A 144,179-nucleotide genomic window follows, 5' to 3' on the forward strand; every position below is an offset into this window, starting at 1 on the left:
GTACGTGTACTTCATTCTCAGCCGTCGAATGTTGAGGTTCCAATTCGATGTGAAAGTCTCTCTCGATCAAGCGGTGATACGATGTGATTTGGCCGGTTTCCACGAAAACCCGCAATCTGCAATCACCAAAAGGTGAGATTCTTCAAATCAATAACATAAATCAGGTTGTAAAATTTTTCCGCATGTTTGATGTTGACTTTATGCCACCTACAAGGTGAAGATTTCTGAATATTGATAAACTCCATATGGAAAGAAAAGGTAACTGTTCCCGTGAGCGTCAAATTTTGCGCAATTATCTTGAAAAGCGCCACACTGTTCACGTACAGAGTAAATTGGTTACAGCGCCAGTGTATGCCCCTCTATGCGATTTAGAAATGAGAATAACGTTTCGGGCGATACAAAAACGTCTTTGGATTAACGAAAGAGTGGGGCCCATGGACCCCAATTTGGACTTGCAGTCGAAAGAAAGGTTTATTCCAAAATGCAAAATGCTTTGTCCAAATTAGACTCGTGCCATCGTCTACTCGCATCTTCGCAACAGATCACGAAAAACATTTGCGCCACTGTTCAGATACTTGCAAATATTTTGCTTTTCATATTCTGAGAGCCAATTAAATTTCAGTAACCAATGCTCCATCTACGTAGTCCGTATTTATTAACAGTGACTCGTTTGAGTCACTCAGCTACACGCTGCTTTCGTCATTATGAAAAGTGACGAAACTAATCGACACCCTTCCACTCGCCTGTGATTGGTGCATTTTTCGTGATGGCGCGATGTTCTAGGCCTAGTAGCGAGAAATTTGTATCTTCGCGAGGTGAGGACCCAAAGTAGCGAAAACCCAATGTGGACTGTAGCGCGATCATGCAAACAAGCAAAGCGAAGATGCAAACACGCAAAAGGTTTCAGTCAGGAGAGCCGTAATTATAGCAAGCTTCCTGCGTTATTAGTCAATTATTGAACAAGACAATAAAAAATACGTTTCATGTTAAAGATCATCGCCAATGTGCAAATGAGAAACACGTAAACGCAGACTGTTCTTGCATTAAGAAAGTTAACGAACCTTCGGTTGATGTACTTCAGAGCTTTCGGATTCATTGTTTTATTATTGGTTGGGAACACTAACGCTTTATGCAAGTACTTGGCCGAACCAAGATGAAGATGCAATAGTTTCAGCTTTGGCTCATCCGAGATTAATAGCGAGTACGACTGCAAAGCAGCTATATCTCCAAACCATATTTGCTTTCCTGAAATGAAGTCTCCCGCTTCTTTAAGACGGTCGATTTTTGTATCCTGATGCCGGAGAGTATTATATTCATCGTCAGTCTGGGGGATTGAAATTTTACTATTGGACTTTAGTAATGACATTAAAGTATTTAAAAATATCCACCAATTCTCTGATATTTTCGCATATACCACGATTAATGAAAACTTTGACGTCGGGTACTTTCAATAAATCCGGAATTCTGTTAATATTTTCCTTTTTCAGAGACGAGAAATTGGCTTTCAAGACTCCGTTGAACAAATTGACGAAAACCACTACTATCAAGAGATAAACTCCAACGCTGAAGCGAATCGCCAGTGACGAAGGAATGTCGAAGCCTGCACCAACACAAACCAATAGAAAAATTTATAGATTGTTTGACTGAAACCATTCACTTTGTTGGACGTGTGGGTGTGTCTGTGAGCATTCTTACAACCAAGGGGACCGCGTTCGCAGTTTGCATATCGAAGCAAACGTGTTTGCAATTTCTGACCGCATTCATATTTCACGGAAATTTGCAAATATTTTTTTTCACTATTTAGCTATTCGGCGTTTAATACTGGCTAGTGAAGATGACGTCACGGAGAGTTATAAAATATTTGATGAAAATTTGACCCAAGGGCTGGGCCATAATAGTAGCCACATCGTTATCTATTTAATCAGCACATAAATAAAAAGAAAAAAAATCGAAGATCCTAAAAAAAACAGAAATTTCCCACGACACAAAAAAAATTCAATAGTAACCGACTCCACAGAAGGAGAGGAACTCTCCCACCTCCAACACTTTAGAGGTAAACAAAAGGATAAATATTCGAACTTTCTATCGTGTCTCCAAGGAACAGTGGTAGAGTGTCATACTTCTGGGCGAGCGATCCGGGTGCGGTGTGAAAAAATTATAATCAATATATATTCTCTAACCGAGCTCAGTTACCCCTATGGGTGGGTTGAGGTACTATCGAGTTCCTTTTAAGCTAAAATCTAACGAAAACAAAAGCGACAACCCCGGCCCCTACTACTACTACTACAACTACTATTACGGCTCGGGTCAAACTAAGAGCCTATCGTAAACTACGATGTGGCTAATAATATTATAGCATGATTTTTATTAACAATAAAATACCAAGAAGTGATATCTAGTTTACTATGGAGAAGGTATAAGATGCCTAAGTATTCGCCTGCCATAGTCCCAGTCCCCCTTTCAAAATACAGAAGGGACTTGAAAAGAGGCCGGACTATTTCACCTCTCCTAAGTCGGAAAATATGTAATTTTCGCCTCTCGCGTCGCACTGACGTAAGTTTTCAAAAAACCAATGAGATGCTGGTTAAAATTTAGAGGTGGTGATTAACTCCGGACCTGCGTTGGGAATGGAGATAAAGAACTAGAAATTTTTACGAATTTATTCCTTCTCCCTAGTAAACTAGATATCGCTTCTTGACAATACTCTTTTCCCTTCCGTGCTGGGGGAAAATGCTGATACACAGAAATGTTATTAGGGAGCTGCAATATGAACCACTTATGTCTTTAGTATGCACAAACGTTAGAAATTTAAAAATATTGTTTAGAAATATAGAGAGGGTAGTGTTTACACGGTAACCGAGTTATGAATAAAACTTTTTATATCGCTTGAATAATTCAGCATTTTAATTATAACGCCTGTAGTTGCTTGTCGATAAATAGGAGATAATAATTCGATAATGATAGTCCACTCGGCTCAGAGAGCTAACATTTTGGTGTCCAATCTTATAATTTCAAGTCCTTTTCGGATTTGACCATTTTTTTTCTTTAAAATGGATTATAGGTTGTGTTTAAAATAGCAATTAGACTGTCGGGCGCCCATGAATTAGCACTTTTGAATTTCGAATTCGATGCTTTTGCTTCTCTGAGAAACATTAAAGAGAGTGCCTTATTCTATCTATATCTTTATGAATCAAAGTCCTGACTGACTGACAGACTGACTGATAATCAACGCCCAGCCCAAACCGCTTGCTCTAGAAGGCTGAAAATTTGCAAGAAAGCTACTCATAAGTATTAGGTGTGTACAAAGAAAGATTTTTCCAGTCTGCCGTTATCTTAATAAATGGTGCCCTGAAATGTAAAAAATCTTCTCTATGCTACTAAGTCCGCGCGTTTCAACCAATTTCTCAAATATTTAGTACACTGGTTTCCTTTAACTTATAGACGGGCTGAATGGTCTTTCGGGTTCGATTTGTTGCCGTCTTTTAAAATGGCGGCCAGAAATTTAAAAACCCTTCTTTATGGAATAATGTCCGCTTGAAAAGTAATAAAAAATGTTCCGACGGGCTGACGGCCAACGCCGAGTGCCTTCGCTCCTAGGGTGCTAAAAAAATATTAGTCATCAGTAAAATCTGTCCATTCTTTATATCATTTTGATTGAAGTTCTTATTACACGCGAGCGACGCCGCGGGCAACAGCTAGTCAGCAATAAGAAAAGAAAAATCATGCCCAATCTAGCTTCCGCGAAATGCCATTAGCTCTACCTTTTCCCAAAATGGCTCCGAAATAAAGAAAGAGTTTTTGAGCAGCGAAGGACATCATTGATCCTGGAATTCCCTTGACTCGCTTGTGAATGATATCAATAATCGTTAAGACTCCCATGACGCAAAGCAACCCGGTCCATACCTGAAAAAGTGTTTTCAGAGAAGCAACGACTATGAATTACTTTGCAAATACATCGACGTAATTACTAGATGGCTCTCAAGCAATGGGCTTACATCACCGGCACAAACAAGAGTTCTTGGATGTGCTGCACATCCTTACTGATTGACATGAAGATACATTCTACGGATTTACACGAAGACTTATTTCTACCCTTTTTATGTACACTCCATTCTACATCATTATTTTGAATGTTAGATTTTACTTGAACAAGAGGATAATTTGGAACTGAGGAAAATGTTTTCCCCGAATTGTAAGTCCTTGTTCGACGAGTAAATTTGATTCGGACATGAAGTGAGTTTATATACGGGATTTCATGGTTTTGGAATTTTTAGACCGATTTTGAAATTTTGACCAGCATTGCAGGGTTTTAGAATTTGTAGGGATTTTGGGAGAGAATTACAATTTTTGACCAGGATTTTAGAATTTTGAACCGTATTTTGGGAATCTGACCCTGATTTATGGATTTCAACTTATTACTATCGTGTTCTGAGCTGCTTATTTGTTTCTTGGTAGGACTGAAACTGCCTTACAGCTTCAAAATATTTTTAAAATTAGAAATACATTATATTAAGAGTCGATAATGAATTTTAGGGTGACATTATAAGTTAATTATAATGTTATTAAAGATAAGACCGAAGAATTCTTTTGGAACTTAGCCTAGTTTAGAGGATCCCAATGAAGTCGAGTATACCACATCAGCGTGAAGGGAATTGCAGATGGGGATCACCCGTCGGAAGAAAGGTTGCTTCGAGAGGGGTGGAAAAAGTTTGCGCGAATTACCCCTGGTGACTAGGTGAAGACGGGGGGGGGGGTTGAGGTGAATCAATTCTGGTTTTCATTGAGTAACAAAACTTGGTAAGCGATCAAAGGTAATTAAACTAGGTTAGCGATCAAAGGTAATTAAACTAGGTTAGCGATCAAAGGTAATTAAACTAGGTTAGCGATCAAGCGTAATTAAACTAGGTTAGCGATCAAAGGTTATTAAACTAGGTTAGCGATCAAAGGTTATTAAACTAGGTTAGCGATCAAAGGTTATTAAACTAGGTTAGCGATCAAAGGTCATAGCTCGGTCCATAAAATTCTGTCATAGACGTAACATGGAGGCTGTATCCTATTCAATTTTGTAAAAGAAACTGACGTTATTCATGTAGTCCTTGCTTTTTAAGGGAATTATAGCAAAAGCGGATTATGCTTCACACATAAAGTACGTAAGTCCCACTTTTCTATAGCTTTGGCCATGGATTTCATGACATTCCCGAAGTAAAAACTAAGCAGACGAACAAAAATCTTTTAACCGATCATGAGCCCCTAAACATAGATAACCTCTTTAATGCCAGACCAATCGGCGACGGCTATTACTATTTTCTTCCATGGGACCTCGACTCGACTTCGCCGTCAACCGAACCGGGAAGCTCGGAAGGCAAAGTTGCGGTAGCGTTCGGTAGTCTTTATAGTATATTCAACGTTTCAAAGCTGAAATTCCGAACATTTCCGAGTCACTTAATAAGTCTTCAACTAAATATTATAAGAATTGTTTTAATTGCAAGAGAAAAATAGCTCTGCGAATAACCGTAGACTCGAAAACTACGCTAAGCCTTGTCTAGGTATGTTCGGTTTCCCGATTCCCGAGCCACCGACGGCTGGGCTTACCGTGGCCGCGAGAACAGAAAACATTCCTCATAAAAAACATATACACGGCGACTTAAATAGTTCAAGCAAAAGCTACCCAGATTGATAAGATCCTCGTTTCTAACTCCCAAATAATCTTTGGTATTGTGAATAGTTTTATCTAAAGAATATTTTAGACACCCTGCTCAGTCTTTATAGCAGTTCCTGAATTAATGGTAAATCGGTTCTTGAGGCGGAAGGATCGCATGGATCCGAAGGAACCGCGTTACAGAACTATTTCCCTCCGCGTAAGGGGATGTTCTTTCCTAGGAGCTTAGAGAATATCGTGTAGCTCCCCTAGGCATAAGTTACGTACTTCATGTGTAAAGCTGCCAGTCAACGTAAGATTCATTTATGTCGTCTGCTCGTGGATCAAGGGGCGGGTGACTCGGGGATTGCTTTGTTTTCGTCGTTTCGAACTTAGAAGAGCTTATTTTTGAAAATGATTAATAAATCTAATAACAGAAAGACGGGTATTACATGTTGACGTTGGTAGTTAATTATTAGTATTAAATTGTTACAGAGATTTTCAGTCTGAGACTGTCAATTTGAGTTACAAAGCTTCGGAAACATTTTTCTAGGAAAATACGCTAAATCTATGGCAGCCGTATGGCTCAGTTTTGTCATATATTCCCACTTTGCCTGGACCGGGGGGGGATATCACTTCTGCCGCATTTTATGGATCGAGCTATTAAACTAGGTTAGCGATCTAAGGTATTTTGGATGTAAGGCTATCTGGTAAGTTAGTGAGGTCAGGAGTTAGATAATAAAAGTTTTGTACAATAGATTTATTTAGGCAATTTGACATATCAGAGTCCGTCTTTTCCCCTGTAGAGAAGCGAATATTGAGACGCGGAGGTTGGCTACCAATCTGATGGTTAATTTTATGCCAGTGTGTATTCAATCCCAAGTTTATTGTTTTCATTCTATTTACTATACTACCACTTTAATGTAGTAATAAAAACCGAAGTTTAGAGCGGATCACCTATTTAGCGCATTTTGACATTAAATGCACGTCGGGGGAAGTGGCGCTATGTAGGTTACATATAAGCTGACCGTCACATCACACGCGTTTTAGAACCCTTATATTTGAGTTGGTTTTTAATTTTGCGCGTCCATCATAGATGGCACTTAAAATTGATAGATTTATACGGGATCTTTCGTGTTTACTGTTTACGCGTGCGGCGGTGCGAGACAGGCAAGGGGGCTCGCGCTCGCTTCGGGATTTTATCTCTCTCCTTCAACTCGCATGTGTGACGTCACACTGGACCTGCCCAACTCTGCTTGGCGAACGCTGGCATAGGAATCAGGGCGCACGATTTAAAATTTTGTAACTATAACCTTAATTATTCTTTAAACTGCGATAAATGAAAGAATTGAAATATGGGTTTGTTTAGTTACTTGAGGAAAATGAAAATTTTTAAACTAAAAATGACGAAAAATTGACAAAACATTATTAGACTTTGTGGAATTAACATTCAAGGTTCGCCGGAAAAAGAGTTGCCAGCCGTGTTGCCACGCAAGACCATTAATAACCCCGGGAGTTACGGTTGTTTTCGCGACAAGGGTGCCAACAATCGGCAACGGGTAGAAACTAATCGGGTGTACAGAACTTCCGGTTCCGGATATCGCTTAAAAAAATAAAATGGTCTTCTTCTAAATTCGGAGGCCGAGGCCGCAACGGTTTAATGTACAATTATGATAAAATAGCAAAATAATATATCGCTAAAATGCTCCTGGCCCATTCGACCGAAACCCCATTCGACAGAATCCCATTCGACCGAAATATAGCCGAATTTGGCGGTAAATTATTGCAATAATTTGGTCTAAAAAGCCTCTATAGTTATCTTCTTATAAAAATGTTTTAGCCAATTAATGTTTTTTTACATAATTCGTTTAGTATATAATTAGCGTTTTAGTAATGAAAAGGTTCACAAGTTTACTAGGCTGTCTGTTATCTACTTAAATTATGGAGCGAATTGTTAATAAAGGCGGATATGTGTATAACTTTAACAGCTTTTTGTTTAACCTTAATAAAAATGTCGGCACAACTTACTACTATGTTTGTAGAAATAAGGCATGCAACATAAAAGTAACTTCTTTCAATGGAATTATTCAAGGTTCTATTCCCGTTCACCCTACGCACGAATCGGATATGAAAATCATTACTCAGTTAAAAGCCAAAGCTAGTATGCTAACAGAAATTGACCAATCATCCAGTAGCAGAAAACGAATTCGCGACGTCTTCACTGATGTTTGCACCGAGGCAAAGAGGAAAGCTATGTCAAATGGTATTGCAGAATTGGAAATTCAAGCCATAATACCTGAATTTAAGTCTGTTCGCACTGCTCTTTATCGTCACAAAAGCAAAAATATGCCTCAGAATCCATAAAGTAGGGAAAATGTAATAATCAATGAACGATGGCAGAACGTCGGCAAAACGAACGAGCCTTTTCTTCTTTTTAACGACGGAACCAAAAAAAAATTTTGGCCCTCGCCACCAATGAGTTTTTCCTATTACTGTCAGTCTGAGTCGGTTTTCATGGATGGCACTCATTACTCCTGCCAGAATCTATTCAAGCAACTGTACATCCTACATATACCTTACAGTGGTAGCATGTTGCCTATCGTATATGTCTTGCTACCCGGTCACTCCAAAGGTGTATACTCTCGAATGTTTTATTTAATTTCCGCCGCAACAACCACCAAAGGATTAGTTTTTTCGCCTAAAACAATTCAAGTAGATTTTGAAAGCGCAATGCTTTCAACGATAAATGGACTTTTTCGTCAAGCTAAAACAAAAGGATGCTTCTTTCACTTCAAACAATCCGTGTGGAGAGCTGTCAATAGCAATCATCTCTCGGGACAGTATAAAAATAACAAAAACGTTAGACTAATGGTTCGCCAGCTCATTGGATTATCATTAGTTCCACCGAGCGAACTCGACGAACTATGGTTAGTGCTGCAAGATACATTTCCAACAAATGACCCAAGTGTAACGAAATTTCTAGATTATACAAAAACGAGTTTTGCTTCGCAGTCCTTAAAAAACTGCATTTATACACAATCCGCGACACTTTTTCAAACCCACAAAGGGCCAGAAACTAAAAATTATTATATGTATTGCAATTTGAAATGAAGTTTAATGGTTATGAGAAATTTGTTATGATTAGAAATTTTACAACAAAAACGGGTATAAATGCGGCGTTTCGAGATAAAGAGAGCTTAGATTTTCACGTATGAAAATATATAGAATCTGTTCCCGTAAAAACTTATCCCTGTCAAATAATTAAGGCGAAAAAATACAAAATGAGCTTTTAGCATTTTAATTTTTCAGGGTGGAACAGGTAAGAAGAACGCTTATTTCGAGTAAAATGTCGCTTTACTACTCCTTAAATGAGGTTCCTCATTCTGATTTGTGGCTTTAAAAGCAGTGTCGTATTTCTGACATTTATCATATATTCAGAAAAGGTGTTCATATATGTGTGTTGTTACATCTTGTATAAGTTTTAAACTTCAATTCGAACTCGAGAAATAATCGTCCTTGATTTGTTCCGAAACGCCGCATTTATACCCGTTTTTGTTGTAAAATTTCTAATCATAACAAATTTCTCATAACCATTAAACTTCATTTCAAATTGCAATACATATAATAATTTCTAGTTTCTGGCCCTTTGTGGGTTTGAAAAAGTGTCGCGGATTGTGTATAAATGCAGTTTTTTAAGGACTGCGAAGCAAAACTCGTTTTTGTATAATATCTGTCCCTTTTTGGGGAGAAACGTTATTTGGGAATAAATTAGTTCTGGAATAGTCAAACTCAATCGTCCAATTTTTTAAGACTACTTCTATAGTATTTCACTAAATCGTAACTTACATTTGGAAATTGGAATGGTCGGATAATACAATGCACTGTATAAAAACACACTATGCTAAATATTCGTTGAAACCATGTGAAAATCATAGAAATTCTCCAACTATTTCTTTGTGATCATTTAACCTTAGGCTCAGAAAGACAAAAAATAGGCCCAAAAAGTTTTAAAAAAATCACGTGAACTTACTTGGAGAATCAAAATGGTGAATTTAACCGCCAGATTTGAATTGAAACTTTTTTTGAAATTCAGCGCGTGGTGGCGCGTGAGCTAGCGCGTGTTTTAAAAATATTTTTTTTTGAAAAACGCCAAGTTAACCTTACACTACGAGAAATGAGATACTATACCTTTTCAGCCTTTGCTAGTGCTGTAAAGTTAGGCTGTGAAAAAAAAGTACCCCCTTAGTCGCGAAACCTTGGGTCTAACTCGCAAAAATTTTTCCACCTCATAATGTTAAGCTCCATAGAGTTTAACATTACGATTTCGGATTGAGTATAAATAGAAAATCCCTGACGGGATTTTCTTAATTATTTTGTAAACACTTGGATGGAAAACACCCTGCATCCACCGGAAACGTGGAATCACTTCTCATGCTACGAATTACGCACCAACAACCATTTAGAAGGACTGCACTTCAAATTAAATAGCAAGTTTCCTACCAAGCCAGCATTGTTTCCGTTTCTTGCGGAAATACAAAAATTATAAGTCCATTTTCGTGGGAACAAACTTGATATTGATGTCGGAAAACCTCCAAATCCACCCAAAAAAAATTCCTCAAATTCAATGAAAGATACAAAAATGCTGTTTCACTTTATAATACCGAAATTAAGAACCCCAATTTAAACGGAACTCAAGCCGCATTAAAACTTCTAAATGCCATAGCAGTGAACGTAGATTTTCATATCTAATTGAATTATATTTTGTACCTAAATAAATGAAAAATTAATGGTCATATTGGACTTATAACTTTTTGGGTATTAATTAATCGTAATTAAAACGGAACAAGTCTTATTATACTTCGTTCCCTCTTGCCTTGAAACCTAACCTAGCCTAACCTAACCTAACCTAACAGTAATGCTTTGGAAAAGGCATATTATTTGAGAAGTCAAGGAAGCTAAACATCAATATTTTGGAAATGGCGTAACATTGATAAATGATTTATAAAACTAATATACTAGCTGGGAACTTTCGGTTGAAGGGAATTCGTTCCAATGGGATTCGATTGAATGGGAAAATATTCCCTTTTTATAGAAAACCGCCATTGGGCTAGATTTTAAAATACTGGCTAGAAATTTTCGGACGAATGGGATTCGTTCCAATGGTATTCGGTTGAATGGGCAGACTCCGCTAAATCAGCTTGATATCCGCAATATGGTAGTTAAAAAAATAAGTACACGATAACATTTTCATTCTCATCTTTCTCGTCGTGATCCGCCATTTTTATATAGCAAAGAGGAACCTGTAAACCGGAAATTTAGTACCCCCTAAAAGTTTCCTCAATATACCGCAAGGATCGCTAGGATTGCGCGTAATAGAAAACAATGAATAGTAGAAATCTTGCGTTGCGAATCCTGGGGGTTGTGAATGGTCTTAGCACCCACACACGCAACACTAAGCATGTCGTAAGAAGAGTAGAAATAGAGAGGGAAGCCCGGAAAAAAAGCTTACATCTATGGAAATAGTTTTTAAATCGTCGAAGGCTCCGACTGGAGCAGTGTCGAACGTCAGATGTTTTGCAGACAGTAATCTTTGTTGGTCGTACATGAACGGCACTGTCGATGTTGAGAAAAAAGACAAAAAATATAAAAGTCCGTAATTCACTGGCTCTGGTAACAGGTCAAATTTCTGGAAATGCGTATGTGAAGAATAGTTAGTAGGTAGGCGGTAATGGGAGCGTGAAGGGTTGAAACAAGTTGTACTCAGTCGCTTTAAAATTATACTATGAAATCAAAAACGTTAATGAAATACAATGCGTTTATTATTTTTAACAATTTTTATGTTGCTTGTTTTCAGAGTTGCTCTCTTCAACCTTTCACGCTCTTTTTGAAAATTGTTAATTGATTAGCGAAGTGAGAATAAAATTAGTAGGCCTGTGCGAGTACTCGAATGAAGGCGAGTACTCGATCGAGTCTCGAGTCGAGTACTCGACTCGAGACTCGAAAATCAAAATTTTAGGACTTGAAAATTATTTCGAGTCCTTAAAATCTGCACTATTGGACTCGAGGAGGACTCGAACCGAGACTTGACGCCTTATCAAGTCCAAAAATATTTACTTTGTGACCCGGAATTTTAAGTAAAGCGCCGGATTTAGTGGGGTTTAATCGATTTAAAGTTTAGAAAAGACAGGTGATAGGACAAAATGTTTACTTCAGCTAAAGGAGTTAAGCAAACCAGAACCAAAAGTTAAAATTTTTGTTACTCCGCGTCATTTTCGTCGTGAGATTTATACTTTGTGAGTAAAATTTATCCTTATTAGAAATTTATTATAATTCTTGTATTATTAATTATTTAGAATTAAACTAAGTAAATTAAATAAAAGTTAGTATTAATAGAATTAATTTAATAGGACTCGAGTGGGACTTGATATAATTTATCAGGACTCGAGTGGGACTTGATATAATTTATCAGGACTCGACACTGGACTTGAAACCCAGTTCTTAAGCTGACTTTAGGACTCGAGGACTCGATACCAATTGAAAGACTCGACTCGAGATTCTATAAGAGCTTTTTTAAGGACTCGAGACTCGACTCGAACCCTAAAAAACTGGACTCGCACAGGCCTAAAAATTAGTAAATATTTTAGCACTAAGTTTATTTGTCAAGGCGTTAGCACATGGGGGAAAATGTTGCTGGTTGCAATCTCTATATGGAAAACGTGTTATGAGGACACATTGGGGGGGGGCAATTCTCTATTTTTTTAAGCGAGTTATCGCGAGTGATAACTATCGTCTAAAGGGTTGATGCCAATCTCGTTCCGTGGTCTATGGCAGTGCAATATGTAAATAGGTGATTAGTCTTAGGTTTTATCAAACCTTGAACAAAAAGCGGCGGATGTTTCGCGTATTCCCCTCGTGCGAATAAAAAACAAGGTGGTCAAGTTGAAATTTACTGTCTTTTGTTAAAAAGCAAGCGATAACTTATCGACCTGCTTAACCCTTTTGGGCAATGAGAGGGCTGACATGTATGCCAAAAGATAGGCTGAGGCGAAGTTCTTCGGACCTGAGCCTGCGGTTCCCAACCCCCATGGCATCATTCGCCATAGGATTCACTGCCGGATGTCTGCACTACAACTGCAGCTCTGGCTTGACATGAATGGGCAGAGACAAGCCAAGGAGTTTGTCCCGGGTCCTTCCATTACTAGGGCAAAGGAAATGCTTGCCCTTAGCAAAAGCAAAATTAGGCTGGTTACCAGTTTCTTCACTGGACACTGCCGGCTGAATAGACACCTGCACTTATTGGGCATCGTCGATGACCCACTTTGTAGGTTCTGCGGGGGGCAGAGAAAACCTCCTCTTATATCCTCTGCAGCTGCAACTACCTCGCGGCCATGGGGTTTGAGCATTTTGACATGCATACTATGGAACCTCACCAGTTCTCTACTGTCTCGGCCAATCGGATTCTCCGATTCATCGAGGCGACAGGACTCTTCGCATTGTAACCATCTCGGGGTGCACAATATACCTCTGGTATCGGTGCTCGACGTGGCGACGCGTCACCCCCTTCAACATTAACATTAACCCTTTTGTTAAGTTATCACTCTCGTGATAATGATAAACGGTAAATTTTAATTTGACCACCTTGTTTTTGTTTTTTATTAGCATGAGGGGAATTTGCGAGACATCCACCGATTTTCAATCAAGGTTTGATGACACCCATGACTAATCACCTATTTTCATATCGCGCTCTCATAGACTGCACGAGGTTGATACAAACCCTTTAGACGATAGCTATCACTTGTGATAACTCATTTAAAAAGTTAGAGTATTGCCCCCTTTATCCTTGGCCAGAATTTAAAGACAGATTTGCTTGGCAACAAGAAACTGAGGGTGGAACACTTTTGTCAGACTTAGAACTAAAATATTTTATGTATAGTTTCATACCCAATCGTTAGTGTCGATTCCTCCATCATATTGAACGTTTATGTATCTTATAATATTATAAAAAACGTCTTGATTTGGACCAAGGCCGAAAAAACAAACGATATGTCTGAGGTTTATCAGTTGACTGAAGTTTCAGATATTGCAATTTCTTTTTAAATTACTTTTATTCCTTTAATCCTTAATCAATATTTAATTCAATCAACTTATTTTTACTGTTAATCGATCTATTCCCTCTAAATTAATTTCAAAAATTACATATCTACGCTTTTTCAAGAATAATTCCATTTTCCGAAAACATTTTATCATGAAATTAATTATTTTGAAGGGAGTACGTGTTGGGTGACGAATATTGAATATTTGAAATATTATACGAAGTGTCTAAAAAGAGCAAGCGATCTTTGATATAACTCGAAAGGAAAATGTAAATATTTGATAGTGGATGCATATATTGGGGACGCGAATTTATACATTTAACTTCGAATATCGAAATGTTACATTTTTTTGTCGCGACTATGAAGGAAAGGTTGCACTGCAGTTTCCCTCTCCGAACTTCAAAGCTTCTTGGCCATAACTCAATCTAGATTTGGAACGTCATCACCCCTTACTACATTGTTGGCGTTACTTGTATTGTACACCGGTTACGTATTACGCGGAATGATTTTATCAGGCGTAGAGACCATTTCCGAAAACACACAGGGGCGAGGAGACCATTGGGGTATTCTTCCTTGCACCAAGGGCCATCGTCAGACGGTGCCAAAGTTCACTACAGGCGGGAGGAAAGTCAACTCGCACTGCCTCTAGCGGTGCTTCTAGGCGAGAGGGAGAAGACCCCAATGGCGGCATCGCCCCAGTGTTTTAGTTTCTCCTTATGTAATTTGTGTACGATCGGTCCATGGCAGTTCTGGTAAGGTATGATGTGTTCAACCATTTTATTTCCTCAGGAAATAACAAGTCATCGGAACTGAGAAGTATTTCTTTTTATGTAAACTTTACCCTTTCCTTTGGTTATATTTACACCGATATCATATTTTTCCAGTGCATAAAAGGAGAGCTACCTACTAAAAGAAACAAGACAGGACCGAGGTTGTTGCTTTGTCTTAAGTAGACAACATAAGTTTATAAATTAGTTTGAGCAAAATAAATTCTTTATCATAATTTCTTGACATCAGTCTTCCCAGCAACTTACAACAGATTTAAACTTTTTTGGTGCAAACTTGAAAATTTGTCAAGGCAACAAGAATTAAAACTGTGCTTCCAACTTAGTAATCATCGACACGAAATCCCTTCAAAATAATTAATTTCATGATAAAATGTTTTCGGAAAATGGAATTATTCTTGAAAAAGCGTAGATATGTAATTTTTGAAATTAATTTAGAGGGAATAGATCGATTAACAGTAAAAATAAGTTGATTGAATTAAATATTGATTAAGGATTAAAGGAATAAAAGTAATTTAAAAAGAAATTGCAATATCTGAAACTTCAGTCAACTGATAAACCTCAGACATATCGTTTGTTTTTTCGGCCTTGGTCCAAATCAAGACGTTTTTTTATAATATCTGTCCCTTCAGTCTTAATGTAATTAAAATTTGAATAATTTCATGTTTTTTGTACCGACATACATTTGGGGTTGATCTATTTCTAATAGCTTAAAGAAGTACTTAAGTATAGTTAATTATATGAACTCATATCCAATAACATAGTTTTCGAAAAGCATATAATGTTGTACTTTATATATGAAGTTAGTTCAAAAATGACAGTATTTGAAATGTAGAATAAATTTTTTTATTTGTTGTGTACACTCTAAACATATATCAATGAGAATTTTTGAGGAAATGCATCATGAGTAGAAGAGCTTGAAGACGATGTCTATATAAGCATATTGTGTTGTACTTTATTTATGAAAAGTTTAAAAACGACGGTATTTGAAATATGGAAGAAAAATATTTGTTTCGTACACTGTATACATATACAGTGTTGTCGAGATCAGACCAACAGCTTCCTTTATGTACAACCCCCAATACTGCCAACGGGTGATGTCGTGCTAAATTATACAGGGTGTAAATAAATGTTTAGAATTCATGTTTTATTGTATTTAAGTGACAACGAGTGGCAAGATACACAAAGAATACAGGAGAATATGCGTGAATGCAACAAAATATTTTAAAGCACAGTCCTACGATTAGTCTTAGAACCTGGGCCTCAAATTGCAACCTCTAAACTGTTTAGTAAACAACTCAACGTAAATATTCGAAGTGTCTACCATTGTGGTTGAGGCACTCTTCCAGATGACTGTCCGTGTCTTGCATTACATTTGCAACCACTAAACTCATGACGCATGGCAAGACTAATGGTATTGCCGTCTTAGGTACTTCTCGTCCGTTAAGGCTTGATGTAGGGGGATATGATTATGCCTGTAGTAATGCCCTTGTAAACTGGCACGAACAGTAGAATGGCTTAGTGCAACTTCTTGTTCCACCGCTCTACTACAAGCATGAGATTGGCTTCAAAACTTTCTACGATGTCAAAGTCTGTATCCTCATTACAGACTATACAGTCTCTTCTACGTTCACGATCTTGCACTATCGAAATGACGAAAGTCCTCGCACCCAAATGTCGGTGTGGAGACCGTTCGGCATAAAGCACTACCTTTAGTTGAACCAGAGAGAATTTTACACATGTGTAAAATTCTCTATGGTTGAATGTTACCGCGACCTTCACCCAAAATAAACTTGCTGCCCAATTTTTCCTGGTTAGAATAAGTTGGCATTTTGCTAGGAAACGAGACCAACTACTGTAATTCTACTACTTAGCGACACTGAAAGCCCCTTTATATCTAAAAAGACCGGAAGTTCCTCAAAGTTGAGTTTTCAAAGATTGTCAGCTTGAGCAGCAGGTCATAGTATGTATAGTGGTGAAGGTCGCTTTAACATTCGACACGTGACACCACGGTATGTTTGGTCCTCCAATGTCCTGACCCTATAGGTCCAAACAATTACCATCCAGTTTTTCGGCTCAGCGTTGCGGTATTGCCGGTCCCATTTGAAATACAATTTCTGTAGTGTTACAATTTTAACAATACGCCTGTTAAAAAGGCACAAATACCGAAAAAAGAAACCATTGTAATAAAGGTCGGCCCCCTAACCTTAAACTATGAACAAAATAAAGAAAACATAAAGGTTTCTTTGGGAATGACTTTGAAGCAGAAGGTCCGAGTTGTCTGAGGAACCGAGAAAAAAGGCCGTAGTGAAAACTAATCGTCGTTACGTAGCAGTTAGGACCGAATTTAATTAGTTAGTCTCGTCTTTTAGCAAAATGCCAGTGTATTCAAACCAGGGAAAATTGAACATGATGTTTACGAGGATTACCTAAAACGGCAAAACCTTTGCGTGAACTAATTGAAGCCGATCCATTATTTTTAGAAAGGTACTGTTCTCTGACGAGGCTATTTAAGGATGGTACCTTAAACCTTCATAACGTGCATTTTTGGGAGGGCATTCTTGGAAACCAAATTATCGGACCCTTTTTCTTGATAAGAAAATCTCTGAAGGCATTTACTTGGACTTCCTGCGTCATGAGTTCGTTGCTTGTAAAGTAATTGAAAGACATGGACAGATGAAGAGTGCCTGCACCACAATGGTAATCACATTGAACATTTACGTTGACGTTGATGTGTACCAAACGGATTCGATTAGAGGTTGTAATTTGAGGCCCAAATTCCAAGACTTATCGTAAGACTGTGCTTTAAAATTTTCTGTTGCTCCCCCCACTTGACTGGTATGCTAGGTGGTATTTCAGTAGAAGAAAATTTATTGAATTAGGGATAGCGAGAGATGGCTAGTGATATGGCTTAGTTATGGGCTAGACGCCCTTGTTTTATTGGCAACATTATTACATTGAATGTTGCCAGATTAAATTGTTGCTGGTGATTTGGCGAACTATGCTAATGATATATTAAAATTTAAATGGAAAAGTTTCATTTTGACACATTCCTTACCCTAAAATTTTGTGTTTGGAGCCTATTAATGCATTATAGTGATAATGTAATTAATTTTAGTGTTAAATAGGAAAACATTTAGGCTGAAAGAACAACTGGCGTAGTTTAATCTTATTTTGTTATTTCAGTTAAGGGTTATCTATAGTTACCCAAAAAAAACCTGTTGTTTTCGATTAATTTTAATTAAATATGATCATTAAGTTGAAATTAACGGCTTATCTTCTTTTACTAGTGTTATTTCAGTTTATTATACGAGTTTGAACAAGAAATTCTGCAAACTTTAGAGGAGTGACTGTTTGACTCTTGCAGAACAATCACTACTTTGCCCCAAAACTTTTAAATATCACGCCTTTTCAATGGCTCTCTTTTCAAAATGGGGAAAAAAGCTTTTAAATGACAATTTAATTAATCGTAAGAATTAAACAGGAAAATGGAGGCTGGGTGAAAGATTTGTTAGTTTAATTATAAGGTATCCATGAATTTACCCAAAACACGAATCTTTCACATTCTGGCACTGCCGTGCTCCCAGCCAAGTCGAGCACTGACATCCTTTTCTCGAAGCAACTCGTGGCACTTTTAAGCCCACTGTAACTTCGTGATGGGTATAGGTGAAAGTCTGAAATTTTGCTTGCCGCGAGGACTGTCAATCCTAGCTATTGTTTCCAAATTTCAAGTTCCTACCCTATATGCTTTTCGAAATATCGCAGGTGAAATTTACCTTATTTTGTCACTCACTCACTCACTCACCGATCATCAAAATTCTAAGGTACTTCTAGAGGAGATAGAAACTTAAAATTCAGGATTTAGTTTTCATTTATTTTATAAAGCACAGAAAAATTAAAACATCCCGAATTTTTTATAAAATTGTTCTTTAGTTCTTTATTTTAAAACTAGATGGCGCTGCCGTCTTTTCAACAGAAATAGTGTGTGTTCTTGATGAAAGGACGTAATGGTCCAAAGTTAACCGAAAGTTAAATATATATTAAAGCTAATAGGAGTAGTAGTTTAATAGAAATGTGTCGTAACTGATGCTACATTCTTTTATTAGGATATCGCGTACAATCTTTATTGCATATTCTCTGCGGGTCGAAAGGGGTAATTCAGCGTAAATATGGACAAACGTTAGCGATTATATTGGCAAACGAAGTACCACGAGAGGGTCTTGTTTTAATATAACTACCGAAGTATAACGAGAGGGTCTACAAAAAGAAGTGAGATCCTAAGAAAAACATTAACATGTACAAAAATGGGCCAAGCCTCGCTTCGTGCCCTCTCCGCCGTAAAAGTTCTGAAATCCCATGTAGAGCCAAGTCTGCCTTTTGGTCTCATTCAATCGCCAATTGAACAATTATGTTATAAATTAAGTACTTTTCCTAATTAATAACCAATATTCTTTGACTCTATCATTATTATACATCTTTGTTCGTATCAAAAATATCGTGACTTGGCAAGCGCAGGTGTACATAAGGTTATGCATAACTCGCCTTATAAACTTGTAAATAGGGTTATGCATAACTCACCATATAATTTGTACATAGGGTTGTGCATGACTCATCTTATAAACTTGTACATATCCCCTCGACCATAAACGATTTAGTGAATATCCCTTCGACTTCCTTTTAATTGCGATTGCCAAGTCACGATATTTTTGATACGAACAAAGATGTATAATAATGATAGAGTCAAAGAAGATTGGTTATTAATTAGGAAAAGGACTTAATTTATAACATAATTGTTCAATTGGCGATTGAATGAGAACAAAAGGCAGACTTGGCTCTACATGGGATCTCAGAACTTTTTAGGGCGGAGAGGGCACGAAGCGAGGCTTGGCCCATTTTTGTACATGTTAATGTTTTTCTTAGGTTAATTATACTTGATTGAGTTTAATTTAACGGCTTATCTTGTTTATCTTGTGTGGATTTATTTTATAATAAAAGTTTCAATAAAATATTAACTTAAATTGCAATTACCCTAAAATTTTAATGTATGCGCATACATTTTAATGATCATTTAGATTAATTTGAAAGTGAAATAGGAAACTACTGTGGCTGTACGAAAAACTTGTGATGTTTTAATCTTAATTTGAGCGTGGTTCGTGAGAGTGGATTAAGCTTAAAATTTATTTGAATTTTTTACCCTATTTGCAATGTTTAGTGCAGTTTAATATTTTTGCCATATATTCATCATTATGGTACCCTAAACTTTTGGGTAGTTTAAACAGTTTATTTAAAAGTTATTTGAGCTTTTATCCAAAAATGTATATTTTGGTTTAATTTCACGTTAATTATATTTAATTGAGTTAAAATTAACGTAGGATTGTGTTTTGGCAGTGTACATTTAGGCTATAAAATGAGTTTAAATGTATACTTCACCTTAATTGCAATTTTTAGTGGAGTTTTCGATTCTTATTTTACCCTAAACTTTTGAATTTCGCGCCTATTAAGGTGCTTTCGAGATAATTTAAATTAGCTTAAGTGTGAAAGAGAAAACATGGGGCTTTACCAACGGCTTGGTTAGATACAATCTTAATCAAGGACATCTGAGTTTTCATCCAAAAAAAATGTACATTCGGGGTTTAATTTCACGTTAATTACACTTAATTACGTTGAAATTAACTTGTCGTCAGTGCTCATTAAGCTTATAAAATGACTTTTAATAAATAATTCACCTTAACTCTAATGTTTAGAGGAGTTTTTTATTATTTCCAACACATTGCGTTAAATTTTTATCATATCCTGTGCTAGGTTTGTGGTAAAGATTATCTATACAATATGTTAATGAATGATGTTATTCTATAGTTTAGCTTGAATACCAGTAATTAAATCAAATACCTATACAATTCATAGCAATTTAAACCAATAAACAAACGGCAACGTGGACTGTGGAAATAGCAAACAACGTAACCCTCCGTTTCTAACGTGGTTACGTTGAGAGAATCTGTGATGTAAACATGAAAATTATTTGACTAATTAAATTATATAACGACACTGTCCTCCTGGATTAACCAGCACCACTGTTACTTATGAATTAAACAATCCACTGTTGGTAACAAATAGTTTATAAAATGATAACGTAACATCACAGTATAACTGATTCAATAGGACCAAAATTGTTTTAACGAATAATCTGGTCCTCTACATTGGTTTAGTTTTAAGGAATTATATCACACACCTTCACAATTAGTAGCATTTTAGTGAGATTAACAAATAATGAAACCGCGTATACCTGTCCTCAAATGAGAATGTTGAGTGAACTGCGCTAACCAGTAACCTATACACCACTCTTTTAACTGCCGTAGGAAAACACATTGAACATTTTGTGATCTTTCCTGTAATATTTTGAAGTTGAATTCTTCACAGGGTGAAAACACTACCGTTGATTTCTAAACCATTAACAAATAATGAAACCCAGTATACCTCATACGTAACTCTCCGTTTCCAACGTGGTTACGTTGAGAGAATCTGTGCTGATGTAAACATGGAAATTCCTCTACATTGGTTTAGTTTAAGGAAATATATCACACACCTTCACAATTAGTAGCATTTTGGTGAGATTAACAAATAATGAAACCCTGTATACCTCAGTCCTCATATATTTGTTTGTAGCAGGAAACGAAGCAGACTGCGTATTTTTGGAATACAGAGCTGGAAATGAGCTTTTTTTATCTTGAAAGGGGAAAGACTATATAAATACTATATTTCATAGACAAACTAAAATACAACTTAAGCCTTGGCCGTAAAGAACGTTCAAAAACTTACTTTAAATGATATAAAAACCTCTGTTAACTGTAATTATTTACCTGAATTACTTTTCTAGACGAAAATTCGACCTGATAACGACCTATTTCTTATTAAGGGTGCTACAGTTAATTAGAAAATACATATAAAGGTGCTCAAGCTCGGATGAAATAGTAAAGTAATCTGTCAGCGTCTACTGCTAGATAGTCTGACTCAAAAGTAATTTTGACGTACTTTCAGAATTAACTAAAATTAACATACTTAGAGTTAATTGATTTAAATTAAACTAGCCGATAGCACACCTTGAATACATAATTGTTAAATTAAGAGTATTCCGAAAAGTATCTTCGCTCTAGTTTTTCAGTTAGAGGTGGCTAAATATCACGAAAAACCCCATGTTAATCTCCATAGGAAAAATGGTAAAAGCATGTGAATTTTGCTTTAACGTTACAAAAGAGTATCAAGTCATATCTACAAGGGCCTACCGGCCCTGTAGAATAAGTTTAATTAGGAAAGCGTATTTAATAACATCAAGAGCAAATCAAGCAGGAGTACCCCAATATGAACTTTGAAAATTTTTAAATATAATACAAATTTGTTTGATAGCTTAGAAAGTGCACTCGAAGTTGATATGATTCATTGATTCGTTGAAATCTTCTAGAGAAAAATATCGATTCTCAACATGATCTGGCTACTAACCCCATCTTTTTGAAATCATAAAAATGATAGGCATTATTCCTTAAGAAATATATTGACTTTTTCAGTGATTTTATTTGGCGACATCTGTTTTCTGATTTCATTTTAAAAAAATTATGAGCTAATCTTTGATAGGCAATTTTGATAGTTATGAAAATTTCTGGAAAGATAAGTCGTTTTTTGAATTATATCGAAGTTTTTAATATATTTGAACGTTAGCAAGTGTAGGTTTATTCTATAAGAAGATTCTGTACTTGGTGGTCGTTATAACCCTCTCAAACAAATAAATAAAAGTAAAATAAACGATGGTTCAACAGTTCAAACTGTGAAGACGGAGCTTCTTGTATATAGAAGTTCCGTGCTGTCACTGATGTGAACGACTACTCGAGGAGGAAGAACGATTCCACGAAATCATCCAAACGTAGAAGTAGATAAATTAAAGTGTAGATTTTCTGATTTTTATTACCCAGAGTTTTTAATTGCAATTTTTGCCTTTAATTATTATTAGTTAACCGTTTATAGTAGATGGTTTAGAATAAATCAAGGGCGAATAATTTGAAAAAGTTTGGATAGCAGCTTTTGAACTATAGACGGTTAAAAGTCAAACTTGAGAAATGAGATTATGCAAATTATATGAATATATGAAAATATTAGAAATTCTACAAAATCAGGAAATATCAGGAATCGATTAAACAGAATAAAATTAGGTAGAGACCAAATGAATTTGATGGAAAACAATCAAATTTAAAGTCCGGAAATTAAATAATCGATTAATTTAGTCGTTTCTAAAGATTTCAATTTGATTTGATAGGCAAAAAATCTCTCTAACAATGAGAGCCAATCTAACATATTGAAGGAAGATTTGATAGTTTGACCATCTATGACTTGTTGAGAAGGAAAAAATCTATCTAATAACTTAATGCCAGCATATAGCTAGAAGAATTGATAGTTTCGCCAAATATGGTAGTTTGATCAGAGATAAGGGAGGTGAGATGGTGTTAAATATTTTAATATCAAAAGTGTATAAGTATTGGTGGAATTATTTTCTGTTAAAAATGTAAAAACCCAGGCTTAAAGTTTTTCATTTGGTGCATTTCTAAAACCCCTTTAGTGCCTTTCCGTCCTCCAAAAATACCAATGACGTAAGGGGAAAGTAAAAGTGTATGGAAGTGAATGGAAAGGTACTATTGGTAAAAACCACCCAAGATGAAAATACAAGCTTCCAAATGAAAAACTAGAGTCGCTTGGGAAAAATATTAGTAGGATGGGGCTTACCCCCAAAAACTTTCCGACCTACCCAAAAAAGGGGAAATCACCTTGGCGACTTAAAAGCAAGGTTTACTCAGTAAACTTAAAGCAGAAATATATTACCTTATACGAAGTTCACTTCAATAATGGTTAGTACCGTGGGCATCATCTATGAAGAGAAATCGGAAAAAAATCTATGCAAGAGTGAAGAGGTGTGAATTTTTCCCCCTCCCGACGCGCGCTAGTCGCGAAGAGAAACATTTTTCCTCTCGAGAGAGAACTGTGATAAATGGCCACTGCCAAGATAATCTGACGTTTCCTATAAACGGCGGGATTCAACTGTATTTCGCGCAAGTGAGAAACCGCTGCATAAGATACAACCATGATACGATTGTAAGAAAAGCACATTTTTCTCACTATGCGACGCTAGTGTTTTTATTTTCACCTCTCTGCCTCGCTGTTCGGGAGGAACGGTACCGTTTCTAGCCTGTAAAAATACTTCATAGATGATGGCCGGCGCGAGGTAGGGAGAAGTGAACTTCGTATAAAGTAATATATTTCTGATAATCGCCAGCACCCTCTCTTCGCCTGCCACCGGATAGCCATCATCCTCTTCTGTCTGCCACCGGATAGCCAGAACCCTCTTCGTCTGCCACCGGATAGCCAGCACCCTCTTCTGTCTGCCACCGGATAGCCAGCACCCTCTTCGTCTGCCACCGGATAGCCAGCAAACTCTTCGTCTGCCACCGGATAGCCACCACCCTCTTCGTCTGCCACCGGATAGCCAGCACCCTATGCGCCTGCCACCGGATCGCCAACACCCACTCCGCCTGCCACCGGATCGCCAACACCCTCTACGCCTGCCACCGGATCGCCAACACCCACTACGCCTGCCACCGGATCGCCAACACCCACTACGCCTGACACCGGATCGCTAACACCCACTACGCCTGCCACCGGATAGCCAGCACCCTATGCGCCTGCCACCGGATCGCCAACACCCACTCCGCCTGCCACCGGAGCGTCAACACCCACTCCGCCTGCCACCGGATCGCCAACACCCACTCCGCCTGCCACCGGATAGCCAGCACCCTCTCCTCCTGCCACCGGATCGCCAACACCCACTACGCCTGCCACCGGATAGCCAGCACCCTCTCTGCCTGCCACCGGATAGCCAGCACCCTATGCGCCTGCCACCGTATAGCCAGCACCCTCTCCTCCTGCCACCGGATCGCCAACACCAACTACGCCTGCCACCGGATAGCCAGCACCCTCTCTGCCTGCCACCGGATAGCCAGCACCCTCTCTGCCTGCCACCGGATAGCCACCACCCACTTCGCCTGCCACCGGATCGCCATCATCCTCTTCGCCTGCCACCGGATCGCCATCATCCTCTTCTGTCTGCCACCGGATAGCCAGAACCCTCTTCGTCTGCCACCGGATAGCCAGCACCCTCTTCTGTCTGCCACCGGATAGCCAGCACCCTCTTCGTCTGCCACCGGATAGCCAGCAAACTCTTCGTCTGCCACCGGATAGCCACCACCCTCTTCGTCTGCCACCGGATAGCCAGCACCCTATGCGCCTGCCACCGGATCGCCAACACCCACTCCGCCTGCCACCGGATCGCCAACTCCCTCTACGCCTGCCACCGGATCGCCAACACCCACTACGCCTGCCACCGGATCGCCAACACCCACTACGCCTGCCACCGGATAGCCAGCACCCTATGCGCCTGCCACCGGATCGCCAACACCCACTCCGCCTGCCACCGGATCGCCAACACCCACTCCGCCTGCCACCGGATCGCCAACACCCACTCCGCCTGCCACCGGATCGCCAACACCCACTACGCCTGCCACCGGATAGCCAGCACCCTCTCCTCCTGCCACCGGATCGCCAACACCCACTACGCCTGCCACCGGATAGCCAGCACCCTCTCTGCCTGCCACCGGATAGCCAGCACCCTATGCGCCTGCCACCGTATAGCCAGCACCCTCTCTGCCTGCCACCGGATAGCCACCACCCACTTCGCCTGCCACCGGATAGCCACCACCCACTTCGCCTGCCACCGGATCGCCATCATCCTCTTCTGTCTGCCACCGGATAGCCAGAACCCTCTTCGTCTGCCACCGGATAGCCAGCACCCTCTTCTGTCTGCCACCGGATAGCCAGCACCCTCTTCTGTCTGCCACCGGATAGCCAGCAAACTCTTCGTCTGCCACCGGATAGCCACCACCCTCTTCGTCTGCCACCGGATAGCCAGCACCCTATGCGCCTGCCACCGGATAGCCAGCACCCTCTTCGTCTGCCACCGGATAGCCAGCAAACTCTTCGTCTGCCACCGGATAGCCACCACCCTCTTCGTCTGCCACCGGATAGCCAGCACCCTCTACGCCTGCCACCGGATAGCCAGCACCCTCTACGCCTGCCACCGGATCGCCAACACCCACTACGCCTGCCACCGGATCGCTAACACCCACTACGCCTGCCACCGGATAGCCAGCACCCTATGCGCCTGCCACCGGATCGCCAACACCCACTCCGCCTGCCACCGGAGCGTCAACACCCACTCCGCCTGCCACCGGATCGCCAACACCCACTACGCCTGCCACCGGATAGCCAGCACCCTCTCCTCCTGCCACCGGATCGCCAACACCCACTACGCCTGCCACCGGATAGCCAGCACCCTCTCTGCCTGCCACCGGATAGCCAGCACCCTATGCGCCTGCCACCGTATAGCCAGCACCCTCTCCTCCTGCCACCGGATCGCCAACACCAACTACGCCTTCCACCGGATAGCCAGCACCCTCTCTGCCTGCCACCGGATAGCCAGCACCCTCTCTGCCTGCCACCGGATAGCCACCACCCACTTCGCCTGCCACCGGATCGCCATCATCCTCTTCTGTCTGCCACCGGATAGTCAGAACCCTCTTCGTCTGCCACCGGATAGCCAGCACCCTCTTCTGTCTGCCACCGGATAGCCAGCACCCTCTTCTGTCTGCCACCGGATAGCCAGCAAACTCTTCGTCTGCCACCGGATAGCCACCACCCTCTTCGTCTGCCACCGGATAGCCAGCACCCTATGCGCCTGCCACCGGATCGCCAACACCCACTACGCCTGCCACCGGATCGCCAACACCCACTACGCCTGCCACCGGATAGCCAGCACCCTATGCGCCTGCCACCGGATCGCCAACACCCACTCCGCCTGCCACCGGATCGCCAACACCCACTCCGCCTGCCACCGGATCGCCAACACCCACTACGCCTGCCACCGGATAGCCAGCACCCTCTCCTCCTGCCACCGGATCGCCAACACCCACTACGCCTGCCACCGGATAGCCAGCACCCTCTCTGCCTGCCACCGGATAGCCAGCACCCTATGCGCCTGCCACCGTATAGCCAGCACCCTCTCCTCCTGCCACCGGATCGCCAACACCAACTACGCCTGCCACCGGATAGCCAGCACCCTCTCTGCCTGCCACCGGATAGCCAGCACCCTCTCTGCCTGCCACCGGATAGCCACCACCCACTTCGCCTGCCACCGGATCGCCATCATCCTCTTCGCCTGCCACCGGATCGCCATCATCCTCTTCTGTCTGCCACCGGATAGCCAGAACCCTCTTCGTCTGCCACCGGATAGCCAGCACCCTCTTCTGTCTGCCACCGGATAGCCAGCACCCTCTTCGTCTGCCACCGGATAGCCAGCAAACTCTTCGTCTGCCACCGGATAGCCACCACCCTCTTCGTCTGCCACCGGATAGCCAGCACCCTATGCGCCTGCCACCGGATCGCCAACACCCACTCCGCCTGCCACCGGATCGCCAACTCCCTCTACGCCTGCCACCGGATCGCCAACACCCACTACGCCTGCCACCGGATCGCCAACACCCACTACGCCTGCCACCGGATAGCCAGCACCCTATGCGCCTGCCACCGGATCGCCAACACCCACTCCGCCTGCCACCGGATCGCCAACACCCACTCCGCCTGCCACCGGATCGCCAACACCCACTACGCCTGCCACCGGATAGCCAGCACCCTCTCTGCCTGCCACCGGATAGCCAACACCCACTACGCCTGCCACCGGATAGCCAGCACCCTCTCTGCCTGCCACCGGATAGCCAGCACCCTATGCGCCTGCCACCGTATAGCCAGCACCCTCTCTGCCTGCCACCGGATAGCCACCACCCACTTCGCCTGCCACCGGATCGCCATCATCCTCTTCTGTCTGCCACCGGATAGCCAGAACCCTCTTCGTCTGCCACCGGATAGCCAGCACCCTCTTCTGTCTGCCACCGGATAGCCAGCACCCTCTTCTGTCTGCCACCGGATAGCCAGCAAACTCTTCGTCTGCCACCGGATAGCCACCACCCTCTTCGTCTGCCACCGGATAGCCAGCACCCTATGCGCCTGCCACCGGATAGCCAGCACCCTCTTCGTCTGCCACCGGATAGCCAGCAAACTCTTCGTCTGCCACCGGATAGCCACCACCCTCTTCGTCTGCCACCGGATAGCCAGCACCCTATGCGCCTGCCACCGGATCGCCAACACCCACTACGCCTGCCACCGGATCGCCAACACCCACTACGCCTGCCACCGGATAGCCAGCACCCTATGCGCCTGCCACCGGATCGCCAACACCCACTCCGCCTGCCACCGGATCGCCAACACCCACTCCGCCTGCCACCGGATCGCCAACACCCACTACGCCTGCCACCGGATAGCCAGCACCCTCTCTGCCTGCCACCGGATAGCCAGCACCCTATGCGCCTGCCACCGTATAGCCAGCACCCTCTCCTCCTGCCACCGGATCGCCAACACCAACTACGCCTGCCACCGGATAGCCAGCACCCTCTCTGCCTGCCACCGGATAGCCAGCACCCTCTCTGCCTGCCACCGGATAGCCACCACCCACTTCGCCTGCCACCGGATCGCCATCATCCTCTTCTGTCTGCCACCGGATAGCCACCACCCTCTTCGTCTGCCACCGGATAGCCAGCACCCTATGCGCCTGCCACCGGATCGCCAACACCCACTCCGCCTGCCACCGGATCGCCAACTCCCTCTACGCCTGCCACCGGATCGCCAACACCCACTACGCCTGCCACCGGATCGCCAACACCCACTACGCCTGCCACCGGATAGCCAGCACCCTATGCGCCTGCCACCGGATCGCCAACACCCACTCCGCCTGCCACCGGATCGCCAACACCCACTCCGCCTGCCACCGGATCGCCAACACCCACTACGCCTGCCACCGGATAGCCAGCACCCTCTCCTCCTGCCACCGGATCGCCAACACCCACTACGCCTGCCACCGGATAGCCAGCACCCTCTCTGCCTGCCACCGGATAGCCAGCACCCTATGCGCCTGCCACCGTATAGCCAGCACCCTCTCTGCCTGCCACCGGATAGCCACCACCCACTTCGCCTGCCACCGGATCGCCATCATCCTCTTCTGTCTGCCACCGGATAGCCAGAACCCTCTTCGTCTGCCACCGGATAGCCAGCACCCTCTTCTGTCTGCCACCGGATAGCCAGCACCCTCTTCTGTCTGCCACCGGATAGCCAGCAAACTCTTCGTCTGCCACCGGATAGCCACCACCCTCTTCGTCTGCCACCGGATAGCCAGCACCCTATGCGCCTGCCACCGGATAGCCAGCACCCTCTTCGTCTGCCACCGGATAGCCAGCAAACTCTTCGTCTGCCACCGGATAGCCACCACCCTCTTCGTCTGCCACCGGATAGCCAGCACCCTCTACGCCTGCCACCGGATAGCCAGCACCCTCTACGCCTGCCACCGGATCGCCAACACCCACTACGCCTGCCACCGGATCGCTAACACCCACTACGCCTGCCACCGGATAGCCAGCACCCTATGCGCCTGCCACCGGATCGCCAACACCCACTCCGCCTGCCACCGGAGCGTCAACACCCACTCCGCCTGCCACCGGATCGCCAACACCCACTACGCCTGCCACCGGATAGCCAGCACCCTCTCCTCCTGCCACCGGATCGCCAACACCCACTACGCCTGCCACCGGATAGCCAGCACCCTCTCTGCCTGCCACCGGATAGCCAGCACCCTATGCGCCTGCCACCGTATAGCCAGCACCCTCTCCTCCTGCCACCGGATCGCCAACACCAACTACGCCTTCCACCGGATAGCCAGCACCCTCTCTGCCTGCCACCGGATAGCCAGCACCCTCTCTGCCTGCCACCGGATAGCCACCACCCACTTCGCCTGCCACCGGATCGCCATCATCCTCTTCTGTCTGCCACCGGATAGCCAGAACCCTCTTCGTCTGCCACCGGATAGCCAGCACCCTCTTCTGTCTGCCACCGGATAGCCAGCACCCTCTTCTGTCTGCCACCGGATAGCCAGCAAACTCTTCGTCTGCCACCGGATAGCCACCACCCTCTTCGTCTGCCACCGGATAGCCAGCACCCTATGCGCCTGCCACCGGATCGCCAACACCCACTCCGCCTGCCACCGGATCGCCAACACCCACTACGCCTGCCACCGGATCGCCAACACCCACTACGCCTGCCACCGGATCGCCAACACCCACTACGCCTGCTACCGGATCGCCAACACCCACTACGCCTGCCACCGGATCGCTAACACCCACTACGCCTGCCACCGGATAGCCAGCACCCTATGCGCCTGCCACCGGATCGCCAACACCCACTCCGCCTGCCACCGGATCGTCAACAGCCACTCCGCCTGCCACCGGATAGCCACCACCCTCTTCGTCTGCCACCGGATAGCCAGCACCCTATGCGCCTGCCACCGGATAGCCAGCACCCTCTTCGTCTGCCACCGGATAGCCAGCAAACTCTTCGTCTGCCACCGGATAGCCACCACCCTCTTCGTCTGCCACCGGATAGCCAGCACCCTCTACGCCTGCCACCGGATCGCCAACACCCACTACGCCTGCCACCGGATCGCCAACACCCACTACGCCTGCCACCGGATCGCTAACACCCACTACGCCTGCCACCGGATAGCCAGCACCCTATGCGCCTGCCACCGGATCGCCAACACCCACTCCGCCTGCCACCGGAGCGTCAACACCCACTCCGCCTGCCACCGGATCGCCAACACCCACTACGCCTGCCACCGGATAGCCAGCACCCTCTCCTCCTGCCACCGGATCGCCAACACCCACTACGCCTGCCACCGGATAGCCAGCACCCTCTCTGCCTGCCACCGGATAGCCAGCACCCTATGCGCCTGCCACCGTATAGCCAGCACCCTCTCCTCCTGCCACCGGATCGCCAACACCAACTACGCCTGCCACCGGATAGCCAGCACCCTCTCTGCCTGCCACCGGATAGCCAGCACCCTCTCTGCCTGCCACCGGATAGCCACCACCCACTTCGCCTGCCACCGGATCGCCATCATCCTCTTCTGTCTGCCACCGGATAGCCAGAACCCTCTTCGTCTGCCACCGGATAGCCAGCACCCTCTTCTGTCTGCCACCGGATAGCCAGCACCCTCTTCTGTCTGCCACCGGATAGCCAGCAAACTCTTCGTCTGCCACCGGATAGCCACCACCCTCTTCGTCTGCCACCGGATAGCCAGCACCCTATGCGCCTGCCACCGGATCGCCAACACCCACTCCGCCTGCCACCGGATCGCCAACACCCACTACGCCTGCCACCGGATCGCCAACACCCACTACGCCTGCCACCGGATCGCCAACACCCACTACGCCTGCTACCGGATCGCCAACACCCACTACGCCTGCCACCGGATCGCTAACACCCACTACGCCTGCCACCGGATAGCCAGCACCCTATGCGCCTGCCACCGGATCGCCAACACCCACTCCGCCTGCCACCGGATCGTCAACAGCCACTCCGCCTGCCACCGGATCGCCAACACCCACTACGCCTGCCACCGGATAGCCAACACCCTCTCCTCCTGCCACCGGATCGCCAACACCCACTACGCCTGCCACCGGATAGCCAGCACCCTCTCTGCCTGCCACCGGATAGCCAGCACCCTATGCGCCTGCCACCGGATAGCCAGCACCCTCTCCTCCTGCCACCGGATCGCCAACACCCACTACGCCTGCCACCGGATAGCCAGCACCCTCTCTGCCTGCCACCGGATAGCCACCACCCACTTCGCCTGCCACCGGATCGCCAACATCCACCCCGCCTGCCACTGGATAGCGAGCACCCTCTCTAGAATTTTGATAGAGGAGGTCAGGCATATGGGTCTGAATGCCTTCGCCTCGAGATAGCAACATTTCCCAGGGTTATGAATAAAGATGACCTTAGAGCTTTTCCATTCAAAAGGCATACAAAGTCTATAGATCTTGCATAACGGAGAGATGATGTAGTCTAAGCCCGCCTGCAAAAGCAGGCAAGGACATTGGAGACTTGCTCACAGAAGGTCCGCCAGGAGTCCTTCTTAGCAGCTCTAAAAGCCCTGTTGTAGGTATTAAAGGACTGCCTATATCCAGTCCAGTCACCCGTGCCCTTGGCTTTGTTAAAGAGCCTGCGCGTGTTTTTCCGAAGCCGGCTGAGATCCGCGTTCCACCAAGGGACAAGCCTCGAGCAGTTAACGGTCTTAAGTGGGCATTTACGGTGAAACGACTCAATGATGGAGCACGGTAAGTCACCAGCAGCCCTATCAAGACCCTTAGGTGAAGTAAGTTTAGGGGTGTGACCATCTCCGTAGCGTAGGATTAGGTCTTTCCTATACCCGGCCCAATTGGTCCGTTTTGGATTGCGTATCTCCGTCCCCAACGGGACAGAAGTAGTCGCGACATTGAAGCAGATGTGCCTATGATCCGAAAGAGACGGCTCATTAGACACATGCCAGTTAGACACGGAAGACGCGAGGTTTTCTGTGACTAGCGTGAGGTCAATTACCTCCCATCTATTAGAAGTAACAAAAGATGGTTCATTGTTTTGATTGAGAATATAGAGTTTACAACCAACTAAATATTCAAGTAGATCATCACCTCTCCTGTTGCAGTCAGAACTGCCCCACGTGATGTGATGAGCATTGGCGTCCCAGCCAATGATTAGTTTGTCCCCTCTCTTCTCGCATTGATTGACCAAATTGATCACCTCAATTGTCGGGAGTGAGTCCGCATCATGGCCAAAGTATGCAGAGTAACCAGGACACCGCAGTCTTGAAGGGCCCAACGTCAACGCCTGGACTGATCGAAGTAAATGGCTACTATAAAACCCGGCACGAAACTCTACCCGGAGATGACAAAGATATGCAATATTTCTTCTCTCCCGTGAATAATTTGATGGACTTAATGACGTTGGAAAAAGATGTAGGATAATTTCTTTAAAATCTAATATACAGGGTGGAAACCTTTGTCAGTCTAGATACTATTCCCAAAGAATTGGTGTCATCAGAAGGGGATAATAGAAGAAAAATGACACTTTGTATACTTTAGTCATGAAACATGATTCTTCCCGGGATCATGACACCATTTCTGTTTGCTCTCCCGCTCATCAAACTTCAGATGGGAATCGCACCGTGGTAGGGTCAATTCTATAACTGTTAAGTATAAGCAGTCAACCCAGAAACCTTGATTGTCTTGACGTGGGACAAAATCCACCAGCGCATACGCCTTGTCAAATAGTTAAGCAGCGCTAATAGAATTATGATGAGCTAGGAACTTTTTATCACGTATGTGTTTCGGTTTAGTAGCTTTGTGCACTCCAAATGTTTTAGCTAACTCCATTTTCACTCAACGCATCTAGGCGGACTTTGTGGGAGGAGCTATCTAGACTAATCATTATGTACGACGAATTTTACCTCTTGAATAATATATCTCGGTGCGTGTTATACCTTGCCCCCTGACCTTGATACCAACCAATGAAATCACAGTTAGAAAGATGCAATCAGAATTAGGAGGCGTCACATGACGTGTACTAAGTTCTCAAGCCCGGTATACCCACAAAATTAACATACGATGCATGGGGACATGATGTATTCCTGTTTTAACCAATAGGATTTCACTTTATCCATATTTCCACCCCATAGGCCAGCGACTATTTCGAACAATTTCGTGACGTTCCTTGCTTTTCAATTATACCGGCCAATTTGCACGTTAAATCAAGAGGCACCATTACGCTGCAATCAAATAATCCTCGGCACCCTCCAGTAATTCAATCCAATTATTTAAAAGAACCCATTGACTTGAAGGTTCTCGCAGCAGGTAAGATACGTGGAAACGCGAGTCAAAAAAGTTTAAATATTCGTCGTGTCGTGGCGCTAGAGGTTCTGCCATAAAAAACCACGCGTCGTATCTCCAATCCAGTCCAACTCTGTTTAATGGTCCTGTACCCCCAGTAGCACTGCCGACGTAGGGCCTACATGGTCGGCGTTGTGTGTTACCGACGAGTTGGTAAAAAGTCACTAATAAGTCGGGAGAGTAATGGTTTGAAAGTCGAAATGTCCGCCTGGAGGGACGATGGCCCGCCGGTTTTCCTACTGTTTTGAGGCTACTATAAAACGACTGTTGGCCGACTATATGTCGGCGTCATTATGCCTACCTAAAGCCGCGCTCAATCCGACGATTTCGCGGCTTTTTAGTATAGGAACGGTAAATCGTCGGTAAAGGGCTGGTAGAGTAAGGGTTTGAGAGTCGAAATGTCCGCCCGGCGGGACGACGGCCCGCCAGTTTTCAGACTGTTATGAGGCGACTATAAAACGACTGTTGGCCGACTATAGGTCGGCGTCATTATGCCTACCTAAACCCGCGCTCAATCCGACGATTTCGCGGCTTTTTAGTATTGGAACGGTAAATCGTCGGTAAAGGGCTGGTAGAGTAAGGGTTTGAGATTCGAAATGTCCGCCCGGTGGGACGACGGCCCACTAGTTTACCGACTGTTACGAAACGAATGAAATACGACCCTCATCCAACACGTTTGAGAGTCGACTTAACCGCCTGTCAGCAAGAGGTCCGACGCTTTTGCGACGATCAAACCTTAACTCGAGGCCCGACGGTTTTGCGACGATCAAGCCTTAACTCCAGGCAGGGTTGGCACGTTTTTGCCAGGGGTGGAAAAAACCGCGGTTTTTTCCAGGTAAAAACCGCGCGGCAAAAACCTTTTTGCCGCGGTTTTTTCCACTTTATGTGGAAATAACGAACTAAATTTTAAAAATAAAAAAATTCGGATTTGAAATGAAAATAAAACGTCCAAAATTCTACCATAATTATATAGGCTTATGAAGTGGGTTACATTCTCATTATAAAATGGAGAAAAAAACCGCGTGGCAAAGAACGTTTTGGCTTTGTTATACAAATAAATGAAAAATCAGTCCTTATTTTTCGCTCAACACTATTTTTTTCAACTCGCTAATTTTGAGTTTTCGAAACAGATTAAAGCAAGAAACTGCTTAAAAATTGTTTAGTTATCAAATGCGAAGCAACCAGAATCATTGGAATGTGAGCAAAATTTCGTAAGTTGTAAGTTAAAAGTGGATTTAGCTCGAACGATTAAAACACAGTAAATGTTATAAAACTGATTAAGATTGAGACATATTAGCTGTTGGAAGACCTATAATAACACCAATGACAAATACAAAGCCAAAGTTAGCATTTCTAATTATCATTTCAATAGGGAAAAGGTTTTTTCCAATTTTGCCGGTTTTTTCCGTTTTTGCCGGTTTTTTCCACTTTTTGCCACGTGTCCCGGCAAAAACTAGTTTTTGCCGGATTTTTGCCAACCCTGACTCCAGGCTTCATTCGCTTATAGTAAAGTTTACTGATACCAAGTATTGAAATTTCTTTAATACATTTTCAATGAAAATCACTTTAGAATTTGTACTTTGGTTATTTCAAGTAACATACAGGTTGAGCATCAATTATAACAATTTCAAATATTAAACAATGTATTCGATATTACACGACTAGTCGAATGGAAATATTAGCTGCCTAGCTAATTGGTTTTAACCAAAAGTAAAAGTTTTCAGGGCGAGTATAATATTTAAATCAATTAAAGCATTTATTAATATTCATTGTTAATATCTTCGATGTGGCCAGTTACTATCTCTTAAATTACAAAAATCTTAATGAAAAATATACACTTACAGATTTTTTAAGGAAAAAGAAAAACATACAATTCTAAAGGGTATTACTTGACACATTTTTCTCTTAAAATGTTTGAAACCGCATAAAAATTCTCAAATTAAAACAAATTGAGATCTATTTTGGAATTCAGTATTATTTTCACAACCAAAAATCTTTAAAATACTTAATATATAAGGTTTTTGAACTCCAAGCGCCCCAAAACACTTGCTTCTTTTATAATCAAACAAAGAAACTGAAGGTATACATAAACGTTTAAGTTTTGGTTTCATTTTCTATGGGTGTGGTTCCCAGCAGATGAGAAGCTAGGTAAAAAAGCAAAGGTTTATGCATAAAACTGGCTCTAAGTTAAATTGATAATTCAATAACAAAATTCAAACCTTACGTGACAAACGAAGACGTTTCTAGTTTATTTAGTGTGACAAAGAACCTTAGCGATGAAATTAAAAGTTAGCAAGCCTATAACTAATCATTTTCGACCACAAAAATCTCGTTTAAACATTGTAACGACCCAGCCGCGTCAGAGATACTGGAAAGGCTAACTTGCTTTCGCACTAGCAGCGCCCTCTTCGATGATGACGTGCATGGTTTCATTTTACTCTTTTAAAACGTGACCGTACCGACTAGCGGGAAGGAGTTGGTAATCAATTGGCAAAAATGGGTTACATGTTTTGGACGGTAGGCAAGTCTACTTCAAACCATCACAGTTCCAACTGTCGGATAAATGTCGGTTACTAAACGGCCTAAGAATAACTTTGCTTTTAATTTTACTCTTCTTAAACGTCACAATAACGACTAGCGCGAGGGAGTTGGTAATCAATTGGCAAAAAATGTGTTGGAATTTTCTAGACGGTAGACAAGCCTACTTCAAACCACCACAGTTCCAACTGTCGGATAAATGTCGGTTACTAAACGGCCTAAGAATAACTTTGCTTTTAATTTTACTCTTCTTAAACGTCACAATACCGACTAGCGCGAGAGAGTCGGTAATCAATTGGCAAAAAATAAGTTGGAATTTTCTAGATGGTAGGCAAGCCTACTTTAAACCATCTCTGTTCCAACTGTCAGATAGATGTCGGCATTGCCAACTAAAAGAAGTAGTCGGCTTCATGAGTCGGAAAAGTGTCGGAATAAGCATGGTACAGCTGACTGGACCGTAAACCGACTATTCGACCTTTAACCGACTTTTATGCGGAAGGCTTGTGCTACTGGGGACTTCTTTAGGGATGATAAAGGGTCACGAATTTACGCAAATGCCAGCGTTGGAGAAAAACAAGCCAGAACTAATCGGTCCAGTGCCCGGTTGTGAAGAATTTGAGCTTGCCCCTGAGGAGTATTTTGGGTGCATCTCCAGACTGCCAAACTTCCCAACCCTTTTGGGGTTTAAAACTGAATGTTCATATGACAAAATAAATAAGACAACTGTTGTAGCAAAATCTTCAATTTAATATCGTGGCGTTTTATATAAAAATATCACGAACAATCAAATTTTATTTTTTTGAAAAAATTGAAATTAAAAACAAACTAAAGGCAATTTAAAGAAACAATAACAAGTTGACCAAATGTTGTAGAGCTACAATAGGGCTAGAAAACCCTGGTGGGTGAATTTAACTCATTACGGATCTTCTTCGTCTCATTTTGGTTTTCTTTTCTGCGCATGAGCAGCCTGTGTGGTCGTCCATTATCCCTTTACAGGCTTTCAATTTGAATAAGGATTTGCGGGAAACGGTTTCTAACAGTTTCCGAATGGTTTTCTCAGTATCCGAATGAGCTTTCAGTTCCTGATCAGGATCATTTACATTTAAATTTAATTATTATAAGATAGGCAAGTTTGAAGGAGCATTATAATTCAATTGTCCGTTTTTGTAAACTGCTATTTGTTACTATTATGGCCAATTTCGATGGCGATTTACCATTATCGCCAAATTTTGGTCGCAATTACAATCATCGCAAAAAAATCGATCGCCAATTACGATTATCGCAAAAAAATCGATCGCCAATTACGATTATCGCAAAAAAATCGATCGCCAATTACGATTATCGCAAAATTTCAATCAAGATTACGATTCGAAACTTACCTCGAGCTTTTGATGATTATCATTACAAAGCAGGAAGACAATGGTCTCAATTTTATTTTGGATAAAAGCAGGCCCGTAGCCACGGGGGGGCACCAGGGGGCAATGCCCCCTCAAATAAGATTTCGGTTTGCCCCTAAATGCCCCTTAAAAAATTTTCAATGCCAACCTTATCAAATTAAGTTTTCATTTTGGTACACAAATATTAAAACTATTTAGAATGTATATCAACATATTTTAGACTTTATTGTCTTTATCTGTGTATATTCCTGATATACATGAATTTTTTACTTGATATATCCATGATTCATTTGTATGTTTTACATTCACTTTTGATTTGCATCCCTGATGCACTGGAATTTTTAGCTTTTCGTCGTTATCCTTGATATATATCGCTGGTTTTGTCATCCAGGACCAAAATATTATGTCAGGGTACAGCGAGGGGTCGGGCGTTTTGGAAAAAGTGCTCGGGATTTCGAAATCCAATTTGATTTCTTCGGATGACGTTTGATATCTTCGGATACCGTTTGATATCTTCGGATACCGTTTGATATCTTCGGATACCGTTTGATATCTTCGTATACCGTTTGATATCTTCGTATACCGTTTGATATCTTCGTATACCGTTTGATATCTTCGGATACCGTTTGATATCTTCGGATACCGTTTGATTTCTTCGGATACCGTTTGATTTCTTCGGATACCGTTTGATATCTTCGGATACCGTTTGATATCTTCGGATACCGTTTGATATCTTCGGATACCGTTTGATATCTTCGGATACCGATTTATTTCTTCGGATACCGATTTATTTCTTCGGATACCGTTTGATATCTTCGGATACCGTTTGATATCTTCGGATACCGTTTTATTTCTTCGGATACCGTTTGATATCTTCGTATACCGTTTGATATCTTCGGATACCGTTTGATATCTTCGGATACCGTTTGATATCTTCGGATACCGTTTGATATCTTCGGATACCGTTTGATATCTTCGGATACCGTTTGATATCTTCGGTTACCGTTTGATATCTTCGGATACCGTTTGATATCTTCGGATACCGTTTGATATCTTCGGATACCGTTTGATATCTTCGGATACCGTTTGATATCTTCGGATACCGTTTGATATCTTCGGATACCGTTTGATATCTTCGGATACCGTTTGATATCTTCGGATACCGTTTGATATCTTCGGATACCGTTTGATATCTTCGGATACCGTTTGATATCTTCGGATACCGTTTGATATCTTCGGATACCGTTTGATATCTTCGGATACCGTTTGATATCTTCGGATACCGTTTGATATCTTCGGATACCGTTTGATATCTTCGGATACCGTTTGATATCTTCGGATACCGTTTGATATCTTCGGATACCGTTTGATATCTTCGGATACCGTTTGATATCTTCGGATACCGTTTGATATCTTCGGATACCGTTTGATATCTTCGGATACCGTTTGATATCTTCGTATACCGTTTGATATCTTCGGATACCGTTTGATATCTTCGGATACCGTTAGATTTCTTCGAATTCCGTTAGATTTCTTCGAATTCCGTTAATATCTTCGGATACCGTTTGATATCTTCGGATACGGTTTTATATCTTCGGATACCGTTTGATATCTTCGGATACCGTTTGATATCTTCGGATACCGTTTGATATCTTCGGATACCGTTTGATATCTTCGGATACCGTTTGATATCTTCGGATACCGTTTGATATCTTCGGATACCGTTTGATATCTTCGGATACCGTTTGATATCTTCGGATACCGTTTGATATCTTCGGATACCGTTTGATATCTTCGGATACCGTTAGATTTCTTCGAATTCCGTTAGATTTCTTCGAATTCCGTTAGATTTCTTCGAATTCCGTTAGATTTCTTCGAATTCCGTTAGATTTGATAGCATTCCCCACTATAAACTACTTGAGGCCTTATTCAAAGCGGGAATTACTGGCACTGCTCTATTATGGTTGACTAATTACTTATCCAATCGCAAACAAAGGGTAATATTCCAGGGCCACCATTCTACTTGGGCTTCTATCGAGCAAGGTGTCCCTCAGGGTTCGGTCTTAGGTCCCCTTCTCTTTAATGTCCTTATTAACTCACTTCCATCTGTTGTGAAATTCGGGCTCGTTCTGCTTGTCGCAAACGACACTAAACTCTCCTATCGCATTAAATCTGGTCTAGACTTTGCCAACCTCCAAGCGGATTTGGACTCTGTTGAAGCCTGGGCCACTAATCATGGCCTTCGCTTCAATGTGGACAAATGTGCTGTCCTCCACCTGGGTTCTTCTAACCCGCATCATACCTACCTTCTCTACGGTAAGCCCATAAGAGGCACCCTATCCGAATCTGATTTGGGTGTCACCATAGAACCCAACCTAAAATTTACCTCTCAAACTAACAAAATCTGTAAACGTATTCACTCCCTTTCAGGCCTAATTCGTCGTAATTTCAACAATCGGTCTCAAAAATTCATTAAAACTATTTACAACGCCCTAGCATTACCAATTCTTGACTACGCCTCCCCCATATGGACACCGTCGTCCTCTTCCAGCATGTCGTCCTCTTCCAGCATTTCCTCCTTGCAAAAAGCCCAAAACAAATTCACTAAATTAACCAACAAATTTGAGAAGCTCCCTGCCCATATAAGGTTATCTAAACTCCAAATAGACCCGGTACCCACGCGACATTTAATTAATAATCTCTGCCTATTACATGATTTTTTTAACAATAAGCTCGCGTTGGATATCGATACATTCTTCCAACCGGCACCTTTATCTTCTACCAGGGGTCACTCCCTCAAAATCCTAAAACCTAGAGTGTTGACCTCAGTCCGTCAACATCACTTCACTAGCTCTCTCATCTCTGATTGGAACGCACTCCCGGAGTCTATAATCTCTATCACCTTAAGGTCTAAGTTCCGCGCTGCCCTCTCCCAACATTTCCACTTGTAATATAATCCACCTGTCACTCCTCTCCTCTAGTCCTGGAAATTCCTTCATTCATCAATTACCTACAAGCACTTTTAGTTTAAATCTTAACTTTGTTTACTACTCTCATGTCCAAATCAAAAATTCCTACATTATTTAATTACCTATAAGCAATAGGTTCACTTAATTCCTCATATTCGTTTATTATTCCATGTTAAACTTAATAATTAATTACCTATAAATACTTTGTTAATTAACTTCTAAATTTTCATTTTAATATTCTCACGTTAAAATCATAAATTAATTCCCCATAAGCACTGTTCTTTTAAATCTTAATACTTGTTTACTTTTTTTTTCTCATGTTCAAATCATTAGTTAATTTCCTGTAAGCACTTTGTTCACTTATTTCTTAATGTTAATGTTTTTTATAATTCTCATGTTAAAATCTCCCATCAATTTACTTATAAGCACTTTGTTCATTTAATTCCGCTATCTGTTTACTAATGTTACAACCATTCCGTCCGTACCCCAAAAGCCTACGGCTTGCCTGTACGTATCTAGTCCAAATAAATAAATAAATTTCTTCGAATTCCGTTTGATTTCGTCGGATTTCGTTTGATTTCAGAGTTCGATAAAATCCAATGAATTTCATCGAATTTTTAGATTTTTCCCATGATTCCGTCGGATATTACTATTTTTCTCGTTATTTCGACGGATTTTGCGATATTTCCACTGATTTCGTTGGATTTTGAGATTTTTTACGTGATTTCCTCGGATTTTGAGATTTTCCCCTTGATTTCGTCGGATTTTGTGATTTCTTTGGATTTTGTGGATTTTGTAATGGATTTCACGATTTCTATACCGATTTTGTTTCTAATTTCGTGATTTTTATGTTGATTTCGTGATTTCTTAGTTGATTTTGTGTTTTTTTCCTGATTTTATAATTTCTTTAATGATTTTGTGATTTCGGATTTTTTATTTGATTTCAAAATCAGCATTGATTTCGGATTTCTTAAGTTGGATTTCACGGGTAGCGTACGGGAGTTAATGAATGACCGACCCCTCATGGTACAGACTTACATTTGACGCCTCAACAGCGTCTTGCGAAGTTGCGAGGCAAGCTTTTCTTGCCCTACACGCGTATTTTCACTCTAACGACGAGCTATGTCACTTGAAAGAAAGTGAAACGTAAATTCCTTAGCCTACGAAAAAGATCTGACTAGAAATTTAGATTTAGAATTGTTTATTAACAATTGAATTTTTTTAATTTTTTAAAAAAACTTGATTTTCAAATGTTAAATGAGTGTCAATAATGAAATACCTGCGGAAATATTTATTGTCTGACATTTTGATATTTATGTTATTCTACAAAAAAAATTGCATTTGCCATGCCCCCTCACAGAAAGATACTGCCCCCTCTGCGTAACGTTTCTGGCTACGGGCCTGGATAAAAGTATCCCTATCTTGAAACTTCTTCATCAAGTCATTAGTTATGTCATCATAATGTTAAAAAAACAGAGTAAAGTACACTTGAATTAACACATCGGCTTTGTAACATTTTTTAAGGAAGTCAAAGATGACTAGAAATCAATCTTTTGTAGCCAAAGAATTTTAATTTCAAGAGAGCTGGATTACGAATAGTTTAATATTCATGTAATTCCTAAGATCAAATTTATTATATTCTTTAACCTTGCATAAACTTTAGTTCAATCATGACTAATGTTTGAGGCGAGTAATATTTAGTTTTTGCCACAGTATTGAAAGGATTTACGAAAAAGAAATGTTCGTGTTTAGTTGACATCATTGTGAAAACTTCATGCGTTTAATTCTTAACGGTTTTGGATTGGTGGGCTGATCTAAGCTCCATGATATACTCATGGCGCCAGTGCTTCCATATTTTCTCAATCGTTATTTCACGATATTTGAATCTTTTGTCAGTTTTTGTCGCGAGGTTGGTACACTTTCATTTATTTTAAAAGTTAACGGTGACAGTGAATTTAATCTAAGCCCAACAAGGAATTCAGCGGGCGTGAGGGGAATTGGTTCATTTTGGTCATTGTAATTATAGGTGATAGGTCGACTATTTATTACTGCTTCGGATTCTATAAGTACGGTCTCTTTTCTCTCGGTCATGGACTGCTTGAACTACTCTGAAATACACGCTGAAATATTTCCCAATTCATTTCTAGGCGTAGACATCTGTGTGCATTTACTTTCACACATTGCGATGTTATTTAAGGGCAGAGGAGACCTCGTAGATTGTATAGATTGTATATTCAATAAAAAAATCATTGTCAAACCGAGTTTTTATCATTCCTATTTTGTAAGGGTACATTTCTCAGTTAGAATAAAAGAAACGAGACACCCTCGGTTTTACTCATTCCGTATGATGGATTTGAAGTTAAAGCACGTTTTCACGTCGATCGTGGTAGGTGTCACTCAAGTTGGTAAATCCTACTTCGTAGCCAATGTTATTAAACATAATGAGGAATGTATATCCCCACCTCCTGAACGAATTATTTGGTGTTACACCGAATATCAAGAAAAATTGTTTTCTTCGGTGTTGGAAGCTGTGCGTTTCGTGGAATTCCACGAGGGTTTGTTATTTGATAGCATCCTCGACTCTCGAGTCCGAAATCTTCTTATTTTGGACGACCTTTTAACAGAGATATTAAATAATAAAAAAATAACCAACTTGTTCATTCGAGGTTCCCACCATAGAAATACGTCAGTTATAGTTTTGGTGCAGAATCTTTATTATCCTGGAAAGGAGATGAGAACTATAAACTTAAACTCGTGTTATTTATTTTTGTTTGACAATCCACGTGACCGAACTTCAATCCTGAACCTCGCGAAACAGATATCTCCTTCAAACACTAAATACGTTGTTGACGCTTAGCGGCAGGCCATCTCCCAGAAATTTGGCTATTTATTTAGACTTAAAACCCAATACATCAGACGATCGAAGACTGCGAACGGGTATTATAACTGGAGAGGAAGCAGTCGTATATTTACCCAAATAAAAACCCGTATCTAATATGCATAACACCAAAAAAATAAACAGGAATATAAATTTCTTGAAATTTCTCAGTAGTTGTAACGTTAAACAGAGGAAGGCCATTTTGAAATTGGCAACGAAAGACGAGATTTTAAGCCTTATAGAAGTTTGTATAAATTTGCTGGGAGGAAACATTGAACTGACACTGTCCGAACGGAAGCGCTTGAAGAAGCATTCTAAAACTATTCGAGGCGTCCCAGGAAAAATCCCACTCTCACAAAAAAGAAGCTCTTAGTTCAACGTGGGGGCTTTTTACCGCTTCTTCTTGCTCCGCTACTCTCAGTGTTAGCTTCTGTTACTGGAGCAGCAATTAGTCGAGCCATTTAAAAAATGGCTCGAAAAATGGTACTAGTTTCAGAAGACGTGCTTAAAAGGTTAAAAATGCACACCCCTGATATTAAGCCTATAGAGGATTTCATACCTACACTCGATAAAGAAATGAAAAATATTTTGGATGATCCCAATTTATCACAGTCGGATAAATTAACACTATACAACCAAATCTTACAACGACACATCAATTCCACTAGTAAAGGGAAAGGGAGAGTTTACCATAATGGGGAGGTGGTATAGGGTATATGCTATAGGGAGTGCATGTTAATTTTCCTTCGACGGTGATTTCTCTGAATATCTCCTCGGCTATCGAAGAGTGGTTAACCGCAGACCGATATCAGTGACATCCTGTGAGGGGGTGTGATAAGACGCCGGAGTTTAGGAGTGTTTCAACGGTGGATTAGAAATCAAGAATATCGCCCATTCCAAATGCCCTGCAGAGCTTATCGGTGTTCAAGTTCGGTGTTTATCTTTTGAAATAGAGGTAATGGGGGGAAAAGGCTGATATTTTATTATCTGTAACCATGATAGGAAGGCAGTTCTAAGTCTTGGGTGTTTTGGACATCCATGCTAATTTTAATTCAATGGACATCCCCGAATATATCCCCTGGTAATTGAAGAGTGGTTTATGTATTTCATATGATAAGACGCCGGGGCTTTGGTAATTTTAGTATATAGGCTTAAGTATTCAGGCGATCATATTCTCCGCGTGAGTAACCACTTTTCAGAGAGAAGTAACCATAGAGACCGTGAAAAGCACCTAATTACGATGTTATAAACAGGCAAAGTATGGAGATTTTGACGACAACGGATATATATTTAGGTCCATATACATATATGTATGTATAAGGGTGGGATTGAGTGGTATGTTTTTAAGAGGTGGTTCAAACAAACCACGGTATATAAGGTTTTGACGATGAGTGAATAAAGTATTCAGACGATCATATTCTCCGCGTGAGTAACCACTATTCAGAGAGAAGTAACCATAGAGACCGTGAAAAGCACCTAATTACAATGTTATTAATAGGCAAAGTATGGAGATTTCGACGGCAAAGACATGCGCTCTCGAAGCTAGCTTCCTGCGAGCTAATGGCAGGGACATAATAAAGGAATTGGCGTACTACATCGTGGAAACGGGTGAGAATGGGGTCTTCACTTTCAAACCACCATTTCAGTACAGCGAGCTCAACTTCAAAGACAGGCGATTGAATGGATGGATCGCTCGTAATATAGGAGGGTTGTTTTGGTGTGATGGCGAATATAATTACAAGGACTTCGAAAATATTATAAGCGGTCTTGTACAAAAGGCAAATGCGTTTTGGACGAAGGGACTCGAGAAGTCAATCTTTCTATCGAGATATTCAGGTTGTGAAGTGGGAAATGCTGGATCTCTAGGCTGCCCGAAATTAACGCGAGAACCACTCGAGCTACTCGAACCAGAGTTTGAACTATGTAAATTCCATAAACATAACACTCCGTGTTGCTCCATTAAAGCTTATAAATTAAATTTGAGGCTTAAAAATCAAAGCGTTTGTATATAAATAATAAAATTTCAATCCAAACTGATAACCGATTTTTCAATTTTAGGATAAAAAGCTACTATAAATATTTAATAGTCTTTGTCGATTACATGACTAAGTTTGTGGAAATGATTCCGCTTAAACCTATTACTGCTAAGACCTGTGTACAGGCTTTCAAGTCTATTATCACTAGGTGGGGAGCTCCAAAAGCTATTCTTAGTGATAGAGGGGTACAGTTTACTTTGAAACTTTGGCTGCAGACGTGCAGAGCTTTTAAAATAAACACAAAGTTTACTACCCCCTACACACCTAAGGAATATCTCACCGAAAGAGTAAACAGAGTAATAGGCGAGTTAATTTCGTTTTACGTAGGGAATCACCATGATAGATGGGATGAATCCCTTGACCTTCTTCAATTCGCTATAAATTCCGCACCCCATGAAACCACGGGCAGATCCCCTTTCTTTCTAAATTTAGGGCGGGAGCCACGTCTCCCTTGGGATTTAGACATTGAAGAACCCATTCAGGACAATGATGACCCCAGTCGTGATAAGGCTTTGAAGGTTCTTAAGGAACAACTAGCATTCAGTAATGAATTGTCTAAGTTAGCTAAAGCACACCAGAAAAAATACTATGACCTCCGCCATGACCCTCTAGAGTTTGAGGTAGGAACATTAGTATGGATGGAAACTCATCCTTTATCAAGTACGACAGGTCAGCTCATGAAAAAGCTTAGTCCTAAATGGGCAGGTCCCTTTAAAATAGTAGCAAAACACTCTCCCGTTGTCTACGAGTTAGAAGATACTAACTCAGGGCAGAATATAGGGAAAATTAGCTTAGAACATCTTAAACTCTACTGGACTAATGTAGCTGTCTTCGACAATGCCGAAAAAGCCCCCACTTCTCAATCGAACGTTGCAGATGATCCCGAGCCTAGTTCCGCAACTAATGGTGGTACAATGGACCACCCTTCTACGGAGACTTCCTCAACCACGTCATCTGAATCATCATCTTCTACTTCGCCGTCATCGCCTCAGGACGGTCAGGAAATCAATCAACCGATTATTCCTGTTATTCCAGATGTCCCTCAAACCTCGACATCCAGTACTGTAGATGATCAAGCAGCAGATCACCCGATCCCACCTGCAATCCCAGATGATTCACATCAACCTACAGACTCTGATAGTGAACCGGGCATGGCCCTTTTTGAAGACCCTCCTCTCCTTCTCCGTACTAACCACGATATGGGGGCTTTTCAGCTCAATCATCCTACTAACGATAGTCCGCCTTCTGCGGCAGGGGAGGCTTCCCCGTCTGATCATGAATCAGTCGCGGAAACTAAGCTACACACACCAACATCCAGTTTTTCGGAAGAAATCCTCACGCCGGAACATAAATCGACGGCTTCTGAACACTCAGTCCCGGAACCGGCATTAAACCATTCTACTTCTTCTGGTTTTTCGGACGAAATCGTACCCCCTGAACAGATATCTCCTCTTACGGAAGCAATATCAACCCCTGAACAAATTCCTCAACCGCAATCCCAATCACAGCGTGCGTCTGACAGTTCGTCGACCACGTTGTCAGAATCAATGAGAACTCCTCGTCTAAATAGGGCTACATTACCCGACATTTATTTAGAACCTTTTAAATTGGGATGGAGACGAGAGGTATGTAAGAGGGCGACGGTTCAGCCCGGAGGTAATGAAGTAGATATCTACTACCGACCTCCCGATGATAAAAGATTAAGGTCACCTTATGAGGTTCAAGTTTACCTTAATAATAATAACGTCACGAACCTAAAAAGGGAATATTTCTGTTTTTCCCGAGAGCCAATCTCTGTTTTCCCTTGGGAATTTATCTCCCAAGCAACAAAAAGAAATTTCTAATATATCTGATGTTAAATGACCGAAGGAGGACGTCCACTACCCATATACCTTGATCCTCCGTAAGGAGAGCCTAATATCACGGTAAAAGGGAAGCCCTTCGGGTATGAGGATTGAACAGAAGCTCATGCAGCACCAGTGAAGAAGAAATCAATTTTTCGTGAAAAACATTTTGTGAACGAACTTTAAAAATAACTATACCCCTGCTAATGATTTTTAGGGTTCCTTGGGGTAACCCTAAACTGGAAAAAAAAATTCTATTCTATTTGTATTATAAACAAAAGTTTCTAAAGAGGGGGAATGTAACATGGCTGCCAGATTCCTTGGAGTTTCTACTCCTTAGATCTGGCAGGGTATATATGCCTCCATGTTACATGCTCCTCCTCCCTACCTTACTTTAGTGATATTTTTATTATGACAGTTGGCGGTTGAAGAGACTAGTTCTCTCCTTTTTGTTTTGAATTAAAGTCTTCTAAGACGGAGCTACTTTGTATAAACCAAGTTGGGTTACGGGATCATTATCCCTTTGTCTTTTGTGAATAAAATAGAGAAGATCAATCTTCTAAATTTTGGATATTTAAAGTAAGTTGTCTTTATTCTTTTTATGTCCCTTGGGAGCTTTCTCCCTTAGTTAAATTATTCTACAGAGGGTTACAACGTAATGACTTTCAATTTTCGTTGAGGATAATTTAAACTGATTTTGACTTAAATTTAGAAATTACTATTTTTATAAAATTTACTGAAGAAATCGCATAGTGTTTACCTCCCTAGATTGAATAATAGCCCTTATAAGGGCCTTTTTTCAGTCCATTCGAACTTATCGGAAATGCCTCACAATCCGGTTACGCACTTGGAGCCCAGCGTTGAACCAGTTGGCAGTAGCTCCAGGGTTTGGATGGGGTGGTTGTTGTGGCTCGGCATCGGCACGCTCCCTTTGTCTACTGTTCACAAGGTCGGCTTCAGACAGGTCCACATTTCCCTCTTCATACGGTTCAGCGATGTTATTTGCCAAGCACATGTTATGAAGAATGCAGCATGCGTATACAATTCTGCCTGATCTTTTTGGCGAGTAGTGCAGTGTTCGGTCCTTTAGAAGGGAACGAAACCTTGCCTTCAAAACACCATTGCACCTTTATATGCATTACCTCGCTTCTTTTTGATGCCTATTAAATTCTTCTTCAGCATGGTTGGCAGGCTGAGAGATCGGGACCATCAGCCACGGCTGTAAAGGGTACCCTGCATCACCTTAAAAAGTTAATAAATAATGCTCATTTGATTCATTTCCCTGAATTGAGGAGAATTATCTTTCTAAGGAAACCTAAACTATATTAATTATTACCTAAAAGCCAAGATTTTTTGAAACCTTCATCTCTGTGCTTGGATTCGAGAAATTTTAAAGCTAAGGAAGATTTCCAAATGAATGAATCATGTGCAGAGCCATGAAAATTCGCGTTCGTGTACATGATTTTAAGGTCCAAATCACAAATCTGGAATTAAATTTTATACAACAAAAATAAATAGGAATTGAAGTACAAGTTGTACGTTGATGGAATAGTATCCTTTGCGATTAAAAAATGGACCGCATCCAAAGGTTCATCCTTTTTGGTTGGGGTGACAATTGCCACATGCGTTCCATCAAGGGTTCCAATAACTCCCGGGAAGTTTTTTCGTTGCATAAACCTATTTTAATGATCTTAATAATGCCACTTCTAAGGATTTGAGATTTTATACATACGGGGCTTTCACTTTCGCTTGTTCATCCAATGTACAAGGAAACTTCACCCACTCATCCAGCAACTCTTAAACTAAGGCCTTGCTCACATCCCTTACAACTCTACTAACAGTTGGCTGGCTAACAGTCAAGAAAATTTCTTGGCCTCGCCAGTTTGATAGGAGCCACTTGCATAAAAACGCAAAGCAATCAACACCTAAATATTTCAAGCTGTTTAGTCTCAATTTCATGGATCGCTTTAAAGATTCAATGCCTAAAGCTACCACGTCAAAAGCCAGAGAGAATGAATGTCTATAATGAATATGGCGAAACGTTGCAAACTTGCTATACACCTCTACGATCGTTGTCACACAAATAGACGATTGTAAAATATACATTTTCTTAAACCAAAACGACCTTAGGATCACTTGTTAAATGAAATGAGAATTTGGACGTGGTATAGGCAATCGTAGATGTTAAATAACAAAATAAACTTTGCAAAAAAGAGAAAAAAACGTTTCTGGCCCTTGCCTTGGAATCAACAGTCAAGGCCGTAGTACGTTGACCACTAAGCCTTGCGTCCAAACGTTCGCAAAGATTTATCACTAGTGGTTTAGACAACCGGAACAACTTAGTGAATTGAAGTGCTGTTAATTCGAATGCCATACCGGGATCGCGTAAAACTCTTTTCCTACGTAATGCTCACCTATTTTCCATATCTTGTCGTTGCAAAACTTCAAGACATATCAAACTGTTGGCTGCCATTTTGACAAAAAGTAACATATGGTCCCTAACCCTAAGTAAATACTTCCACCTAGCGAATGAAACTGAAATTACTAAACCGGCAAATTCAAATTATAGTGCCGTCTTTGTTTTTCTTCTTTGAAATCGCAAATATTCCTTAACAAAACATAAAAAATTGATACAAAAAAACGGCTCTTTACCAAACGATAGTCTTATCAACAGCAAAAACCCTGCCGATAAGTTATCACTCGCTTATCACATTCCTCATACGATAATTTTGAGTTTTGGAGTTAGAGAATACCAATTTTTGATAACTTATCGAATTTACGATAAAACGACTCGATAAATCAGTTAGAGAATTGGCCCCAATGTGTCATATGAATGTGGTGCTCAATTTAAACGCAATTTAATGTTAATTGCGAGCAAGTATTCTCAAATATAAGGTGCTTACAACTTTTGAATTTTACATTACCTGATTGCCTACAAATTTTGAGTTTTACATAACCTGGGTGCCTACAACTTTTGAATTTTACATAACCTGGGTGCATACGAGACCCAATTTTACCAAAACGCTTTCATTTCACTTAATTTGGATGGAATTCAATCCAAGTTGGTACATTTACATTTATGACTGCGCTGATTAATTTAAACGCGATTTAAAGTTAATTCTGAGCAATTATTCTCAAATATGAGGTGCCTACAACTTTTGAATTTTACATAACCTGGGTGTCTACAACTTTTGAATTTTACATAACCTGGGTTTCTATAACTTTTGACTTTTACATAACCTGGGTGTCTACAACTTTTGAATTTTACATAACCTGGGTGCCTACAACTTCTGAATTTTACATAACCAGGGTGCATACGAGACACTATTTTACCAAAACGCTTTCATTTAACTTAATTTTGGATGGAATTCAATCTAAGTTGGTACATATACATTTGAGATTGCGACGATTAATCTAAACGCAAATAAAAGTGAATTGCGAGTTATTCTCAAATATATGGTGCCTACAACATTTGAATTTTACATAACCTGGGTGCCTACAACTTTTGCATTTTACATTACCTGGGTGCCTACAACCAGCTTTTGAATTAACATAACCTGGATGCCTACAACTTTTGGATTTTACATAACCTGGGTGCCTACAATACACTGTTTTAGAAAAACGCTTTCATTTAAGCCTAATTTAATTTTGGATGGAATTCAATCTAAGTTGGTACATATACATTTGAGATTGCGATGGTTAAACGTAAAGAAAAGTTAATTGCGAGTTATTCTCAAATATATGGGGCCTACAACATTTGAATTTTACTTAATCTTTATTGCCCTTGAATATACAGCAATTTCGTTTGGTGTGAAATATTATTGGTACCTATAAGTTAAATTCGAAGGAATCTTTTTATATTTAGATTTATTATAAATGTGTAAGGTAAATTTAATAGATTATGCGTGTAAATATAATAATCTTTTATAGGCCATTATGAAAATGTAGGATCTGATAATAACCAAGACACTTCAACTTTTTTATATTTTATTCATTGAAAAAAACATGTTTTTATCTCAGTATGAGGCAAACCCGAAATGGCTCCTTCGGCCCCTTCCTCGGGCCCTCCCCCCACGTCCTCTTGGAGCTTGTGGCCCTTTTTTATTGAATTCATATATTTTCGATCGTCCAATAGCCGGAGAGTAGACATCCACAGAGGCCCAAAAAGTAAACTGGATTTCTGCCAGGTAACGTTTCGTAGGGCCTCAGTGGCAGCATCCTCCAAGTTTATGTTGTTAATGATGTTTTCTCTCCTCATTGCTTCAACGGATTCGATTATTTGGAGGATGCCATCTATTTCTCCGGCTAGAAAGGTTTTGAGTGTTTTTTCGCCCTCTTGCTTATTTGGCAAGGCCTGGTTAAAATAAAATAAAATAAAATAAAATTTATTAATATTAATAATTCAATTCAATGTTTATTTATTACTATTAATGATATTAATAACGTTAATAACGGTAATGATATTAATAACGTTAATAACGGTAATGATATTAATAACGTTAATAACGGTAATGATATTAATAACGTTAATAATTGTATATATTTATTGTATATAAAAATAACTACAACACACAGTTAAATAAAAAAATTAAAGAAAATAAAAAATAAAAAAATTAAAGAAAATAAAAAAGAAAATAACCCTTACGTCTAAACTTTGTTTTCCTTCTGCCCAGTTTTTCAATCTGCGGCACAATTTGTGCTGTAACTGAAAAAGCTGTGATTCGCGTGTTTTAACTTGGCCTTTAATATCCAGTATGATCACCGGGTCAATCTCGGGGACAACATATCCCGCAACTGTCGTTTCCTGGTTCTCTTCTGACTATAATTGCATAAAACAACATTCATGGATGATAGAATTAATGAATGTTTATCTAATCACACTTTACCCCAGACTGCTCTAAAACATTATGACACTGTCTTTTCAACCTTTGTTCCTATCTTATAACTATTTTGTATTTATTCCAAGTTAATATTATGTATTATGTTCCTCTTCAGTCAATCTAAACTTAGTGTACTATGGTATACTATTAAGTCATATTTAACTTCTAGTCTTAATAAGACGATAGCTTTATGCTCAAACCTTTCTCATTTACTACGCGGTCACCACAAGTCTCACGACCAATGCTAACAAGAAATAAATAAATAAATATCACGAAACTAGTCTATTTCCCTCCTTGCAACTAAGACTGTTATTGTACAGAGTAAAAAAGAAATTAGTCAGTCACATTTAGTCAAAAACGAAAAATTACTATTTTTAAAGCTGACCGGTCTAAACTCTGTTCGATTGAAAACAAAAATATTTCGCTGTTGATATGATATTGAAAGAAGACATTTAACTTTGAATTTTCCATTGCCAGGTTTTCCATATCCTTGCATAAGTTTCCTTCGTCTCGCTTTTCGTCGATGGACATGGTTTGAAACTAGTTGTGGTTGACCCGAAACATTCTACCTAGGTCTATTTATAGACTGGGCAATTTTACCTTGAAATGTCAGTACGTACAAAGCTAGGATACCTCTAATCCTTGGTTTTACTCAAAGGGCTGATATCGTGCCGATACTTAAAAAATCCATTATATTAAAAATTTTGGTCAAAAATATAAAAACGTCACGAAAGTCATACGGTACGATGTAGCTAAAAATGTCAAAACACCTTTAGAAACGGGAAGGACCGATCCCCTGGCACCTTTGTTAAGAACATGAAATATGGTTCCAAGTAATAAATTATTCTTTGGCTTGTTTAAATTTTCATAGGGTAGTAGATTTTCCTTGAATGATTCAGGAGAAAAATACTTAATACCTGCAGAGTACCTACTTGGCTCAGTGGAAACTAGCAGATACTTAAGGCTAAAATGAAGGAAAACAGAGATCGCCTCGGAAATAACGCTTTTCTTTGAAGATCACGTGATTTAAATTGTTGAAATCAAAACATGTTAGCTACGCACGGCAACTTTGGATACATTGTAAATTATACAGGTTGTTTCAAAAAGGGTAGTTGGTTCGAGAAACTATGGGAACTATGGGCGATTTTGAGTCGAAAATGTTCTAAGACATTTTGCCGTCCGTGCCACCGTTTTCGAGATATGAAATTAGTGTTTTACGGATGACGCCTAAAATTCAAGCAAAAACCACTTTCTTAAATGGAAAATAAAGTAGATATTCGTATTCACCACCCTCAAACTAGTCAGAAAACAAAAATCTTTTGTCGGAAAAACTTCGATTGTAAAATTAAGGACGATTAATAATGTAATCGCAATAAGGCTTTTTTAACGTCTAGAAGTTTGACAGATGTGCTAAACTAAAACGTTTTTCACTATGTGGATGGCAATGTCCCTTTGTGCCTACCACGTGGTTGAAAATTCTATTTCTCGCACGTTGAAATATAAAATGTTTCCTTATCACCCTCCCTTTAAATTGAAATTACCAAAACATTGGCGCGCGGTTCTTTGAACAATTCTTCTAAGTGCGCGCCGGTATTTTTCTTTATAGTAGATTTTATTTTAATGTCGCGCCACCAAAAATTATTATAATCAGTTAATTAGCAGTCTTTCATTTTTTTGCTTAAATTTTAAGGGTCATCCGTAAAACACTCATTTCATGACACGAAAACAGTCAAAATGTCATAGAGTATTTTCAACTCAAAAATCGATCATATAGTTCACACAGTTTCTCGACCCAACTACCCTTTTTGAAACACTGTATAAATTAACGTAATAAATTAATGTAATAATTTTTGTTAATGGTTTTGATGTTATTTTATCAATTTAAAACAACAGTACTATTCCGCTTTGAACCTTTAAATTATTAAATAACAAAAGAGTTGTTGTTATTTGACGCAAGAACGACTCTGGGTTTAACTGGTTATTAAGAAAATCCCGTCAGGGATTTTCTATTTATTCTCAATCCGAAATCGTAATGTTAAACTCTATGGAGCTTAACATTATGAGGTGGAAACATTTTCGCGACCAAGGAGGTACACTTTTTTCACAGCCTAACTTTACAGCACTAGCAAAGGCTGAAAAGGTATAGTATCTCATTTCTCGTAGTGTAAGGTTAACTTGGCCTTTTTGTATAGGTTTTAAAAATAAATATTTTAAACCACGCGCTAGCTCACGCGCCAGCACGCGCTGCATTTCAATTAAAGTTTCAATTCAAATCTCGCGCTTAATTTCACCATTTTGATTCTCTAATTAAGTTCACGTGATTTTTTTAAAACTTTTTGGGCCTAATTTTTGTCTTTGCAAGCCTAACGTTAAATGATCACAAAGAAATAGTAGGAGAATTTTTATAATTTTCACATGGTTTCAACGAATATTTAGCATAGTGTGTTTTTATACAGTGCATTGTATTATCCGACCATTCCAATTTCCGAATGCAAGTTACGATTTAGTGAAATACTATATAATTAGTCTTAAAAAATTGGACGAATGAGTTTCACTATTCCAGAACTAATTTATTCCCAAATAACGTTTCTCCCCAAAAAGGGACAGATATTATACAAAAACGAGTTTTGCTTCGCAGTCCTTAAAAAACTGCATTTATACACAATCCGCGGCACTTTTTCAAACCCACAAAGGGCCAGAAATTAGAAATTATTTTATGTATTGCAATTTGAAATTAAGTTTAATCGATATGAGAAATCTGGTTTTAATTGCGAAGTTCAAACATTTGTTATGATTAGAAATTTTACAACAAAAAGGGGTATAAATGCGGCGTTTCGGAACAAAGAGCTAAATCAAGGACGATTATGAGTCGAATTGAAGTTTAAAACGTATACAAGATGTATGATAAATGTCAAAAATACGACACTGCTTTTCAAAGCCACAAATCAGAATGAGGGACCTCATTTTAGGAGTAGTAAAGCGACATTTTACTCGAAATAAGTGTTCTTATCTCTTCCACCCTGAAAAACTAAAATGTTAAAAGCTCATTTTCTATTTTTTCGCTTTAATTATTTGAGAGGGATAAGTTTTTAGGGGAACAGATTCTATATAATTTCATACGTAAAAATCTAAGCTCCCTTTATCTCGAAACGCCGCATTTATACCCGATTTTGTTGTAAAATTTCTAATCATAACAAATGTTTGAACTACGCAATTAAAACCAAATTTCTCATATCGATTAAACTTAATTTCAAATTGCAATACATAAAATAATTTCTAATTTCTGGCCCTTTGTGGGTTTGAAAAAGTGCCGCGGATTGTGTATAAATGCAGTTTTTTAAGGACTGCGAAGCAAAACTCGTTTTTGTATAATAAACTCTTTATTAATTTAATTTAGAACATTAGTATTAATATCCGGGAACAATACACTGAACTGATATCTGAGAACAGATAACTGGGAACTGACAAACGTTATCGGAATGTTATCCGGTTATATAGTTAAGGCATCGCGATAAAAAATAAAGATTACAAGAATGACCGCGATGCATAAAAAACACAAGTATAGAAAATAGAATCTGGATATAGATAAAAAACACAACCGGTATTATCTCTAATTTACAACAGTCCCTCTTAATATCGGTGGTTTCAATCTTCTATCCAGGGGGTGGTCATTCAATTATTTCCAGTCCAAGGGCTTTGACGCAGAAGAGGTGCTTCGGACGGAACAGGCTCTTTGTACAGATGTCAGCTGGCATTTCCTCTGTTGGTAGATACCGCAAGGCTATATGTCCCTGGTCGTAGGTGTCTCGTATTTTCTCCCAAGTTCAATCTTTACTTCAGTCATCCAATCCGGGTTGTTGCTTGCAAGGATCAGATCGTCGACATAGACTCCAATGATCATAATATCTTCCGCGACTCTTAAAACGTATAAGCAGGGGTCGCTCTTCAATGGTGTCATTCCAATTTCCGAAAGTCTTTGATGTAACTTCTTGTACCATTGGCGGCCCGATTGTTTTAAGCCGTAGAGGGATTTCTTGATACGACAGACTTTATGTCCCTCTTCTTCCAGGTCCCTGGTCCATTTCTTTGCTCTGGCAATGATTGACTTGTCGAACCGGGTTGACTTGACGATTTCTTCGAGGGATTCTGTTAATCCTTCCGGGACGATCATATATATTTCCTCCTCGAGTTCGCCATTAAGATAGGCCGTGACGACATCCATCTGGTGGACTTCCAAATCGATTTCCACAGCAAGGGCCATAAGCAGTCTTATTGAGCTGGATCTAATGACGGGTGCGAACGTCTCTTGGTAGTCGATCCCTGGTCTCTGGGCAAAACCTTTCGCTATGAGCCTGGCTTTCCTTTTCTCTACTTCTCCGCTGGGTAAGTATTTCGTTCGGAAGACGAGACGATTTCCAAGGACCTTTTGGTTTTCCGGACAATCAACGATGTCCCAGGTTTCGCACTTGATAAGCGAAACGAACTCTTCCGTTACTGCTTTCCTCCAGTCGTTTGCGTACGGAGAAGCCAGGGCTTGCTTCATGGACAAAGGTTCTGACAAGATGGCTAGGTTTGCTGACTCATCAGACAGGGTTTCATGCTCGTCAGTAGACTCTTCTGAGACGCTCGGAATCATGTTGAACGATTTTTTCGGTCGTCCGGGTACTCCAGTTCTTATTTTCTTCGGTCTTCCGGGACCTTTCTTCAGAACGAGGGTTTCTGACGGTTCTTCAAAGACGTCGTCGTTTACCTGGGAATTAGATTCTTCCGGGATTTCATCTTTGAACTCCTTTTTGACTTCTTTGAGTTCTTCTCCGCCTGGCGGTTTTGCAGCGTGTGTAGTGGCCGGGACTTCGATTTCGCCTTTAGCTTTGCTTCCGTATTTTAGGTTGACTTCTGGAGTGACGAAATCATCATATCCGCCTTGTTTATTAAATTCTCCCAGGAACTTGACATTTCGACTTCGGTAAATTTGCTTCTCGGACGGAACCCATAGTCGATAGGCCTTCGAGATTTCAGAATAGCCGATGAAAACGCATTCTTTGCTCCTGGCTGCAAATTTCCCCTTCCTTTTATTTTCGTCCAACAGCAAAGCTTTGTCGCCGAAAATCTTCAAATGTTGCAGGGATGGCTTCTTTCCGGTCCATCTGGTAAATGGTACTTCTCCATTTATGCTCCGGGAAGGACAACGGTTTCGAATGTAGTTAGCCGTGGCCATCGCTTCTGCCCAGAATGATGGTGGAAGTTGCGCTTGTATCATCATACATCGGGCCATATCTAGGAGTGTTCTGTTCTTTCTTTCGGCAATGCCATTCTGTTCCGGGGTGTATGGTACGGTGAGCCTTCTTTTTATCCCAGAGTCTTTCAGGAATCTGTCGAATTCATTGTTGCAGTATTCGGTTCCGTTGTCGGACTGCAAGGTCTTGATTTTTCTCCCGGTTTCCACTTCAGCTCGTTGCTTGAATTCTTTGAAGGCTTTCAACACTTCGCTCTTGTGTTTTAAAAAGCTGACTTCACTCCACCGGGAATAATCATCAGTGAAAACGACGATGTACTTGGCTCCACTCATCGACGTTACTCTCATCGGGCCGCATACGTCAGAGTGTACTATTTCCAGGACATGCGAGGTGCGGCTATCTTCAGGTTTCGGGAACGGCTCCTTCGATTGCTTTCCTTTGATACAGATTTTGCAGATTCCCAGACTCCCATCTTTTTCAATGTTGAGTCCCGTAGCCAAATTCTTCCGGGCCATTTCCTTTAAACTTCTCTCGTTCAAGTGACCGAGTAGGAAATGCCAGTTCTCCAGGTTGCTTCTAGGCTTTATTTCCGCTTGCACTGAATGGACCGTTTCTTCAGTCTTTCTCAGGAAATAAAGGTCTACAACTCTGTCAGCAACTGCAATCACTTCCCCGGTTGCCGTCTTAATCCAGGCCTGCGACTTCTTGAATGTGACCTCACGTCCTTTGTCTGTCATCTTGGCAATGGATAGGAGATTTGTTCTTAAATCCGGGACATGAAGGGATCGTTCCAGGCGAAGAATTCGATTGTCGCTGCCATTCGTTGCGTGTACTTTTACTTCGCCAACACCTTGTATCTTCGTTGACTCTGCAGTGGCCAGGTTTAAAGATTTCGTGGTCTCTTCGTAATCATTGAAGCAGTCTCTGCTGGAAGTCATATGCGAAGTGGCTCCGCTGTCCAGGCACCAGGAATCGTGATAAGTCTTCAGGTGCAATGCGAATTCTTCCTCTGCCAAATTTTCTGCCAGTACATGATGGGCGTTTTCTTTCTTTCTGGTTCTTATGCCTGAACCATGGTTTCTGTCGGGTCAATCGGCTACCTTGTGGCCGGGTTTCCTGCATCCATGACACTTGTACTTGAAGGTCGTGCTTCCTCGTCCACGTGAACCTCTTCCTCTACCCCTACTGCCCATCATCGCATTCTGCACGGGTTCGTCTTCTTTAGATTGCTTGGCGTCCGATTCCTCCAGGATCTTTATTTTCAAGGCTTCTGGATCAGGTAACGTATCCCTGGACTCTATTGCGCACCGGAAGTTCTCGTACGATTCTGGTAGACTGTATAACAACATAATGGCCAGTAGGTCGTCGTTTACAGCTACTCCCATGTCAGCCAACTTGTCTACTGCGTCGAAGAATTCTCGGACGTGGTCCCGAACATCTTCTCCCTCCTTCATTTTCTTGAGGGTCAGTTTCTTCAGCAGCGTGGCTTTCCGGGCAGGCCCACTGGACTGGTAGATGGATTCGAGCTTCTTCCATAGTTCGCGTGAGGTGGTGCAATTCTTTACTTGCTTCAACTCCGACGGACTGATCGACAAGATTAGGTCCGCTCTTGCTTTTCGATCATTTCTGTCCCAGGTAGCGACCGCCTGGGCGTTGCCTTCCGTTCCCCGTACCAGAGTTGGCCTTGTTGAAGTTCCATCTACGTACTCCCAGAGATCGTTCTTTTGAAGCAGGGCTTCCACTTGCATTTTCCAGGTATCATAATTATCTTTAGTTAACGTCTCGATTCGTCCCAGGTGATTTCCGGCCATTCTTCGTCTGACTCCGCACCTTAAAGGATAATCTTCCCGGCGTTGAACTTCTTATGACTTCTAAACCTCTGCGCAGTGGAAGCGTGCTGGGCCCATAACCTGTTGTTATTTGACGCAAGAACGACTCTGGGTTTAACTGGTTATAAACTCTTTATTAATTTAATTTAGAACATTAGTATTAATATCCGGGAACAATACACTGAACTGATATCTGAGAACAGATAACTGGGAACTGACAAACGTTATCGGAATGTTATCCGGCTATATAGTTAAGGCATCGCGATAAAAAATAAAGATTACAAGAATGACCGCAATGCATAAAAAACACAAGTATAGAAAATAGAATCTGGATATAGATAAAAAACACAACCGGTATTATCTCTAATTTACAACAAGAGTTAACACAACAGTTATCCTGGAAAAAATTGGTCACGGGGACACGTGATGGTTTAATGGGTTATATTGGAGAAATTTGCCCACATTAAAATTTATTAAATATGACTCAAAACAATAAGACTAGGGCGCTTAATTGACCCAAAAGCTATCATCGGTATGGACTAATTATTCTTGGGTTACATGATATGGGGTATACAAGATACTAGTACCCCTAGCGCGTGACGTGATTTATTAATGGCCCCTCGACAACTCTGCGTTTTACAAAGCGCGATAGACAATACACCCTTTCGGGGAGTCTAAGACGCGGGGTAAAACTCTGCCTTCCATCTCGCTTTTTAGCCCCACCGCTGTAGGCGTTTTGGATCTCAGAGTGCACAAACACGGCACTGGAGCAACACCTAAACGTTTTAACATCTCAACTGATTATATTCGGGATCCTTAATTAAGAACTCCGGAGTCTTATTAATTCCGTATTGTGCGTCACTAATTAGAAAATGAGACGTGGCTCACAGTGCAGTAGAGCGTCACAGTTGCTTCTTCCTTTTACCCTAGCTTGCTTGAAGGGAATGATTTTGAGAACATTCAAAGAACTCGTTTGCGTCAACACTTATCAACAGCCATCACAATGGTTGGTTTTAGACGGTGTGCCGAACTAGCGAGACCACTTTTTATGCATCACTAACAATCTCGACTAAGTTTGTTAATGATCATGAACAATTTCATGATGTACTGCACCGGAAACCACACTTTGGCCTTTCCCAAATATTATATATATAGAACAACAAGCTTTGACAAGACAACGTACTAGAACTCTCTCCACACAAATACTGGCAAATCTACAACAATTGCATCAAACTAAAGCAACCTATTGTCTAGGTAGTGATGACAGTTGCACGCCAATGAACCGCATCAACGGGATCTATTGTACAGTGAAGGTCTGTCTACTCGCATTTTACACTTCACACTAAGAGCCGTCAGTGTGTTCTATGTTGCATAACTACATGAACCCAACACTACTTACCTCAGAGACGACTTATCTTCTAGCAATGTCCATATCACGTTCAATGACAGCCTCTACAGCGTCGAAGCCATCGCCATACCAACTCTCACGGTACAGGTTTACCAAGAGAAATTGTCTGTTGCCCTACAGTGATTATGGCGAATCACAGCAGACGTTACCGTTAATTGTGGAAATATACTCTATTACTACCCTTCGTGAGTACATAGTTGAAGAATGTGTCAACACAATGCCTTTGTCTTCAATAACGTAAGCACACTATCAGTAGGTCTATTTCAAATATAAACTAAAGATATAATGATGGTCATATTTTTATATGTAGAATATCACATTACAATGGATGATTCATCTCACACAAATGGTAAACTTATCACTCGCAGCTCAGTTTCCATTCCGGCTTGAGCCGAGCAAACCATACACCTTACCCATTTGAAGTTTGAGACTATATGTTGAGGCGAATGTAACCCAAAGGCGTCTAATGCGTCTTTTTACCTAATGAGACGTCATCATCCTAATGAAACACTATGCGACTAGCCACGTCAAATTCCCAGGCATTGGTCCAGCCTATCACTCTACAGACTAGGGTTCAGTTCAAGCCCTTGATGGCGCCAAAAATGTGTGCTTCCCATATCTATCAGGCTTTCGCTGTAGAACCTGGTAACTCTGAAAAGGAAATGGGTTAAATAATTGACATAAATATATTAACGTTTACGACCAAATAATATAGATATCTGTTATATGAGTACTGCTCTTTGCTGATGATGTAAAGCGTATCTTCCGTGAACCTATGATGGTCGAAGTGATGTAAGCTGAACCTATGAAGTAAGAGAGTAGTTAAATTTCTCTCCGTATATTTAGGACCAGGCTGATCTTGCAATGGAGAAAAGATGTTTATTAACAATTACACATCTCAAGGAAGTGACAAACATGAACCTCCTACAGACTATAAAGGTGCGATGCACAGCATGAAATCAAGAACATGCAATAGGGAATAACGAGAATAATCTTTTTTAAATATAGCATTAGCATGCTTAATTTTAATCGTTAAATTAAACAGATTGATGAAAGCGCATGCCAGGCTAAGCATGTAAAACATTAAATTGATGAAAGCGCATGCCAGGCTAAGCATGTAAAACATTAAATTAAATTACAATAAAAACGCATTCCAGACTAAGCATGTAAAACATTAAATTACAATAAAAGCGCATTACAGACTAGGCATGTAAAACATTAAATTAAATTACAATAAAAGCGCATGCCAGACAAAGCATGTAAAACAATAAATTAAGACAAAAAAGCATGCCAAATTTTGGGTGTTATAAATAATAAATAAAATAAAATGAAAGAAATGATTGAGAAATGCGCATGCCAAATTAAGCGCAAATTAAATAATACGTGAAACTAAGCAATACAGTAATGAAATTAAGCAATACAGTAATGAAATTAAGCCAGACAGTAATGAAAATATACAATGAAAATAAGAATGAGATTAAATAGAAAAAGGCGCGTCATAAATTAAGCGCGAATTAAATTATAGAAAACAATTTGCATATCAAAAGTTTTGCGTGCAATAAATAAATAAAAAAAGAACCAAAGAAAGAGGACTTCACGGAAACATGCGTGCAACTAAGGTTTCTAACGCTTCAGCCTGGACCATTGCAGCCTCAGCCTGAAGCTTAGCAGCCTCGGCTTGAATTTTAGCTGCTTCAGCCTTCAACCTTTCTGTTTCATTTTTGTGCTTCTTATTTTCAGCTTTTCGTTCCATCTTAAGTTTCTTATATTCAAGCCTGGCCCCTTCTTGTTCCAACCTCACCCGTTCATTTTCTGCCAAAACTCCCATTACGGAGTGAAGGTGTTCTTCACGCGCATTAGCTTCATTTGCAGATGCAAGAAGCTCTTCTTTGAAGGTCAAAGGTCTCTTGCGTCTGTTCCTGTTAGGCAATTCAGCTGTAAAAGAACTGTGTTCAGTTATGATACCAAATACTAAGCAGCGGACGATCACAGTGTAAGTGTAAGATGTACGTCATTTATCCGCTGTTGTGTTAATGAAACAATTTCATTCGCAGAGCAATGTCTTTTGCAAATAAATTCTCGCAAGATGCAACGAATGTTGCGACAAAAGGTGATGTCCTCTTGTGGGGTTCAAATGTTTAAGAACCAAACAAGGTAATTATTTACCCATTCCATAGATGACGCCAAATAACTGTGTCGAAGATTATGTTCGATACCACAGCAGGCGGTACCAAACATGAGGAAATAACTAATCACAGGTAACGTTATGATAAACGCCTAGCCACGGGAGTAAATTACCCAATTCATAGAACACTGATAGACATCCATATTGTATAGTATACGACTTACAATTGGTTTCAGACAGTGGCGGTGGGCCATCACTGGTGGTTGCGCCAACAGTTGTTGAGCAACTTGCCTCGGGATCTTGGATAATAAGGAATTAATTAATATTATTCACCATCTGTGTAATATGTCATCTTACCAAAGCTGTAAAAAAAGGTTGACACATCTTGCGAAAGAGAGTCAGATTGATCTTGAAAGGTAATAACAATATTAATTTGAGCGCTTGTTAAAAGAAATTAATTTCGCATGGCTAAAGAATGAGCGAGAGGAAATTTGTTTTCACGCTAAACAGCAGTTTAATCCATACATACTCTGTTCCAGCTTAGGTTGTCACCACGCCTATACCTAGGTCTCTATGTGACGTAGCTTTGTGCGTGCTGACAAGAGACAAAGAAATACTGATTTTCAGCATCTGAAATCTCGAGATTTTAGATCCTGAAAATCAGTATTTCTTTCGTCTCTTGAAACAAATTTCCATGATATTAATATAGACGGAAAGCTTTAAGACATACTGGAATCATTAACGCTTCCAAATCCCTAGGCGCAACTAACATCCAAAACGTCGTGGCGACTATTTAACGGAAAAACAAAGACCTTGGTCATATTTTAATGCATTAATCGTGTTAGTAACGTAAAATGGTAGGAGTTCAATGTTGACATGGTAATTGAAATATGAGAGGGAGCCAAATCGCAGCCAAATATTGAAATGTGTTACAGGGCATGTAGAAAAGAATTCTATATACAAACACTATACAATAAGAAGCTGCTTTGAGCGTTTTTAATGTGTCTAATCCATTGTTCGGATTAAAAATTTTGGGTTAAAAATTTCTACTCATCATGAATTATCTCAACACTTGTCATAACAATGTTGCGTTTCGACCTTTTCTAAATTATTAAAACCGGTTTCAATGTGTCTAGTTCTAAATGTTGTATTGTATAATAATAATCTTAAGCTTTTGTTTATGAAGGGATATCCACACGAGGCCAATGGCCCTATTGTTCGTTCAACTGGACATTTGGCAACTACAGGTAAACTACCCGGTCGTACACTTGCATTTCTACTGCAAAAGCCTTTGAAAGCGTATGATTATTATGTTTATACGACAAGAAAAACTAAAGTATATTACAATGTGAAACGAAGTCACAAATACTGGCATTTTTAGGATTGTTTATGAAACTATCGGTGAACGTTGGTAAGGTGACAAGTATTTGACAACTAGGCCATTTGCTACAGTATGTTTAGGTTACCTACACGACTTCGCAAGGTATAGGTTGTGAGGAAGAGCTGCAAGCCTCGCTGTAAAGGTAACAATAACTCTGTTAATAGTTACTAGACCTACAAGTAACATTCTACAATTGTCCAGGAACCCTCTGAAGACGGGTTAGGTCACAAACAGCATTGCATTATTCCTCAAGGTGCTTGCTTTTACATCTGAGAGCCGGTTGGCCTCGTAGTAAACAGGTAAAAAAATTTATAAGATTTCAATCCTACTTTTGACGTAAAACACCGTTTATAGCTGACACTATCTTTAAAGATGCAAAAGCTATCACTGTCAAGAAGGAATACACAAATATTGTGTCAGTCATCGAATATTATTATATCAGGAACTCTTTTCTTAAGAAGCCAATGTTCATGGACAGAGCAATTCTTGCAGTTTAGGCTCTAATCATTTAGGTAAAATGCACCGGGATGTAGGGCTTGGAATACTTATGTGGCAAGCATTACATTTTAGGGCCTTGATTTACAACAAATAGATACAATTACGCAATGTCTAAAAGGGAACAAAATTGTACGAATAACCGCGGAAAAGACCACTTCACACAGGTTCACTTCTGATGCTTTTGAAATTGGGAAATTAATTGGAATAGTTTCTTGAACAGTGATGAAAATGCATACAAAACACGTTAGGTGACACCTGTCATTAGATGGGACTGTTGGACTGTTGGTACAAACAATAACAATAGGATGCGGACAATTCTGAAAGAGGTAGTTCCAAATGTAAATGCTCTCATTTTTGGTTTAGTGAAACAATTTTAACTCACGATCTTCCAAACTTGTCAAGATGAAGGAGTACCTAAATGTACACTTGTGCCAAATATGGACTTACCGGCATAATGTGTTTACTACTCTTACCATATATCTTTGGATTACATTAAGTTACTTACGTTTCATTAAATTGTGGCGCTGACGAAGGTCCTGGAAGAGAGGGTATACCCGAAAGTTCGTAGCCTCCGGCTATTCCAAAAATGGAGGCCCTAGGAATCAATTCAGCCAAACGAGACTCAATAATGTGAGCTCGCTGGCACGATTACTTCCTCCCCCAGTCTTTTTCGTTTCCGACGCTATTGTAGCCCCTCTATTTTTTAAGAAACTCTTTAGAGTAGCCAACTTCTTTCTTAGCTCTTCACCAGTGCGCTCTTGCCCACTGATGTGGTTCAAACGATCAGCAATCGTTTGCCACATTTTTCGCCTCTCCTCCTGAAATTTCCCGTACTAATTATACAGCAGGGAGGGCACTGCCTCAAGTTGGGAGACAAGACATTCCATCTCGTCATCGGAATATGTCCCCTTCCTAAGTTTTGGTGCCATTACTTAAGCTATATGGCTTACTAATTAGAAAAGAATGTTAGCAAAACTACAATGTATGAACATGTAACTGCCACCATGTACGATGGAGTAAAATGTATCAACCTTGATAAATTAACAGTTTCATTTATTTTCTATTTAACAATTCCATTTATTTTCTATTTAACAATTTCATTTATTTTCTATTTAACAATTTCATTTATTTTTGTATTTGACAAATTACAAATATGACTAAAATGAATGTTTGTACAAAATTAAAAGTCACATTTTAAATATAATCGCACAAGCATCATTATTACCTTATTTTTCGCAGTTCAGCTGCACGTCCCACGTGCCGTAAAAACGATCGAAATGAAATCACAATGTTCAGGTCCTGCCCATATGGACAACCAATCCCCTCTCTTTGGTCAAAATGGCGTCATCAGCGTGAAATCCAACCAACAACCTTAAGTTCGATCCTGACCGACCAATCCGCGAGTTTGTCAGGGGTAGGGTTATACTTTTTCAGCAAAATACTGCTACAGAGCTAAGCAGCAAAAAAAACTCAGGTAAACCTGTCAAAAATACAGGTTAAATAAGAATAGACACTTCATTATTTACAAAAAAATCTAAATTGATCCATATGCTTATCGCGACTTTACACGATATTCCATAGAATTAGGTATCAAAATATTTGCAGTTGACATTTTGGGCAAATGGAAATTTGGTGAAAAAACTAAGGTAAACAATTTCATCAAAAAACTGATCTTTAACCTGAAAACTTTCAATATCTGGGACTTCAGTAATTCCAATTTTTTTCTAGACTTCATCTACAAAGACAATTTTTATTAATATATTTAGAGATGAACGGGTAGCGACAGTTTATTTGAAACGGCTCCGATAGGCCTACTATCAAATCGGTTGGTGCAATGCTATAATCTTAGTTTACTTTGCAATACACAAATTGCTTTAAATGCTCATAGAGTAGACTTAAAAGGTTAACAACGTAGATCTACAATGTAGCTAAATAGACTACAGTTTTAAAATACGGACCAACATAGGCGTAGAAGGAATAATGAGAACCGAAATAAAATGCTATGAACTGTATAGTTTTGAAATGGCGTTCGTTAAAAGTTATAATACTTATGTTTTTCAATTTTTATTGAATTTGATTTCGCTTCGTCAAAGAATATATAGGCCTTTCAGTATCCGCTAGTTGTTTTAAAATAGTATGATAATATTTTGGAAAAAATTCCATTAAAATTATAGGTGGTAGCCTAGTTCATCAAATTACTCTTTAAATTTATTTATCTTGTAATATTTAAAAAAAAATTCTAAAATGAAAAAACAAACGTCTCCAGACAATTGCGGTCCTTCTTTTGAATATGTGAAGAAGATTCGTCTCCCTCCGAGGGGTTAGTCACTTGAATAATCAGGTGTACAAAACCGCCGAAATCGATTACTTGATTTCTATAATTCTTAGGAAAACATCAGTAATCAAAATCATTCTTGTGGGTAATCAAAAATCTCCGATAATCAGAGGAAATCACGTGAAATCTTGAGAAAATCAGAAATAATCACATGATTTACAAGTAATCTTTTGTAATCACCTCGGTAATCACACATTTCGTGAAATAATCACGCGTAATCAATGGAGGAATTCGAAAATCCAAAATAAAAATCATAATCAGTTGAAATAGAAATAATCACTGCATTCATCGAAATTCACGAAGAATCCAGTGGTAATCACGGCATTCAACAAAAAATCACCGGAATTCATTGGAATTCAAACACTATTCGCGAGTAATCTGCGGCAATAACGGGTAATCAGTGTAAAGATTATGGAAATCACCCTGAATAATCGTAATCATAGAAATCAAGGAGGACGTTCAGTAATCATCGGAATTCACATAAAAATTCAGAAATCAGTAATCAGGTGTACAAAATTTTGGTGATGACTAGCCCCTCGTCTCCCTCTGTAGAGAGGCAGTTTTGGACAGCAGTCGTTGATACTCTAGCTTTTTAGTCCGCACCTGATTTTTTTAACAACTCACTTCTTGTTGGATGTTCAAGAAAGTCAGGCTCGATTTGGTGATAGCAAACATTGCCGGTGACATAATAAAAATAAGTGTTTCGAACAATGTTGGTCAGACGGGTGGCGTTGAAACTTTTGAAGCCAGTTAACACGGCATCAGCACAAAGTCCATACCCTATCAAGTTTTGAATGTAATTTAGATTAGAATAATTGGGAAGGCTTTAACCCACCTACTGCTAATAATATTGATTTAAATGTTTGCACGTGACCTCGTTCGCGAGAACTTTGTACGTTTTTTAAGATGATAAAGTTAAGTAAGCTCTCAATTTCCTATTTATTTTTTAACAATGTGGGTGTATTGTATGGTGGTAGGCACTGAGGTAAACAGTAAATGTCTTTTAATCTAAACTGAGAAACATTCACATTCATAATAATTAGTAGAAAAGGAAAGACTTAAATATACGAATATTCGAATTATTAGCGAAAAAATTGAAATTTTTTGATGGATTCATATTACCAGGATTAAAAAGGTATTCACCATTTTAATCCAGGTCATAGTATACCTACGTGCCAAATTCGTCTAAATACGCTCATCCGTTACGCCGTGTAAAAGCGTCGTTGTTTTCTTCTTCAAACTTACGATTTAAAAAATCTCTTTCAACTCCAAAAATCTGACAAAAAGGGTTCTGGCGAAATGAAAACGGAACATCGAGAATTCGAGATGAACAATGGCGCTCTCGTGCCCATTTTTGAGCAATATTGTGAGGGGTTAATTATATTATTGGTATTGAATAACGAAAAGTAACCAAATCTAACCTGACCTTAACGGTCGAATGAGATTCTGTAAAAAAGAATTATTTTGATAAGCTATATAAAAAACCTAACGTTACGGTTCACTTCCATTGCGCCGAATTCCAATCAACCGAGCCGAATCCCATTCGACCGAAAAACCCGCACTTTGACGGATTTCCGATTCGGTCGAATGGGACAATCCCATTGCACCGAAAAACCCGCACTTCTGGTTTTTCACGATGGACTTTATAAATAAATAAAATCCCGGGAACTCAAATATTTAACCTTTGCTAGCAAAAATTATAATAATTTAATGCCTACGTATAATGAACACTAGATCCAAACATTTTCTAAGTTATTATTTTAAAACTAGGGATTATAAGAACAAAATAGTAATAAATCAGCAAATTATGACATAATAAAACCAATTGCTTATATTAATTGTTTTATTTATGTTATATTCATCATGAAAATACTTTCAGCCAGCCGTTTTACTATACTTAAAGTGTATAAACGCTACAAAGAAGAAGAGACGTCTTTCTAACCTAACCTAACCCTATTTTTTTGGAAAAGGCATATTATTCTAGAAGTTAATGAAGATAAACATCAATATTTTGGAAAACGCGTAACATTATTAAGTGATTTATAAAATATTACTAACCTATCCTAACCCAACCTAACCTAATGCTTAACCCATGCCCAAATAGTAAAGTCCAATTTTCACTTTTTCTGTATGCTATTATATTCAATTTTATTTGGCACAATTACATTTGTTAATTATGTTACTTTTTACGTAAGAATTTAGTGTTGAAATTGTCAGCTGCACAATCAAGTTCTATTTTATTTTGTCAATGGGTTTTTAACATTTTCACGATAATTATAAACCGCGTTGCTGTATCTTTTGTTGATAATTTTATGCGCAAAACTAACTTCGTGCACATCTAATTTTCGGTTCGTGTACTCAATTTGTATATGAAAAGAGTTTGCTCGTTTATGTTGAGTCTTTTGTAAATGCTTTGGTTATTTGATCCCTGATCGCAACAACAACTTTCAGTTTTAACCCAATCTTCAGTAGACGCTCAATTAAATCAATTAAAATATCGTATGCTCTTAAATCATTGGGACTCTTGTAATATAATAAGCAAAAGGTTGCTTCCAATGAGATTGCAGACGAGTCGATCTTGACTCTCGAACCCTTATTTACGCTCCTCGTTTCCAACCCCTCGTAACTGGTCGCGTTTATCGTTCCCCTTGAAGAACTCGCACCCGCTGGTAAATTGACACCGGATTGCGAAGTTATTGTATTGGACGATCGATTAGGCTCATTTTTCAGAATACTGGTTCTTGACGAGTCGAACTTGACTCTCGAACTCTTATTTACGCTCCTCGTTTCCAACCCCTCGTAACTGGTCGCGTTTATCGTTCCCCTTGAAGAACTCGCACCCGCTGGTAAATTGACAGCACGATTACGAACAATTTCTTCCCGTAAGGTGGAGGTGATGGAAGAAACACGAGTAAGATCATCTCGCAACGTTTCAATTTCAAACTGTTGGGCGGTAGTTATGGCCAAGAGAGAATCTACCTGAGAACCAAGATCGGGGTTTGGCTTGAATGGTGGAGAGGCTTGAATTGAAGCCTCTTTGTCTGTGGCAGGGGAGATCGAGTCGAGAGTGGATGGTTTGCGGTGTTGGCTATCTAAAGTAGCAAGTTGATCACGTAGGAGGGAGACCTCTAGTTTAAGAGCATTATAATCCGTAAAATGGTGAGCTAGCGAGCGAAGTACCGTAGGGCCGTTGTCCGCACAGGCGGGGCAGAAGAAAGCAAAGTTATCACAGGTTTGTTTGGTGTGAAAATTGTAAATGTCTTGAGGAACGTTGACACAAGCGATATGACACCATGCTAGACAAATATCAAATTGAAAAGCCTTGTATGTGGCTTGAACTTGTTGGAGACATGAAGAGCAGGGATTCTTTGGACGTTAAGAGATAGTTTTCCCTGAGCGTATGGGCGTTTTGACTTTTGTACAAAGGGGAGCGCGTTTAGTACGACGATTTGGCGCAGGCATACATTTTAGTTTGTGGCCGTTAAAAGAATCAGCTTGAGGATGAGGTAGGGGGTCTTTTAGAGAACTTATATCACTTGAATCATCACAGGGAGCATCGGTTCACTCGTTACTAGGTTTTTCACATGCATCAGTACTGAGTTTATCACTGGTTTCATTAATGAGTTTGTCACTTGGATCATTAATGAGATCATCGTTTGGATTGGTAACTCGAAATCATTCTAGTGAAAAGTGATAAAAGTTTAATATAACCCAAATTTTAAAAACGAACAAGAGGGAACGAAGCACTTAAGTACTAATTTGAATATAATGCGATAATTTTTGAAATTAAGATACTCTAAATAATTTTAAAATTGAATATCACTTTGGTTACAGTTTTCAGTGGCCGACACCTCGTGCTTTTAAGTTACTCGCCACCCTCTCCTGGTCGACTGTAGTTTTTCTAGGTGCGAGTGCATGTGATTCATGACGTCAAGGAAAGTTTTCTCTCTGGAGGAAACTTCCATAGCACCAATAGCAACAGGCGAAGCTTGACGCGTGTTTCGCATGAAGAATTTTGAGCATCGAGTCTCAACTCGTTCATTCGTGGTTCTAGTTTCTCCGCGCGCTGATAAGGGTCTTATTTGCGGTATTACGGTAGTGGACGGTTAGCCGTTATTTTAAATATTTTAACGCTTCGTCGTGTGCAATGCGCATGGAACAAGTGGAACTGGAACTCGCCGGCCCTTTTCTCAACTGATCTTTAAAAGGTAAATATTAATTATATATATTGTTTAAGTGTAATTGCATTTACTCTGAATAAACATTCACCATTATTTTTTATTTTAAGGTACTGTGAGTCTGCGACTTAAAATTGGATGTCTAGCCAAGGCTTTCGAATTTACGAAATAACTTCTGAAAGAGAATTTTTGGATATGAATCTTGGATATGAAACTTGCCGTTGGAGGCTGGATATATCTGGGATTTGATCACCTGCCGTTGGTGACTACTAATATTTAGGATTATATCACCTGCCCTTGGTGGCTTCAAATATATGAGATTTGATCACCAGCCGTTGGTGGCTTCTAATATCTGGGATTTGATCACCTGCCGTTGGTGGCTTCTAATATCTGGGATTTGATCACCTGCCGTTGGTGGCTTCTAATATCTGGGATTTGATCACCTGCCGTTGGTGGCGTTTAATATCTGGGATTTGATCACCTGCCGTTGGTGGCTTCTAATATCTGGGATTTGATCACCTGCCGTTGCTGGCTTCTAATTTCTGGGATTTGATCACCTGCCGTTGGTGGCTTCTAATATCTGAGATTTGATCACCTGCCGTTGGTGGCTTTTAATATCTGGGATTTGATCACCTGCCGTTGGTGGCTTCTAATATCTAGGATTTGATCACCGGCCGCTGGTGGCTTCTAATATCTGAGATTTGATCACCCGTTGTTGGTGGCTTCTACTATCAGGGATTTAAACACCTGCCGTTGGTGGCTTCTAATATCTGGGATTTGATCACCGGCCGCTGGTGGCTTCTACTATCAGGGATTTAAACACCTGCCGTTGGTGGCTTCTAAAATCTGGGATTTAAACACCTGCCGTTGGTGGCTTCTAATATCTGGGATTTGAAACCTGCCGTTGGGGGCTGCATTTATCATCGATTTTATACCTACCGTTGGGGGCTGCTAATATCTAGGATAAGAAACTTGCAGTTGGAGGCTGGAAATATCTGGGATTTGATCACCTGCCGTTGTTGGCTTCTAATATCTGAGATTTGATCACCTGCCATTGGTGGCTTCTAATATCTGGGATTTGATCACCTGCCGTTGGTGGCTTCTAATATCTGGGATTTGAACACCTGTCGTTGGTAGCTTCTAATATCTGGGATTTGATCACCTGCAGTTGGTGGCTTCTAATATCTGGGATTTGATCACCTGCAGTTGGTGGCTTCTAATATCTGGTATTTGAAACCTGTCGTTGGTGGCTTCTAATATCTGGTATTTGAAACCTGCCGTTGGAGGCTGCATATATCATCGATTTGATACCTACCGTTGGCTGCTGCTAATATCTTAGATATGAAACTTGCCGTTGGAGGCTGAAAATATCTGGGATTTGATCACCTGCCGTTGGTGACTACTAATATTTGGGATTATATCACCTGCCGTTGGTGGCTTCTAATATCTGGGATTTGATTACCTGCCGTTGGGGATTTTATATATATTTGATTTGAAATCTGCCGTTGGGGGCTGCTAATATCTTGGATATGAAACTTGCCGTTGGGGGCTGCTAATATCTTGGATATGAAACTTGCCGTTGGGGGCTTTTTAATCGTGGAAATGATCACCCGTTGATGGTGGCTTCTACTATCAGGGATTTAAACACCTGCCGTTGGTGGCTTCTAATACCTGGGATTTGATCAACGGCCGCTGGTGGCTTCTACTATCAGGGATTTAAACACCTACCGTTGGGGGCTGCTAATATCTAGGATATGAAACTTGCCGTTGGAGGCTGGAAATATCTCGGATTTGATCACCTGCCTTTGGTGACTACTAATATTTGGGATTACATCACCTGCCGTTGGTGGCTTCTTATATCTGAGATTTGATCACCTGCCGTTGGTGGCTTCTAATATCTGGGATTTGATCACCTGCCGTTGTTGGCTTCTAATATCTGGGATTTGATCATCAGCCGTTGGTGGCTTTTAATATCTGAGATTTGATCACCTGCCGTTGGTGGCTTCTAATATCTGGGATTTGAAACCTGCCGTTGGAGGCTGCATATATCATCGATTTGATACCTACCGTTGGCTGCTGCTAATATCTTAGATATAAAACTTGCCGTTGGAGGCTGAAAATATCTGGGATTTGATCACCTGCCGTTGGTGACTACTAATATTTGGGATTATATCACCTGCCGTTGGTGGCTTCTAATATCTGGGATTTGATTACCTGCCGTTGGGGATTTTATATATATTTGATTTGAAATCTGCCGTTGGGGGCTGCTAATATCTTGGATATGAAACTTGCCGTTGGGGGCTGCTAATATCTTGGATATGAAACTTGCCGTTGGGGGCTTTTTAATCGTGGAAATGATCACCCGTTGATGGTGGCTTCTACTATCAGGGATTTAAACACCTGCCGTTGGTGGCTTCTAATACCTGGGATTTGATCAACGGCCGCTGGTGGCTTCTACTATCAGGGATTTAAACACCTACCGTTGGGGGCTGCTAATATCTAGGATATGAAACTTGCCGTTGGAGGCTGGAAATATCTCGGATTTGATCACCTGCCTTTGGTGACTACTAATATTTGGGATTACATCACCTGCCGTTGGTGGCTTCTTATATCTGAGATTTGATCACCTGCCGTTGGTGGCTTCTAATATCTGGGATTTGATCACCTGCCGTTGTTGGCTTCTAATATCTGGGATTTGATCATCAGCCGTTGGTGGCTTTTAATATCTGAGATTTGATCACCTGCCGTTGGTGGCTTCTAATATCTGGGATTTGATCACCTGCCGCTGGTGGCCTCTAATATCTGGGATTTGATCAACTATCGTTGGTAGCTTCTAATATCTGGTATTTGAAACCTGTCGTTGGTAGCTTCTAATATCTGGTATTTGAAACCTGCCGTTGGGTGCTGCTAATATCTGGTATTTGAAACCTGCCGTTGTGGGCTGCATATATATTCGATTTGAAACCTGCCGTTGTGGGCTGCATATATCCTCGATTTTATACCTGCCGTTGAGGGCTGCTAATATCTTGGATATGAAACTTGCCGTTGGGGGCTTTTTAATCGTGGAAATGATTACCCGTTGTTGGGGGCTTCTAATATCTGGGCTTTCATCACCGGCCGCTGGTGGCTTCTACTATCAGGGATTTAAACACCTGCTTGGTGGCTTCTAATATTTGAAACCTGCCGTTGGGGGCTGCATATATCATTGATTTGATACCTGCCGTTGGGGGCTGCATATATCTTAGATATGAAACTTGCCGTTGAAGGCTGGAAATATCTGGGATTTGATCACCTGCCGTTGGTGACTACTAATATTTGGGATTATATAACCTGCCGTTGGTGGCTTCTAATATCTGAGATTTGATCACCTGCCGTTGGTGGCTTCTAATACCTGAGATTTGATCACCTGCTGTCGGTGACTACTAATATTTAGGATTATATCACCTGCCCTTGGTGGCTTCTAATATCTGAGATTTGATCACCTGCCGTTGGTGGCTTCTAATATCTGGGATTTGATCACCTGCCGTTGGTGGCTTCTAATATCTGGGATTTGATCACCTGCCGTTGGTGGCGTTTAATATCTGGGATTTGATCACCTGCCGTTGGTGGCTTCTAATATCTGGGATTTGATCACCTGCCGTTGGTGGCTTTTAATTTCTGGGATTTGATCACCTGCCGTTGGTGGCTTCTAATATCTGAGATTTGATCACCTGCCGTTGGTGGCTTCTAATATCTGGGATTTGATCACCTGCCGCTGGTGGCCTCTAATATCTGGGATTTGATCAACTATCGTTGGTAGCTTCTAATATCTGGTATTTGAAACCTGTCGTTGGTAGCTTCTAATATCTGGTATTTGAAACCTGCCGTTGGGTGCTGCTAATATCTGGTATTTGAAACCTGCCGTTGTGGGCTGCATATATATTCGATTTGAAACCTGCCGTTGTGGGCTGCATATATCCTCGATTTTATACCTGCCGTTGAGGGCTGCTAATATCTTGGATATGAAACTTGCCGTTGGGGGCTTTTTAATCGTGGAAATGATTACCCGTTGTTGGGGGCTTCTAATATCTGGGCTTTCATCACCGGCCGCTGGTGGCTTCTACTATCAGGGATTTAAACACCTGCTTGGTGGCTTCTAATATTTGAAACCTGCCGTTGGGGGCTGCATATATCATTGATTTGATACCTGCCGTTGGGGGCTGCATATATCTTAGATATGAAACTTGCCGTTGAAGGCTGGAAATATCTGGGATTTGATCACCTGCCGTTGGTGACTACTAATATTTGGGATTATATAACCTGCCGTTGGTGGCTTCTAATATCTGAGATTTGATCACCTGCCGTTGGTGGCTTCTAATACCTGAGATTTGATCACCTGCTGTCGGTGACTACTAATATTTAGGATTATATCACCTGCCCTTGGTGGCTTCTAATATCTGAGATTTGATCACCTGCCGTTGGTGGCTTCTAATATCTGGGATTTGATCACCTGCCGTTGGTGGCTTCTAATATCTGGGATTTGATCACCTGCCGTTGGTGGCGTTTAATATCTGGGATTTGATCACCTGCCGTTGGTGGCTTCTAATATCTGGGATTTGATCACCTGCCGTTGGTGGCTTTTAATTTCTGGGATTTGATCACCTGCCGTTGGTGGCTTCTAATATCTGAGATTTGATCACCTGCCGTTGGTGGCTTTTAATATCTGGGATTTGATCACCTGCCGTTGGTGGCTTCTAATATCTAGGATTTGATCACCGGCCGCTGGTGGCTTCTAATATCTGAGATTTGATCACCCGTTGTTGGTGGCTTCTACTATCAGGGATTTAAACACCTGCCGTTGGTGGCTTCTAATATCTGGGATTTGATCACCGGCCGCTGGTGGCTTCTACTATCAGGGATTTAAACACCTGCCGTTGGTGGCTTCTAATATCTGGGATTTGAAACCTGCCGTTGGGGGCTGCATTTATCATCGATTTTATACCTACCGTTGGGGGCTGCTAATATCTAGGATAAGAAACTTGCAGTTGGAGGCTGGAAATATCTGGGATTTGATCACCTGCCGTTGTTGGCTTCTAATATCTGAGATTTGATCACCTGCCATTGGTGGCTTCTAATATCTGGGATTTGATCACCTGCCGTTGGTGGCTTCTAATATCTGGGATTTGATCACCTGCCGCTGGTGGCCTCTAATATCTGGGATCTGATCACCTGTCGTTGGTAGCTTCTAATATCTGGTATTTGAAACCTGTCGTTGGTAGCTTCTAATATCTGGTATTTGAAACCTGCCGTTGGGTGCTGCTAATATCTGGTATTTGAAACCTGCCGTTGTGGGCTGCATATATATTCGATTTAAAATCTGCCGTTGGGGGCTGCATATATCCTCGATTTTTTACCTGCCGTTGAGGGCTGCTAATATCTTGGATATGAAACTTGCCGTTGGGGGCTTTTTAATCGTGGAAATGATTACCCGTTGTTGGGGGCTTCTAATATCTGGGCTTTCATCACCGGCCGCTGGTGACTTCTACTATCAGGGATTTAAACACCTGCCGTTGGTGGCTTCAAATATCTGGGATTTGATCACCTGCTGTCGGTGACTACTAATATTTAGGATTATATCACCTGCCCTTGGTAGCTTCTAATATCTGAGATTTGATCACCTGCCGTTGGTGGCTTCTAATATCTGGGATTTGATCACCTGCCGTTGGTGGCTTCTAATATCTGGGATTTGATCACCTGCCGTTGGTGGCGTTTAATATCTGGGATTTGATCACCTGCCGTTGGTGGCTTCTAATATCTGGGATTTGATCACCTGCCGTTGGTGGCTTTTAATTTCTGGGATTTGATCACCTGCCGTTGGTGGCTTCTAATATCTGAGATTTGATCACCTGCCGTTGGTGGCTTTTAATATCTGGGATTTGATCACCTGCCGTTGGTGGCTTCTAATATCTAGGATTTGATCACCGGCCGCTGGTGGCTTCTAATATCTGAGATTTGATCACCCGTTGTTGGTGGCTTCTACTATCAGGGATTTAAACACCTGCCGTTGGTGGCTTCTAATATCTGGGATTTGATCACCGGCCGCTGGTGGCTTCTACTATCAGGGATTTAAACACCTGCCGTTGGTGGCTTCTAATATCTGGGATTTGAAACCTGCCGTTGGGGGCTGCATTTATCATCGATTTTATGCCTACCGTTGGGGGCTGCTAATATCTAGGATAAGAAACTTGCAGTTGGAGGCTTGAAATATCTGGGATTTGATCACCTGCCGTTGTTGGCTTCTAATATCTGAGATTTGATCACCTGCCATTGGTGGCTTCTAATATCTGGGATTTGATCACCTGCCGTTGGTGGCTTCTAATATCTGGGATTTGATCACCTGCCGCTGGTGGCCTCTAATATCTGGGATTTGATCACCTGTCGTTGGTAGCTTCTAATATCTGGTATTTGAAACCTGTCGTTGGTAGCTTCTAATATCTGGTATTTGAAACCTGCCGTTGGGTGCTGCTAATATCTGGTATTTGAAACCTGCCGTTGTGGGCTGCATATATATTCGATTTAAAATCTGCCGTTGGGGGCTGCATATATCCTCGATTTTTTACCTGCCGTTGAGGGCTGCTAATATCTTGGATATGAAACTTGCCGTTGGGGGCTTTTTAATCGTGGAAATGATTACCCGTTGTTGGGGGCTTCTAATATCTGGGCTTTCATCACCGGCCGCTGGTGACTTCTACTATCAGGGATTTAAACACCTGCCGTTGGTGGCTTCAAATATCTGGGATTTGATCACCTGCTGTCGGTGACTACTAATATTTAGGATTATATCACCTGCCCTTGGTGGCTTCTAATATCTGAGATTTGATCACCTGCCGTTGGTGGCTTCTAATATCTGGGATTTGATCACCTGCCGTTGGTGGCTTCTAATATCTGGGATTTGATCACCTGCCGTTGGTGGCGTTTAATATCTGGGATTTGATCACCTGCCGTTGGTGGCTTCTAATATCTGGGATTTGATCACCTGCCGTTGGTGGCTTTTAATTTCTGGGATTTGATCACCTGCCGTTGGTGGCTTCTAATATCTGAGATTTGATCACCTGCCGTTGGTGGCTTTTAATATCTGGGATTTGATCACCTGCCGTTGGTGGCTTCTAATATCTAGGATTTGATCACCGGCCGCTGGTGGCTTCTAATATCTGAGATTTGATCACCCGTTGTTGGTGGCTTCTACTATCAGGGATTTAAACACCTGCCGTTGGTGGCTTCTAATATCTGGGATTTGATCACCGGCCGCTGGTGGCTTCTACTATCAGGGATTTAAACACCTGCCGTTGGTGGCTTCTAATATCTGGGATTTGAAACCTGCCGTTGGGGGCTGCATTTATCATCGATTTTATACCTACCGTTGGGGGCTGCTAATATCTAGGATAAGAAACTTGCAGTTGGAGGCTGGAAATATCTGGGATTTGATCACCTGCCGTTGTTGGCTTCTAATATCTGAGATTTGATCACCTGCCATTGGTGGCTTCTAATATCTGGGATTTGATCACCTGCCGTTGGTGGCTTCTAATATCTGGGATTTGATCACCTGCCGCTGGTGGCCTCTAATATCTGGGATTTGATCACCTGTCGTTGGTAGCTTCTAATATCTGGTATTTGAAACCTGCCGTTGGGTGCTGCTAATATCTGGTATTTGAAACCTGCCGTTGTGGGCTGCATATATATTCGATTTGAAATCTGCCGTTGGGGGCTGCATATATCCTCGATTTTTTACCTGCCGTTGAGGGCTGCTAATATCTTGGATATGAAACTTGCCGTTGGGGGCTTTTTAATCGTGGAAATGATTACCCGTTGTTGGGGGCTTCTAATATCTGGGCTTTCATCACCGGCCGCTGGTGACTTCTACTATCAGGGATTTAAACACCTGCCGTAGGTGGCTTCAAATATCTGGGATTTGATCACATGCCGTTGGTGGCTTCTAATATCTGGTATTTGAAACCTGCCGTTGGGGGCTGCATATATCATCGATTTGATACCTACCGTTGGGGGCTGCTAATATCTTAGATATGAAACTTGCCGTTGAAGGCTGGAAATATCTGGGATTTGATCACCTGCCGTTGGTGACTACTAATATTTGGGATTATATCACCTGCCGTTGGTGGCTTCTAATATCTGGGATTTGATCATCAGCCGTTGGTGGCTTCTAATATCTGGGATTTGATCATCAGCCGTTGGTGGCTTTTAATATCTGAGATTTGATCACCTGCCGTTGGTGGCTTCTAATATCTGGGATTTGATCACCTGCCGCTGGTGGCCTCTAATATCTGGTATTTGATCAACTATCGTTGGTAGCTTCTAATATCTGGTATTTGAATCCTGTCGTTAGTTAATTCTAATATCTGGTATTTGAAACCTGCCGTTGGGTGCTGCTAATATCTGGTATTTGAAACCTGCCGTTGTGGGCTGCATATATATTCGATTTGAAATCTGCCGTTGGGGGCTGCATATATCCTCGATTTTATACCTGCCGTTGAGGGCTGCTAATATCTTGGATATGAAACTTGCCGTTGGGGGCTTTTTAATCGTGGAAATGATTACCCGTTGAACCTGGGGGCTTCTAATATCTGGGCTTTCATCACCGGCCGCTGGTGGCTTCTGCTATCAGGGATTTAAACACCTGCTTGGTGGCTTCTAATATTTGAAACCTGCCGTTGGGGGCTGCATATATCATTGATTTGATACCTACCGTTGGGGGCTGCTAATATCTTAGATATGAAACTTGCCGTTGAAGGCTGGAAATATCTGGGATTTGATCACCTGCCGTTGGTGACTACTAATATTTGGGATTATATAACCTGCCGTTGGTGGCTTTTAATATCTGAGATTTGATCACCTGCCGTTGGTGGCTTCTAATACCTGAGATTTGATCACCTGCTGTTGGTGGCTTCTAATATCTGGGATTTGATCACCTGCCGTTGGTGGCGTTTAATATCTGGGATTTGATCACCTGCCGTTGGTGGCTTCTAATATCTGGGATTTGATCACCTGCCGTTGGTGGCTTCTAATATCTGGGATTTGATCACCTGCCGTTGGTGGCTTCTAATATCTGGGATTTGATCACCTGCCGTTGGTGGCGTTTAATATCTGGGATTTGATCACCTGCCGTTGGTGGCTTCTAATATCTGGGATTTGATCACCTGCCGTTTGTGGCTTCTAATATCTGGGATTTGATCACCTGCCGTTGGTGGATTCTAATTTCTGGGATTTGATCACCTGCCGTTGGTGGCTTCTAATATCTGGGATTTGATTACCTGCCGTTGGGGATTGCATATATATCTGATTTGAAATCTACAGTTGGGGCTGCTAATATCTTGGATATGAAACTTGCCGTTGGGGGCATTTTAATCGTGGAAATGATCACCCGTTGTTGGTGGCTTCTACTATCAGGGATTTAAACACCTGCCGTTGGTGGCTTCTAATATCTGGGATTTGAAACCTGCCGTTGGGGGCTGCATTTATCATCGATTTTATACCTACCGTTGGGGGCTGCTAATATCTAGGATATGAAACTTGCCGTTGGAGGCTGGAAATATCTGGGATTTGATCACCTGCCGTTGGTGACTACTAATATTTGGGATTATATCACCTGCAATTGGTGGCTTCTAATATCTGAGATTTTTTCACCTGCCGTTGGTGGCTTCTAATATCTGGGATTTGATCACCTGCCATTGTTGGCTTCTAATATCTGGGATTTGATCATCAGCCGTTGGTGGCTTCTAATATCTGAGATTTGATCACCTACCGTTGGTGGCTTCTAATATCTGGTATTTGAAACCTGTCGTTGGTAGCTTCTAATATCTGGTATTTGAAACCTGCCGTTGGGTACTGCTAATATCTGGTATTTGAAACCTGCCGTTGTGGGCTGCATATAGATTCGATTTGAAATCTGCCGTTGGGGGCTGCATATATCCTTGATTTGAAATCTGCCGTTGGGGGCTGCATATATCCTTGATTTTATACCTGCCGTTGAGGGCTGCTAATATCTTGGATATGAAACTTGCCGTTGGGGGCTTTTTAATCGTGGAAATGATTACCCGTTGTTGGGGGCTTCTAATATCTGGGCTTTCATCACCGGCCGCTGGTGGCTTCTACTATCAGGGATTTAAACACCTGCCGTTGGTGGCTTCTAATATCTGGGATTTGATCACCGGCCGCTGGTGGCTTCTACTATCAGGGATTTAAACACCTGCCGTTGGTGGCTTCTAATATCTGGGATTTGAAACCTGCCGTTGGGGGCTGCATTTATCATCGATTTTATACCTACCGTTGGTGGCTGCATTTATCATCGATTTTATACCTACCGTTGGGAGCTGCTAATATCTAGGATATGAAACTAGCCGTTGGAGGCTGGAAATATCTGGGATTTGATCACCTGCCGTTGGTGACTACTGATATTTGGGATTATATCACCTGCCGTTGGTGGCTTATAATATCTGAGATTTTTTCACCTGCCGTTGGTGGCTTCTAATATCTGGGATTTGATCACCTGCCGTTGGTGGCTTCTAATTTCTAGGATTTGATCACCTGCCGTTGGTGGCTTCTAATATCTGGGATTTGATCACCTGAAGTTGAGGGCTACTAATATCTGGGATTTGATCATCTGCCGTTGGTGGCTTCTGATATCTGGGATTTGATAACCCGCCGTTGGTGGCTTCTAATATCTGGTATTTGAAACCTGCCGTTGGGGGCTGCATATATCAACGATTTGATACCTACCGTTGGGGGCTGCTAATATCTTAGATATGAAACTTGCCGTTGAAGGCTGGAAATATCTGGGATTTGATCACCTGCCGTTGGTGACTACTAATATTTGGGATTATATCACCTGCCGTTGGTGGCTTCTAATATCTGGGATTTGATCACCTGCCGTTGGTGGCTTCTAATATCTGGGATTTAATCACCTGAAGTTGGGGGCTACTAATATCTGGGATTTGATCATCTGCCGTTGGTGGCTTCTGATATCTGGGATTTGATAACCCGCCGTTGGTGGCTTCTAATATCTGGTACTTGAAACCTGCCGTTGGGGGCTGCATATATCATCGATTTGATACCTACCGTTGGGGGCTGCTAATATCTTAGATATGAAACTTGCCGTTGAAGGCTGGAAATATCTGGGATTTGATCATCTGCCGTTGGTGACTACTAATATTTGGGATTATATCACCTGCCGTTGGTGGCTTCTAATATCTGAGATTTTTTTCACCTGCCGTTGGTGGCTTCTACTATCAGGGATTTGATCACCTGTCGCTGGTGGCCTCTAATATCTGGGATTTGATCACCTGTCGTTGGTAGCTTCTAATATCTGGTATTTGAAACCTGTCGTTGGTAGCTTCTAATATCTGGTATTTGAAACCTGCCGTTGGGTACTGCTAATATCTGGTATTTGAAACCTGCCGTTGTGGGCTGCATATAGATTCGATTTGAAATCTGCCGTTGGGGGCTGCATATATCCTTGATTTGAAATCTGCCGTTGGGGGCTGCATATATCCTTGATTTTATACCTGCCGTTGAGGGCTGCTAATATCTTGGATATGAAACTTGCCGTTGGGGGCTTTTAATCGTGGAAATGATTACCCGTTGTTGGGGGCTTCTAATATCTGGGCTTTCATCACCGGCCGCTGGTGGCTTCTACTATCAGGGATTTAAACACCTGCCGTTGGTGGCTTCTAATATCTGGGATTTGATCACCGGCCGCTGGTGGCTTCTACTATCAGGGATTTAAACACCTGCCGTTGGTGGCTTCTAATATCTGGGATTTGAAACCTGCCGTTGGGGGCTGCATTTATCATCGATTTTATACCTACCGTTGGTGGCTGCATTTATCATCGATTTTATATCTACCGTTGGGAGCTGCTAATATCTAGGATATGAAACTAGCCGTTGGAGGCTGGAAATATCTGGGATTTGATCACCTGCCGTTGGTGACTACTGATATTTGGGATTATATCACCTGCCGTTGGTGGCTTCTAATATCTGAGATTTTTTCACCTGCCGTTGGTGGCTTCTAATATCTGGGATTTGATCACCTGCCGTTGGTGGCTTCTAATTTCTAGGATTTGATCACCTGCCGTTGGTGGCTTCTAATATCTGGGATTTGATCACCTGAAGTTGGGGGCTACTAATATCTGGGATTTGATCATCTGCCGTTGGTGGCTTCTGATATCTGGGATTTGATAACCCGCCGTTGGTGGCTTCTAATATCTGGTATTTGAAACCTGCCGTTGGGGGCTGCATATATCAACGATTTGATACCTACCGTTGGGGGCTGCTAATATCTTAGATATGAAACTTGCCGTTGAAGGCTGGAAATATCTGGGATTTGATCACCTGCCGTTGGTGACTACTAATATTTGGGATTATATCACCTGCCGTTGGTGGCTTCTAATATCTGGGATTTGATCACCTGCCGTTGGTGGCTTCTAATATCTGGGATTTGATCATCAGCCGTTGGTGGCTTCTAATATCTGAGATTTTATCACCCGTTGTTGGTGGCTTCTACTATCAGGGATTTGATCACCTGTCGCTGGTGGCCTCTAATATCTGGGATTTGATCACCTGTCGTTGGTAGCTTCTAATATCTGGTATTTGAAACCTGTCGTTGGTAGCTTCTAATATCTGGTATTTGAAACCTGCCGTTGGGTACTGCTAATATCTGGTATTTGAAACCTGCCGTTGTGGGCTGCATATAGATTCGATTTGAAATCTGCCGTTGGGGGCTGCATATTTCCTTGATTTGAAATCTGCCGTTGGGGGCTGCATATATCCTTGATTTTATACCTGCCGTTGAGGGCTGCTAATATCTTGGATATGAAACTTGCCGTTGGGGGCTTTTTAATCGTGGAAATGATTACCCGTTGTTGGGGGCTTCTAATATCTGGGCTTTCATCACCGGCCGCTGGTGGCTTCTACTATCAGGGATTTAAACACCTGCCGTTGGTGGCTTCTAATATCTGGGATTTGATCACCGGCCGCTGGTGGCTTCTACTATCAGGGATTTAAACACCTGCCGTTGGTGGCTTCTAATATCTGGGATTTGAAACCTGCCGTTGGGGGCTGCATTTATCATCGATTTTATACCTACCGTTGGTGGCTGCATTTATCATCGATTTTATACCTACCGTTGGTGGCTGCATTTATCATCGATTTTATACCTACCGTTGGGAGCTGCTAATATCTAGGATATGAAACTAGCCGTTGGAGGCTGGAAATATCTGGGATTTGATCACCTGCCGTTGGTGACTACTGATATTTGGGATTATATCACCTGCCGTTGGTGGCTTCTAATATCTGAGATTTTTTCACCTGCCGTTGGTGGCTTCTAATATCTGGGATTTGATCACCTGCCGTTGGGGGCTACTAATATCTGGGATTTGATAACCCGCCGTTGGTGGCTTCTAATATCTGGTATTTGAAACCTGCCGTTGGGGGCTGCATATATCAACGATTTGATACCTACCGTTGGGGGCTGCTAATATCTTAGATATGAAACTTGCCGTTGAAGGCTGGAAATATCTGGGATTTGATCACCTGCCGTTGGTGACTACTAATATTTGGGATTATATCACCTGCCGTTGGTGGCTTCTAATATCTGGGATTTGATCACCTGCCGTTGGTGGCTTCTAATATCTGGGATTTGATCATCAGCCGTTGGTGGCTTCTAATATCTGAGAATTTATCACCCGTTGTTGGTGGCTTCTACTATCAGGGATTTAAACACCTGCCGTTGGTGGCTTCTAATATCTGGGATTTGAAACCTGCCGTTGGGGGCTGCATTTATCATCGATTTTATACCTACCGTTGGTGGCTGCATTTATCATCGATTTTATACCTACCGTTGGGGGCTGCTAATATCTAGGATATGAAACTAGCCGTTAGAGGCTGGAAATATCTGGGATTTGATCACCTGCCGTTGGTGACTACTGATATTTGGGATTATATCACCTGCCGTTGGTGGCTTCTAATATCTGAGATTTTTTCACCTGCCGTTGGTGGCTTCTAATATCTGGGATTTGATCACCTGCCGTTGGTGGCTTCTAATTTCTAGGATTTGATCACCTGCCGTTGGTGGCTTCTAATATCTGGGATTTGATCACCTGAAGTTGGGGGTTACTAATATCTGGGATTTGATCATCTGCCGTTGGTGGCTTCTGATATCTGGGATTTGATAACCCGCCGTTGGTGGCTTCTAATATCTGGTATTTGAAACCTGCCGTTGGGGGCTGCATATATCAACGATTTGATACCTACCGTTGGGGGCTGCTAATATCTTAGATATGAAACTTGCCGTTGAAGGCTGGAAATATCTGGGATTTGATCACCTGCCGTTGGTGACTACTAATATTTGGGATTATATCACCTGCCGTTGGTGGCTTCTAATATCTGGGATTTGATCACCTGCCGTTGGTGGCTTCTAATATCTGGGATTTGATCATCAGCCGTTGGTGGCTTCTAATATCTGAGATTTTATCACCCGTTGTTGGTGGCTTCTACTATCAGGGATTTAAACACCTGCCGTTGGTGGCTTCTAATATCTGGGATTTGAAACCTGCCGTTGGGGGCTGCATTTATCATCGATTTTATACCTACCGTTGGTGGCTGCATTTATCATCGATTTTATACCTACCGTTGGGGGCTGCTAATATCTAGGATATGAAACTAGCCGTTGGAGGCTGGAAATATCTGGGATTTGATCACCTGCCGTTGGTGACTACTAATATTTGGGATTATATCACCTGCAATTGGTGGCTTCTAATATCTGAGATTTTTTCACCTGCCGTTGGTGGCTTCTAATATCTGGGATTTGATCACCTGCCATTGTTGGCTTCTAATATCTGGGATTTGATCATCAGCCGTTGGTGGCTTCTAATATCTGAGATTTGATCACCTACCGTTGGTGGCTTCTAATATCTGGGATTTGATCACCTGTCGCTGGTGGCCTCTAATATCTGGGATTTGATCACCTGTCGTTGGTAGCTTCTAATATCTGGTATTTGAAACCTGTCGTTGGTAGCTTCTAATATCTGGTATTTGAAACCTGCCGTTGGGTGCTGCTAATATCTGGTATTTGAAACCTGCCGTTGTGGGCTGCATATAGATTCGATTTGAAATCTGCCGTTGGGGGCTGCATATATCCTTGATTTGAAATCTGCCGTTGGGGGCTGCATATATCCTTGATTTTATACCTGCCGTTGAGGGCTGCTAATATCTTGGATATGAAACTTGCCGTTGAGGGCTTTTTAATCGTGGAAATGATTACCCGTTGTTGGGGGCTTCTAATATCTGGGCTTTCATCACCGGCCGCTGGTGGCTTCTACTATCAGGCATTTAAACACCTGCCGTTGGTGGCTTCTAATATCTGGGATTTGATCACCGGCCGCTGGTGGCTTCTACTATCAGGGATTTAAACACCTGCCGTTGGTGGCTTCTAATATCTGGGATTTGAAACCTGCCGTTGGGGGCTGCATTTATCATCAATTTTATACCTACCGTTGGTGGCTGCATTTATCATCGATTTTATACCTACCGTTGGGAGCTGCTAATATCTAGGATATGAAACTAGCCGCTGGAGGCTGGAAATATCTGGGATTTGATCACCTGCCGTTGGTGACTACTAATATTTGGGATTATATCACCTGCAATTGGTGGCTTCTAATATCTGAGATTTTTTCACCTGCCGTTGGTGGCTTCTAATATCTGGGATTTGATCACCTGCCATTGTTGGCTTCTAATATCTGGGATTTGATCATCAGCCGTTGGTGGCTTCTAATATCTGAGATTTGATCACCTATCGTTGGTGGCTTCTAATATCTGGGATTTGATCACCTGTCGCTGGTGGCCTCTAATATCTGGGATTTGATCACCTGTCGTTGGTAGCTTCTAATATCTGGTATTTGAAACCTGTCGTTGGTAGCTTCTAATATCTGGTATTTGAAACCTGCCGTTGGGTGCTGCTAATATCTGGTATTTGAAACCTGCCGTTGTGGGCTGCATATAGATTCGATTTGAAATCTGCCGTTGGGGGCTGCATTTATCCTCGATTTTATACCTGCCGTTGAGGGCTGCTAATATCTTGGATATGAAACTTGCCGTTGGGGGCTTTTTAATCGTGGAAATGATTACCCGTTGTTGGGGGCTTCTAATATCTGGGCTTTCATCACCGGCCGCTGGTGGCTTCTACTATCAGGGATTTAAACACCTGCCGTTGGTGGATTCTAATATCTGGGATTTGAAACCTGCCGTTGGTGGCTGCATTTATCATCGATTTTATACCTACCGTTGGGAGCTGCTAATATCTAGGATATGAAACTAGCCGTTGGAGGCTGGAAATATCTGGGATTTGATCACCTGCCGTTGGTGACTACTAATATTTGGGATTATATCACCTGCCGTTGGTGGCTTCAATATCTGAGATTTTTTCACCTGCCGTTGGTGGCTTCTAATATCTGGGATTTGATCACCTGCCGTTGGTGGCTTCTAATTTCTAGGATTTGATCACCTGCCGTTGGTGGCTTCTAATATCTGGGATTTGATCACCTGAAGTTGGGGGCTACTAATATCTGGGATTTGATCATCTGCCGTTGGTGGCTTCTGATATCTGGGATTTGATAACCCGCCGTTGGTGGCTTCTAATATCTGGTACTTGAAACCTGCCGTTGGGGGCTGCATATATCATCGATTTGATACCTACCGTTGGGGGCTGCTAATATCTTAGATATGAAACTTGCCGTTGAAGGCTGGAAATATCTGGGATTTGATCATCTTCCGTTGGTGACTACTAATATTTGGGATTATATCACCTGCCGTTGGTGGCTTCTAATATCTGAGATTTTTTCACCTGCCGTTGGTGGCTTCTAATATCTGGGATTTGATCACCTGCCGTTGGTGGCTTCTAATTTCTAGGATTTGATCACCTGCCGTTGGTGGCTTCTAATATCTGGGATTTTATCACCTGAAGTTGGGGGCTACTAATATCTGGGATTTGATCATCTGCCGTTGGTGGCTTCTGATATCTGGGATTTGATAACCCGCCGTTGGTGGCTTCTAATATCTGGTATTTGAAACCTGCCGTTGGGGGCTGCATATATCATCGATTTGATACCTACCGTTGGGGGCTGCTAATATCTTAGATATGAAACTTGCCGTTGAAGGCTGGAAATATCTGGGATTTGATCACCTGCCGTTGGTGGCTTCTAATATTTGGGATTATATCACCTGCCGTTGGTGGCTTCTAATATCTGAGATTTTTTCACCTGCCGTTGGTGGCTTCTAATATCTGGGATTTGATCACCTGCCGTTGGTGGCTTCTAATTTCTAGGATTTGATCACCTGCCGTTGGTGGCTTCTAATATCTGGGATTTTATCACCTGAAGTTGGGGGCTACTAATATCTGGGATTTGATCATCTGCCGTTGGTGGCTTCTGATATCTGGGATTTGATAACCCGCCGTTGGTGGCTTCTAATATCTGGTATTTGAAACCTGCCGTTGGGGGCTGCATATATCATCGATTTGATACCTACCGTTGGGGGCTGCTAATATCTTAGATATGAAACTTGCCGTTGAAGGCTGGAAATATCTGGGATTTGATCACCTGCCGTTGGTGGCTTCTAATATCTGAGATTTGATCACCTGCCGTTGATGGCTTCTAATATCTGGGATTTGATCACCTGCCGCTGCCTGCCTCTAATATCTGGGATTTGATCACCTGTCGTTGGTAGCTTCTAATATCTGGTATTTGAAACCTGCCGTTGGGTGCTGCTAATATCTGGTATTTGAAACCTGCCGTTGTGGGCTGCATATATATTCGATTTGAAATCTGCCGTTGGGGGCTGCATATATCCTTGATTTTATACCTGCCGTTGAGGGCTGCTAATATCTTGGATATGAAACTTGCCGTTGGGGGCTTTTTAATCGTGGAAATGATTACCCGTTGTTGGGGGCTTCTAATATCTGGGATTTGATCACCGGCCGCTGGTGGCTTCTACTATCAGGGATTTAAACACCTGCCGTTGGTGGCTTCTAATATCTGGGATTTGAAACCTGCCGTTGGGGGCTGCATTTATCATCGATTTTATACCTACCGTTGGGAGCTGCTAATATCTAGGATATGAAACTAGCCGTTGGAGGCTGGAAATATCTGGGATTTGATCACCTGCCGTTGGTGACTACTAATATTTGGGATTATATCACCTGCCGTTGGTGGCTTCAATATCTCAGATTTTTTCACCTGCCGTAGGTGGCTTCTAATATCTGGGATTTGATCACCTGCCGTTGGTGGCTTCTAATTTCTAGGATTTGATCACCTGCCGTTGGTGGCTTCTAATATCTGGGATTTGATCACCTGAAGTTGGGGGCTACTAATATCTGGGATTTGATCATCTGCCGTTGGTGGCTTCTGATATCTGGGATTTGATAACCCGCCGTTGGTGGCTTCTAATATCTGGTACTTGAAACCTGCCGTTGGGGGCTGCATATATCATCGATTTGATACCTACCGTTGGGGGCTGCTAATATCTTAGATATGAAACTTGCCGTTGAAGGCTGGAAATATCTGGGATTTGATCATCTGCCGTTGGTGACTACTAATATTTGGGATTATATCACCTGCCGTTGGTGGCTTCTAATATCTGAGATTTTTTTCACCTGCCGTTGGTGGCTTCTAATATCTGGGATTTGATCACCTGCCGTTGGTGGCTTCTAATTTCTAGGATTTGATCACCTGCCGTTGGTGGCTTCTAATATCTGGGATTTTATCACCTGAAGTTGGGGGCTACTAATATCTGGGATTTGATCATCTGCCGTTGGTGGCTTCTGATATCTGGGATTTGATAACCCGCCGTTGGTGGCTTCTAATATCTGGTATTTGAAACCTGCCGTTGGGGGCTGCATATATCATCGATTTGATACCTACCGTTGGGGGCTGCTAATATCTTAGATATGAAACTTGCCGTTGAAGGCTGGAAATATCTGGGATTTGATCACCTGCCGTTGGTGGCTTCTAATATCTGAGATTTGATCACCTGCCGTTGATGGCTTCTAATATCTGGGATTTGATCACCTGCCGCTGCCTGCCTCTAATATCTGGGATTTGATCACCTGTCGTTGGGGGCTTCTAATATCAGAGATTTGATCACTCGCCGTTGGGGGCTTCTAATATCTGGTATTTGAAACCTGCCGTTGGGTGCTGCTAATATCTGGTATTTGAAACCTGCCGTTGTGGGCTGCATATATATTCGATTTGAAATCTGCCGTTGGGGGCTGCATATATCCTCGATTTTATACCTGCCGTTGAGGGCTGCTAATATCTTGGATATGAAACTTGCCGTTGGGGGCTTTTTAATCGTGGAAATGATTACCCGTTGTTGGGGGCTTCTAATATCTGGGCTTTCATCACCGGACGCTGGTGGCTTCTACTATCAGGGATTTAAACACCTGCCGTTGGTGCCTTCTAATATCTGGGATTTGATCACCTGCAGTTGGTGGCTTCTAATATCTGGTATTTGAAACCTGCCGTTCGGGGCTGCATATATAATCGATTTGATACCTACCGTTGGGGGATGCTAAAATCTTAGATATGAAACTTGCCGTTGAAGGCTGGAAATATCTGGGATTTGATCACCTGCCGTTGGTGGCTTCTAATATCTGGGATTTGATCATCAGCCGTTGGTGGCTTCTAATATCTGGGATTTGATCACCTGAAGTTGGGGGCTACTAATATCTGGGATTTGATCACCAGCCGTTTGTGGCTTCTAATATCTGAGATTTAGGGGCTAAGAGTATCTAGGATTTGTTGCCTGCCTTTGGGGTTGGGAAATTCTCAGACTTGAAACGGCCGTTGGGTGCTGTGAATATCTGGAATTTGATACCTGCCGAAAAAAACTACTTTGCAGCTGGACGTCAAACGTCAGATTTGTTTTTTCGTTGTCGCCCAGCGCTATAGCGTTTCAATACAATTTCTGAATTATGCAAATTTGTATCATTTTCGGCTAAATTGCATGGCTTAAAGTGTGGTAACATACTACATACGGCCAAGGCTTAGTTTTATTTTAGTTAGTCTATGTAATTATAGTCTTTATAGTGTCTTTCTTCTTTAAACACTATTTTGATGCGGCTTAATTTTTGCAAAGCGTAATTTGGATATTAGAGTGAAGATTGAACTTAAATCTGGGCGATTTTTCCCGGAGGGAGAGAAATGAGTTCCTAGATAAGATAACAAATTATCCTTAGTAATATTATCCAATGCTTGGTCAGATAAATGAAATTTAAATTTGGAGTCATGTATGATTTTCTTCCTTTAGCCAAGCGTCGTCAGAACAGGAGCCTTACATTTCCTAGTGTTAGAGCCAATTCGCGTAATTTCAAAAAGTTCAGTTAATAGAATGTTCATCCCAGGTTTAAAAGTTCAGCTAGCTAATTGGACCAAGTCATCTTGCGACTTATTGCCACTTATCTAACGCCTTTACAATGCATAGAGGGGTGGTGGCTAGCCCCTATGCCACAGCTAACCGACAGCGCCCTATACTAACTATTACCGTTAACCTCTGCAAGTTTTGATGGAATGGAGAAACCGGGTTAGACCGCGGAGGAAAACTCCTTTAAAAAGCGGGGAGAGAACTTGCAAACTCTACGCAGAAGGATTTCTTCCCAGATTTTTCACCCGGTGCCACAGTCCGGGATCGAACCCGGGATCCTCTTGCTGCGAGGCGAAAGCGCTAACCGCTACGCCACCCCACCGCTGGATGAAACTAAAATGATATCGTCCGCAAAGCATAAGATATAGCACAAACGATCAACGAGCTTGAAACCGATGTGATTTTGCAGTGTGCAGACTAGTTCGTCCATGCATAACTCATGTTTTTTGCATGGTACGTTTAATAAATTCGGGTCTCTCCACATATTTCCATCTATTTCAATGAAAATTGAGTCTCGTATGCATCTTTTCTCAAGAAACGGACTGTTGTTGTTGAAATATTTCTAAAATTTCGGGTTTCGGCGTTATTAACACATCAACCGAAAAAAAACGTATTTTCTCGGGGTCCAATTCGGAGGGGAAAAAGGAGATGTCAGAATATAGCATGCCAAATTATATGAGCTATTTTTAAGGACTAGTGTGTAGGCCTTTCTATTGATACCAAAATATTTTGATATATTTGGTTTTCTCTACGATTTCCACGCGAAATGCTGATTTCATGATTTTTCGTAAATTTCAAAATTTTTAAAGGAATTCAAAATTCTTTAAACAAGTTGTCAAAGATGAAGCTTTATTTGTAGCAAGATTATTTACTATACAGTTTTAGATTTATATATAAACATGTTTTAATGTCAATGCCTTAATAATTTCCAGTTCGTTTTCCGTTAGTTTCAAAATCCTAGCTCTTGAACCAGTGGTTGTTGGATCTGATACTAAGAAAAAAATTGAGATTAGAGGAACATGTGAAATATCATCAACAAAAGGCCTAGAGAGATGATTGGAATTCAGGTTTCGTTTCATAAACTTTATCAGAAAATCATTATCTTCCCTGAATGTTTCGAGTACTAAGCAATGTACCAATTTTTATCATACATCGCAACGACATAATGCCCAATTGATATGTCACCAAATTAAATGAAATTCTTTGTTTGCGCACTTCCTTGCACGACTTTTACTTTTGATCCAAATTCTTCTTCAGATATGCGGTACACCATTATTTCAAATTTTGATACTGGCACAAATCTGTGGTTGCTTTGGGTACCTACAATAGTTGAAGCTTTAGATACCCTGTCGTCAATCTTTTTGTGATGTTGCTGGACATCTTCTTTGCTAACGTAAATAAATTTATGGACTGTATGTGCACCTCGGCCCATTCGAAAAACTGAGTTGGAGTAACAATTTGCTTCTCTTAGGGCTATTGAAGAGATTCTGTTGTAACCAAGCGTTTTACCGTTCCTTCAATTCCATCATATGAACTTTTACCATGACTGGTTGCGAAAAAATTCCAATCTGCGGTAACAATGAAGTCAGCCTCATTGTTACAAAGGTTCAACAAATTTTTCCAATTTTTGTATTGTGACGCAGCTTCATCTCTGAAGTAATGAATGCGTTTTAATTTCGAAAAAGGTTGAGGAGGTGGTTAACGAATATATTTATGAAACAGTGAACTGATCCAGCACTATGGTCCATTTTGTCACTAATAATGCACGCGCTTAAACAGTTCAAATTTGTTTGAACTACGTTCTTCGTGTTAAAAAACCCATGCCAATTGGGGTTGAAAACTTGCTCAGTCGCGTTGAATCTGGCGATAAAGAACTTGAGAGTTATTTAGCTACTTTCTTGGGTCATATTCGAGGAACTAAGGACTACTGGTATAAAGTCCTTAGAAGCGTTTTAGCGATGATTTGGGAATTTGGTCATCCAGACTCGCTTTTAACTTTTAATCCGGCCGAATACGATGATATGGAACTGCACGATCACTTGAGAAAAAAGAATTCAGATGTTCCAGGAGTAAAGTCGACGACGGTGGCTGAATTGTTGAATTTCGACCCACTTAGCGTCAATTTGCACTTTCACAACAAAGTGCGGTCGCTGTTAAACAACTTTGCCTTGTGTAAGCAAAATCCAGTTCTTGGCATGATAGAAAATCATTTTGGCGGGTTGAATACCAATCTCGAGGTTTTCTTCACTACCACATGCTTGTTAGTTTTCGGAATACTTCTAAACTAACAAACATTTATTAAATGAGAAACTTACATGTTTTTTGCTTTTTAAATAATTAAGTCTAAGTATTGTACTTTAACTAATTAAAAATTAATTTTGCCAAATGGGAACGCGGTGACACACAGACACACACACACAGAGACACGTCTAGTGTAATACCTCTCCGTGACGTCATCGTCACTCGGAGAGGTAAAAGGTAGTTCAGATTAACAACCAATAGTAAACGAAATTATAACAACTTTATTTTTTTACATTTGACTTGGGAATATTCATAAAAGGTTACAATTTTTAAAATGTTAAAATTAACAAACAAAAGCGGTCTCTTACAAAACTTTTTCCAGAAACTAAAACTTTTTAATGTATTCTTTGCAACAATTAAAAATTCAATTCGAAATGATTATTCTGTAAGGAAATGATTTAAAATTCTTACAGTATTTCTTCCCCCCCCCCATCCAATGGTTTGCTGGTAGAACCAAAGTACAGTGGGCTATGTGGCCAATATAGAGTGGAAAATGTCAAAGAACTTTTACGACTCAAAATTTCCCCATAAACACATCCATTGTACATCGGTCTTACCACTTTATTTGGAAATAATACATTACTTATATTTACATTACCATAAGTTTATAATGCCTCTAAGTAGAGAAATGGCTGCTACTGCTAAGGCAGCAGTGTTTGTCTGGCTCCCTTTAATGAAACCCTATACTCTCTCCGTATCATTTATAACCTCAACTTCAATACAAAATTGTACTGTCACCCTAGCGTTTCTTTTATCCCTTTTAGAATGTTTCAGGACTGAAACCGCCTCTATCTCACGAGAGAGAGAGAGGGATTTGGGGTTGCTTAAGTAAATTTCGTTAACCCCAATGCCTGCTTAGACGAAACGTAAAAATCTCCTTTATTCCATTGGATGATTTAGTATTCGTCTCGACCGCTTGGTGGCTGCACCGCAACAGAAATTTCAAAATTTTCTCTCTTCTTCCTAGGGTAAGAGGACTTGAAAATAATATCCAAGATCTTGGGATATTCCACAATATTGGTAATAGATTCTTAAATTTCAAAATGAATTAAGTTCGAAAAATTTAAAAATAAAACACCTTAGTTTGCAATAAGAAACCTGGAAGTAAACAAAAACAATTTAGATTATAACCACTCCAGGTATTTCATGCTTCGTCTGGGGACTAGTGTCGGAATTTCTAATAGGGTAAGAGGACTTGAAAATAATATCCAGGATCTTAGGATATTCCACAATTTTGGTTATAGAATCTTAAATTTCAAAAGAAATTATGTCCGAAAAATTTAGGAAGTCTATAAAACGAAACATAGTTCTTTAAAACAAGCTTATAAGCAAAACGTTGGTAAAATTGAAAAAATCAACACTTTAGTATGCAGTATAGTACAGGAAAAATAGGTTTTAACCCGCAACAAATTGAAACAAAGCTGAAAATTTCAGATCTTATAGATTTTTGGGCCCTCTTTAACGTGGTGTGGTCTCCCACACTTTCCCATTGGAGGAATTTCCACCATATTGGAAAATGGCGGACAAAATCGAGAAAACGTTTAATAACTCCGGTTCTACTTAACCCATTAACACGTAATTAGGCTTCAACTGTAGATCACCTTCACACACATAATTCACGTCTTGAGATATTTTGTCCTAAAACTAACCGGAAGTTCACAATCTGACCCTGAAGATTAGCCTCATATAAAAAATGGGGATTTAAAGCATTTATGGTTTCTATTTTCAGAATACGTTTCCAAAATTAAACATATAGTTCCTATTACTGACAAATTTTGTTTTTTTTATGAGAAGAGCTATAATGTATAGTACGGGAGAGGGTAAAACCGCCTTTTTACCATCATAAAACTTAATGTTTTAATATATACCATTGTTCGCCCACACTTGTCAATACGGCTAAAGTTGAGTTAAAAGCGTGTGAAACAAAGTTGACATAACCAAGTAGGGTATATAAGGAGATTGATTCACAATAAATGATAAGAAATCCGCAATTGCATGAACCTTTGGTTGAAGCCCTGCAATTTTGAGGCTAGACGTTTCTCGTAACCCTAGCCGATCGCCACGCACTTCTTGATTCTAACGTTGGGAGTAGAAGCCAAAAATTAATGCGAACACGTTTGCTCCGATTTGCCAACTGCGGACGCAGTGACCGACACACAGACAGACAGACACCCCCCCCCACACACACGTCCAGCATAATACCTCTCCGTGACGTCATAGTCACTTAAAGAGGTAAAAATATAACGGGATTAATATATTTTAGGTTTAAAACCTCTTTGCATTTATTTCGCTTGAAACCGTTTCGAAATACTCGAAAATTAGATTTGCCTTACCTTCCGGGCTGGATTGTGAACTTCCGGTTAGTTGTTGGACAACATATCTTTAGGATAAATTATGTGTTTGAAAGTAATCTACAATTGAAGCCTAATAACTTGTTAATCGGGTTAGTAGAACCAGAGTTATTAAACTTTTTCTCGATTTTGGAAATGTATTCAGAATATAGAAACCATAAAATGGTTTAAATTCCCATTTTTATATGAGGCTAATCTTCAGAGTCAGATTGTGAACATCCGGTTAGTTGTAGGACAAAATATCGGAGGAGGTGAATTATGAGTTTGAAGGTGATCTACAATTGAAGCCTAATTACGTGTTAATTGGTTAAGTAGAACCGGAGTTATTAAACGTTTTCTCGATTTTGTCCGCCATTTTCCAATATGGCGGAAATTCCTCCAATGGGAGAGTGTGGGAGACCACACCACGTTAAAGAGCGCCCAAAAATCTATAAGATCTGAAATTTTCAGCTTTGTTTCAATTTGTTGCGGGTTCCCTCTGTTTTTGAGCTAAAATGACTGTACTAGTAAGAATCATCGAAGGAAACAAAAACCATTTATATTATAACCACTCCAGGTATTACATGCTTATTCTGGGGACCTGTGTCGGAAATTATTACGGTAAGAGGACTTTAAAATCATACCCAGATCTTAGGATATTCCACGATATTGGTAATAGATTCTTAAATTTCAAAATATATTATGATTGAAAAACTTAGGTAGTCTATAAAACGAAACATAGTTCTTTATAACAAGTTTATAAGCAAAACGTTGTTAAAAATGAAAAAATCAACACTTGAGTATGCAATAAGAATAATCGAAGTAACCAAAAACAATTTAGATTATATCCACTCCAGGTATTATTTACTTCTTCTGGAGATTTGTGTCGCAATTTCTAGTAGGGTAAGAGGACTCTAAAATAATATCCAAGATCTTAGGATATTCCACAATATTGGTAATAGATTCTTAAATTTCAAAATGAATTAAGTTCGAAAAATTTAAAAATATAAAACTTCTTAGTTTGCAATATGAAACATGGAAGTAAACAAAAACAATTTATATTATAACCACTCTAGGTATTACATGCTTCTTCTGGGCACTTGTGTCGGAATTTCTAATAGGGTGAGAGGACTTTAAAATCATACCCAGATCTTAGGATATTCCTTAATATTGGTAAGAGATTCTTAAATTTTAAAATAAATTAAGTTCGAAAAATTTGAAAAATAAAACACGTTAGTTTGCAATTAGAAAAATCGAAGTAAAAAACAATTTAGATTATAACCACTCCAGGTATTATATACTTCTTCTGGGGACTTGTGTCGGAATTTCTAATAGGGTAAGAGGACTTGAAAACAATATCCAAGATCTTAGGATATTCCACAACATTGGTAATAGATTCTTAAATTTCAATGTAAAATATGATCGAAAAATTTAGGTAGTCTAAAAATTGGAATGTAGTACTTTATAACAAGCTTATGAGCAAAAGGTTGTTAAAATTTGAAAAAAAAACACTTTAGTGTGCCATAAGAGATATTGAAGTAAACAAAAACAATTTAGATTATAACCACTCCAGGTATTACATGCTTCTTCTGGGGACTTGTGTCGGAATTTCTAATAGGGTAAGAGGACTTGAAAATAATATCCAAGATCTTAGGATATTATAAAGAAACGTCTTGGTTTAGACTAAGGCCGAAAAAACAAACGATATGTGTGAGGTTTATCATTTGACTGAAGTTTCAGATATTGCAATTGTTTAAGTTATTTTTATCCATTTAAACCTTAATCAATATTAAATTCAATCAAATGATTTTACTGTTAATCGATCCATTCCCTCTAAATTAATTGAAAAAATTACATATCTACGCTTTTTCAAGAAAAATTACATTTTCCGAAAACATTTTATCATGAAATTAATTATTTCGAAGGGAGTACGTGTTGAGGTGTCAACATAGAATATTTGAAATATTCTATTGACTTTCTAAAAAGAGCAAGCGAACTTTGACATAATTTGAAAGGAAAATGTAAAAATTTAATCGAAATGCTACATTTCTATTTTCGCCTCTATGAAGAAAAGATTGCACTGCAATTTCCCGCTCCGTGCTTTTGAATTTCTTGGTCATAACTCAGTCTTCATTTGAAACGTCACCACCCCTTTCTACATTGTTGGCGCTACTTGTACACCGGTTACGTATTACGCGTAGTCATTTTAGCACGCTTAAAGACCATTTCGGAAAACACACAGGTGCGAGGCCATCATTGGGGTATTCTCCCTCGCACCAAGGGTCACCGCCAGACGGTGCAAAGTTCACAAGAGGCAGGAGGCTAGTCAACTCGCTCTGACTATAGCGGTGCTTCTAGGCGAGAGAGAGAGAGAAGACCCCAATGGCGGCATCACCCTTGTGTTTTAGTTTCTCTGTATGTAATTTCTAAAATGGTCTACTCACTTACAAATGTACACAAATTACACTGAGTTATCGGTCCTTCAGGCGCTAGCGAGTGACAAGCCACAACCATAATCATTCATTTAAACGAATGTTTTATAGTTTTAGGTTATTAAGGTAGGCGGGCAAGTCCGGAGAGTCACTAATGTGAAAAGGTTTCGAACTAGATGGTATTATTGGCTGAATGTGCTGCGACGGCTCAAATGACCCATACACTTGAACCACTGGTGCTTTTAAAAATTTTTATATTGGGAAAATAAAGGAAGGGGGGTCGGAGTAAATTGTGACCTTCGCATAACTGGTAATGAATAATGTGTATACCCATATTATTTCCGCATGAAAATGAATATAACAAGTCATTGGTACTGAGAAGTATTTCTTTTTATGTAATCTTTACCCTTACCTTTGGTTATATCAGAAATAAGATAAGGGACTAGAAGTTGGTTATATCAGAAATAAGATAAGGGACTAGAAGTATAGAGGTAACCAAACTCTTCACTTAGTGATGGAAGCGGCATAAAATCGTCAAATTTGTTCACTAGTGCTAGGCTCTATTACCAATGCTAGGGCACTTTAATTCTAGTCCCTTATCTTACTGCTGGTTATATTTATACCGATATCATATTTTTCCTGTGCTACCTACTAAACGAAACCACACAGGATAAACTTGTTGCTTTGTCTCAAGAAGACGACATTAGTTTATAAATTAGTTTGAGAAAAAAGTTCTTTATCATATTTTCTCTAACATCAGTCTTCTCAGAAACTTACTACAGATTTAAACTTTTTTGGTGCAAACTTGAAAGTTTGTTAAGCCAGCAACAATTAAAACTATATCCGTCAAGGTGCTTACAAGTTAGTGAATAACGACACGAAATCCCTTCAAGATAATTAATTTCATGATAAAATGTTTTCGGAAAATGTAATTGTTCTTGAAAAAGCGTAGATATGTAATTTTTTCAATTAATTTACAGGGAATGGATCGATTAACAGTAAAATCATTTGATTGAATTTAATATTGATTAAGGATTAAATGGATAAAAATAACTAAAACAATTGCAATATCTGAAACTTCAGCCAATTGATAAACCTCACACATATCGTTTGTTTTTTCGGCCTTGGTCCAAAACAAGACGTTTTTTTTATAATTATTTGTCACTTCAGTCTTATTGTAATTAAAATTTGAATAATTTTATTTTTGCTTTACCGTCATACATTTGGGGTTGATCTATTTCTAATTGCTTAAAGAAGTACTTAAGTGTCGTTAATTACATTTAACTTATATTCAAAAACATTGATTTTGATAAGCAAATAGTGTTGTACTTTATTTATGAAAGAAGCTTAAAAACGACGGTATTTGAAATATAGAAGAAAAATATTTGTTTCGTACACTGTATACAGTGTTGTCGAGATCAGACCAACAGCTTCCTTTATGTAAAACCGCCAATACTGCCAACGGGAGATGTCATACTAAATTATACAGGGTGTAAATAAATGTTTAGAATTCATGTTTTATTGAAAGGCTGAATGCAACAAAATATATTAAAGCGCAGTCCTACGATTAGTCTTAGTCTCTTAGAACCTGCGTCTCAAATTGCAACCTCTAAACTGTTTGGTAAACAACTCAACGTAAATATTTAAAGTGTCTACCATTGTGGTTGAGGCACTCTTCCAGAGGATTTTACGTGTCTTGCATTACATTTGCAACCACTAAACTCATGACGCATGGTAAGACTAATGGTATTGCCGTTAAGGCTTGATGTAGGGGGATATGATTATGCCGGTAGTAATGCCCTTGTAAACTGGCACGAACAGTAGAATGGCTTAGTGCAACTTCATGTTCCACCGCTCTACTACTAGCACGAGATTGGCTTCATAACTATCTACGATGTCAAAGTCTCTATCCTCATTACAGACTATACCGTCTCTTCTACGTTCACGATCTTGCACTACCGAAATCACGAAGGTGCTCGAACCCGAATGTTGTCGGTGTGGAGACCGTTCGGCATAAAGCACTGCCTCTAGTTGAACGTTACCGCGACCTTCACCCAAAATAAACGTGCTGTCCAATTTGTCCTGGGTAGAATAGGTTGGCATTTTGCTAGGAAACGAGACTAACTACTGTAATTCTACTACTTAGCTGCGACACTGAAAGACCATGTATATCTAAAGAGACCGGAAGTTCCTCAAAGTTGAGTTTTCAAATATTGCCAGCTTGAGCAGGTCATGGTGTGTATAGTGGTGAAGGTCGCTTTAGCGTTCGACACGTGACACCACGGTATGTTTGGTCCTCCAATGTCTTGACCCGATAGGTCCAAACAATTAACATCTTGGTTTTTCGGATCAGTGTTGCGGTATTGCTGGTCCCATTAGAAATACAAGGTCTGTAGTGTTACAATTGTAACAATACGTCTGTTAAAAAGGCACATATACTTTAAAAAACCATTGTACTAAGGGTTGGCCAATTTTTAAACACCCCTAACCTTAAACTTTGGACAAAATAAGGAAAACATAAAGGTTTCTTTGGGAATAACTTTGAAGAAGGTCCGAGTTGTCTGTGGAACCGAGAAAAAAGGCCGTAGTGAAAAGTAATCGTCGTTACGTAGCAGTTAGGATCGAATTTAATTAGTCTCGTCTCTTAGCAAAATGCCCGTGTATTCAAACCAGGGCAAATTGAGCATGATGTTTACGAGGATTACCTAAGCTTTACCTTTGCTTGAACTAATTGAAGCCGATCCATTATTTTTTAGAAAGGTACTGTTCTCTGACGAGGCTATTTAGGGATGGTACCTTAAACCGTCATAACGTGCATTTTTGGGAGGACATTCTTGGACACCAAATTATCGGACCCTTTTTCTTGATAAGAAAATCTCTGAAGACATTTACTTGGACTTCCTGCGTCATGAGTTCGTTGCTTTTAAAGTTATTGCAAGACATGGACAGATGAAGAGTGCCTGCACCACAATCACATTGAACATTTACGTTGACGTTGTTGTGTACCAAACAGATTAGAGTTGTAATTTGAGGCCCAAGTTCCAAGACTAATCGTAAGACTGTGCTTTAAAATTTTCTGTTGCTCCCCCCATTTGACTGGTACGCTAGGTGATATTTCAGTAGAAGAAAATTATTGAATTAGGGATAGCGAGAGATGGCTAGCGATGTGGCTTAGTTATGGACTAGACGCCCTTGTTTTATTGGCAACATTATTACATTGAATGTTGCCAGATTAAATTGTTGCAGGTGATTTTGCGAACTATGTTAATGATATATTAAAATTTAAATGGAAAAGTTACATTTTGACACATTCCTTACCCTAATATTTTGTATTTGGAGCCTATTAATGCATTATAGTGATAATGTAATTGACTTTAGTGTTAAATAGGAAAACATTTAGGCTGAAAGAACAACTCGCGTATTTTGTTATTTCAGTTAAGGGTTATCTATAGTCACCCAAAAAAAGTGTTGTTTTCGATTAATTTCAAGTTAAATATGGTTATTAAGTTGAAATTAACGGCATATCTTCTTTTATTAGTGTTATTGCAGTTTATTATACGAGTTTGAATAAGAAATTCTCCTAAACTGCAAACTTTAGAGGAGTGACTGTTTGACTCTTGCGTAACAATCACTATTTTGCCCCAAAACTTTTCAATATCGCGCCTTTTCAATGGCTCTCTTTTAACAATGGGAAAAATGCTTTTAAATGGATGCTGGGTGAAAGATAAGTGTAGTTTTAATTGTAATTTGTCAGCTTAATTATAAAGTATCCATGAATTTACCAAAAAAATTCGTGTTTTGGGTTAATTTCACATTAATTAAACTTGATTAAGTTTAATTTAACGGCTTATCTTGTTTATCTAGTGTGGATTTAGTTTATAATACAAGTTTCAATAAAATATTAACTTTAATTGCAATCACCCTAAAATTTTAATGTATGCGCTTTTGATGTATTTTAACGATCATTTAAATTAATTTGAAAGTGAAATAGGAAACTACTGTGGCTGTACGGAAAACGTGTGATCTTTTAATCTTAATTTGAGAGTGGTTCATGATAGTGGATTAAGCTTAAAATTTATTTGAATTTTTTACCCTAATTGCAATGTTTAGTCCAGTTTAATATTTTTTCCACATATTCATTTTTTAACCCAAAACTTTTGAATTTCGCGGCAATTAATGTACTTTAAAGATAGTTTAAATTAACTTAATTGTGAAATAGAAAATATTGGGCTTTACCAATGGCTTGGGTAGTTTTAATCATAATTGAAGAGATTATTTAAAAGTTATTTGAGCTTTTAACCAAAAAATGTATATTTTGGTTTAATTTCACGTTAATTATATTTAATTGAGTTAAAATTAACGTAGGACTGTGTTTTGGCAGTGTAAATTTAGGTTATAAAATGAGTTTAAATGTATAGGAGACATTGATAAATCAAACACTTTTTAACTTTTATTAATATAAACTAAAGTAAATTTTAAACATAACTGAAGAAACTGAACCATGAGGTTCAGGAAAATAATAACGACTACATTTACCCGGGTGTAAATGAGACTTGCAAAAAGGAGAACTGATTTATACACTAGAAAATTTCTCCTTATATACAATTCCATTTGGATGCTAATTCCTATCCGCAAAGGGGGAAGGGTGGCAACCAGAACGATCTAGGATCTTTGGGGTTGATGTAGTTACGCGATGGCAGTGGACTGAGCATAAACCGGCGGTTTAAAATGTGAGGCTTCCATCCTCTGTCGTCTGCAATGGGTCGTCTGCAACGGTAGGCCTAAACCGTTGCAAGCTTTTTCTGCTTGCTATTTCTTCTTGCCTCAAAAAAGTATTAGGTACTTCATTAGTAAAAACTTATAGATCTCTCCTAAAAATTTGTAAACGTTTTATTTCGGTTTAATCAAATCAATTATATTAGTAATCAATTCACCTTTGTCTGCTGGTTTGAAAGAAGGTATGTCATTGTTAACGCGTGCGTAATTATGATCAATAATCATTGATGAAAACTGTGTAATTTTCAAAAAATAGTTCGGCCGTAGTCAACTTCTAATTTATAACATTAAATTTACCGTTAATAACTCTTGAAAATGAAGTGCTTTGTATTGGGCTTGACGAGACTTCATAAACTGAATCGAACCTCCTAATTTTAATATGGTCATCAGCGTTTGAAGGTAGTAATGGTCTTTCTATATGCGGCCGCGAATTAAGTTATTTGGTCTGTTACGCGTCAATTTCAATTGATTTATATTTTTTTAGGCCTACTATGATTTTCCGATTCCGAAATATCAGCACAAAAAGCAAAGGTTTCACCGAGGTTAGGATCATTTTTCGCACAACTAGTAGAAGTTTGGCTGACGGTATCTTTATTCTCCGACCTCAAATTAGCCGCAGTTGAAGTAGAATTCTTGCCAACGTTTAATTCATCACCTAAATCTACAATTGTTAATGAAATTTAATTGAATTCTAAATAAAGAATATTCTATTAGTCGTTTCTGAACGTTTTGGCATAAACATTGTTGGTATTGCATTCTGTGTTAATCGGTTTTTAGTTTTTAGTTTTAATATTCATAAAATATCCTGAAAATGCATCTGACATATATTGTGGTTGTGGTGAAGGTAATCCGCAGTTTATTTGGAAAAGATTCTCTCGCCCGATGGTTTTGAGTCAAATTAATGAACTACAAAATGATTTTCTTTCCAAAAAGAACCTAACCTGATATGTTAAAAATCTCACCGATTTTTCTCAATATGAAATTCAAAAAGGGAAAATCTTTGATTTTTTCTTTGCTTAACCCACAGTTATTAACAGAACAACGACTTCCAGGCATTTTAAATTACTAAGAAAAAAAGTTTAATTTTTATTATTATTATTATTTTTTAAGACATATTTTCCGGAAGTCCCCGAGGTCTGATATATACTGTAAAAATAGTTTTCACTTGATACTCGGCGTTTTACGTCAGTTATGGCTGATTACCCACAAAATATAATCTTACCGAAAAGGTAGTGGGATCGTTTGGGGCAACACTATTTTACTCCGAAATTATTTTTGCCGAATTACCCCAAATTCTAAAATAGTAGAAATATCCCATGCGTTGTCTGCTAAAACATCCTAAATGACTTCTGGCTTCGCCTTCGGCTTTTCGGGGTAAATTAGTGACCGTTTCGGCACTTTTCGGCACAAAAAGGTGCAGTAAAATATAAAAATACGGCCCCCACACTAAAAGTCGCAATTAAATCAAGCAAAAATTCAAATCCATTTCAGAAACTAAATAAGCCTAACTAAACTACCCTCTCTCGCCCCAACGACTATTAAAATAATAAATTTTTCGGCAAAGATCAAAAACTCAACTAAACATTGACATTAATGTGAACTGTTTATTGAAACTCAATTTATAAGCTAAATCTACTCTACCGAACCACAATCTAACGATAATTTCAACTTAATTAAGTTTGATTAACGTAAAATTCGACCAAAAACGTACATTTTTGGGACAAAAATTAAAATAACCCTTAATTAACTGCATAATCAAGATTAAAACTAAGCTATAAGCTTGTAAATCTCTTTTTTCCTATTTAAAACTGAAATTAATTTTTATTATCTTTATAATACATTAATATTCATGAAATTCCAAAGTTTGGGGTAAAATAGGGTTTTTCCGGCAAAATATTATGGTGTGAAATGAAAATTATGCCGAGTCTTTGAAAAAGCGCGAAATTGAAAAGTTTGGGGTAAAATAGGGTTTTTTCGGCAAGGATTGAATTTTCAATTAAGCATTGATATTAATGTGAATTATTTATTGAATCTCAATTAATAAGCTAAATCTACTCTGCCGAACCACAATCCAACGTTAATTTCAACTTAATTAAGTTTAATTAACGTAAACTTCGACCAAAAACGTACATTTTTGGGACAAAATTAAAATAACCTTTAATTAAACTGCATAATTAAGATTAAAAATAAGGTATAAGCTGATAAATCCCCTTTTTTCCCTATTGAACACTGAAATTAATTTACATTATCTTTATAATACATTGATATTCAGGAAATTCCAAAGTTTGGAGTAAAATAGGGGTTTTTCGGCAAGGATTGAGTTTTCAATTTAACATTGATATTAATATGAATTATTTATTGAATATCAATTTATAAGCTAAATCTACTCTGCCAAACCACAATCCAACGTTAATCTCATCTTAATTAAGTTTAATTAACGTAAAATTCGACCAAAAACGCACATTTTTGGGACAAAAATTAAAATAACTTTTAATTAAACTACATAATTAAGATTAAAACTAAGCTATAAGCTGGTAAATGCCTTTTTTCCATTTAACACTGAAATTAATTTATGTTATCTTTGTATACTATTAACGGGCGCGAAATCATTCGTTCGAGTGAATGGGAGAGAATTGTGGTGAGGTGATATTTTATTTCGTGTATTTTAAAATGATGGGGATTATAATAGTTAGTTTAAGCATTGCACTTAACTGTACAAGTGAGGTTAATGATTGTGAGTTGTATTTCGCGTTTGCACGATATATTTAATGACAGAGAGAGGTTTATTGTGTTACCTTAATTTAAATGGAAGGTTTAATACTCCCTTTAAATTTCCTTTCACCCGTCGACTAAAAAAGGAAAATTGGGGAAAGTACGTTCCCAAAAATGTGCGGAACAACAAATGAAACCTAAAATATTGCAGTCTGCATCCCCTCCTGCGGCAACAAATTTCTCCAAGCAATTTTTTTAGAGATGGCCGATACCAGGCTTAACCCGATACCGAACGATACCGGTACAAACATGAACCGATACCGATCGATACCGATATGGTATCGGTTCATCCCTACAGGCGCGTACTAAGAAAGATTTTCGCTTATTAGTTGTTAGATAAACTGAGTTCAGGTACTTTTTATATAAATGAGAACTCGTCACGATTGTGATTCATAGAAATAAGATATTATCACCATCATTACGTTACGAAAACACCTAAAATGTGATGTAGCGTCATATACGCATTTTAAACGAGTATCGGTTTAGTGTTGGTATCGAACCATCCGATCCGATACAATCGGGAAACCCTGAGTATCGGTGCCGATATCGATATGGTATCGGTACCGGTTCATCCCTAATTTTTTTTTCTATTTCTTTTTCGGTCGGTTTCGGTTAAGCATGGTTTTCACTTGAAAGAAAAAAACCAACTTTCCAGCTGGACGCCAAATAAGTTTTATGGCTTTTGGTATTCAATTTGCCGCCATAATTTAAAATGGCAACCAGAAATTGGAAAAAAACGTTCCTGCTTTTCAACCAATTTCACAAAAAAAACTTATTTTACGTCCATGGATAAAGAATGCGCGTAAGGAAATTTGTTTTCACGGTACAGGATAGGCAACTCCCAATTTCCGAGGACAGCTGATTCTGTATATACTCTGTTAAAGCATCGTTTTTTTGTCTGCACGCGCAAAGCTAGGTCTCTTTGTAACGTAGCTTTGTCCGTGCTGACAAGAGAACCAAAAAAATAAAATTTTCAGGATTAAAATTATTAGCGAGTTTTCTTAGCTATGTCATACCAACGAGCTTTATGGACGCTGAGGCTTAGCTTTCCGCCATCTTTTGAAATAGCGTGCTGAAAAATATCCCAACTGGCAACACCGGGGCTTTTTACTGCTAGTCTTTCATATAACTAACCTTTAATATAATTATTTTAACTACAGCAAAACCTTCGACATCCTTTGATAATAGATATCCTAAATAATATAAATCCATGTCGAAGTATAGCTCCAAAGCTTTACTTTACTATATTAGTTATTATTTTTTCGGGATTTTCATTAATTTGGACCGAAGACTTCATTAGTCGCGTCATTTAAGATTGGTAAATCAAAAATTTAAACGATCCTTTGAAAAAATTTTATTTTGTCACTAAACATATATTATTTAAAATAGCACTAAAAAAAGGGGAAATGGATTTAATAATTTTTAAATAGTTTGAAAAGAAAAGGTTTTAAGGGTTTAATATATATATATATATATTTTTATTTTTGTTATTATTATTTTTTTATATTTATTATTATTATTATTATTATTATTATTATTATTATTATTATTATTATTTATTTATTTATAAGATTATTCGTAATAGTATCCACGTCCTCGTTGACCCCGGCCGTACTGCCTAGGCCAGCTCTCTCCCCGCCAGTATGGGCCTTTGTTTGCATGGCGACGGCCACGCCCCCGGGTTCGGCTGGGTCTAGCGGAGCCTGCGTCCTCCGCATGTTCCTAATGGATAAAGTAACATGGTATATAAAAATTAGTAATGATTTTCTGCCCATTCCATTCAACCTTTTAAATAAAGTCAACGACAAAAAAAATTACAGTGAAGCTTACATATTTTTCAGGTCCTTCGATTTTTTTCTAAGGCTTGTAAGCCTTTCGCGACTTTATCATGCTCGTCCAGCAATTGCTGGCCAAAGAGCTCATTTGTTCTTGATATTGTTTTATTTTTCATTAATTCTTTGGTTCTTGGGAACCCGTCAAATATATTTTCCCTTCGACGCTCCTCGAAACCTTCCATTTGAGCCAAAACATTTTCTTGGCAATCCTCTATCGAGGCCTTTATTCTCTCCTGAAAAACAATTTTTTTAATAATAATTAATGACATTTTAAGAAAATGACTTATAAACGTGTAGCGCCTTAGACGTTTCGAAATTGCAATATTAATTTAAAGGGATAGTTGCAGCATATTGCTAGGACCGTTTATTTAGATTTTAGTTATAGTTAACATTACCAAATCATTCTGCTTCTTAGCATCGTTTAGTTCCGTGAGAACATGACACAGAACATGTTCTGTTTGGAAGTATATCGCTTCCTTCTGTTTAATGCCGGAAGAGTAGCGCTTGGATTGTTTTATGAAGTCATCGACTTCCGGGAAGAACGTGTTTTGCTCAAAATGGGTCTATTGAAATAAAATTGTGGGTTTTACTATTATATAAGAATATCGTATAACCAGAAGAAATAAAGAAATTTTGAAGAATAGCTTTTTATGAAGATTAAAGCTATTCTTCACTATATTAGAAAGAGTACTAGAGTAATTACTGAAGTAATCATTAATCGGTCTGAGAGACTGTTCACAAGTTGATCCATTATAAATTTGAAAATTTACAATATTTCCGAAAACGAACCAAAACTAAACTAAACCAAAACCGAAGTGAGCTCTAGCCTGCTCTTGAGAAAAGGATCATTGTAGTGGGAATCAGTATAGCCCGAGGGATTGACTATAACCCAAGGGATGGAGCATAGCACGAGGGGTCGGTCATTCGAAGAAAAAGAAGTTCATCTTGAAATAAATGCAATTTTTATAAATTTCTCTATATTTTGTAATTTATTCGTGGATTTCCATAAACATTTATATATTTTTGATTTTCTTGTTGTATTTCTTTATTTATGCGGTAATTACGAAATAAAGTTGGATTTCAATAAAAATCCTTTTTTATTTTTTAACAGTAACATCTTTTCTCCAATAGATACATAATTCAATATGCAGTTTCGCATTTAACAAGTTATTTTCGGTCTTCAACAAATTATAATTTTTTATGGGATTCTTAAACATATGATGGGTTTTTGTATTTTGCCAAAAATACAATGTTATTTTTACTTCTCACAGGATGTTTAGAAATGACCGACCCCTTGGTATAGAATCGTTCATCCCTGCATGATGAGAAATGGGGGAAGGAAGTTTAAATTATACAGGGTGTTCCGGAAAGGATGGTAAGTACAGTGAGTTCTTCGGCCATTTCGAGTCGAAAATGTTCTATGACATTTTGCACAAAGGCACACCTTTTAAAATTTATGAACGCAGTTTTTTACTGATGAGCCGTTATTTTTAAGTAAGAAACGGCAAGACAACGCAAATTAAATTGTATAGGTTTTGAATTACGCTTGATTTATATAAAATCACTCGTAAAACCCGCGCGCTCTTAAAACAAAGTGAACATTTTTTAAACACGGACTGTTCAAAATCTATACAGTTTCGTTCAATAAGCATTGTTTTTGGATTTCCTACATAAATGTAATGTAACTTCAAAAAGGTGTAACTTGTGGGAAAATTTCATGGAACATTTTCAGCTTAAAATCGACCAAAGAACCCAATAGACAATTGAGTCCAGACTATAGTAGCGCTTAAAATAAACGACCCTCTCCCAGTAAAGGCTTACGGCTATTTCTGTTTTATAGCATGTACCAGCGGCGGCTACATAGTGTTAACCTACTCTCATGCCTATAAGCGCAGCATTCAATGGCTACACAATGATTCCTATTAGCCATATGCATTCTTGGTAATAAATTTATAGGGATCAATGGAGAGATGTGGTTTGAAATATCCTCTAGCTCTGTCTAGTAATAAACTTAGGGTTGGTGACTTTAGGATCGCTTGGTAACACCTTTGCGCTAAAAAGTATAAACAAAAAACAATTAGCATGGCACCTAAAGACCTGGGAACGTATCTTACAATTGAATTATTGCCAATGTGTGGGTAATTTCCCACATCGCGAGAAATTTAGGTTTGGTTTTAGGCTCTGTGGGGAAAAAGTAATATTTTTCCGAAATCGATCAAATGTCGGAATTTTCCTGTTAAAGGGTTAATAGTGCAGACTGTGCAGTTAAAATTAGTGTATTTTCGAAAATTATATCCGGTTTAATAATTTTAAGCGACATTTTGAAATAAGTTCGGCACTGAAAATGAAAGAAAGCATATTTTGAGAATTTTTAAGCTTTATAGCATTTTGGGGCATTTGTACATATTGTCAAAGCCATGCGGAGTGATATTCCATATTAAACTTAGTATGATAAAATAGTCCCGATAAATATGACTTTAAAAAAGGGGGTGTTGGAAATGCGGGAAATTTTTAAAATGGAAGTGGGAAAATCCACTTTCTAACATTTTCAACACTGATTTGAAGGTTTTGGTCATGGCTAAACAGTTTTTTATTGTTTTAAAGCTTATTTTGACACGTTATCTCTCAAAAGTAATTAATGTAATGATAAAATGTTTTCGGGGAATGGAATTGTGCCCGAAAACCCGAGATAAGTAAATTTTTGAAATTGATTACCTGTAAAATAAGTTATTTCAACGGAAAACGGTAATGGAACGTTTTTTCTTAAGCATCCCTTTCAGTTTCAATTAAATAGAAAAATTAATATCTGAACCTTAAGTCAAGTGATAACCTTAGTCTTATCGATACTTTTTTAAGTTTTGATTCTAATCAAGACATTTTTGATTAATATCTGTTCCTTCAGTCTTAATTATTTATTTTAATGTTGAAACCGGGGTTGATTTTAGCCATTATTTTATCGCATATTTCCTCATACCATAGAATCGGTATTATTAATTAATTCCCGATGGGGGTTGACCAAAAATATACCAGATGTTCCCACGCAGATCGTTCTTAAAGACTGTTTTAATGCCATTGTTCCAACAACATAAGGATATTGCTCTTAACTTTCACGTTCAACATAAATGACTTTAAAGTATGTCTTATTCTGGCAGTTGGTGAAATAGGGAATTTTTTTGATTAATATCTGTTCCTTGAGTATTCATTTTAATTAAGGTTAATAAGAAACTGATTTACATTTTCAAAATCTGAACTAAGCAGAAACATATGTAATGGGTACCTTAACTTCAAAAAAAAAGTAAATAATTAAAAGTTGGTATTCTTATTATAATTAACATAAATCAATTTTTACAATCGTTTATTGAAACTTGAGACGCCCCCTAAAAATTCCAGATATATGACCAAATTGACAATTTTACACAATTTATAAAAACGCTGATTTATGTCTGTTTAACCTTTAGCTCAAACTTTTTATAAGCCCAATATGAAATTATAAAAAAACGTCTTGATTTGGACCAAGGCCGAAAAAACAAACGATATGTCTGAGGTTTATCAGTTGACTGAAGTTTCAGATATTGCAATTTCTTTTTAAATTACTTTTATTCCTTTAATCCTTAATCAATATTTAATTCAATCAACTTATTTTTACTGTTAATCGATCTATTCCCTCTAAATTAATTTCAAAAATTACATATCTACGCTTTTTCAAGAATAATTCCATTTTCCGAAAACATTTTATCATGAAATTAATTATTTTGAAGGGAGTACGTGTTGGGTGACGAATATTGAATATTTGAAATATTATACGAAGTGTCTAAAAAGAGCAAGCGATCTTTGATATAACTCGAAAGGAAAATGTAAATATTTGATAGTGGATGCATATATTGGGGACGCGAATTTATACATTTAACTTCGAATATCGAAATGTTACATTTTTTTGTCGCGACTATGAAGGAAAGGTTGCACTGCAGTTTCCCTCTCCGAACTTCAAAGCTTCTTGGCCATAACTCAATCTAGATTTGGAACGTCATCACCCCTTACTACATTGTTGGCGTTACTTGTATTGTACACCGGTTACGTATTACGCGGAATGATTTTATCAGGCGTAGAGACCATTTCCGAAAACACACAGGGGCGAGGAGACCATTGGGGTATTCTTCCTTGCACCAAGGGCCATCGTCAGACGGTGCCAAAGTTCACTACAGGCGGGAGGAAAGTCAACTCGCACTGCCTCTAGCGGTGCTTCTAGGCGAGAGGGAGAAGACCCCAATGGCGGCATCGCCCCAGTGTTTTAGTTTCTCCTTATGTAATTTGTGTACGATCGGTCCATGGCAGTTCTGGTAAGGTATGATGTGTTCAACCATTTTATTTCCTCAGGAAATAACAAGTCATCGGAACTGAGAAGTATTTCTTTTTATGTAAACTTTACCCTTTCCTTTGGTTATATTTACACCGATATCATATTTTTCCAGTGCATAAAAGGAGAGCTACCTACTAAAAGAAACAAGACAGGACCGAGGTTGTTGCTTTGTCTTAAGTAGACAACATAAGTTTATAAATTAGTTTGAGCAAAATAAATTCTTTATCATAATTTCTTGACATCAGTCTTCCCAGCAACTTACAACAGATTTAAACTTTTTTGGTGCAAACTTGAAAATTTGTCAAGGCAACAAGAATTAAAACTGTGCTTCCAACTTAGTAATCATCGACACGAAATCCCTTCAAAATAATTAATTTCATGATAAAATGTTTTCGGAAAATGGAATTATTCTTGAAAAAGCGTAGATATGTAATTTTTGAAATTAATTTAGAGGGAATAGATCGATTAACAGTAAAAATAAGTTGATTGAATTAAATATTGATTAAGGATTAAAGGAATAAAAGTAATTTAAAAAGAAATTGCAATATCTGAAACTTCAGTCAACTGATAAACCTCAGACATATCGTTTGTTTTTTCGGCCTTGGTCCAAATCAAGACGTTTTTTTATAATATCTGTCCCTTCAGTCTTAATGTAATTAAAATTTGAATAATTTCATGTTTTTTGTACCGACATACATTTGGGGTTGATCTATTTCTAATAGCTTAAAGAAGTACTTAAGTATAGTTAATTATATGAACTCATATCCAATAACATAGTTTTCGAAAAGCATATAATGTTGTACTTTATATATGAAGTTAGTTCAAAAATGACAGTATTTGAAATGTAGAATAAATTTTTTTATTTGTTGTGTACACTCTAAACATATATCAATGAGAATTTTTGAGGAAATGCATCATGAGTAGAAGAGCTTGAAGACGATGTCTATATAAGCATATTGTGTTGTACTTTATTTATGAAAAGTTTAAAAACGACGGTATTTGAAATATGGAAGAAAAATATTTGTTTCGTACACTGTATACATATACAGTGTTGTCGAGATCAGACCAACAGCTTCCTTTATGTACAACCCCCAATACTGCCAACGGGTGATGTCGTGCTAAATTATACAGGGTGTAAATAAATGTTTAGAATTCATGTTTTATTGTATTTAAGTGACAACGAGTGGCAAGATACACAAAGAATACAGGAGAATATGCGTGAATGCAACAAAATATTTTAAAGCACAGTCCTACGATTAGTCTTAGAACCTGGGCCTCAAATTGCAACCTCTAAACTGTTTAGTAAACAACTCAACGTAAATATTCGAAGTGTCTACCATTGTGGTTGAGGCACTCTTCCAGATGACTGTCCGTGTCTTGCATTACATTTGCAACCACTAAACTCATGACGCATGGCAAGACTAATGGTATTGCCGTCTTAGGTACTTCTCGTCCGTTAAGGCTTGATGTAGGGGGATATGATTATGCCTGTAGTAATGCCCTTGTAAACTGGCACGAACAGTAGAATGGCTTAGTGCAACTTCTTGTTCCACCGCTCTACTACAAGCATGAGATTGGCTTCAAAACTTTCTACGATGTCAAAGTCTGTATCCTCATTACAGACTATACAGTCTCTTCTACGTTCACGATCTTGCACTATCGAAATGACGAAAGTCCTCGCACCCAAATGTCGGTGTGGAGACCGTTCGGCATAAAGCACTACCTTTAGTTGAACCAGAGAGAATTTTACACATGTGTAAAATTCTCTATGGTTGAATGTTACCGCGACCTTCACCCAAAATAAACTTGCTGCCCAATTTTTCCTGGTTAGAATAAGTTGGCATTTTGCTAGGAAACGAGACCAACTACTGTAATTCTACTACTTAGCGACACTGAAAGCCCCTTTATATCTAAAAAGACCGGAAGTTCCTCAAAGTTGAGTTTTCAAAGATTGTCAGCTTGAGCAGCAGGTCATAGTATGTATAGTGGTGAAGGTCGCTTTAACATTCGACACGTGACACCACGGTATGTTTGGTCCTCCAATGTCCTGACCCTATAGGTCCAAACAATTACCATCCAGTTTTTCGGCTCAGCGTTGCGGTATTGCCGGTCCCATTTGAAATACAATTTCTGTAGTGTTACAATTTTAACAATACGCCTGTTAAAAAGGCACAAATACCGAAAAAAGAAACCATTGTAATAAAGGTCGGCCCCCTAACCTTAAACTATGAACAAAATAAAGAAAACATAAAGGTTTCTTTGGGAATGACTTTGAAGCAGAAGGTCCGAGTTGTCTGAGGAACCGAGAAAAAAGGCCGTAGTGAAAACTAATCGTCGTTACGTAGCAGTTAGGACCGAATTTAATTAGTTAGTCTCGTCTTTTAGCAAAATGCCAGTGTATTCAAACCAGGGAAAATTGAACATGATGTTTACGAGGATTACCTAAAACGGCAAAACCTTTGCGTGAACTAATTGAAGCCGATCCATTATTTTTAGAAAGGTACTGTTCTCTGACGAGGCTATTTAAGGATGGTACCTTAAACCTTCATAACGTGCATTTTTGGGAGGGCATTCTTGGAAACCAAATTATCGGACCCTTTTTCTTGATAAGAAAATCTCTGAAGGCATTTACTTGGACTTCCTGCGTCATGAGTTCGTTGCTTGTAAAGTAATTGAAAGACATGGACAGATGAAGAGTGCCTGCACCACAATGGTAATCACATTGAACATTTACGTTGACGTTGATGTGTACCAAACGGATTCGATTAGAGGTTGTAATTTGAGGCCCAAATTCCAAGACTTATCGTAAGACTGTGCTTTAAAATTTTCTGTTGCTCCCCCCACTTGACTGGTATGCTAGGTGGTATTTCAGTAGAAGAAAATTTATTGAATTAGGGATAGCGAGAGATGGCTAGTGATATGGCTTAGTTATGGGCTAGACGCCCTTGTTTTATTGGCAACATTATTACATTGAATGTTGCCAGATTAAATTGTTGCTGGTGATTTGGCGAACTATGCTAATGATATATTAAAATTTAAATGGAAAAGTTTCATTTTGACACATTCCTTACCCTAAAATTTTGTGTTTGGAGCCTATTAATGCATTATAGTGATAATGTAATTAATTTTAGTGTTAAATAGGAAAACATTTAGGCTGAAAGAACAACTGGCGTAGTTTAATCTTATTTTGTTATTTCAGTTAAGGGTTATCTATAGTTACCCAAAAAAAACCTGTTGTTTTCGATTAATTTTAATTAAATATGATCATTAAGTTGAAATTAACGGCTTATCTTCTTTTACTAGTGTTATTTCAGTTTATTATACGAGTTTGAACAAGAAATTCTGCAAACTTTAGAGGAGTGACTGTTTGACTCTTGCAGAACAATCACTACTTTGCCCCAAAACTTTTAAATATCACGCCTTTTCAATGGCTCTCTTTTCAAAATGGGGAAAAAAGCTTTTAAATGACAATTTAATTAATCGTAAGAATTAAACAGGAAAATGGAGGCTGGGTGAAAGATTTGTTAGTTTAATTATAAGGTATCCATGAATTTACCCAAAACACGAATCTTTCACATTCTGGTGCCGTGCTCCCAGCCAAGTCGAGCACTGACATCCTTTTCTCGAAGCAACTCGTGGCACTTTTAAGCCCACTGTAACTTCGTGATGGGTATAGGTGAAAGTCTGAAATTTTGCTTGCCGCGAGGACTGTCAATCCTAGCTATTGTTTCCAAATTTCAAGTTCCTACCCTATATGCTTTTCGAAATATCGCAGGTGAAATTTACCTTATTTTGTCACTCACTCACTCACTCACCGATCATCAAAATTCTAAGGTACTTCTAGAGGAGATAGAAACTTAAAATTCAGGATTTAGTTTTCATTTATTTTATAAAGCACAGAAAAATTAAAACATCCCGAATTTTTTATAAAATTGTTCTTTAGTTCTTTATTTTAAAACTAGATGGCGCTGCCGTCTTTTCAACAGAAATAGTGTGTGTTCTTGATGAAAGGACGTAATGGTCCAAAGTTAACCGAAAGTTAAATATATATTAAAGCTAATAGGAGTAGTAGTTTAATAGAAATGTGTCGTAACTGATGCTACATTCTTTTATTAGGATATCGCGTACAATCTTTATTGCATATTCTCTGCGGGTCGAAAGGGGTAATTCAGCGTAAATATGGACAAACGTTAGCGATTATATTGGCAAACGAAGTACCACGAGAGGGTCTTGTTTTAATATAACTACCGAAGTATAACGAGAGGGTCTACAAAAAGAAGTGAGATCCTAAGAAAAACATTAACATGTACAAAAATGGGCCAAGCCTCGCTTCGTGCCCTCTCCGCCGTAAAAGTTCTGAAATCCCATGTAGAGCCAAGTCTGCCTTTTGGTCTCATTCAATCGCCAATTGAACAATTATGTTATAAATTAAGTACTTTTCCTAATTAATAACCAATATTCTTTGACTCTATCATTATTATACATCTTTGTTCGTATCAAAAATATCGTGACTTGGCAAGCGCAGGTGTACATAAGGTTATGCATAACTCGCCTTATAAACTTGTAAATAGGGTTATGCATAACTCACCATATAATTTGTACATAGGGTTGTGCATGACTCATCTTATAAACTTGTACATATCCCCTCGACCATAAACGATTTAGTGAATATCCCTTCGACTCCCTTTTAATATTACTTACCTGCGATTGCCAAGTCACGATATTTTTGATACGAACAAAGATGTATAATAATGATAGAGTCAAAGAAGATTGGTTATTAATTAGGAAAAGGACTTAATTTATAACATAATTGTTCAATTGGCGATTGAATGAGAACAAAAGGCAGACTTGGCTCTACATGGGATCTCAGAACTTTTTAGGGCGGAGAGGGCACGAAGCGAGGCTTGGCCCATTTTTGTACATGTTAATGTTTTTCTTAGGTTAATTATACTTGATTGAGTTTAATTTAACGGCTTATCTTGTTTATCTTGTGTGGATTTATTTTATAATAAAAGTTTCAATAAAATATTAACTTAAATTGCAATTACCCTAAAATTTTAATGTATGCGCTTTTGATGTATTTTAATGATCATTTAGATTAATTTGATAGTGAAATAGGAAACTACTGTGGCTGTACGAAAAACTTGTGAGGTTTTAATCTTAATTTGAGCGTGGTTCGTGAGAGTGGATTAAGCTTAAAATTTATTTGAATTTTTTACCCTATTTGCAATGTTTAGTGCAGTTTAATATTTTTGCCATATATTCATCATTATGGTACCCTAAACTTTTGGGTAGTTTAAACAGTTTATTTAAAAGTTATTTGAGCTTTTATCCAAAAATGTATATTTTGGTTTAATTTCACGTTAATTATATTTAATTGAGTTAAAATTAACGTAGGATTGTGTTTTGGCAGTGTACATTTAGGCTATAAAATGAGTTTAAATGTATACTTCACCTTAATTGCAATTTTTAGTGGAGTTTTCGATTCTTATTTTACCCTAAACTTTTGAATTTCGCGCCTATTAAGGTGCTTTCGAGATAATTTAAATTAGCTTAAGTGTGAAAGAGAAAACATGGGGCTTTACCAACGGCTTGGTTAGATACAATCTTAATCAAGGACATCATTTAAGAGTTATCTGAGTTTTCATCCAAAAAAAAATGTACATTCGGGGTTTAATTTCACGTTAATTACACTTAATTACGTTGAAATTAACTTGTCGTCAGTGCTCATTAAGCTTATAAAATGACTTTTAATAAATAATTCACCTTAACTCTAATGTTTAGAGGAGTTTTTTATTATTTCCAACACATTGCGTTAAATTTTTATCATATCCTGTGCTAGGTTTGTGGTAAAGATTATCTATACAATATGTTAATGAATGATGTTATTCTATAGTTTAGCTTGAATACCAGTAATTAAATCAAATACCTATACAATTCATAGCAATTTAAACCAATAAACAAACGGCAACGTGGACTGTGGAAATAGCAAACAACGTAACCCTCCGTTTCTAACGTGGTTACGTTGAGAGAATCTGTGATGTAAACATGAAAATTATTTGACTAATTAAATTATATAACGACACTGTCCTCCTGGATTAACCAGCACCACTGTTACTTATGAATTAAACAATCCACTGTTGGTAACAAATAGTTTATAAAATGATAACGTAACATCACAGTATAACTGATTCAATAGGACCAAAATTGTTTTAACGAATAATCTGGTCCTCTACATTGGTTTAGTTTTAAGGAATTATATCACACACCTTCACAATTAGTAGCATTTTAGTGAGATTAACAAATAATGAAACCGCGTATACCTGTCCTCAAATGAGAATGTTGAGTGAACTGCGCTAACCAGTAACCTATACACCACTCTTTTAACTGCCGTAGGAAAACACATTGAACATTTTGTGATCTTTCCTGTAATATTTTGAAGTTGAATTCTTCACAGGGTGAAAACACTACCGTTGATTTCTAAACCATTAACAAATAATGAAACCCAGTATACCTCATACGTAACTCTCCGTTTCCAACGTGGTTACGTTGAGAGAATCTGTGCTGATGTAAACATGGAAATTCCTCTACATTGGTTTAGTTTAAGGAAATATATCACACACCTTCACAATTAGTAGCATTTTGGTGAGATTAACAAATAATGAAACCCTGTATACCTCAGTCCTCATATATTTGTTTGTAGCAGGAAACGAAGCAGACTGCGTATTTTTGGAATACAGAGCTGGAAATGAGCTTTTTTTATCTTGAAAGGGGAAAGACTATATAAATACTATATTACATAGACAAACTAAAATACAACTTAAGCCTTGGCCGTAAAGAACGTTCAAAAACTTACTTTAAATGATATAAAAACCTCTGTTAACTGTAATTATTTACCTGAATTACTTTTCTAGACGAAAATTCGACCTGATAACGACCTATTTCTTATTAAGGGTGCTACAGTTAATTAGAAAATACATATAAAGGTGCTCAAGCTCGGATGAAATAGTAAAGTAATCTGTCAGCGTCTACTGCTAGATAGTCTGACTCAAAAGTAATTTTGACGTACTTTCAGAATTAACTAAAATTAACATACTTAGAGTTAATTGATTTAAATTAAACTAGCCGATAGCACACCTTGAATACATAATTGTTAAATTAAGAGTATTCCGAAAAGTAACTTCGCTCTAGTTTTTCAGTTAGAGGTGGCTAAATATCACGAAAAACCCCATGTTAATCTCCATAGGAAAAATGGTAAAAGCATGTGAATTTTGCTTTAACGTTACAAAAGAGTATCAAGTCATATCTACAAGGGCCTACCGGCCCTGTAGAATTAGGATATCCTTAAAACTTCTCAAAGACGATCCGAGATTATCAATTTCGAGCTTTTTATAGCATTAACTAACGTCTGTTTGATATTAAGCTTATAAACCTTAAAACAATGCCGACTCAATTTATAAGTGCTACACTAAAAGTCCACAAAGATGATCCAAGATTGTTAATACGCCTAAAAAGTGCCCTCTTCAAAATAAGTAGCCGGGGAAAAGAGAACATGATCGAGTGGGCTATGCTAGTGGGTATTTTGGTAGTAAGTCGCGGGGGTTGGAACTCCAGGCATAGCCCACTCCATAACGCAGTCGACATCGACAACGCAAAGCAACTCGCGCTAGCGTGGGAAATAAGGATGAAACACAGGGCAAAGGACCAGTTTAAAAATTGCATGGTACAGTTCAAAAATTAAATCGGAGGAGGGTCACTCGTCCACGAGACTACTAAAAAAGTTCAAGGGTAACCAGAGTCCACACATTAAAATTCTAATATTTTTTTTATCCACTTTTTTAGCCTAGCAGACGACGTGCTCTGTCAATGGTCACAGACCAGTTTATTTATTCCAAGTCAGGAGGGTCGCTGACATAATGTCCAGTTTAAAAAAATGCTTATTTCCCACCCTGACTCGCGCTATAGCCCAAGCAGCTTACGACGTTTTGCGCGTGATCGAGTAGGCTATGCTCCGGGCAAAAGAAATCTTCAGTTCAGCGTTAGAAATAAGGCGGTGGCACAGGGAAAATGACCAGTTTAAAAATTAAATTGGAGGGGGACCACTAAGGAAATTCTAGGGTAACCAGGGTCCAGACATTATCTCAACTATTTTAATTATACACTTCTTCAGTTTAGCAGACGCCGCGCCCTGGTCAATGGTCATGGACCAGTTCATTTATTCCAGGGCAAAGGGGTCGCTGACCCAATGTCTAGTTTTAAAAAAATCCCTATTTCCCACCCTCCTTCAGTTGGGAGTCCTGGTGCTCCTAAAGTCCAGACAAAGGCTACGTTCAGTAACGAAAATCTCAAGGAAATTGCTGATGGGCTCGAGACGTCACAGTGACGTAAAATGTTGTTCAACGGAAAAGTGAAATTTTGAAGTTAGTGCTGTTTTCGAAAATGGAGTTGGGGAAACGTCTAACTGGCCCTCAAAACGTTACCAAGCGAAATTGGCTCTATTCAATTATTAATGAGCTCGTAAATAATGAAATTGTTTAAGTAACTTACGCCCTTTTGAATAATAGAAGTAGTTTTGTAACGATAATTAATAAAAATACTGAAGGAATAGCATTACTGGAATTTAATTTTTAAATCCCGCGCCAACTTTTCGTCTGTCAAGTGTTCAACAGTCAAGGGCTACGTCACGCCATCAAAAAAACCATATCGATTAGTTGGTTTCTTTGATTGGCATGCGCTGAGCCTCATGACGTCAAACCCTTAAACGTGAAAAAGCGTACACAAGGGAAAATCTGACATCGCTTAGTAAGCGCTGTCATCAAAGAGGGTTACTGAACGTACCCATAGATGCATATGACAAGGATTCATTTCTCATGAGCGAGAATGGCCAACTCTGTTGTGTAAGAGACAGCCTGGCAGCCCGGTATTTGTTTACTTCTAAGTCAGCTGGGTTTTCACCTTTAAAAGTTAATACAGCCCTTTGAATTTAAATCATTAGAAATGAGAAATGTTATTAAATGAATGAATCTATACGGTTGCAGTTGTGTCGAAATGAGAGCAATTAAATATGTGTCTTGGATATTTAGCTCTGATAATATTAGAAACGTTAGTGTGACGTATTTAACCAGAATTTATTTTAATTAATTTATCATTTAACCAGAAGTGATTCTAATTAATTTAAGAATAAAGTGCTATAAAATAAAAAGCCCGAGAATGGTATCCTCTTAAAAGCAGAACTTCGGCCCATAAAAGTAAGATTGAAACAATTTTTGGTAACGTACACTTGCGTCTAAAAAACATCTATTCCCAATAATTTCTGAAACTTTGACTTCTTTGAGAAGGATTAATAGCAGAACCGCTGAACAGTGTGTTACATATTTAACTAAAACCGAAAATAATATCATTTAATTAAACATTGTGTTATAAAAGACAACACAGCCACAAATTGGAAGAGCTACCTCGGTATGTCGAAACTAAGAAAACGTGTTAGAGATCCAATGAACAGCAATGGTTTTTACCTTTAATATACAATTTGAATTTTGATAATGCCAATGTAAAATGTTATTAAATGAAAGAATCTATGCAGTTCTGTTTGTCATAATTTCCCTTGAAAACTTATCGCCAACGTTTAGTCATCGGAGGTTTCATCATTATGGTGTAAAATTTACCTCTAAAGCTTATTAATGTGACCTAGCTGTCACAAATAACACTGTAGTAATTGATAGATCTACCAGTAAGAATAATAATTAATTATTTTATAATTTATTTGGACCTACCGACAGTATTCGTAATGTCTGGCTTTTATCCCAAATAACCGAAGATGATGTTGCATATAACTTCAACATAACGCTATTTTGACCGAGGCTTAGCGAAATTGCTTATGCTTAATAACTGGTGATTTTAACGTTTGAAAGTAATTCTAGTATTCTAGTAATGTTTAAAGGCATTTTCTTATGAAAATAACAAAAATCAGACCTAATTAGCCTCCAGTTTAATTCCTAATCCAAAATTTTGGTTATAACCGAGAGCTCTAACGCCATGTTTTCCTTGCTTAATCTCCCTCTGACGGCGTGAATCACGACAAAAACGCCGTAAGTCCAATATGAAAATTAGGGCTAAAATGCGTGTCTCTAACAGTGGTAAAACGCCGTAACTTCAATACCCAAGACAACGTAACTAGAAGTATGAGTTTATAATGATAAAATCAATACTTAAACTTAATTGATTTTAATGAAACTAAGAAAAAGGCGCTACCTTGGACTGTTTACTTTCATTTAAGGTGGTTTCCAAACGTATCGAATGATTAGTTTTCCTTATATCCCTGCGGGGTTGCCCCCACTTTATAAAATTCCCATGTTATGTCTATGGAAGAATATTGTATCTTTCACCGAATGTCGGATTAATTTTATGGATTCCAAAACCACCCTTAACAACTTTTTTCTTTATAGAATTAACTATGGTTGGTTCTCTTTGAAATTTTAATAACATAATTAGGGCCCAAAGTTTAGTTCACTGACAAAATTTCAAAGCAGCAAACACAATACGAAAAACGTTACGGCCAATCAAAGAACCCTACTTTAGCATTAGAGGCAGTATCAAGTCTTATCTAAGAGAGCGACCGCTCTCCTAGAATCACCATTAAAATCACACCATCTGAAGAAAGATTTGAAATTAATGTTAAAATTAGTCACACATACTATTATGGAGCGCTTAACAATCTACTTGATTGATATCAATCAAAACTGTAATGAACACCGTTCCGATTTAGCTTTATAAGAGAAACTGTATTTTTCAGGAAACTTTGAAGATGGAAAATTCTTCAAAGAAAAAAATAATGTTTTCGGGAATCTTCAAATTTCATTGCTGCATAGGCTTAATATCAAAACTTTCAAAATCAATTCATTTTTTACGGCAACGTCACACATTTTTACAACCCTTGTTGGATTACAAAACAAGTTGGGAAAACCAAAATATTACCTCTCCGAGTCAAGACGACTATTTACAAACTTATTTACCCAGATATGGAAATGTTTCTTAAGTTAAAATTTATGAAATATTAAAGCAGTATACAAAGCATAGCAAATATACTGTGAATCAGACGACATTTTACATCCAATAATGATATACTTGTACACATTAAAATCATCCGATGGGGGAAAAACGGGAAATGAAGAGATAAAACTTCGGAGGGATATTACCTTTACGTGCTTGTAAAGGCCCAATTTTCTACTCCTCAACTGTATGCCCTCTATGTTCAAAGCCATATTCACAACAGCGTTGCATATAAACACTATCCTCTCGTTTCACCTCAACGATTTTCTTAGTTTGTCAACATGACTGTTAACGTTACATAACACCAAAGCTTATTTGTGGCTACACACACTGAAAGTAAATGCGTACCATAAAAAGCATGAAAACATGAAGCTATTATCCGATTACGATCAGACCTTTCACTGGTCTGGGCTGCGTTCAGCAGAGCTCACCAAAAAAGACAGCGGATTTTGGAAATGTTTACCGGTGAGCTCTGTCGTCATAGCTTTTCTCCGGTCATGGGCGTTTTATAAATGACGCAAGGTACCAAGGCTTAACAAAAATTGTATGATAACATATTTATAGAGATAGATAACAACTTTTATAATTAAAATTAGAAACTATCATATCTCTTAAAACTCTCGCGTGATCAACCGGTTTCACGCCAATTAAATAGATATAGTCCCATAGAGCTATTTGTATTAATTCCTCCATGGTTTTTTCGCCAAGCTGAGAACTATGCGTTTTACGTCACGTTATCCAAAGAGCGGACTATTTTCTTTGAAGACCGCGCTAGCTCAGCGCTAAGCACCGTGACGTCAAAATTCAAAAACAAAATCCCGTTATGTAGGACACTGCTAACAGCGCTGGGCTCTGCTGAACGCGGCCCAGATTTCCACCATGATTATATAATCTAAGCCTAATTATTTAAAAGTGTATTTAACTTTCGGCCCACTCTGAACCGTTAATGTCTCTGCATTACAGAAACGAAAACCAAACCCAAGCGTTTACTTTTTGGTTCACTAGGCCTATTGACAAATCAAAGTTCATATGATCGAAATGGTAGCGTTCTTCTTGTTATCAATAACGAAAGGATTATGCTATAAACAGATGTAGTATAGCTTAAGTAATATATAAACATCCATTTCAAATAATAATATAAAAAAATATTCTTGGGTTATCAAAATGAAATAGAGCTTTAAAGCTACAAAAGTACTAAATGCATCATAATTACGAAAAATATTTCCACATATTCACTTTATATTAAGGATAAAGGGAAAATTATGGTTCTGTAGGATTCCTTTACACATCAAAACAAAACGAACTTCTAACGCAGCGCACTACTGTAACAACGGACGGACACACACAGACAAAAACATAGACTGCTTTTTAACTCTTTCCGTATTAATTTTGAATTGAGAAACAAGATTATCTTAAATATTAAAATGAATATAATTAATATTTAATATTTTCTTCGTTAGTTATTCGCCTTATTGAACGTTACATCGTTTTAAAAAAGAACAATTAAACATTCTTGAGAGACTTGACTAATATTGGCGTTTGAAATGAAGCATACGCCGGTTGCTTCGCCTTACACAAATAGGTAGTATATAAGGGTGTCGAACTACAGTTAAAAGCAAGAACAACCGCAATTGCGAAAACCTATCGTGGACAACCCACCTTAGGGAGGCTAGACGTTTCTCGTAACCCTAGCTGATCGCCGCGAATGTCTTAAACCAAACGATGACGACGGAGTAGAAGCCAGGTGTGCAGACTGGTGTCCATGTGGGATGGACAAAAACAAAGACCAGAAGATGGTGGTGTAGAAGCCAGGTGTACAGACTGGTGTCCATGTGGTATGGACAAAAACAAAGACCAGAAGATGGTGGTGATAGAAGCCAGTGTGTACAAACTGGTGTCCATGTGGGATGGACAATGACCATAAGATGGTGGTGTTAGAAACCAGTAAGTATAGACTGGTGTCCATGTGGGATGGACAAAAACAAAGACCAGAAGATGGTGGTGTTAGAAGCCAGTTTGTACAGACTGGTGTCCATGTGGGATGGACGAAGGCCATAAGATGGTGGTGTTAGAAGCCAGTAAGTACAGACTGGTGTCCGTGTGGGATGGACAAAGACCAGAAGATGGTGGTGTGAGAACTCAAGTAGAGAAGCCATTTCCGTGACTGTGAAAGCAGTTCGGAAATGGCGAACACGTTTGCTCCGATTTGGAAACTGCGAACGCGGTCACGTGGGTGTAACAACAGACACACACACAGACACACAGACACACAGACACACACGATCGTTACAGAACCTCTCCGTGACATACGTCACTCGGAGAGGTAAAAACTTGCTAATTAGATGGTCCTGGACTCGGTTACCAGCTTTAATTTTAATAAAAAAAGAGTTGGCCCGTAACTTGTACTATTTTTCCACCATTAGAAACACAATTTATACTAACCATCATTGATATTGATATTTTCAATAATAGCCGTTTCGTGTTGAGCAGAGTTCGTTTCTAAATTAGATTTTAAATAAAATAAAACTAAGATATACAAATCTTAAACAAGTCTTAGCGGTTAATAGGACCCTTCCAAAAGGGTCAAGCAGGCTAATTTAGCCTTGGAATTTACCATACGCGATGTTTTCCGAGCTCTCTTCATTTATATTTTCCCGTTCGGTATTTGCTAAGGAATATGGATTATTTAATTAAACAGAAAAGTATTGAAATTTAAAAAAATAGAAGCATTTGCTTGGATCGTTCGAAAAATTGAGTCAATAAATGCTTATTTATTTTTATACTTACCATCCGCGTTATTCCCAAATTATCCTCTTCCTATAAAGATTGTTCATCTACTATTCAAACGGGTTTATTGAAAATTTGATGAAAAACTATATTCATATCTCAACCTAGTTTTAGTATTTATTTAGGCCCTTCCAAATGGGTTAATTTAAATGGCCAATTTTGCCATTGTACATACCATCCCTGCAACTTTTTGAACTTTCACCCTTGGAAAATTGTCCATTTGAACATTTTGACGATAAATTGAACAAGTAACGAAACAGAACGATATAGTCACATGCATGTGTTACCATTAAAGAGAAAATTAAATGACCAGACATTAATTTTTGGATCAAATTAGATCAATAATATAATATTAAAACGGTTTCCGTAAATTTTATTGATTTTTTATGTTTCCAAAGTTAACTTACTAAGCTAAAGTTTTATTTTGATTAAAGAAAAAATTATATTTATAAAGAAATGCCGAATGTACTGTAGCTAATTAGCGATGCCCCTTTGAAAAACGAAGGGTAAAATAGTGGCGACTAATGACTGTCCGAAATATAACCTTATGCCCGACTTAAAAATGCCGTTTTAAAATCAATTGGTCCCGACTTGATTCGTAGGTTCGCCGACTAAATAGTTATTTTCCGAAACACTGTTCAATTGAACTGAGGTTAACCAAATATATGGGACAAAAAGTAGTATATTCTGAGTTTTCTTTCGCTCTGTAAGGTTTGGATAGGTTTATCGGAATTTCGATGCCTTATATAGTTTGGTAGCTGTTATTATTAAATATCCTGTCTCGCGCTGCTTTTCAGAAACACAATATCTAACCTTTAGCCTCCTGATTGGCCACTTGAAGGCCTAAATAAGTGAAAAAACAGGAATACCCTCATGCAAGTTAGAAAGCAGGGCTAAACTTAAATTTTGACCCAAGCATTACACTCTCTTATTTTTCTCTGTAACTGCAGAAGTATATAATACTTTCCTTCGAGAGAAGTGTACCACAAATAGGGTTAAGTGTAACGTAACTCTTCCCAACATCCCTTAACATTTTGGAGCAAGGGTACTAAACCGAGTAACATATGCGATAAATAGTACCTTCGTCATTACTCTATCAGTGCTGCTTAACTATTTGCATAGGCGCACTTGTGGATGTTTGTCCCACGTCGAGATATTCAAGGTCTGTTGGTTGATATCTGAATATTTAGTACCAAACAGTTAAATAGAATTCAGCCTAATGCGAAGCCATACCCATCTGAAGTTTGATGAGTGGGAGAGCAAATAAAAAATGTGAGAGGCTGGGAAAAATGACGTTGCGTATCTAAAGTATTAAGAGGATTCAGAGTGTCATCCTTCTTCTATTATCACCTTCTGGTGTCTGCCATAAATCTAAATCCCCTTAATATTCCTAAAATCTAAAATAATTGAGAGTACGCCTTGCTGTAATGATCGCGCATTTCAAATCAAGATACTTAAAACGATCATTATCTCTCTCTGGGTAAACAAAGAGCTCATTTGAAGAATATATATGCATAGTAATGGTTTGAGTAAAAATACTAAAATCTGAAGGAATAAAAATATGCCAAGAAGGGATTTATATAAGAAGGCATATGATAGCGTCAAGTGCGGGCGTGATAGTCGACAATCCCCTCTTCATGGGTGGGGGTGGAATCGGAGGCGGGACTTTAATATTTTATCTTACTTTATGTTTTCCACCATTTATCTCTTTTACCTTTTCGTTAAGCCTTGGTTTGGTTTTTGGAACTCACGAAATCATAAATACAGGACACTTGAATCGATTTAGAATAATTTTTGAATGAACGATTTTCACCTAATCAATTCACTCAAAATCTCTCAAGATAGGTTCAAAATCTTTAACTAACTTCTTAATGCCAATTAAAAACAACCGTCTTACCGTTTCAGCAACGGCGGCAGCCTCCATTTTCTGTTTTCTTTGCTCGAGGTTTGTTTTTTCTCAAGTCGGAATACGTCATTCGCGACTGTATGATTCATCCCCAAGGGATCCAACAGGAAAGCGCAGAGCAATGACGCGCATGAAAGGTGTGGGGCTTTCTTGTCCACTGACACTGGCGTAAGAGTATTAGCGTAAAATCTCGCGACTTATGCCTTCTTATATAAATCCCTTCTTGAATATACTCATTTTGCTGTAATGAGGCCCATTTCTACAATTTAAAAGATGACGATTTGTCTCTTCCGGGTAAACAAAGAGTGCATTTGTTCAATATATATGCATAGTAATGGCACGCAAACGGACCTCTTAGTGAGATTAAACATTTTATGTACGTTCGCTTCGTGAAGCCTGGAATAAATCGTTAATCTCCTCTTCGTCATAGGTCAGATCGCGCAACAAAACGAGTAGCAGCGTTCGTTTTCATAGAATCACAGTCAGCGTTTCCATCCGAATTTTAAAGAAACCAACTTGGCGAAAATTAACCTTTACTGTTCATTTTCAAGGTCTGTTCCTTTTGTTTTGCAATAAGCCTCTTATCTGCAAGGGTAAAACTCTGACTTCCATCTCACGTTTTGGCACTTTGGGTCCTGAGAGCGCGCAGAGACGGCTAAGGGTCAACCTTCTTGTACAACTCGATACTGAGCGGTTGACTACCACCTTCCTTACATCGAAGGGGCTTACTGGATGAGATATTCAGGGGAGGGGGTATTTAAATCAATTCTAGCACCAGGATGCGATTACGTGTTAATTTTTTTTTATTTATCGAGAAGTGTTTGAGGTTCGAACACTCGCGGTAGCTAAGTAGAATTCTGCGGACATCCGTGCTGAAATTGTGGAATGTTTTTAGTGAGTTATAGCGAGTGACAGTAAAGGGTTAGTAACCATCTTTATGAGAGCGCCAGATAAATAAGAGACAACTCAGTCTTACGTGTCATGAAACCTTTTGAACAAAACGCGCAGGTGGCCAGGAAATTTTGAAATGTCTCTTTTCAATTATTAACGAGCTCGCAAATAATGAAATTGTTTAAGAAAATTATGTCCATTTGAATGGTAGAATTAGCTTTGTAAAGAAAACTAATACAATTACTGTTGGAATTGGATTATTGGAATTTAATTTTTAAGTCCCGAGCTAACTTTTCGTCTGTCAAGTGTTCAACAGTCATGCGCTACGTCACACCATCAAAAATCATATAGATTAGATGATTTTTGATGGGCAAGCGCCGAGCATTATGGCGTCAAAACCGGAAACGCGAAAAAGCGTACAGTTGGGAAAAACTTACATCATCAAAGAGGGTTACTGAACGTACCCAATGAGAGGAATATGGAATTGCTTTAACTTTTTTCATTTCCTATGAAATTTTTATTGGTCAAATGATAAAAATGACAAATCAGAGTCCAACAATCCATTTTAAATTTATCGTTCCAACTTCGAGTAGAAAATACTCGCTATTCTGTCGGTTATTTAAAGCAGTTTCTTTTTGAAGCAAAAGTTTTGTCATTCAGTGTTTGCCCTTTACATACCCGTAAACATATAATTGAACTTTTGTGAATTGTAATAATTTGGGAAACCAAAATAAACCTCTCTGAGTCGATACGCAATTAAGAAGTTTTTTTAAATAATTAAATAATTATAATTGATATTAATTATATTAATCGGCATTAATTTACCCTAATTCTGGTTAAAGGTTTAAGGAACTTCATTCCTAAATCCTTTTAAACATAGATATTGTTGACATTCAAATTCAAGAGTATGTCTCTTTAATAATTTTTGGGAATTTAGGGTAGAGTTGGTACGTACTGGTAAATGTGAACGATTCTAAATTTGAACCATTTCTCTTTAGATATTTTTATCTAATTTTTGGGCGGCTCAAATTCCTTTTAAAGGGCTCAATTTTTAGATTGAATATCGAGGATTGCGATAAAAATGGTCCGAATATTGTAGGAATAGGTGGATGAAAGATATGGACTCAGAATAATCAACCGGAGCCTCCAAGATATCTAGGCCCGTGATTCAATAAAAAATAAATAGCCCCTAAAACATGCTATTACGTTAATTTAAGGGTGAAACCTTTCTCTTATATAAATTTTTAATAATTGGCCCCTAAAATATGAACGACAATTTATGAAAGACCCCCTTCGAAACTGAGGTAGAAGCGCCATCTAGTACACATACTGGGTGAAGATATTTCCTCTATGAAACTGGATATTTCCCCATATAAAAATCGACACGAACAGGCCTAGATCATTGTGGAGGCACCGCTTTTAGATAATGTTATACCTGGTAATGACAAAAGTGAATGGCTACTACGTACAGAAAGGGTAGAATTTGAAGTCTGTAGCGCCTTTTCCTGTTTTTTTTAAAGAAAACTCTTGAGCAGACGACGCGTAAAAGATAAAGTCAAAACAGATTGGTGGTATTCGAACTTTCCTCCGTTTAGAGCAGCTGTAACGATCTTTTTAGGTATCGTTGACATATACTACTACTACTAACTAATAAGGTAGAAATCAACGCTCATATATTCGTCATACCAATCATAATTTTATTTTAATTCCTTTTATGACTATTTGAATTTAAACTGTCCAACTACTACTTTATGGACTTTAAACAATGAGCTCTATTACTATAAATGCGAACTATCTTTCGCATTAAAAATACCCTAATACTATACATTGCTTTGATATTCTAAATAACAATTTCTACTAATTCTAAAGGTACGGTTACCCCGACAATCCCCCAAAATAATCATGCAACCCGACCAATGCCATAAACTATTAATTAACTATCTATCACGCACGCGGTATTTCGCGTTAGGCCTGTATTTAAGTTGGTACTCATCACTTTATCGGCAACTGCTGTTTCTTTTACGATGATGGGCGAATATGGGACCATCTTCTTCGGTAACGGACCAAGGAGGCTAGGAGGCGACGCCTCGACTACGAACGGGCGGCTTTCCAATCTTGGTTCCGGCAGGATTAACTTTTATTGCGGCCAGCGCAGGACGTTATTAATCCATTTGGTACATCGTGGCTCTATAGGCTATCCCTTGGTTGGGGCTACTTCGCGTGATCAGGGCTCGGTAGTTGGCAAGGTATCATCTGGTATAGAGTCCGTACAAGTCTGCTTGCATACTGCTTGTTGTAGCCTGGTTTTATCCCTTTCTTGAAGCTCTGAATATTTGGGGAGCCAATCCTTGGTGGTTACCTTTTTCACTCTCATTCCAAAGGTCCAATCAGGTGGTGTCCATTGGGGGGAAGATTTTACTGTCCGGTGACGTAGGCACGATTGCGATATTTTCCCGGCAACGATGATGGGGACGGCGCGAAAACCCGTGACGTACGCGCGCGTTGTTTGCGAGATTCGAGAACTAGGCATTGGCCGGTTATAAATTTGGCATGGTCGAGTTTTAAGTAAAAATAGCATGCACACTCGCGATATTCAATTGTTACAATTGTCATGCTTTAAAACTCTCAAAGGATTATTTTCGATAGGTTCAGGTGGTTTTCTATCGAAGAGTTTTGCTCACTAGAGCTTTTATACGTATAACATTATTCTTGGCATGGCGAAATGTTTTTTTTTATAAAAAGATAAAAAGGTGAAAAGGGGTTTAAAGGTCAGTCACGGGGTCAGGCTTATTCTAAACTGTAATGGGGCATTTCCAAAACTATTGAAAGCTGGTTTCTATATCAAACTAAAAACCCTAATAACAACCATAATTTCGATTGATGCTATAATGGTGTGAAAATATTTACTAACCATAAAAATATTTCGCTACACAGCCAATCTTACTTCAAAGCAATTGCATCACTAAAAGTAGTTTTCTGGTAGGGAAATTGTGGTTCCACAGGGAAAGTTAAAGAGCTGGGTAGAGGATTTACTTTTTTTGCAGTCTGGCATCACTGACTCTGAAGTTTTTGGTCGCCGGTTTTTCGATTAACAAGAATCCGAGTAAACAACCTTCAATTGCAATAAAAATGCCTCTTAAAAAATTAGTCGGAGTGAAAAATCAATTCGCCCAATGTGGTCTTACATTAAAAGAGGTTTCTTTCAAGTGCACTCAAGTGAAAAGTGAAGATATAGGTCTGTTATCTACTAAGCCTTGTACACACCCTATCGTATTTGGGCCTAGCCCCAATGAAAGGCATAGAGAAACAGAAACAGTGATTGCTTTACTAAAGAATACGCAGAGTCAGACTGACATAACCTGTTCTGACAGAAGCGTGTAAAACCCAAGTGTGAAATATTTCATATGTCTAGTGATAATGCCACATTAGAATCCAGTCAGCTCTTTTTGAACATCAGTGGTTAATTTAGTGACTTCGAGAAACCTAGCGACAGTTTTAAACGAAAATTGGTTCCCTGTAATGAAGGTGATAATCATTGAATTCCAATTATGAGTAAGAAGAATTGAATTCCAATTATGGGATAGCTTATAGGAAAAAAAGCTTTTAAATTTCCCCTATAAGCCCTACTTCAAAGGTAGGCGAGTGGAGTTACCCCGCTCATCTGAGCACCATCCATTCAAAATATTCGAACTTTAGGTCGGTTTTCCTCCACCTTAAAGAATCATACCAAACTTAATATTTTTAATACTAAATTAAACTATGAGAAATATCTTGCTAAATTTTGATGCTTTTAGAAGTTGTGTAGCTATAAAATTCAGTTTCATTTCGACCTTCCAAGGGCATCTTTTGAGAGTTAACAAAGTTATGCTTAAATTTATTCCTACCATTGATGTCTTATCGGTTCGGATTGGATCGAAAAGTTAAGACACCCAATGCGTGAACTAAGAGGAATAGGATTAAAATTGACGTTGAGTTTCGAGTTCTCTATGGACCTCTCTAGAGAGGCCTTAACGATTTAGCGTGATCCGTAAAAACAGTTAAATAGTTTTAGGTCCTTTAATAGAACCTAGGGACCCGACCCCGACTTAATGGCCGTAGTTTGACGATTGATCACGAAATAGCTTCAATTTTTGTGCATATTCTCGTTTTATGAGGCTAGAGACAAATCAGCTTCAGAATGGACAAATGCTAGCAATTATTAATGCTATTATTGAGGTACAACGAGAGAATAGTGTTTAATTGTCTACCACAACTTTCTATAACGTTTGAATAAATACTTTTTAGTTTTAATGCCCGCTGGTGCTTATCAAAAATGAAAATGGTTCCACTTCTAATCAGGTTAATGAGTCGGTAGATAGTTCTCCTTTCGATAGACTCAGAGAGGAAACATTTTGGTTTAGGAAAACAAGGCAATTTGAAATGTTTTGCTTTCCTCTACTAAGTAATGTTTTGGAAATCCGTCAAGGACTCTTGTGTTTTAAACTGATCGTTACAAAGGCTTAATTTTCAATGAAAATTTCATAAATCAAAATCTTAGATGTATGAAATTGTTCCCACATTAAAGCAAAGTTGTGATGTCGCATTTTTTATTTATTTACCTGTGTTTTGAAGACTTGCGCATCTGTGATTGTATATGGCAACATGTTCAAAAACCAAATCCATATAAGATATAGCAAACTAGTATACAATATATGTTCAACAAATTGTTTGAAACGTATGAACATAATTTTGTTAAGAAGGTTTTAAGAATGTTTCAATGCGAATAGGGCGAGACGCCACGGCCAGGATGTGATTATTAAGTTTGCAGTATGATTTGATTAATATGAGAGTTAATATTCGTGGGCAGATGAGGTAGGGGTGAAGCCTTCACCGGCTGACACAAGAAAGTCTGCATCTATAGGGTAGGACGTCCCACCCGGGACGCACTGAACCCAAAATGCGTCGGTCTTACATGTAATATTTGTCAAATTAAATTCAAGTCAGATAATTTTGAAAATAAAATTTAACATTTAAAGCTTAATTATTCATAAGCTATGTTTTTAGGGGATTTAAACTAGAATTTTTAACTTAAATCTGAGATGGTTTGGAATTTTTTAAGCCCGCTTAGTTTTTCTACTCTGATAATAAATTTTCCTAATAATATTGGGGCTCAAAAAAAACCTGACCTGACCTAAAGCTTTGTCCACTTTGAACTCGCGCTCGCGTGTTCGCGCCTTCGTCTATTCGCAATTTCGCAACAGATCTCGAAAAACATTTGCACTTCTGTTCTGCTACACGGAAAAATTTTGTTTTTTCTATTCTGAGAGCCAATAAAGTTAGAGCAATCATTGCGCCATCTGCCCTTCTCCATCGACGTTGTCCAAAGAGAAAAACGAAACTAATCGCCCCAGCCTTCCTCTCGCCTGTGATTGGTGCTTTTCTCGCGAAGGCGCGAAATTCTTGGCCTAGTCGCGAGAAATTTGTTTCTTCGCGAGGTGAGGACGCAAATTAGAGAAAACCAAATGTGGACAGTAGCGCGATCTTACAAACAAGCAAAGCGAAGATGCGAACTCGCAAAATGTGTCAGTCTGGATAGGCCTTAATACAAATGGGGTTCAAATCGCAAGGATTATAGAGTTCAAACATTAACGAAACCAACTTTGTTGGTGGTGCAACAAATGAGCATAGAATAACGTTTTGTTATTTAAGGGAGTAACATACGTCCCTTTTGAGAAAAAAGACTCAAAAATAAATCGTCCTTCTTTGATCTCTTTAGTGATTATCGTTTAAAATATCAATTTATGAGATTCATTTGTTATTAGATACTCAAACTGTAACGTCCAAAATAGTTTGGATAATAATTCCAGTCTTTGATAATCTAACTTTATAATGTTCCGACTTCTTAAAACGTTTATTTAGTGTCCCGAAGCTTTAAGCAATTGTCTAATAGACCATATAAATAATGTTTGTTTCTCTTCCACTCTTTCCATTTCCAAATTCAGTGTGTCTGTCATAGATTACTGCCATCCGGTTGTTATCGAGACATCTTTAATGTACATACAGTAGATTAGTCTTCGTCATGGATCCTAGAACTTCAATGAAAGTCTTAGTGTTAATGGTAAGTACTCTGTACAAGATTATGCAATTTATGTAGATTCAGTAGTGTTTAAAGAAAAGTTTGGTTATTTTTCCATTGTCTGCGTCATTATATGTTCATCCGTACTCAAAAATTATCCACAGAATTTGCAAGTTAAATCATACATTTATTGTTAAAATTTACAGTGATGTGTATTCTGTCTTCAAAGGGTGAAAGAAATGGAATAAAATAATATTTAGTCCATTAGGCTCATTAAAGAACAAAACAAGTGAAGTAAAAAAATATACGTATAAGGTAGATGTGGTTGGGGGTGGGAAGGGCGTGCCCTTTCCGTATGAAAATGAATCTCTCATTTTAGCTAACTTACCCGTATTCCCCATTCCCACTCGCTAACCCCAAAAAACCATTCGAAACGTCCTTCCGTCAAATAAAACTTTAACTTAAAGGTTACCGCAATCTAACCGGGAGAATACTTTGACCATGACTGTAATGTTTAACCTTTTCTCTCTCTATTTTCGCTCTTTAATTAATAACACTCTTTACTTTTGTCAATTAACTTTATTCGGCTTAAAACATTACTCTCTCTCTCCCAAGATCGAGTCCAAGACTGTCGTTCGCCTGATCCCGATTCCCCCTCCCTCTTTTGTTTACAGGAATCGGTTCAGTTCAGTTCTACATTATTATATCCGGTGCCAGATCCCAGAATCCCACAATGACAATCTTAATTCTTTCCCAATACTACCAAGAGTCGATTACGTAACCACACCTAACAAAAATCTTCAGTTCTAAGTTAACGTTTTATTTCAAACGTCCACGATAACGACCGAGCTACAGATATTTTCGATTTCTATAACGTCATCAGAATTAAAGGGCCTTTTTAACCTTGCGGTTCTCAAAATGTTTAAAATTTTCAAATTACGAAATGTACCTTATGAAGCAAAATGTTTCACAAATCCAAAGTTTTAAGGCTAATAAAACTTAATTATAATAATAAAAATAAAATTTTCGGCAAATGAAACGCTGTGAACAAAGGAGAGTAAATAATTTTCCAAATAATTCCTGTTTTATATTCATGTTTTTAAAGCTGTAAGTTTCAGTCTGTTACTTCAGTCAATTAAGTTTGTGCTTTTAAGCCATATTTTTCTTAGCTTTGGATACAATGAAAGTTTTTATTAATATATACCCATTAAAAAATTGTTTTAAAAAAGGCGCTCATTTTGAGTATAATTAATTTATATACAAATACGTTCGTAATATTGATAGCTTGTTTCTACTTAGAGGGTAATCTCCGGAGCTACTGAATCGATTTTTAAAATTCGTTTCGTTAATTAAAAGCTTCATTTTCCCTGAATATATATATTTTTCATAAAAAACATGTTTTTAATGAGAAATCTATATATTTGTAAAACAAAGTTGGACAAATAGCACTGATGGTCTTCTTTTTCGGCGTTCACTCACCTAATCTTTGGATATACGTGAAAATAATAAAATCATTTTCCCGGATAATATGGTACTCTCCCGTAGGACCGAATTCCCATTCGACCGAACCAAGAAATAGACAAGTTTTATTAAAAATAGTCAGTTGGCGGGTTTCATTTCAATTTTTTTTCCTTTTTAATGGAAAAGGTGCATCAACTTGGTAGGGTAATGGACATGGTATTAAACTAAGGTGTGAAAGGTTCCTGTTTCGAATCTACGAGGGGTTATGGTAATATATAAAATTTATTCGATTTATTACTTATAATGTCATTTACAGTCGGTCATTTCATTAGAAAAATTGTTTGAAATTACAATGAAGGAGAAAAATTACGAAGTCAAAAAATGGTCTTGTAATAATCACTCAAATTTTTAAATATTTTTATTTTCATTGGGTTCCTAGCATAATAAACGCGGGCCTTTTCCATAAAAATATATATCTAAATATATATATATATAAGATACTTGAGTAATAATCATCTGCTTTTTCCAAAATATTGCTTGTTTTATAGGTCAGGTCAGGTAAGGTTTGGTTTAGTTAGGCTAGGTTGGGTTAGTTTTGGGTTTGGTGTCTTATATACATATAAACTTATATTTAACAAGTTGAGAAACCAAAGTAAACCTGTCCGAGTCAAGACGAAATTTTGAGGTTTTTCTTATATAATTAAATAAATATAATTGATATTAATTAATTTAATCGTTATTAATATACCTTAATTCTAGTTAAATCGTTTTAAAAAGCTTTGTTCCTAAAATCATTTGGCTATTGTTGACGTTTGAATTCAAGCGTATGCCTCTTTAACAATTTCTGGAAATTTAGGGTATAGAAGGCGATTGATTAAGAGTAAGTGATGAGAAAACCCGCAATTACGTAAATTTTTGGTGGGTGGCCTGCAATTAGGAAGCTAGACGCTTCTCGTAACCCGAGCCGATCGCCGCGTACTTCTCAATCCAAACGATGGGAGTAGAAGCCCAAAATTGCTTTCTGGTGACAGACACACAAGGAGACACATCAAGTGAATAACCTCTCCGTGACGTCCTCGTCAATCAGAGAGGTAACAACTGCGATCGCGGTGACGTATACGCGCGCACACACACACACAGACAGACAGACAGACAGACACGTCCAGTGTAATACCTCTCCATGACGTCATCGTCACTCGGAGAGGTAAAAATCTTAATATGTATAAAACAAGTCGTGTGACTTCGAAAATAAACCTGAAAATAATGATTTTAAATAAGATTGTCTAGCCCATAATTAAGCCACATCGTTAACGTACTCTCGCTATACCTACTTCAATAAATTTTCTTTCTCATTTCTTATATTAAAGTAACGAGTTAGAAAAAAGGGTTTTGTACTAAGTTAACATATACCAAATTAACATACCCTCGCGGCCCCCAAAAATAAGGAATGACACGTTTTGCTACCATTAATAAATATTAAACTTAATAGAGAACTTAATCTGGTCATTGCAATATTTAATATAAACATAATTCAATCTTGTGGACTCTCGATACTAATACATTTATCATTAATAATAAAACAATACTCAAGTTTCCCTCAGGACGATTGTTCATGGGTGATCACCCTCGTTGTACATTTGGTTTTTATCGGCCGCGTCTTTGTTTCGAATTCGCGAACACACACACGACACTCTATTTTAGTCTTTTTGTCAAGTTCATGGTTATAGCCTAGGTACGAAGTACCTATTCACGAAGAGCGCTCGTTCTCCACTCCTTCTTTTTCATTTTTCGCCGTTGGTCCCCCTCTCTTCAAGGCCCGCGGGGCAAGCCTGGGGTTTTGCCCGTGACGTCGGTTCTATCCAAGTTGTTAAGATTAAGAACTTTTCCATAGCCGAGGGATCGGCCATAGGCGCGATTGTCGAGGGGTCGGACATAAGCCAGCCGTTACAATTCCCCCCGACTTAATGTTGAGCGCCCTCGCTCAACCAGCAGGAAAAAGGCCAGCATGAAGTCCAAAAAGTTGCACAACAGGGAGGGGCACGAAACAAAAGCGAGTCACAAGAATAAAATAAAACAGAACAGGGGCATGAGGTGAGAGCCACAAGAAAGCACATAACAACCAAAAAAAATTATGTTAACGACCGTCAAGGTGAGAACCACAAGATTATGACATGAGGTAACGAGAAATAACAAGAGGAACCAGAATGGTTCAGTAAAGTAAAACAAAGTAGTCAAAACAAAATCATCAAGTGAAACACAAAAAATTTCATGAATGAGAAATAAAAAAAATCATATTCACTAAGCGAAACAAGGCAAATGACCATAATTAATCAAAAAAAATGAAATTAAGTTAAACATTAAAGGTACACTAAAATTAAATGTACCCTAACCTTAAATTGGCACAAACATTAAGGTAAAGAAGTAAATATTACACTACCATTAAGGTAAGCAATCAAATAATACACTAACATTAAGGTAAACAATTAAATTTTACACTAACATTAAATTTACACTAAATATCAAGGGATATCAAAATATTCACAAACATGAAGGCTAGCTAGACCGGTCATGGTTTACACTAAAATAACAATCAACTAAACAAATTAATAAAGTTAAGAACGTAGACACGAAGGTTCGTCCAGTGAGAGACCCTCTCCCAGAGGAAAAATGAGACACTATGGTCAGGCGAGAGACCGTCTCTCAAAGAAAATTAATATTTGACCCTACCAGTTTGTGGGTCGCGAGGCCGAAGGCTACGCTTTCGAGGGGCAATTTGTTCATTATGACCATCATCAGATGAGGCTTCACTACAAATGCTTAAGGACCGCACGGGTCCACTAACATTGGAATTGTTCACAACAGTTGGAGAGTTGTTCACTATAGGAGCAATCTTAGGGTCTGTATCGACCGATTGTTCCCCTGAATTGTCGGCATTACGCTCGACGAAAGGTTTTAGGTCACGGATATGGAATGTACCTTAAAAACACGGTTTGATTTCACACCCTTAAGCCTATAAGTCAATGGGGACAGTTTTTGAGCAATTACATATGGCCCATCACTGCGCGGGGCCAGTTTTTGAGAAAAGTCGGCGCAGGCTTTAGATAAGAAGTGAGTGCGTTTTAATACCATTTGTCCGACCTCAAATTCATCGTCACGGTGACGTGAATTATAATATGGTGCCTGCCGGCTTTGTTGCGCTTCAATATTTTCTAGAGCTTGCGCTTGGGCGTCATCGACAACCTTTTTGATTGAAAGAGCGTGTAAGCTAATCTTAGCGAGATCTAGTGCGTCGTCAGGATTTACGGGGGTGCCTACATCGGCTGGGGAACGAAGCTCACGACCAAAATTAAGTTATGCTGGGGTGAAGCCCGTTGACTCGTGAGCTGAGGTTCTAAGAGCCATAGCATATTGGTGGATGCCCACATCCCAATCCCTGTGGTTGTCGCCGACATACGTAGCACTCATAGTGGACAACGTGCGATTTATTCCCTCGGTTTGATTTGACTGAGGAGAATAAAACGACGTGAACCGATTGCGTACACCCAATAGTTTTAAGGTATCCGTCATTATCTTGGATACAAATTGACGACCATTATCACTCACAATTGTGACAGGGAGGCCAAACCTAGTGAAAACTTGGTCAACGAGTATGTTAACAATGGCCTTGGTGGTCGCACGGCGTAAAGGAAATATTTCCACCCACTTCGTTATCATATCGGTGACGACTAATAGCTGTGTAAACCCGCGCCTGCTCGGGGTATAAGGACCTTTAAGGTCAATTGACACTACGGTCCATGCGTCAGTTATAGCGGCGGACTTCATGAGTCCGGCCGGAAGTCGCTGCACAGGTTTGTGCTTCTGACAAGCCTCGCATGAGGCGACGTATTCCTTAACATCGCGGGTCATCCCGTCCCAAATATAGCGTTCACGCATGCGCCGTAGGGTTTTTAAATTACCTAAATGACCGGCAGCACGGATATCATGGTTCAGTTGAAGAACTACCTTTTGCAATGCGCTGGGTACCCAAATTTTGAAATTAGGGGTTAGCGGGGCTAGAGGACTAGGGAGGCGATGTAGAACACCGTCTATTAATTGACACTTAGGAAGCAGAGCTTCATCGGCTTTTGAGATAGGTGGCAGTGGCGTGTTTTCGGAGAAATATTTAACGATAGGGCCTAGGCGTATATCCTTGACCCTTTCGTTTATAATAATCTCAGTTGAAAACTCTAAAGGCTCGTTTGGTAACGCCATTGCGACGGCCGAAATGCCGTGAGCTTCGGGGGTGGACTCTTCGTCCGCGGTCGAAGGTAGGCGCGAAAGAGCATCGGCTACCACATTTTTGTCACCTGGCACGTGATGTACTGTGAAATCGAAGGCCTGAATTTGGGCATACCACCTTGCATACTTTCCAGTTGGATCAGGGGTCTTTAGCAACCAAATCAAAGCCGAGTGATTAGTAAACAAATCAAAATGAACGCCTTCTAAATAAGGACGAAACTTGTTTAAGGCGTAGACGGCAGCCATGGCTTCACTTTCGGTTGTACAGTATTTCTTTTCCGTATCGGATAAGCAGTGACTAACATACTGAATCACGTGACGTTTCCCGTTTTGTTTTTGTGACAACACGGCGCCCAGGCCAGTACTGGATGCGTCACATTCTACTAAAAATGGTAGATTGAAATCTGGTGCGGCCAGTATAGGGGCGGAAACTTAGGCTGTTTTGAGAGTGTCAAAGGCTGAATCGTGACTTTCGGACCAAGTCCAAGGGGTATCTTTATGTAACAGTGCGGTTAATGGAGATGTTATAGACGCGAAACCCTTATTAAAGCGCATGTAGTATCCGGCCATTTTAAGGAAGGACCGGAGGGCTTTAACTGTTTTAGGTGCTGGGAGGTCACTGATCGCTTTAGTTTTGGAAGGATCTACTTTAATGCCATCTCTACCAACAATATGACCTAAGATTTTGGTTTCTGGGATGCAGAATTTGGTCTTACTCGCTTTGACAGTTAAGCCTGAATCCAGTAGGATTTGAAAAACTTTCTCCAAAGTACGCAGGTGTTGTTCGAATGAACTTGAAATGACAATCAAGTCATCGAGGTAGGAGCTAACGCCTTCGCTAGATAATGAGCCGAATAACCTGTCGATCATGCGCTGAAAAGTACTGGGCGCATTACACAGACCGAACATTAACTCTTTCGGGCGGTATAACCCTCGATGAGTTACAAAGGCAGCTTTGTCTTGACTCTCTGGGTTCAAGGGGACCTGCCAATATCCCGCTTTTAAATCTAAAGTTGTGATTATTTCGGGTTTGTGTATTGATTCAAGAATATCGTCTATACGTGGGAGGGGGTAAGAATCTTTTACGGTAACCTCGTTTAACGCCCTATAATCCTGGCAAAGCCTATAAGATGGTTCTTCTCGGGTTTCTAACAGTAATAACTCCTCCTCGCTTTTGTCAGATTTCTTAGAAACTAAAATAGAGGGGGCACCCCATGGGTTATTGCAGGGCTCGATGAGATCTTGTTCGAGCATTTCCGATACGATTTGGTCAATTTTATCTCTCTTCCATGGAGAGTAACGATAAGGGGCGCGACTTTTTGGGGTTCCATCACCCGTTTCAATATAATGAAAAGCCGTGTTTGTCCGTCCAGGTACCGTGGTAAAAATATTTTTATATTTGAACACCAACTGTTCGAGTCTACCTTTTTCCTCGGAAGAGACTTGAGCGACGGACAGTGCTTTCTTTAAGTCTTCCTCGTCTATTTCGACGTGGCATAAAGTAGGCTCTATTGGTACCTGTATGAACTCGTGAGCGCTACCTAAGAAATTGTATATTTGGTCGGGTTTTATAGTTCACCACCATCCCACACCCATGAATAATATCCATACCCAGAACCACTGGATAAACTAAATTTTTGACATAAAATACTTGATTGGATTTCTCTCTTCCCGGTAATGAAAAGACTGCCATAGCGGAACCAGCAGATGTGACACGAGCTTTGTTAGCTAATTTAATTCCAAAATGATGATTATGCCTGGTATTGGAAATTGTTTGAAGTTTATCCCTAATACTATCATCGATTAACGTAACATTAGAACCAGGATCAACTAGGCCAGTGCAGTTCACATTTCCGACAGAGAGAGAAATCCAAGCGAGAGGAGTGAGTTCGTGACTCTCTCCCGACACGTTATTTACTTTTGGGGTTACTTTCGCTTTCCGGAGGGGTTGCCCACGACATTCCCGCCGGTTTTTGCGTTTCCCTGAGCTCGACGTTGGAGACAGTTTGGCATTATGTGGCCAAGTTCACCGCACCCATGGCATGTAGGCTGGTAAGATGCAGCCTCTGGATTTAATAATTGGCCTGAATTCGTCGCGAGCTGGGAGGGCTGATACTGAGACCTAGGTAGGACTACGACTGGTTTCGGGCAATGAAATTGATAATGGTCCCGCTGACCGCAATTCATGCATATGACGTCAGGCTTTTTGGGACGTGAAACCGAGGATTCCGATTCCTCATGAGACGCGGAAAAGCGAGATTGCGAGGCGTGAGCCACTTTAACTGCGTCAGCTATTAATTCCCGCGCCCGGCTATAGGTCGCAGTAGCCAGTTGTTTCTTTATTTGTTTATCTAAATTACGTCTAATAAGACGCACTTGCTCGCGATCAGAAAGAGGTTCTGATAATTTTCGCATCAGCGCTAAAACAGCTTCGCCATAAACGGCGGGATTTTCCCCAGGCTTATGGGAACGTTGATCTATTATATAAAAAAGACTTGGTTTGCCCAAGCCTTAAAAACAAAACGATAAGAGTTTTTCAGTTGTCTGAAGCGAGGATATTATTTTTTTTTTCTATTGAATTTTAAAGACAATCCGTATTTTACTACTCTTTAGAATTTAATTCAATCACCTGATTTTACTGCTAATGGATTAGTTTCCTATAAATTAACTGAAATAAAAAATTACTTATCTCAGATTTTTCAACAACATTTTTTCTTTTCAATGAAGAACGTACTTCAATTTTCAAATAATACTCTCATTAATAATGCATTATATGCGGTCTTTTCAAATACAAAAGGGGGCTGTTATCACCTTTCTTATATTTGATAAAGGGGTTCGTTTCCTCTTTAAGCACAGTCACAATTATTGAACTGTGTATATCAGTACTTGTGGGGAAGATTTTAGAAGTATTAGTTGAACTGCTATTTAGTTGACAACATTATGAAAACTTGATGTGTTTAAAACCTTTTGAAAGGAATATTCTCGGAAATTAAAAAAGAAAGAGTCAATTTGATTAAATTTGCACGATATCCCTCAAAATAATAAATGCTTGATAAAATGATTCAGGAAAATGGAATTGTTGTTGAAAAATCTGAGATAAGTAATTTTTTATTTCAATTAATTTATAGGAAACTAATCCATTAGCAGTAAAATCAGGTGATTGAATTAAATTCCAAAGAGTAGTAAAATACGGATTGTCTTTAAAATTCAATTGAAAAAAAAAATAATATCCTCGCTTCAGACAACTGAAAAACTCTTATCGTTTTGTTTTTAAGGCTTGGGCAAACCAAGTCTTTTTTATATAATATCTGTTCCTTCAGCCTTAATTTGTATTAATCTATTATAAAAATAATAATATGCTTGTCAAACTTCATTAATTCGATGTTCCAGTAAGATGTTCGTTCGCATATTGGCTCACTCCAAGTGCCTCTCATTATTTTATGGGAAAGATTAAAATTTT

At 39.4% G+C, this 144,179-nt stretch overlaps 1 protein-coding gene and 1 long non-coding RNA gene across 10 annotated transcripts; both read right to left on the minus strand.

The window, feature by feature from the left end:
- Window positions 1-18,369: 18,369 nt before the first annotated feature.
- Window positions 18,370-119,324, minus strand: LOC149653644 (uncharacterized). Of its 9 annotated transcripts, none has more exons than XR_016371382.1 (6): window positions 119,190-119,324; window positions 118,970-119,055; window positions 118,807-118,879; window positions 118,616-118,718; window positions 20,991-21,099; window positions 18,370-20,902 (listed from the first exon to the last, which is right to left on the minus strand). It is a non-coding gene; the product is annotated as an uncharacterized LOC149653644 (long non-coding RNA). The 9 variants fall into 9 exon arrangements; XR_016371381.1 differs by having other exon boundaries at window positions 118,807-118,915; XR_016371387.1 differs by having other exon boundaries at window positions 118,970-119,034; window positions 119,190-119,322.
- Window positions 107,687-111,008, minus strand: LOC149653645 (uncharacterized). Its single transcript, XM_089847168.1, has 4 exons — window positions 110,910-111,008; window positions 108,331-108,498; window positions 107,931-108,168; window positions 107,687-107,822 (listed from the first exon to the last, which is right to left on the minus strand). The coding sequence occupies exons 1-3, from the start codon at window positions 111,006-111,008 to the stop codon at window positions 107,938-107,940; spliced, it is 498 nt and encodes a 165-aa protein (XP_089703294.1). The 3' UTR covers window positions 107,687-107,822; window positions 107,931-107,937.
- Window positions 119,325-144,179: the final 24,855 nt, after the last annotated feature.

This window comes from Phalangium opilio, unplaced genomic scaffold (assembly GCF_054372755.1).
Source record: "Phalangium opilio isolate 3A_F unplaced genomic scaffold, DU_Popi_V2 ptg000082l_1, whole genome shotgun sequence".
In the NCBI taxonomy this organism is placed as follows: domain Eukaryota; kingdom Metazoa; phylum Arthropoda; class Arachnida; order Opiliones; family Phalangiidae; genus Phalangium; species Phalangium opilio.

Excerpts from the sequence above, each read along its gene's own strand:
- LOC149653645 (XM_089847168.1), bottom strand. The coding sequence starts at position 111,008 with ATGGCATTAAAACAGTCTTTAAGAACGATCTGCGTGGGAACATCTGGT. Across the intron at positions 108,499-110,909 it reads TTAATAATACCGATTCTATG|ACCCATTTTGAGCAAAACAC; the intron begins GTATGAGGAAAT and ends TTATTTCAATAG. Across the intron at positions 108,169-108,330 it reads CTAAGAAGCAGAATGATTTG|GAGAGAATAAAGGCCTCGAT; the intron begins GTAATGTTAACT and ends ATTGTTTTTCAG.